Source organism: Haematobia irritans, chromosome 1 (assembly GCF_050003625.1).
Source record: "Haematobia irritans isolate KBUSLIRL chromosome 1, ASM5000362v1, whole genome shotgun sequence".
In the NCBI taxonomy this organism is placed as follows: domain Eukaryota; kingdom Metazoa; phylum Arthropoda; class Insecta; order Diptera; family Muscidae; genus Haematobia; species Haematobia irritans.
In genome coordinates this window covers 26,089,290-26,211,185 of record NC_134397.1, presented here as the reverse complement: position 1 = coordinate 26,211,185, position 121,896 = coordinate 26,089,290, and the positions used below count along the sequence as shown (strand labels likewise).

At 29.1% G+C, this 121,896-nt stretch overlaps 6 protein-coding genes and 1 long non-coding RNA gene across 8 annotated transcripts; 4 read left to right on the top strand and 3 right to left on the bottom strand.

Moving 5' to 3' along the window:
• The first annotated feature begins 9,087 nt into the window (after positions 1–9,087).
• On the top strand, positions 9,088–14,098 carry LOC142220472 (uncharacterized). The gene is made up of 6 exons (XM_075289646.1): positions 9,088–9,837; positions 9,902–10,045; positions 10,549–10,656; positions 10,790–10,883; positions 12,819–12,957; positions 13,031–14,098. The coding sequence occupies exons 1-6, from the start codon at positions 9,175–9,177 to the stop codon at positions 13,818–13,820; spliced, it is 1,938 nt and encodes a 645-aa protein (XP_075145761.1). The 5' UTR covers positions 9,088–9,174; the 3' UTR covers positions 13,821–14,098.
• A 1,500-nt stretch (positions 14,099–15,598) lies between these two features.
• lili (LMBR1-like protein lilipod) lies at positions 15,599–97,667 on the bottom strand. Of its 2 annotated transcripts, XM_075289649.1 has the most exons (9): positions 96,839–97,667; positions 46,503–46,627; positions 46,244–46,383; positions 45,915–46,145; positions 45,340–45,408; positions 31,707–32,359; positions 31,414–31,645; positions 26,815–26,971; positions 15,599–16,070 (listed from the first exon to the last, which is right to left on the bottom strand). In XM_075289649.1, exons 1-9 carry the CDS (start codon positions 96,908–96,910, stop codon positions 16,043–16,045), a joined length of 1,707 nt encoding a protein of 568 aa, XP_075145764.1. In that variant the 5' UTR covers positions 96,911–97,667; the 3' UTR covers positions 15,599–16,042. The 2 variants fall into 2 exon arrangements, with proteins under 2 accessions (XP_075145764.1, XP_075145763.1); XM_075289648.1 differs by lacking the exon at positions 15,599–16,070 and having other exon boundaries at positions 26,246–26,971.
• LOC142220474 (tetratricopeptide repeat protein 12) lies at positions 34,229–38,852 on the top strand. The gene is made up of 4 exons (XM_075289650.1): positions 34,229–34,456; positions 34,523–34,750; positions 37,182–37,304; positions 38,530–38,852. The coding sequence occupies exons 1-4, from the start codon at positions 34,323–34,325 to the stop codon at positions 38,747–38,749; spliced, it is 705 nt and encodes a 234-aa protein (XP_075145765.1). The 5' UTR covers positions 34,229–34,322; the 3' UTR covers positions 38,750–38,852.
• LOC142237927 (uncharacterized) lies at positions 80,695–85,690 on the top strand. Its single transcript, XM_075309398.1, has 5 exons — positions 80,695–81,052; positions 81,129–81,233; positions 81,320–81,615; positions 84,927–85,101; positions 85,165–85,690. The coding sequence occupies exons 1-5, from the start codon at positions 81,016–81,018 to the stop codon at positions 85,290–85,292; spliced, it is 741 nt and encodes a 246-aa protein (XP_075165513.1). The 5' UTR covers positions 80,695–81,015; the 3' UTR covers positions 85,293–85,690.
• On the bottom strand, positions 87,672–88,729 carry LOC142237922 (uncharacterized). Its single transcript, XR_012722594.1, has 4 exons — positions 88,400–88,729; positions 88,218–88,306; positions 88,004–88,065; positions 87,672–87,907 (listed from the first exon to the last, which is right to left on the bottom strand). It is a non-coding gene; the product is annotated as an uncharacterized LOC142237922 (long non-coding RNA).
• A 2,273-nt stretch (positions 97,668–99,940) lies between the features above and the next one.
• On the top strand, positions 99,941–101,899 carry LOC142220470 (peptidyl-prolyl cis-trans isomerase sig-7). Its single transcript, XM_075289644.1, has one exon. The coding sequence runs from the start codon at positions 100,028–100,030 to the stop codon at positions 101,837–101,839; it is 1,812 nt and encodes a 603-aa protein (XP_075145759.1). The 5' UTR covers positions 99,941–100,027; the 3' UTR covers positions 101,840–101,899.
• On the bottom strand, positions 101,880–103,820 carry LOC142220471 (complex III assembly factor LYRM7). The gene is made up of 4 exons (XM_075289645.1): positions 103,612–103,820; positions 103,407–103,550; positions 103,174–103,255; positions 101,880–102,070 (listed from the first exon to the last, which is right to left on the bottom strand). Exons 1-4 carry the CDS (start codon positions 103,624–103,626, stop codon positions 101,928–101,930), a joined length of 384 nt encoding a protein of 127 aa, XP_075145760.1. The 5' UTR covers positions 103,627–103,820; the 3' UTR covers positions 101,880–101,927.
• Positions 103,821–121,896: the final 18,076 nt, after the last annotated feature.

The window sequence follows — 121,896 nt, the reverse complement described above, 5'->3', positions numbered from 1 at the left end:
TTTTTTAATTGATACTATCATTTCTTTGATTGAAGACATTTCAATTAAAAAATTCATTGGATCAATTAATTTCGTGATTGAATCAGATTTTTTTTTTGTGTAGTAACGTAGTTCATAATTCATTTCTTCTTCCAAAAAAGTAGTTTGGATCCCCAATCTGTGATCCGGAAGTAGAGCAAACTTGGATCATCTCCAATGAATTTTACATGGGCTTGTCATAGGACGGAAGTACTCCCTTTTTGGATCCTTTGCATTGCTTTAGAAGTTGTGCCCTGGAAGTTAATTTGAATGAAGAAATTTAAAATTTGTGTAGTAACGTAGTTCATAATGTATTTCTTACCCAGCAAAAAAGAGCTTCCAAAAAAGTAGTTTGGATCCCCAATCTGTGATCCGGAAGTAGAGCAAACTTGGATCATCTCCAATGAATTTTACATGGGCTTATCATAGGACAGAAGTACTCCCTTTTTGGATCCTTTGCATTGCTTTAGAAGTTGTGCCCTGGAAGTTAATTTGAATGAAGAAATTTAAAAAGCGAAAAAAAAACAAATTTTTTCAACCAATTTCACTTTTTTTCATCCATATGTTTTATTACACAATTATGTAATAAATTTTTACAATTTGAAAAACTTTTTCGCTCCGACCAGGGGTTGAGCCTGGGTTTGCTGGCACCATAACAGAACGCCTTAGCACACTCAGCCACAAACGCCATTGAACATAAAGCGTCGAAAGGTCAATTCAAATGTTTCTGATATGATCGTAATACGACATCAAGGAATAACTTTCTAATTGCTTCTCGAGATGTTCTTTATTAGTATGAATGAAAAAATAAGAAACGCAGGTTCAAATCTCACCAGCGGCAATTTTTTTTATCAAATATTTTGCTAAAAAATTATTTTTTTATGTCATGCATCGTTTTTATTTTTTATTTTCGGCATATATTTTCGTATAAATATATTTTTTTCCATTAAAAATCAACAAAAAAAAATTAAAAATTCTCGTAATTTGCAAATCCTTCTCAAAAGAACTTCTATGGAAGCGAAAAAGTCAAACGGCACAGGTTCAAATCCCAGCGGGGATGACATTTATTTTTTACTTTTTTTTATTAATTTCTATTTTTGTTTTTATTAGTTTTCTATTTTTTGTAAAATTTAATTGTACAAAATTTGCACTTAAATAGCCTGATTGCGTTCTTTCTAATACTTGTCCACAAGGACTGCATCGGAAGTAGAAAAAATCATTGGGGGGATCCCAAGATGCGCTTTGGAAGAAATATTTGTGCACTTGTCCAAAAGGACTGCATCGGAAGTTGAAAAACTCGATGGGGGTTTCTGGGATGGGCTTTAAAAGAAATGTCTGTGGAACAACTTCCAATTTTTTTGCTGGGTATGGAAGCAAAATGTAAATGGCCAAAAATCACATCACGTACTAAATTTTAATTGGATCGGATGAAATTTGCAGAATTTAAATTTGGGGGGCTATATTTAATCATGGGCCGATTTGGGCATGGTTGTTTGAGGGTTTATACCAGAGACGGAAAATAAATTTTTTAAGAAAGTACCAAAAATTTTTTTTTGAGCGAGAAAGCACTTTTCACTAAATTGCAACAAAAATTCCATTGGAATATTATTGTCAATGGCTCCTTTAGACTGAATTTTAAAGAAAATAAAATTTTTGTTTGTCATCTCCTCAATTTTTACTATATTTTTTAGTTTTATATCCGCTTACATAAATCACCGTTTAGTTTTATATCCGCTTACAAATATCACGGCTGCCACAGTTGTACTTCATGGTACTTCATAACTTGTCTATAGATAAAAAAATAAATTTTCTATAAAAATAAAATTTTGACAAAATTTTCAATAGAAATAAAAATTTTACAAAATACAAAATTACAAAATTTTGACAAAATTTTCTATAGAAATACAATTTTGACAACATTTTCTATAGAAATAAAATTTTGACAAAATTTTCTATAGAAATAAAATGTTGACAAAATTTTGACAAAATTTTTTATAGAAATAAAATTTTGACAAAATTTTCTATAGAAAAAAAAAATTTTGACAAACTTTTCTATAAAAATATATTTTTTACAAAATCTTCTATAGAAATAAAATTTTAACAAAATTTTCTATAGAAATAAATTTTGACAAAATTTTCTATAGAAATAAAATAAAATGTTAACAAAAATTAAAATAAAAGTTTGACAAAATTTTCCAAAAGAAAAATTTTTGACAAAATTTTCTGTAGAAATAAAATTTTTACAAAACTTTCTGACGAAATAAATTTTTGCATAATTGTATTTTTCGTTAGTTTTTGGTAAGATATTCTCCAAATGTTGATAGATTATTTTTGTCTCAAGTTTCGACCGTGATTGTAATTTCGCATTATTTTAGTAAGGATCAAAAAATTCTTATCAAGTAAGTGTTCGTGTGGAAGCTTAATATAAAAGCACTTGTTTTCATTCTTGAATTCAATAAAATCGTGTTTTTGACCATGGCTTTTACAAAATCGAGATTTTCTACCCACATGAACTTGTCTGTTTAAAATATTTTATCAAAACTATTATACCATCAATCTGATATCGACTCAAAAATGTCTAGACAAAAGGCATTAAATTATTCGCGGGGGTACTACGGTACTGAACAGGCTGAAAAAGTACTATAGTACTGCATTTTCTATCCAAATTTCAACCGGATGGAATACCAACCGACCTACAATAATAACAACAACCTAGTTTCATGTCGGTAGCTTCTTTCGTTCGTAAGTTAGCATAATTTCAACATACGGACAGACATCACTAGATCGACTCAGATTTCATGGGGCCAAATACCAATATTTCGATGTATTACAAATGGAATGACACAGTTAGTGGTGGATGCTATAAAAACCACATCAAACACTTGTAGGTGATGGAATTGTTGTGGTAGTACCAATTACCATTACTCCTGTAGGCATTACACGTCATTATCCTTGAGGTGTTTGCAACATTTCCATTAATTCCATTGAAACGTGTTACATGCGATTACTTCTCCTCCATTTCCCATTGCATGTCCTTGAACTTCATAGTATTCAAATGTTGCTTCACTATCTCTCTTCACTCTCTGTCATTTGTATTACCAATTTTATTGGCTCAATCATCTAGTTTATCCCTTGAAAATAACTTACCTAACAACCTTATGAATTTTCCATCGTTTTGTTTACACATCTGTTGATTATCCATTCATTGAACTGGATATCTTACCCCTTCGGCTATTCTCACATAGATATGAATGAACTTTTACGATGAAAACAAATAGTGGCAATAGTTTCAGGTTCAATGGCCCATAAAAAGTTCGTTTATTTTGCAATAATAATATAAACCACCATTGCTATGGCAATATTCTCTTCCTAATGCATTTTGAATCTGTTTTTATTTCTATTTCGGTCATTTATAGTTTGTAAACAATATCAGCAACAGTTTATTCGCCATTGGTACGATTGTTTATGGAGAGTTTGTTAGTAAACAAAAAAATAAGGATAATGCTGAGTAGCTGAATATGCATTGCAGAGATAGAATGTGTGCGAGAGCGAGAGAAAAAGAGAGTGAGAGTTTAAACAATCGATTGGAAAAGAGAAGAAAATCGGTAATAGATTGGTAAGCAATGACAACAAGTGGTTTATCCTAAGGAAGAGAACCACTTGTAATGAAACTCAAATTTTGGTATGAGCTCAACACGCACTCCGAAGTCTGTCAAGCTTTGTCCATGCAGTATTAAAAGAAAACAAACTTTATATATTTTTGAGGAAAGATTTACTTTATATACTCTATAGAACCTGGTAAATAGGGACGGACGCTGAATGAAGGCCGGAATCTGTGTCCACTTGATTTTTTCGCATATTTGAAAAATGTTTTGGCAAAAGAGGTCAAGAGTAAATTGTCGCATTATCGCCATAGGTAGATGTGCACACAGCTCTAAAGAATCACCTCATAAAAGTATAATCGTTCGTTTTTATTAGCCGATAATACAGTTTTCATACCTCTTGCGGAGATTTCGTTTGCGTGCCAATAACACAGTTTCAACATGTAAAATTTCTTATGGGAGCAAAATGTAAGAATTAATAACAACGCATCGCGGAATTTTCGTCAGTGTAAAATTCTCTCTATAGAATCTGGTAAGCAGGGACGGGCGCTGAATGAAGGCCGAAACCTGTGTCTACTTGATTTTTTTCGCATATTTGAAAAATGTTTGGGCCAAAGAGGTCAAGAGTAAATTATCGCCATAGAGTTTTGGTTGACCGATAACACAGTTTTCGTACCTCTTGTGGACATTTCGTTTGCGTGCCAATAACACAGTTTCACCATGTAAAATTTCTTATGGGAGCAAAATGTAAGAATTGATAACAACGCCTCGCGGAATTTTCGTCAGTAAATATAGCAATGAACTTCTTATGGCTAGCAGAAATTTCGTTAGAAGTGCACACCGGCCTTCATATTTATAAATAATTAACATACTAAGGATTGTAATTAGAATGAATTTTGATAAAGTCGACTTTCGACTGATCGAGTGTTGAAAAGTCTGCCTTTAAGACTTTTTCCAAGATCGGAAAAATCCACTTTGTTTTTAATTTGGAAAAATCGACTTCTCATTCGTATATATGGAGGCGAAATAAAAAATTTCCTTACTCTTTCAGTTACCCTAAAAGGATGTACATTTCTCGAATTAATACGGCTTAAAAACGTATATGCACCGTATTATCGGTATACATACCGTATGGGAGGAAAACAACCTGCAATGACAGTGTAACCACAAAATTTATTATGGGAAGCAAACCCGTTGCTTTGGGGATTTTTTCCCCAAATCTGGGATATCTTTTCGAGGATGGGGACAAAATTTTTGAGTTGGGGACTTGGGATTTGGTGGGAAATTTTCACAAATTTGGGAATTGAGTTTTGTGGTTAATTCTGGTCAGTATAACAAATCAGGTTTTGAGTTATGGTTTATATGCAGTTCTTTACTTCTACATGCTTAAAACGGGGCTTAAAGAAGTACAGAAAATCTTCAAAATATGTAAAAAAAAAAAATCTATTCCAAGGTCGAAGTGTTGGCACCTCATCTGCATACATCACCGATTTAGAAAATATATATCAAATATATATAATAGAGTTCATAACGCCTTTTGATCGATCACCCAATTTTATTTCTTAGCTATTCAGAACTAAGTTTTGATTCATAACTACACATGTTGACCCAACTCTTATTTTTATTTCTCGAGCATTTAGAAGATTATTTGCATAAGACACAAATTCGATGACTCTTTATTCCAATAATTAATTTTGATGAGGGACTGTATCAGAAAATATTTTGAGCACCAGTCTCATTTTTTAGATAACTCGCAAACTGGTATAACGAAAATTGCACATTTTTAAAATAGGCAGCAAAGCCTATTCCTTTTTTTTCAAAAAACTTGCCAAAAACTGTATTGGGGATTTTTATGGGGAATTTTAAATGAAATTGGGGATTTTTGGAGCGTTTTATTTTGAGGACAAGAGCCCGTTTTATTTTGGGGACAAGAGCCCGAAAAATACTGGCAACACTGCTTCCAGGGGAAATTTCGTATGCATGCCAATAACTCAGTTTTGCCCTGTATTTCTTATGGGAGCAAAACAATCGATAATAATGCTTCATGGAACGTTGTTTGCAAATATGGGAATGCTTTTCTCAAGACTGGGGTCAGCGCGGTACAATGGGTAGCATTACATCCAGAGAAGGAATATGATCACCTCAAACATGTTTTAAGAGCAAAATGTTATTTTTGGGTGGTGACCATGTAACATGGTTTTCGCAACCATGTTATTTTCTCGGAAATCATGTATCTGATTTCGGCAAGCAGGTTATATTTGACGAGAAAATAACATTTTAGTGACAAACATGTTACATGGTCACCATACAAAAATAACATTTTGCTCTTGAAACATGTTTGAGGTGATCATATTCCTTCTCTGCGTGTAGAGTCATCAAAACCGGTGGACCAGTTTATCTTCTTACGCCGAATGTCAATTTTCGTGAAAATCCCATTTTCGGTGAACCGATATAATCGGTTTTTTCAAGGCCCAAACAACCTTCTTTCGGTTTTTATATTTTCATTGTAAACTTGTCAATTTAACGTTAAATTTAGGCATATACATACATCAGGGTTTTTCAATAAACTGCAATGAACGTACAATTAAATTAAAAAATGGTGTCCAACTTTTAGTAAATCGTCGAAATATTTTTTCCGTTAATTTTTTTTTTTGTAACAATAAAATTAGATATTCCTTTTAATCTTACATAGTTATATGAAACCTAGCTGAACCGGTTATTTGTTTCAAAGAACACCGTCTACCGGATTTGGAAAAAGTCCGTTGTTTTTTTTTCAAAACAAAGAAACCCCAACTTTCGAAAAATCCGGTTTTTTGATCACTCTAGATAGCATGCTCGCCTTGCATACAATGGGTCATGGGCTCAATCCCAGCTTCGACCGAAAACCACAGTTTGTCAGCGGTAGTCCCTTCCCAGTAATTCCGGTGACTTTTTTGAGTGTTTCAAAGCCTGCAATGTGAAACGCTTTTCGGTATTGACTATAAAAAGGAGCCCTAGATACCAGTTTTGAAAAATGCTCCTACTATGATGTTATATATTCAATATGAGCTGAAAATGGTATGGTAGGTATTTGATGACGAATCCTTTTTAGATTTCTGTCAAATATTTGCCCAGTGTGACCGTACCATTACCAATGCATTTACGCCATATTTAACGTTAATTAATTATATAATATGTAATAAATATCAGATGAAAGTAATTTTAGACAATTTACGAAAATATAAAAAAAAATCATTTTTATTTTAATACTATTGAAAATTCTATAAATTCTTCTGTATAGATTTTTTTTTTGAAACCAAATGACAAATAAGAATATTTAAAACTGAGAAAATATTATAAATTAATACAAACAAACTTCAATGCGAATACAAGATTAGTTTTTGTCATTGTCCTCTTAAGGCCTGCATGCACCTCCAGCCGAAAATTCCGCTACACATAACAAATGTATGGCTATATATTTCCTAACGAAAATTCCATGAGGCGTTATTATCGATTGTTTACATTTTTCTCCCATAAGTTGGGTATTAAGATCGAGTTTAGCCGCTAAAGCTGAGTACTATGTTCAGTTTTCAAGCTGAAAACCAGCTTGTTTTCACGGTTACTTTTTTTAATTAACTAATTTAGAAATATACAATTATTTGTAATCTATTCCTTTGATCTTTTCCATCCATTATTTGGCAAGACTCGATCAAAATATTATCGTCTTCATAATTATATTTGCACCTTTATTTTAGTGTTTTGGTGAAAAAAACGAACATAGTACTCACCTTAAAGGTGTGTACTATGTTCGGTTTTTTCACCAAAACACTAAATTAAAAGTACAAAATTATTTATGAAGACTATTATATTTTTATCAAGTCTTATCAAGTAATGGATGGAAAAGATCCAATGAATTGATTGATAATCATTTTATATTTCTAAATTAATTAATTAAGAAAAGTAACCGTGAAAAAAAGCTAGGTTTCAGCTTGAAAACTGAACATAGTACTCAGCTTAAATCGTAATTTTTTCACGATTACTTTTCTTTAATAATCTATTTTAAGGAATACAAACCTTGTGAAAATGTGCTTTGGGCTATTCCCCATCGAGTTATAATGAAATCTGCAACAAATATGTATAATTTTATGCCTTTTTTACTGATTTAGTTTTCACTTTTGTGAAAAAAATTGCCGCTAGAGGTACATACCGGGCCAAATACAATTTTGTAATTATTTTCCATTTTAAAATATTTTGCTTACATATCAGATTCAATGTAAAAACTCCCTGTCCTCTTATTCATAAGTTAAAGCCTGCTATGCAGGTCTTGCGAAAAACCCTGTTGCATGCCAATAATACAGTTTTCCATATAAAGGTGGGTATTAAGTTCGAGTTGAGCCGCTAAAATCCTCATTTTTTTCACGATTACTTTTCTTTAGTAATCCATTTTAATGAATACAAACTTTGTGCAAATTTACTTTGGGATATTCCCCATCAAGTTATAATGAAATCTGCAACAAATATGTATAATTTTATGACTTTTTTACTGATTTAGTTTTCACTTTAGTGAAAATTAGCGGCTAAACTCGAACTTAATACTCACCTTAAATTTAAAAAGTCGATAACAACGCCTCACGAAAATTTTTGGTAGCAAAAATACGAATTTATTTCTTATGGGATGCGGAAAATCATCAAATCATTAGAGGTGTGCACGTGACACGAAATTGTCGTGACTCACGCGTGATTCGTGAGTCACGCTGACGGCTACGGCGTGAGTGTGCGTGATTAACAAATCAAATGTAGTGCGTGAGCGTGAGTCACGAAAATAATATCGTCGTGAGTGTGCGTGAGTAACGAATTTCGGAAAAACACGCTCACGAAAATAATCCCGCTTACGAACATAAAATGCCTACGGGTTGAATTCATTTATAATTTTAGTGACATCCTATGTGTTAACAAGATTTATAACGCTCTCGATTTTAATTGTACTCATGTTTTTAGTCAGTTTGTACAGGTAAATTACTCATAAAATTATTAAATTACTCATAAAATTATTCATAATTTTTATTCGTGAGTCACGAGGTTTTTCGTGAGTCACGACATTTTTCGTGAGTCACGATATTTTTCGTGAGTCACGATATTTTTCGTGAGTCACGACATTTAAAAGATTTTCGTGCGTGAGTACAAATTTTCTTTTCGTGAACGTGCATGAGCATGAGTCCTACCAAAAAATATCATGCGTGAGTGTGCGTGAATAAGATTTCTCCGTCGTGAGTGTGCGTGAGCAAAATATTACTCACGTGCACACCTCTAGTGCATACCGGCCTTACCTCCCTATTCCTTTGACGAAAGGGTTTGAAATATAGTTGAATTTTAGCATTTTTCGAAGGTTCGTGTTTATTAGAACAGCTGTGAACACATGTTATCGATAACCAGTAAACTAAACCGATTGAGACTTCATGTCACTTATCAAAGTCGTTCCATCCCTATTTTAAGTGCACATACTTGAAGTCCTTAAAGAAAAAAACTTTATATTTTTGTTATAAACTAATTATTAAATGATAAAACAGCCATAAAAATGTCTGATGACGAGTCTATGTCATTAGATCAATATAAAATGAAGGAAACCACAACGATGTGGTCCAAGAAACATTCTTCACAGCAACAACATCAAGTGGCCTATGATATGTTTGGTATGGAACATATGGAAAATTACAGTGTGGAAACGACTGCTTTGCATCGAAAACTCCAAAGTAAAATGGAAGCATTAAGGATACTACGTAAAGAACTGGAAAAATTTCGTACCGAACGTGACCAATTCAAGCTAATGGCCGAGACACTACAATTGCGTTATGCAGCCCTAAGGCGTAATAGCAGTTTCTCAGATTTGACAGGATTCTCTAGCGATTTTAGTGGTGGTACACCAAATTGTGGTGGTAAGAATAGTGTAGCTAAGATTCTCCATGATTCTCGAGAGCGTAATATCAAATTGACCACGGAAGTTGAGTCGCTCAAACAGAAACTTTATGAAGTTCAAGGTGACATTGAAGTTCTACGAAGACAAAAGGCGGCTGTATCATCGTCAGCAAGCAGTGGCGAAAAGAAACGAGATCATGCATCAAATGGAAAATCAAATAAAGATGATATGGAAGCGCTTGACAATTGCTCAATGGAAATGCTGATGCAATGGAAACAAGAACGCTCAAACTTCATATGTCATCTGGAACAATTGAAGAAAAAGGTATTAGCTTTTGGAATATTTTAAGTTGCGAGACCTTCTAATTCATATTTTGTCTTTTTCCTAGAATGCTCAATTAGCCTTTGACCTAAAGGCTGTTATAGACGAAAAAGAGGAATTGATTAACGAAAGGGATGCCTATAAATGTAAAGCCCATCGTTTAAATCATGAACTATTGGTGTCGCTTAAGGCGAAAGAGAAGCATCCAAAGGTAATGATATAAAATATATTAAATCATATAACCGTGTCCAACTGAAAACCAGAAATCCTCTGAAATACTTAGAATTTTGTTTATTATTGAAAATGGGTGCCAACGTGGTACAATCTTTGCATACACAGGATCTTGGGTTCAAATCTAAACAGAGTTTTTCAGCGGTGAATTATACCCTATCAATAATTTCCGAGTGTTTCAAATCTTCTCCAAGTGGTTTCAGAAGTTCACCATTGTGGTATCACAATAGATTGAATAGTCTAGTAGGTTGTAAAAATTCCACAAAAAATCCACATTTTCGAGATTTGAATTCTAATTTTTATAAGGCAAATAAAAGTTTAAATCTAGTTAAAGTGGATTTTGGAAGTATAATGTGTATGTCCATAAGTTAGCCTGAAATATTGGGCTGTCACTATACCTAACCTATAGTTATTGAAAATTAGCAGTGCGGATAGATTTATGATATTTTTAAGGACACTCCTATTATTATTTATATATTACAGCTCCTTGATATTGATAGCATCATTTTGGAAAATAAGTACCTGAATGAACGTTTGAAACACATTGAAAGTGAAGTTGAACTTACCAAACAGGCCGTTAGTAAATACAAGGTAAGTTTTAATATTTTTGTTCACGAAATTTATTTCATATGGATATTTACTACTAATATATATTGTAAATAATTTTATGCTTACCTTATCATATGCCCATTTAATCACTTATATTTGAAATTATCATGCAAAGACAATTTTGGAATCAAGACGCAAAAAGGGTATAATGAAATTAGGTGCACAAACACCAATTAATATCGATGAAAATATATTATCTCATAAACAAGGTAATCGAAATCTAGCCTTCTCGTTCGTCTATTTGATGTTGTATTTTCCTTGTTTTTGTTTTTTTTTTTTATTTATTTTGATATATTTATTAAATTAGAAAAATTTTGAAATTTGGCTCTCTAGCCATTTATAATTATTTATAGATTCCTCAATATAAAATGATAAAGAACTAAAGGGGCATACATAGGTTATCATAATTTTGTCAATAAAAAAATTCCAACTTTCGGGCCACTGTTCTCGGCTGTTTGCAAAGTTTTCTACATATTACAATTCCCAGACATTAAAAAAAAAAAACAAATAAAACGTCCCGCGGAATTTTAAATAGCAAATGTAGCCATGCATTTCTTATGGACATCAATATTTACATAAGAGGTGTATCACAGATTTTACACGGGAACCATTAAAAAGTTCGGCAACGAGACTTAGCAAGATAGTTGGTAGGAAAAAATTTGCTAAGTTTATATCTATATAAAATTTTGACAAAATTTTCTATATAAATAAAATTTTGACAAAATTTTCTATAGAAATAAAATTTTGAACAAATTTTCTATAGAAATAAAATTTTGACAAAATTTTCTATAGAAATAAAATTTTGACAAAATATTCTATAGAAATAAATTTTTGACAAAATTTTCTATAGAAATATAATTTTCTCTAGAAATCAAATTTTGACAAAACAGTCTTTAGAAATAAAATTTTGACAAAATTTTCTATAGAAATAAATTTTTTACAAAATTTCCTATAGCATTGTTGTTGTTTTTATTGCAGCTTAAAACCATACATTGACTAAACTACAAGTGTAGTTTAACCAACAGAGGAAAAGAATGTTTGTCAAATTTATTTGGGCAAAGCCCTATAGACTGCAAGATGGTTGGATGGACGCACGTTTCGGAATTACCACATTCCTCATCAGCATCCTCTACTTGCAGCAAAACTATCAACCAATTATCAGAATAAATTCAGGCAGTTCATTAAACCCAACAATGAACCACACTTGAACCTCCCGAAAAAAGGTTTTGTATGATAGCCGGCTTATGCCGAAATAAATTCAAAACAAACATATCTCTTTTCCTATGCCACTGTCAAATCATCGATTTGAATTCAGTTGGCTGGGTATAATGATAGCCGGCATAAATTTTGACAAAATTTTCTATAGAAATAAAATTTTAACAAAATTTTCTATAGGAATAAAATGTTGACAAAATTTTCTATAGAAATAAAATTTGGGCAAAATTTTTCATAGAAATAAAATTTTGACAAAATTTTCTATAGAAATAAAATGTTGGCAAAATTTTCTATAGAATTAAATTTTTCACAAAATTTTCTATAGAAATAAAAATTGGACAAAATTTGCTATAGAAATAAAATTTGGACAAAATTTTCTATAGAAATAAAATTTGGACAAAATTTTCTATAGAAATAAAATTTGGACAAAATTTTCTATAGAAATAAAATTTTGAAAAAATTTTCTGTAGAAATAAAATTTTGACAAAATTTTCTATAGAAATAAAATGTTGGCAAAATGTTCTATAGAATTCAATTTTTCACAAAATTTTCTATAGAAATAAAATGTTGACAATTTTTTTGACAACATTTTCTATAAAAATAAAATTTTGACAACTTTTTTTTATAAAAAAAAATTTTAAGAAATAAAATTTTGACAACATTTGTATAGAAATAAAATTTTCTAAAATGATATTTGTTAAAATTTTATTAGATTATTTTTGCTCGAACGGCAACCGCGATTGGCATTCATGGAGAATTATTTAAGAGAGAATTTTTAATAAAGTTTATTTTTTTTCGCCAAATTTATTTCACCTTTGTTTGTTTTCTACTTAATTTCTTTTGTTTATTCTTACAATAATGAATTGTTGCAATTATTATTACTTACCATTGCATTGGTCTTTCATTAATCTGCATTTTTTTATTTATAGTTAAAAATTTATTGGAGAGTGGCATTGAACTACCTACAAAAACTGAAACTATTCATGATTTGAAAACATTGTGCTTGACATTGTTGGACAATTTGAATGATAAAAATCTAGCATTGAATCATCAAAAGAAAACTAACAAGTAAGTTATAAACTCCAATTGAATGTAACTGAGACAATTTTATTTTTTAATATTCTTCTTTTATTCCAAAAAGAATATTAGCTACAAAAATAGCTGAACTGGAACAACGTATGAAAACGTTGGCTGGCATTGAAAACTCTAATGATGATGATGGTTTTTCACCATCTGAATTTTTATTAAAAGGATATTGTCCCTCTATGGTGGATAGTGCTGCTTCTAATTCAGGCAAAGAAGAGAATGAAAATGATCAAGATTCGAAAACTACAAAGACTGGAGCCGGAGCCATATCATCGGCTACCACAGCGCGTAGTACTACATCTTGTGGTGAAAGTCATGTGACTGAAGATTCTGGTACAATGTCCTCTGAAAATGAAGAATCCATGAAAATGCCTCTGGCCACCAATTCCGATGATGGGATGTCTTCTTTGTCAACCGAATCGGGTCGTAGTATATTATCCTCAGAATATGGGATAACCAATAATGGGTTAGGTGCTATAAATCTAAATGATTTCACAGATGCTGCCTTATATGCTTATAAAACAGCCTCATCGACATCAGGATCGGCCGGTGATAAAACACGAAGACCTTTACCACTTCCAAACTCAATAGTTCAGGAACGCATTGATGATTTAAAAGATTTACCTCCAGAATTGGCCGCCTTGGTGCAGAAAGCCCTTCATGAATTGGATCTACGAGATTTTGATGAAGTTGTAGGTGGTGTTGAAGATATTGGTGTAGAAGCCAAAGAAGAAGATTTACCATTAAATATGGATGACCAAGAAATTGAAGATATCATGGAGGAAGAACTCAATAGTGAGGATGGTGCTATTGGGGGATGCAAGAGTTTGATTAAGGCTAATTAAAAAAGTGTAAGAGACTTGTAATTTTCTTTATACTCTCTAGGCATGTAAAAAAAACAAAAAAGGTCGGGTATCATTTGCTTCATAGTTTTGTACTTCTATGCTGGTTTGCATACTTTTATAAAGAATTAAAATAATTAATGTCGAATGCTGGCATTTGCGAAAAATCGTCCTTTGCGAAGTCGACCTTGATTTTTACAAATGGTGAAAAACTTTTAATATTTTGAAAATCAACTTTTGATCGAATAAATGACTTTTAATGCTAAAATCGAAACCAAAAATCACTATTTCATAATTGCAAAAGTCAATTTTTCCAAATTTTTAAAAAGTCGTAATATAATGTTATACATTTGGAAAGAATCGAACTTTTCAAATTTAAAACTTGGCCTGTCCCAATGGTGACAAAGTTTTCTGTTTCTATTGAAATCAAATAATAGACTGGTTGTCGAATAATTTACTTTTAATGATAAAGTCTAAAATTCGAGCTTTGCAAAGTCGATAATGGATTTTTTTTCTAAACTACCCATGAAGACAGATTTTTTGATATAGCTCCCAGGCGTTTTATTTCCAAAATTTAAATTGTATCTTATGACATTTTGGAACATGGAGTTTTTGTTTGTTTTGCTCATTAATAGATAATGAAGGAATTTCTCGACATATATTTCCTGGCTTCCAAGAAGCCGCAATTTTTTATTAAATTTCCATGAAATTTAGGAACTTGATTTTAGATTCCTTTGAAATATGGGTCTTTTTCAGACCGGTAAACAGACGTGTCCAAGACTTTAAAACTTTTTTATCCGAACTGTAGATTATTATTTTTTTTTTTGCACTTGGACACAATAATTCAAATCCATGAAATGTTTAAACCCGGCCATATTTATGTATTTATTTTATTTTTTGTTTCCTTCCTCCTCACATATTAGGCCTCACAAAATAATCGTTACCACTACTACTATTAATATTTATACCTACATCATATCAGCAAATGAATGCTAAAAAAGATTCCAATTTATGGAAGTTAAACCAACCCACATTCCCCCTTCTCTGTGTTTAGGTCTATAACTCAACTTTTTCTCTCAAACTCTATATAGAAAAAAAAATAAATAACAACAAAAAACAACATATATATTTTCGAGTCAGTTTTTTGAAAATCAAAACAATATAAAAATAAATGAAATAATATTGAAAATATTTAACTGCCGCCCTATCTATCAATAAAAACAAGATAAAATGTTAAAATGTACCTTTTACAATAAAAACGGAATAATTCACAGATAGCTTCATGTTCACCATACATAGAAAATACCAACACGCCATCATAAAATTGTTCACATCAATACATATATATTTTATTGTTAAACATTCGCAATAGTAATCAAAAGTATTTGTTAAGTTTTTTCTATTTTGTCAGATAGAAAATGTATGCCTTTGATAGAAAATGCTAGGCCATCCCACAATAATCCTCAAATAATACTTTTTTTTATTATAACTTTGGTTCGTTAATTTTTTCTTTAACGAATTTGATTATAGGCAATTGATGAAAAATAGCCACAAGAATAAGAAAAACAAACATGGCTTACGAATTATTTATACATACATATTTATTGTTAATATAAAATACAAGACTAAAACAAAAATAAACAAATATGACAGATAAATAAAGCTACAAAAAAATTTTATGAATTAATCGAATCGGAAATTAATATGTGTTTCATTTTACATTTTTATTAATGTGATTTAATATTAAGCTTAATTTATATATTTTCAGTCGTAAATGTCATCTTTGGTATTAGAAAAGATTTAAAATCATTTAAAATGCTTCCGTTTGAAAAAAGGATAAGGAGTACTATTGGTAATGAGAAAGTCTACGAAGAAATCTCCATTTATTAATTCCACATTAAAAATAATTAATTACATATAAAAAAATAATTAATTATATATTAATTTTTGTCTCCATTTTCTATCTAAATTTGTCAATATGGCCATAAATATAAATTTAAAAAAATACCGAATTATAAATTTCACCCAAATTTTTTATATTACAATTTATTAATTTAATTTATTCGTCTAATGTTTTGGGCCATAGGGAGACATTAAATTACATTCGAACTATGTATAAAAAAATATACATACGATGATGTCACGGGAGGATCATATTATTTTGCTAATTATTTATTATTTTTAACTAGGCTTATATACAAATATGAAGAAGCTTTATGCTTAAATTATCCCAACGTGAATATTGCGCTTAATCTGAAAATGAACACAAAACAAAAATAAACGTAAAACAACAAATTTACATAAATTATACATAAAATATATAAGTATTGGTATATGAAATGCAAAAGACTATGAATTCGTAAAAAACAAGAAAAGCTTGAAAATTGTTAGAATTTGATTTGTATTCAAACATTTAAAATTGAAATGTTTGAAAATAGTTTGAAATTAATTTGTTTCCAAAATTATCTCAAATATGTAAAAATGTGAAATTGTAAAAGTATTCATCGAAACCCCTATGAAAAGTAAATTGTCCTGGCTGGTTTTTCGTCCTTAAAGTGGTTGAGGGTAAACCCAAGATTTCGGCTCCTAAATCTGCTGTTAAGATGTTGAGAAACACATTTAGGAAAGGCTCGCATAAAGCCTTTTTGCAATAAGAAATATCAGATGTACCGACTCAACTTCGCCAAAGATCGTATAAGTTGAGAGTTCTGGAAATCCGTGATTTTCGCAAACGAGTCAAAATTTAAAATTTTTGGTTCAGTCAGCATGAAACTACCAAACAAAAAAATCTTCTATAGACAAATTTGTCCAAATTTTATTTCTATAGACATTTTTATTAAAATTTTATTTCTATAGAAAATTTTGCCAAAATTTTATCTCAATAGCGAATTTTGTCAAAATTTTATTTCTATAGAGAATTTTGTCAAAATTTTGTTTCTATAGAAAATTTTGTCAAAATTTTATTTCTATAGAAAATTTTGTTAAAATTTTATTTCTATAGAAAATTTTGTTAAAATTTTATTACTATAGAAAAATTTGTTAAAATTTTATTACTATAGAAAAGTTTGTTGAAATTTTATTTCTATAGAAAATTTTGTCAAAATTTTATTTGTATAGAAAATTTTGTCAAAATTTTATTCCTATAGATCATTTTGCCAAAATTTAATTTCAATAGAAAATTTTGTCAAAATTTAATTTCAATAGAAAATTTTGTCAAAATTTTATTTCTATAGAAAACGTTGTCAAAATTTAATTTCAATAGAAAATTGTGTCAAAATTTTATTTCTATAGAAAATTTTGTGAAAATTTTATTTCTATAAAAAATTTTGTCAAAATTTTATTTCTATAGAAAAATTTTACTTCAATAAAAAATTTTGTTCAAATTTTATATCTATAGACAATTTTGTCAAAATTTTATTTCTATAGAAATTGTTTTTCAAAATTTAATTTCTATAATTTATTTCTATAGAAACTTTTATCAAAATTTTATTTCAATAGAAAATTTTGTTAAAATTTAATTTCAATAGAAAATTTTGTTCAAATTTTATTTCTATAGAAAATCTTGTCAAAATTTTATTTCAATAGAAAATTTTGTCAAAATTTTATATCTATAGAAAATTATGTCAAAATTTTATTTCTATAGAAAATTTTGTCAAAATTTAATTTCTATAGAAAATTTTGTCAAAATTTTATTTCTATAGAAAATTTTGTCAAAATTTTATTTCTATAGAAAATTTTGTCAAAATTTTATATCTATAGAAAATTTTGTCAAAATTTCATTTCTATAGAAAATTTTGGCATTGGCTCATTTGGAACTATGCCAACCTTATAACACCACAAGCACAGTCTCCAGACTTGAACGTCAATGAAAATTTTTGGGCTTTGCCGGAGCAAAACATACGTAAACACTGCATATCGAATGAGGAGAGCCTAAAAAAGGCGCACAGAAAAGCTTGTAGATTCGATATCAAACAAATAGAAAATTTTTTTAAAATTTAATTTCTATAGAAAAATATGTCAAAATTTTATTTCAATAAAAAATGTCAAAATTTAATTTCAATACAAAATTTTGTCAAAATTTTATTTCTATAAAAAACTTTGTCAAAATTTAATTTCAATAGAAAATTTTGTCAAAATTTCTATAGAAAATTATGTCAAAATTTAATTTCTATAGGAAATTTTGTCAAAATTTTATTTCAATAGAAAATTTTGTCAAAATTTTATTTCAATTTGTCCAAATTTTATTTCAATAGAAAATTTTGTCAAAATTTTATTTCAATTGAAGGTTAGGTTAGGTGGCAGCCCGATGTATCAGGCTCACTTAGACTATTCAGTCCATTGTGGTACCACATGGGTGAACTTCTCTCTTATCACTGAGTGCTGCCCGATTCCATGTTAAGCTCAATGACAAGGGACCTCCTTTTAATAGCCGAGTCCGAACGGCGTTCCACATTGCTGTTAAACCACTTAGAGAAGCTTTGAAACCCTCAGAAATGTCACCAGCATTACTGAGGTGGGATAACCCACCGCTGAAAAACTTTTTGGTGTTCGGTCGGAGCAGGAATCGAACCCACGACCTAGGGTATGCAAGGCGGGCATGCTAACCATTGCACCACGGTGGCTCCCTATTTCAATTGAAAATTTTGTCAAAGTTTTATACCTATAGACAATTTTGTCAAAATTTTATTTCAATAGAAATTGTTTTTCAAAATTTAATTTCTATAATTTATTTCTATAGAAACTTTTATCAAAATGTTATTTCAATAGAAAATTTTGTCAAAATTTTATTTCAATAGAAAATTTTGTTCAAATTTTATTTCCATAGAAAATCTTGTCAAAATTTGATTTCAATAGAAAATTTTGTCAAAATATTATATCTATAGAAATTTTTGTTAAAATTTTATTTCTATAGAAATTTTTTTCAAAATTTAATTTCTATAGAAAATTGTGTGAAAAATTAATTTCTATAGAAAATTATGTCAAAATTTTATGTCTATAGAAAATTTTGTCAAAATTTTATATCTATAGAAAATGTTGTCTATAGAAAATTTTGACATTGGCTCATTTGGAACTATGCCAACCTTATAACACCACAAACACAGTCTCCAGACTTGAACGTCATTGAAAATTTTTGGGCTTTGCCGGAGCAAAACATACGTAAACACTGCATATCGAATGAGGAGAGCCTAAAAAAGGCGCTGCTGGAATAATAGCTGAAAATTAGGCCAGAAACCACAGAAAAGCTTGTAGATTCGGTATCAAACAAAACAAGTCTCTTCTGGACCAAAATCTATCTCTAGCTCGTGCATAAATTTGTTAAATATCTATATGTTTTAGTATTGGGTGCGTAAATCAGATAAAGGTGGGTATTAAGTTCGAAATTAACCGCTAAAATCAGATATAAATCTATAAAACATTTTTGACAAATTTTATTATATCTTGGTTGGGACTAATCCAAAGCAACGTTAGAAAAAGTTTTTCTTTAAAATATGTTATTAAAGAAAAGTAACCGTAAAAATGGTTATTTTAGCGTGATAATGTCAATTTAATATCAGCCTTCATATAGAAACAGCGGCTTAGTATCGAACTGAATAGATGCTTGTGAGCCGAGCATTGCGTGATAAACTGTGACAATATATGAAAGCACTCGATCCGATGGTCTGGCTAATCGGCCCTTTGGGTCGATTGGTGGATTTAGTCAAAAGATGAGTTAGTTTTTCGTCGTCGTGTCCATATTTTACCAGAAATATGGGAAAAAGTAGTGGCTAGCGATGAAAAATTCTTTGACTGATCAATTTAAAAAAAAAAATTCTAACATTTGAAAAACCCCCTAATTTTTTATTCGCTTTTCACAAGGGCAAAGCACCGGTTAAGATTTTCATGTAACTCCCTACAAGTTGTATACCAATTTGGATCAATATATCACACCCTTTAATTGTGAAGGTAGGTGAAGAGGGTTTCTAAGGGCGTTTTCGATTCGCAAAAAATATGTTGCCTTGGTGTTACACTACTTTTTCCCTAATTGACATTTCGGCCAAATGATAGTGTAATTCTAAAGTTTTTATTAATTTATAATATTGTGAGGTATAAAGTATCCAAAATCTATGACAGTGTCCTTGATAACTTGCAATCAATTTCGAGAATGTTGCACATTTTTCCCAATCGAAATCGCCATAAGATTTTAAATGGGTAGATGACTAATTTTGGAATTTGCAGAAAATTATTAAAAAAGTTGCTTCATTCGCTTAAAAATAAAAATGTTAATTAACGGACTATTGCCAACAATTAACTTGTTTATTTTTTTGGTGATTTGCTCAAAACCAGGAAAATAACGAACAATTTGATACTCCTTTTTCTATTATGTGTATATATACATTAATTTCATTTACTTTTGCATTTCAAGCTATAATAAAGTTTCTTAAAAAAAGATGGGTATTAGTTTACTTTTTCTTGGGTGAAATTAAACTTTAGAATGCGGTAACAAAAATAGCAGATTCTAAAAGGACATTCATTTACTACAAAGCGCTTTGTTTCTTTTTTTCGATTTGGAATATTTTTCACCCAAGAAAAACTTTCTTAATAACCACATTAAAAAAAGGGCAGGAGAATACAAATATAATTAGGATGATATATGTAAATGAATTAATGAACATCAATGGAATCTCATGAAAACGACAGAAGGAGAGGAAAAGGAGAAAAATTAGTAACTAATCACGACCTCATAAGTGTGATGACTTTGAAAACTATTCACAAATACTACATTTCTATTCATAACTACAATTTACAAATATTTCGAACAGACATACTTACAGTTATAAACAGGTTTCCTTTTTTTAAGGCCAGTGCAATGTTCGGTTTTCACGTGGAAATTTTCGTGGCTACTTTATTCAACTAATTAAAAAGCGATATAATTTTACTCAATGGATGAGTGCGTTCTATTTCATCTAGATTTTGCCAATATTTTGGTTTTCATTTATATTTTTAAATTATTTTCCAAGAATTAACCGCAAAACCACGCAGTAAAATATACCTAATATCCGGAATTTTAACAATGATGAAACACTCAGAAATCACTAAAGATTATCTCACCGACAGCTGAGAAATTGTTTAGGGTTTGCTAACCAATGCATAATTGAGGTTCACCGATTTTCACATTGAAAATGAGATACAAAAGGGAAAAACCCAAAAGAAACTCCAGATGTCATGGTAAAATCAAAATAAAGAGCAAATTGTTCAGAAGACATCAAAATGAGTGTCAATATTTTTCCAGGACCATTTGCGAAATATCTGGATACTGTGGAGAATACTCCTCTCGTGACGTCATATATCCAATATGAGCTAAAACTGTTTACTGGTTTGAATGTGGCGAGAAATTCTTTTTTGATTTTGCCAAGTGTGACGTACAGTTATTTTTTTTTTCAGCCACACTGAAATCCGTTTTCAGCAGACTTTTTGCGGTTTTAGCAGTCTTTTCTGCAAACAAATTTCTTGGCGAGATTTTTTTTTTTTATTTTGCCCAGTGTGATGTACCGTTAGTTTTTTTTTTTTTTTTGTTAATTTAAATCATACTGAAATCCGTTTTCAGCAGACTTTTTGTGATTTTAGCAGACTTTTCTGCAAACAAATTTCTTCTAACAAATTTCTTTGAGTTCAAGTTCAAAGACCATATAATGTTGACGACAGGTTTCTTAGCAATTGTGTTGGCTTTTTTTCGAGCTCCAGATGCCACAATTTTCCTTGTTGACCTAGCCACCAAGGCGGAAAGGATCCTCATTAGTCAAGATGTTTTGTCGTTGTAATTCCGGTCAACATTGTGTACAAACATAGAAAATAGTTTGCTAAACACAGACGTCGGTGTCTATTTTAATATTTTTGTACTTCGTTAAATTAAAAGTTAAAGTTTATAAAATGTTACCCAAAGCAAACTTGATGAACAAAAATTGTTGTTCATGTATTTTTTGTATATTTTATAACAAAGAGGGGAAGGTATGCCGGTAATGATTTTTCGCTGTAATTCCGATCACCACATTTGCAGTGTATTTTTATAATTTTAATGCGAGTTTGAGGTGTGTGATTTTTTCCATTTTTGGTTATGCCAAAGAATAAAATCTTCACAAGTGACATATACCAAAATAGCGGATATTTCAAAATAACACCTGTGTTGACAAATTGTTTTTTATTTGACCAAAAAAATGATTCTTGGTTGTACATTTACTATTATTGACCCCGATACTTTCAAATAAAGAAAAAGAATTTTTTATTTAAATTTTTAAAACGTTTTCTTTTTTTCTTTTTTTTTAAATAAAATTTTATAAAAGTCTATATGAGGTTATTAGTAAACAACAATACTTGCAAACAGTTCTTTTAATCATTTGTTTCGTTTTGTTTTTCGTTATTAATCGTATGCATATGTGTGTTATATTTAATGCTATAATTATGAAATAGAATTATATAAAGATTTTATGAAATTATTTATTAAAAATTGAAAATAATATATGAAATTTATTAAATATAAAATAAACAGCCTTATTCGCAATCAACTTGATTGATATTTTTTTTAATTCAAATTAAAAACCTGAAATACAGAATTTTTAAGGATTTTTTTTATAAAACTAAAGAAAGTTTTTTTTTATAACTAGTCACGATTTTTTCAATTCGAAATTTTGTTTATTTCATAAAATCTTTGAGAATCACAAACTTATAGAAGTAAAATATGATAGAATACAATAAATTGAATCGAATTGAAGTCTATTTCGATACTTTTCTAATTTACTGTTAGTGTTTTAGCAGTTTAAGGCTGCCTCCTTTTTTTGGGGTATCAGTAGTTGCTTGCAAAAACTTCTTTGAGTGGAAAAGCAGTATTTTTTCCAATCTATGAAAATTTCTGGAGACAGATTTAGTCAAACCAGACAATTATAATCAGAATAAATAAGGCGAAATTTCAATGGAAATTCGCAATTTCGAGTTAATTTTTTTGGCTATTAAAAAGTTTCTTTTTTGACTTTTCAAAAAAATATTTCCTGTTTTCAATCACGAAATTAATTGATCCAATTAATTTTTAATTGCATTATCTTCAATCCCTGAAATGTTAGTATCATTGAGCATTAATTTTTGTTGTAATTAAAAAATGAATTAAATTTTTTATTTAATATTATTTAAAATTCAATTTTTATTTTAATTTATAAAATTAATTGATACTATTAACTTTTTAATCAAACTAGAAACGTTAAGTCAAAAATGAAAAATATTTCTTGTTTTTTATTGTGAAATTAATTGATTAATTTTTAATTGAATTGTCTCCAATCACAGAATTGATGGTATTATTAAGCATTAATTTTTGTTTTAATTAAAAAAAATTGTTGAATGGATTAAATTTTAAATTTAATATTTTTTAAAGTTCAATTAAAATGGTAGTTGGAAAAATTTTGTTGATATTTTTTCTCTGTGTAATTGAAAATCAACCGTTGGTGCACGTACACCGAAAAAATTATGCCAAAATAATCCCAAATAAAAATTTTATTGGAGCTGAAAACATTTTCAATTAGAAAATTAATTTATATTAACTTTTTAATCAAACTAGAACTAGAAAACTAGAAACATTTTTTTATCGTGAAATTAATTGATCCGTTTAATTTTTAATTGAATTGTCTCCAATCACATAATTGATAGTATCATTAAGCATTAATTTTTGTTTTAATTAAAAAAATTATTGAATGGATTAAATTTTAAATTTAATATTTTTTAAAATTCAATTAAAATTGTAGTTGGAAAAATTTTGTTGATATTTTTTCTGTGTAATTGAAAATCCACTGTTGGTATACGTACACCGAAAAAATAATGCCGAAATAATCACAAATAAAAACTTGATTGAAGCTGAAAACATTTTCAATAAGAAAATTAATTGATACTATTAACTTTTTAATCAAACTAGAAACATTAAGTCAAAAATAAAAAATATTTCTTGTTTTTTTATCGTGAAATTAATTGATCCGATTAATTTTTAATTTAATTATCTCCAATCACAGAAGTTATATTATCATTAAAATTAATTTTTGTTTTAATTAAAAAAAATTTTGTTTTAATTGAATGGATTACATTTTTAATTTAATAGTTTTTAAAATTCAATTAAAATTATAGTTGGATAAATTTTGTTGATATTTTTTGTGTCGTTGAAAATTGAATTTTTGGTGCACGTACACCGAAAAAATTATGCCAAAATAATCCCAAATAAAAACTTGATTGATGCTGAAAACATTTTCAATTAGAAAATACTATTAACTTTTTAATCAAACTAGAACTATTTCTTGTTTTTTTTTTTTATCGTGAAATTAATTGATCGGATTAATTTTTAATTGAATTATCTCCAATCACAGAAGTGATAGTATCATTAAAATTAATTTTTTTTTTAATTAAAAAAATCCTTGAATGGATTACATTTTTAATTTAATAGTTTTTAAAATTCAATTAAAATTATAGTTGGATAAATTTTGTTGATATTTTTTCTGTGTCGTTGAAAATCGAATTGTTGGTGTGCGTACACAGAAAAAATAATACAAAAAGTTAAAAGTTGATGGAAGCTGAAATCATTTTCAATTGAAACATTAATTGATACAATTAACTTGTTAATCAAACTAGAAACATTAAGTCGAATTTTTAAATTTTTAATTTAAAATTTAATTGATTTAAATTTTTACTCAAACTTGGAAGACTAACGGCCATTTTCATGTAGCTCCGTTAAGCTTTAACTCCCCGTTAGCAGAAAGAAAAAAGTAAATATATTCTCTCTGGTTAACTTTAAAGGTGGGTATTAAGTTCGAGTTTAGCCGCTAAAATCGTAATTTTTTCACGATTACTTTTCTTTAATAATCAATCCATTTTAAGAAATACAAACTTTGTGGAAATTTTGCTTTGGGCTATTCCCCATCAAGTTATAATTAAATTTGCAACAAATATGTATAATTTTATGCCTTTTTTGCTGATTTAGTTTTCACTTTAGCGGCTAAACTCACCTTAAAGGTGAGTTGGAAAAATTTTGTTGATATTTTTTCTCTGTGTAATTGAAAATCAACCGTTGGTGCACGTACACCGAAAAAATTATGCCAAAATAATCCCAAATAAAAACTTGATTGAAGCTGAAAACATTTTCAATTAGATAATTAATTGATACTATTAACTTTTTAATCAAACTAGAACTAGAAAACTAGAACGAGTTTAGCCGCTAAAATTGCTAAAGTGAAAACTAAGTCAGTAAAAAAATGGCATAAAATTATACATATTCGTTGCAAATTTTATTATAACTTGATTGTTATAATAAGTATAATGAGTTTGTATTCCTTAAAGTGGATTAAGTAAGAAAAGTAATCTTGAAAAAATTGCGATTTTAGCGGCTAAACTCGAACTTAACACCCCCCTTAACTGAAAAATTTTCAGCAGTTATGTTTTTAACTGGCATATGGAATATATAGACAAGATGACAGATATGTCCATAATACGATTTAAAAGTTCGTTAGCTAACGTAGCACTAACGGAGCTTCATGAAAATGAGGGTAAAAGTCAGTTAAAAAAGTTAAGAAAGTCTTTGAAAATAGTTACACTTTTAATTAAAAAAGTAATTGATTTTTGCAATCGACATCAATTAAATTTTTAATTAAATCAATTAAAAAATTCATTCAAATTTGTTAATCAAATCAATTAAGTTTTAAATTAAACATTTTTTACGACCACACAGAAAAAAATCACAAAAGTTAATAGTATCAATACATTTTTTTTATAGACTTTCAATTAATTTTTTAATTGATACCATCATTTCTGCCATTGAAGACATTTCAATTAAAATTTAATAGGATCAATTAATTTCGTAATTGAATCAGTATTTTTGGTTTTGTGTGACGATGACCCTTTTGAAGATTTTTTCGTTACGGTTATTTAAAAGATTTTAGTCTATTGGACGACTACTCAATAAATCGTTGAAGAATCGGCAAAATGTCGAAAACTGGTCACAAAACTCGACATTAAGAAAGTTTCATGATTTGATTTATTTCCAATTTATGGACTTGCAAAGTTCAAATACGACTTATTTAATCCCAAACATTTTTTTTTTTAATTCAAATGTTTCTGCGGTTATATCGAAATAGACTTGAGCAATTCATTAAGCATGCTATAAGCATATATTTAATCGATGAATCGAATGTATGATTTTAACAACTAATAATTATAATATCTTTTTTGTTTATTAAAAATATACTATTTAGTAATAGTTTAGGTTAATAGTATTTAAGGACCGTTTCTTAACAAATATGCATTTATGCAATTTTTTAATTAATGAAATAAAACATGGTTTTGTTTTGTTTTGTTTTTTTTTTTTTTTCAATTTAGTTAGTAAAAATTCTCATAATGCATAATGAAAAATTTAAATGATGTCACGCCGCTTTTTATCAAATATTTCTATAATTTTTATTAAATCTAAAATTTTGTAAAAATACAACTAAAATATGAAATAGGTTAATGGATCGAGATACATAGATAGCATTTCTTTTATTGTTATTGTTAAAGTCTATTATTATTAATATTATTATTGTATTGTAGATTCATTGGCGGCTAAGGTTTAATTTTTAAATGTCTTGCATGAATATTGCGAAATGTTCTTATAAACGACACAAGAAAACCATTCTCATTTATATGTTCACTAAAGCGATGCCACATCACTGAAGCCAACGAGGTGGCTGCATTTGTCGACGAAATGATTGGTGATGATGGCGATGTCGATGATGCTAAATCTAATGATGATGATGGTAAGGAAATTCTGCTGTTTGCCATAGTAGCACTATGATGAACATTATATGAATGCAAAAAATGATTTTGATGACTGGTTGCTGTTGTTGTTGTTGGCAGTGATGATGATGATGATGATGATGGAATGATTTTTATGCGTCGTTTTAGTAAATATCAGTTGATGAATGACATGTAATTGGTAAAAATCACATAGTTTTCTACTAACCGCGCACACAACTCTTGTCGCACAGTTGCTGTGAATTTATTTGCCACCACTAGTGCTGTTGTTGTACCAAATACCAAATTATAAAGTAATACAATTTGGAAATTTCCCAGCCATTCGATGGCACCAAAATCACCCAAAAGATCGAAATTGGTTATACCTGAAATAAGAGAAAAAATGAACATTTTTGGGATGCATTATATTGAAAATGTACAACAAAAATGAAGAAAACTTGACAAAAACTGAAAAAGTGATAAGATTGAAAAGCTATGATATATACCCCAGATCAGAGTGATATATGATATAATCTCTACATTTGATCCTTTGAGAATCTGGAAGTAGCTCAACATAGGTTATTCATTATCAGTGAGTAAATTAGAAAATCGGGCGGGACCGACTATATCATACCGTTAATGAGTTAGTAAACCTGAATAGATAAACCTAAATCTCAGGCAATGTGGCTGACCAGTGTTGCCAGTATTTTTCTGGCTCTTGTCCCCAAATTATGATGTTTTCGTCCCCAAAAATCCCAAATTTAAACTTAAATTCTTCACAAAAATCCCCAATTCATTTTTGAAAAGTTTTTTTTTTTTTTGCAAAAAAGCAAAAGGCTCTTCTGTAGAAAATTAGTACAAATTTAAAAATTAAAATTTTGTCAAATCCAGCAAGCTTCAATAAGATCAAGATTTCGAACCACAACACGAAGAGACGAGTGATCGTCTTCCAAATGGTGGAGATATGAAACTGGGAGTTCGGACGCCTTGTATTTATGAAAGATAATTTATTTCTAAATATTCAAGTAGTAATCTTGGGTGATAGACACGTTGCTAAAGTTGGTAGAATTCTACCAGAAATGATAGATTTTTTATTGTTTGTTTGGTAGATTGGTAGAATTTAGGATGTTTTAGAAGATTTAGTCTTCTGGCAAAATTTTCTTATAGAAATAAAATTTTGACAAAATTTTCTATATAGAAATAAAATTTTGAGAAAATTTTCTATATAAAAAAAAAACAAAATTGAGAAAAATTTTCTATAGAAATACATTTTTGAAAAAAATGTTCTATAGAAATAAAGTTTTGAAAAAATGTTCTAAAGAAATAAAATTTTGACAAAATTTTCTATAGAAATACAATTTTGACAAAATTTTCTATATACAAATAAAATTTTGACAAAATATTCTATAGAAATAACATTTTTACAAAATTTTCTATATAAAAAAAAAACAAAAATTGAGAAAAATTTTCTATAGAAATAAATTTTTCAAAAAAATGTTCTATAGAAATAAAGTTTTGAAAAAATGTTCTATAGAAATAAAGTTTTGAAAAAAATTTCTATAGAAATAAATTTTTGAAAAAATGTTCTATAGAAATAAAGTTTTGAAAAAATTTTCTATAGAAATAAAATTTTGACACAATTTTCTATAGAAATAAAATTTTGACAAAATTTTGACAAAATTTTCTTATTGAAATAAAATGTTGACAAAATTTTCTATAGAAATAAAATTTTGACAAAATTTTCTATAGAAATAAAATTTTTACAAAAGTTTTTATAGAAATAAAATTTTGACAAAAAAAATAGAAATAAAATTTTGACAAAATTTTCTATAGAAATAAAATTTTGACAAAATTTTCTATAGAAATAAAATTTTGACAAAATTTCCAATAGAAATAAAATTTTGACAAAATTTTCTATAGAAATAAAATTTTGACAAAATTTTCTATAGAAATAAAATTTTGACAAAATTTTCTATAGAAATAAAATTTTGACAAAATTTTCTATAGAAATAAAATTTTGACAAAATTTTCTATAGAAATAAAATTTGAACAAAATTTCCAATAGAAATAAAATTTTGACATAATTTTCTATAGAAATAAAATTTTGACAAAATCTTCAATAGAAATAAAATTTTGACAAAATTTCCAATAGAAATAAAATTTTGATAAAATTTTCTATAGAAATAAAATTTTGACAAAATTTTCTATAGAAATAAAATTTTGACAAAATTTTCTATAGAAATAAAATTTTGACAACATTTTCTATAGAAATAAAATTTTGACAAAATTTTCTATAGAAATAAAATTTTGACAAAATTTCTATAGAAATCAAATTTTGACAAAATTTTCTATAGAAATAAAATATTGACAAAATTTTCTATGGAAATAAATTTTTTACAAAAGTTTTTATAGAAATAAAATTTTAACAAAATTTTCTATAGAAATAAAATTTTGACAAAATTTTCTATAGAAATAAAATATTGACAAAATTTTCTATGGAAATAAATTTTTTACAAAAGTTTTTATAGAAATAAAATTTTAACAAAATTTTCTATAGAAATAAAATTTTAACAAAATTTTCTATAGAAATAAAATTTTGACAAAATTTTCTATAGAAATAAAATTTTCTATAGAAATAAAATTTTGACAAAATGTTCTATAGAAATAAAATTTTGACAAAACTTTCTATAGAAATAAAATTTTGACAAAATTTTCTCTGGAAATAATGTTTTATTGTTGGTTTGTTTTTCAGCCATATTGTATTATTTCACAACAAATATGAAATAAAATTTTGACGAAATTTTCTATAGAAATAAAATTTTGACAAATTTTACATAGAAATAAAGTTTTGACGAAATTGTCTATAGAAATAGAATTTTCACAAAATTTTCTATAGAAATAAAATTTTATTAAAAAAGATCAAACCTATTTCTCGAAAAAATCCCCAAATTTATGGAAATTCTCCACAAAATCCCCAACTCAGAAATTTCGTTCCCATTCGTGAAAAAATATCCCCAATTTGGGGAAAATCCCCAATACTGGCTTTGCACATTTACGAGGATTGCCTTTTATAATTCTGGAGTAGACACCATAAAAATATTAATAATCGATAATTGCCTTTTGTTTTTCGAAATATTCCCCAATAAGATCTACACAATTTTGCATGCTTTTGAACAAATTGTCGAAGCACTTTTGCCACTCTAATTGAGTTATCTCCAAAACATTCTGAACTCGTTAACAGTTTCTTAAGGTGTCAAAAAATGTAGACCTCTCATTTTATTTTTTACGTACGAGAATAAAAAGAAGTCATTCGACGGCGTTTGACCCATCCAATCGATGTTTTGAGCGTTCAAAATTCAGTTGTTTGAGCCGATTCATGAGGGCTCGCATTGTCATGGTGAAGAGTTCGTCGACGGCGGCTGGAGTTCCTGATTTCTTGGAAAACAACTGTCAAACAAATGAGTGATTGACAAATTGTGTGGGATGCAATGCAAACAAAATTTGTTTTACGGACAAATACAACACATATTGAAAATTGAGCTTTGGACGAAAGCAATTGAAGTTCCAAAAAGCGGAAGAGCCCATCAATGCATAAAAATGATAGATTGGAAAAAATCGAGGAGTTGACTTGCCTGCAGGAAAGTGGCCAGTCACCGTATTTGGTTTTCTGCGATGCCATTGAACAATTTTTGAACAAACATTAGGAATTACGCGCCAAAGAGTCAGCTAAAAATTTACACCTTCGATTGGCCACCAGAGCTCTAGCGACACCTATAGTTGTTGTTGTAACAGTTTATTGTGAATTCATCCATTTTTATGTTATGCGCTTTGGTACTTCAGCTTGTATCCAGATCATGGAACTCTGCGATTAAGGATATGTCCAGAGTAATCTGGTGGTGAGTCGGGTAGGTTTAGCTGGGCAAGAGAAAAGATGTGGCTCTTGGTTACAGATGGGACACAGGCCAGCTACTGCTGTCAATCACTCTCTTTCATCCGGTGCTATGGGCGGTGGTCGGACTCCAGGATTAACCTTGTAGTCTCTCTCACCGCTTCAGCTACAGTATCCTAATGAATCCTGTTCAGAACTGCCTGGCTCTCTTTTGTAGCGCTGGAACTCGCGATGATGTAGATCGACTACCTATAGTAATGGTTTGGGACGCCGTTAAGGCCGATGATCGCTCCCCGAATATTATCGGAAAAATGTCATATTGATAATATGGAAGCTCTGGGCACACAAACATTTCGTCTGGACATTCCAACAAAACTTATCACGCATCAGCAAATATTGGCTTACAAAAGAGGTCCCTCACTGCACTATAAAAAAAATAAAGTATCGATCATCTCATGGCGGTACTTCGCTAGGAATGGATCAAAATACCGCAGTGCCACTTTCGTGCAGCGTTTGATGGCTTTGTCGGCCGTTAGAAGGCCATAATTCGAGCTAAAGGTAGCCAATTCGAAAAAATCCTAACTGATTCTAAAATTTTAAGTTGTTTCCGATATTTTTTTCATTTTAAACGAAACATGTTAAAAAAAGTTCTAGTAAAGACTGTCATCACCACCACTTATTTCATTCGGAAGTTATTGTGATTTCAACAGACAGACGGACATCACTCAAGAAGTGATTCTGAGTCGATCAGTATATATTTCATGGTGCCTAAAATCAATATTTCTTTTAGAGGCACATTTTCATGCAGAACAAGTTTATGGTATGAAAACATTTCCAATATTAAACGATTCTTTCTTATTCTAGAGTAACAGATTCCAATGCCATTTATATTTATATAATATGTTTATTAAATCGAAACTAAATACCAAAACTACTTACCAATAATACGGCTAAGTAATGGCAAAGCTGAGCTTAATATCAACACTAAAGCACAATTGAGTATCAATTGGGATAGTGAGGTTTTTCGTCTTTGGGGACGGACATTACGCATAAATGGCATTGTATAGAAGCCCACTGCAGATGTGGCTCCTAAATAGAAAATTAAGCAAACTTCAAGACCAGCACCAAATGGTCCCAATTTTGATAGAGAAGAAATGCCCAAAGTGAATTGCTAAAAAAAACAACACGCCATTAATATTTATACAAAATCTTTATACTCGTATAATACCTACCCTAGTACTTAAAGGCAATGCCTTAATACCAATCAACAATTCCAATGTGTTTTGCACCACCAGTAGTATGGTGATGCCAGTGAAAAACAACAACAGCAACATGGCCAGGGGATAAACGAAATTCCTCTGGAATGCTGAGGATTTTCTTAATTTATCCAATTCTTTGCGTTCAGACTCTAATTCTCTCAGTCTTTCATTAAGTTTTGCTTGACTGTCATGACCCTCACCATTTAAAGGTTTTCTCTGGATGAGATGTGACAATGATGCTCTTTGGATAACATGATTGTAGTAATTACTGAAATTATAATGTTCCTGGTGCAAATGATTATTTGCGTGCAAGACATTGCTATGATTGGGTGTGACGAATGTTATTGTGCTTGCCAAATAATTGCCATTGGGCATGTCGTAGCTGCCGCCGCCTCCCACCACTCTATTGCTGTAATTATTTGCGCTGGAGTTTATGGAAGCATTGCCATTAAGAGATTCATTGATGCTAACATTTTGCAATTCCAAATTGGCCAATTTACGTTTGACACTAGCCTCCTCCATATGAAATGCAATATATTCCTCGTTGACATCACGCAGTAAATGTGGTTTGACCAATACTTGACCCACCACACCGAATAGGCGAACAAAGCCAAATGGTGTACACACTGCAATGAGAGAGAAATTAAAGTGAATTTAATGAAATTTAATTGATATTAATTTAAGGTGAATCATAAACTAAAATTACTAAAAATAAATTAATTGCGTACAATTTGTGATTAAAATCAAGACGTTTCATATAAAAGATATGAAGACTTTGGCAAAAAAGGACAAAAAAAAAACACAACTTCAGGTTCCCAATAGTAAATGATCTTAAAGAAAATCGGATAAAAATCACGGATCCTAATTGTCAAGAAAACCGGAAGACATGTGAGTTACAAATCTACAATTTAGGATAGAAATTGTAATGAAAACTTGGATATTAATTACGGCTTCTAATTTGGCTCTCAAGAAAACATCGGAGATCGGTCTATATAGGAACTATATAAACAAATGGATTGATATAAATAATATTCCTAAATTGAACAAGTATATAAGGCATTAAGTTCGGCCAGGCCGAATCTTATGTACCCTCCACCATGGATTTCGTAGAAACTTCTACTAAAGGATGTAGTCCACAATCAAATTACTTGGGTTGTCGTAATACTCGCCAATGGGAGGAATAAAGTTTTTTATGGAAATAAAATTTTGACAAAATTTTCTATAGAAATTTTTAACAAAATTTTCTAACAAATAAAATTTTGAAAAAATTTTCTATAGAAATAAAATTTTGACAAAATTTTGTATACAAATAAAATTTTGACAACATTTTATATACAAATAAAATGTTGGCAAAATTTTCTATACAAATAAAATTTTGACAAAATTTTTTATAGAAATAATATTTTAACAAAATTTTCTATAGAAATAAAATTTTTACATCTTCTATAGAAATAAGATTTTGACAAAATTTTCTATAGAAATAAAATTTTGACAAAATTTTCTATAGAAATAAAATTTTTAACAAAATTTTCTATAGAAATAAAATTTTGACAAAATTTTCTATAGAAATACAATTTTGACAAAATTTTCTATAGAAATAACATTTTGACAAAATTTTTATAGAAATAAAATTTAGCCAAAATTTTCCATAGAAATAAAATTTTGACAAAATTTTTTATAGAAATAAAATTTTGACAAAATTGTCTATAGATATAGAATTGTGACAAAAATATGTTATATGTATTTAAAATAACCACAAAAATATGGTAGAAACCAAAAAGATTTTTTTTAATTTAGTAGATTTGGTGTAAATTTTTCTTCAAATTTTGGTATATTACTTTTGGCACGAGTGGCAACCGTGCTTTTAACGAGTAAAACATCTTCCCAGTTTTTCTTTTCTTTAAGCCTCTTAAACTTGTCTTCTAAGAAAAGAAAAACAATTTCCAAGACTGAAGCATTCAAATGCTGCCAAAGCAATGGCTTCTGAGCTATTTCTCGAATCACTATCTCTGGACTTACAAAACATTTCTGAAACTAAAACTGTGTACGCACCAAAAAAATGTGTTTGGTGTGAACGCCTTATAATGGGAGTTTACTAACAGGATAAACTATGACAGTTGACAAGCAATCCCCAATATTTCTGAGTATTTTATTGAAAAATACAACTGAAATACCCTGATATGGTATTGCTATGGAAACAATTTGATTATCGCTTCCAAACAATATTGTTTACTTCTATGAATAAAAGAAAACTTCCAGATCAACATCAACAATTGCAACAATCACAATAAAATTAAATATTTCTTCGAGAATATATTAAATAAACCACAATGAATAATGCCCCAGGATTTGACGAAGATTTTTTGGAATTTGAATCGAAAGTAACACAGGTCATGAAACTATTGGAAGACATCAATAATGCAAATGAAATACCCTGATATGGTATTGCTATGGAAACAATTTGATTATCGCTTCCAAACAATATTGTTTACTTCTATGAATAAAAGAAAACTTCCAGATCAACATCAACAATTGCAACAATCACAATAAAATTAAATATTTCTTCGAGAATATATTAAATAAACCACAATGAATAATGCCCCAGGATTTGACGAAGATTTTTTGGAATTTGAATCGAAAGTAACACAGGTCATGAAACTATTGGAAGACATCAATAATGCAAATAAAAAAGAAGATGAAAGTAGTCCCTCAAAGAAAACAACGTAAGACAATTTTCAAACTTAATTAGAATATATTTTGTATTTACATTGTTTTTGTTCTTCTTTCAGTCAAAAAAATATCTACGATGACATTGATGAGAATAATTTCATTATAACCATTAAAGATGATCGCTCTGTTTTGAATAGAGATATCATTGAAAAAGATGAAATGGAAAAGAAATCTTCTAGCACCAATCAAATGGATAAATTTACATTTATGCAACAATTGGAAAAGGATGCTGAGGAAAGGACAAAAGCCAGAAGAGAACGTGAAAGATTGGCACAACATTTTAGAACGTGAGTTTATTTTTGTATATACGATAGAAGTTTTACTCTTAAGAAGCACGGTTGCCACTCGTGCCAAAAGTAATCTACAAAAACTTGAAGAAAAATTTACCACAAATCTACTAAATTAAAATTTTATTTCTATACAAAATTTTGTCAAAATTTTATTTCTATAGAAAATTTTGTAAACATTTTATATCTATAGAAAATTTTGTCAAAATTCTATCTCTATAGAAAATTTTGTTCAAATTTTATCTCTATAAAAAATTTTGTCAAAATTCTATCTCTATAGAAAATTTTGTCAAAATTTTATTTCTATAGAAAATTTTGTCAAAATCTTATTTCTATAGAAAATTTTATCAAAATTTCATTCCTATAGAAAATTTTGTCAAAATCCTATCTCTATAGAAAATTTTGTCAAAATTTTATTTCTATAGAAAATTTTGTCAAAATTTTATTTCTATAGAAAATTTTGTCAAAATTTTATTTCTATAGAAAATTTTGTCAAAATTTTATATCTATAGAAAATTTTATCAAAATTTCATTCCTATAGAAAATTTTGTCAAAATCCTATCTCTATAGAAAATTTTGTCAAAATTTTATTTCTATAGAAAATTTTGTCAAAATTTTATTTCTATAGAAAATTTTGCCAAAATTTTATTTTTATAGAAAATTTTGTCAAAATTTCATTTCTATAGAAAATTTTACCAAAATTTTATTTCTATAGAAAATTTTGTCAAAATTTATTTCTATAGAAAATTTTGTCAAAATTTTATTTCTATAGAAAATTTTGTCAAAATTTTATTTCTATAGAAAATTTTGTGAAAATTTTATTTCTATAGAAAATTTTGTCAAAATTTTATTGCTTAGAAAATTTTGTCAAAATTTTAGTTCTATAAAATTTTTTAACAAAATTGTATTTCTATAGAAAATTTTGTTAAAATTTTATTTCTATAGAAAATTTTGTCAAATTTTATTTCTATAGAAAATTTTGTAAAAATTTTATTTCTATAGAAAATTTTGTCAAAATTTTATTTCTATAGGAAATTTTGTCAAAATTTTATTTCTATAGAAAATTTTGCCAAAATTTTATTTCTATAGAAAATTTTGTCAAAATTTTATTTCTATAGAAAATTTTGTCAAAATTTTATTTCTATAGAAAATTTTGTCAAAATTTTATTTCTATAGAAAATTTTGTCAAAATTTTATTTCTATAGAAAATTTTGTCAAAATTTTATTTCTATAGAAAATTTTGTCAAAATTTTATTTCTATAGAAAATTTTGTCAAAATTTTATTTCTAAAGAAAATTTTGTCAAAATTTTATTTCTATAGGAAAATTTGTCAAAATTTTATTTCTTAGAAAATTTTGTCAAAATTTTAGTTCTATAAAATTTTTTATCAAAATTTTATTTCTATAGAAAATTTTGTGAAAATTTTATTTCTATAGAAAATTTTGTCAAAATTTTATTTCTTAGAAAATTTTGTCAAAATTTTAGTTCTATAAAATTTTTTATCAAAATTTTAGTTCTATAAAATTTTTTATCAAAATTTTATTTCTATAGAAAATTTTGCCAAAATTTTATTTCTATAGAAAATTTTGCCAAAATTTTATTTCTATAGAAAATTTTCTCAAAATTTTATTTCTATAGAAAATGTTCTCAAAATTTTATTTCTATAGAAATTTTTGCAAAATTTTATTACTATAGAAAATTTTATCAAAATTTTATTTCTATAGGAAAATTTGTCAAAATTTTATTTCTTAGAAAATTTTGTCAAAATTTTAGTTCTATAAAATTTTTTATCAACATTTTATTTCTATAGAAAATTTTGCCAAAACTTTATTTCTATAGAAAATTTTGCCAAAATTTTATTTCTATAGAAAATTTTGTCAAAATTTTATTACTATAGAAAATTTTGTCAAAATTTTATTTCTATAGAAAATTTTGCCAAAATTTTATTTCTATAGAAAATTTTGTCAAAATTTTATTTCTATAGAAAATTTTCTCAAAGTTTTATTTCTATAGGAAATTTTGTCAAAATTTTATTTCTATAGAAAATTTTGTCAAAATTTTATTTCTATAGAAAATATTCTCAAAATTTTATTTTATTTATTTTGTCAAAATGTTATTTCTATAGAAAATTTTGTCAACATTTTATTTCTAAAGAAAATTTTGTGAAAATTTTATTTCTATAGAAAATTTTATCAAAATTTTATTTCTATAGAAATTTTTGTCAAAATTTTATATCTATAGAAATTTTTGTCTAAATTTTATATCTATAGCAAAATTTTGTCAAAATTTTATTTTAATAGAAAATTTTGTCAAAGTTTATTTCTATAGAATTTTTATTTGGAACTGTGGCAACCGTGGTTAGAAGGCAATTTATATTTTCTCACAATATTTTTTAATTTTTGTTTTTTGTTTTTTTTTTGTTTGTTTTTAGTTTGGGCAATGAGGCTTTCCGTAAACTAAACTATGAAAAGGCTATTAATATGTACACCAAGGCAATGGATCACATAAGAGATAGTCCAATTTTATACAACAATCGAGCTTTGGCATATATGAAGTAAGTTAAAATTTTTTTATAATATAGGAATATATCAATTTATGAATTAGGAATCTGCTTCAGTAGACTAAGCCCCTAAACACCTAAAAATTAAAATTTTAGCCAACGGCTGAAATTCTGAGGTGGCAAAAATTTTCAGGTCATGGTTTACTCCCTTCCTAGCTGCAACCAGTATGTAAACTGATAGATGCACATCCATCTGTCTGTCCATTTATACTTGTGTGCAAAGGCCCCATCCTCCATGATTTTTCACCACCTCCTGGCTAGCTTGTAGAGCAAACTGGTTGAAAACTTAAATTAATCTATGGATACTCTCCCCACATAAAATATACACCTCGCAAAAAATATATACAAAAGTGTCACAAGTAGTCCAAACTTCTATCTGTCTGTTGAGAACTTTTGAACAGTGGAACAAAAAGTGTAACATGCAATAAAAGCTAGCAGACTAATTAAAAAAAAAAAACAAAAAAATATAGCATTGGACGTATAACTTCTATTTAATGTTTAGGCACCGATCACATAATTTTAAAGGTATCCGGGATCTACATTTACAAACACAACTTGATAAAAAGATGTCACAAAAAAAAAATAAAAAAGAGCCGCAAGTAGAGGCACTAAATTGCCAACGCTTAAAAACTGGGCGACAACACTGCTGTCTGTATCTCTATCCATTTCTCGTATTTTTCACGAATGTGTTCATAAAATAATGACGAAGGTGCACTCTTCACTTAAAAAAAAACCTCCTTGGCACCGAACCAATTTAACTCTATTTCAGTTCATGAAATTATTATGTTGGTAACAAATATCCTTGACTTAAATAATTTTTAAATAAATAAATGAATGAATTGAACCAACAAAGGGCGAAATTATACACAAATGAAGAATACAGACTTACTAAATTCGTGTCTCCCACAAAATAGTTCAGAATTTCTTAAAATTTTCAAATTTTACCACAAATGTGTCCATCTTGAATTTCGTATGGCACTATAGCATAGACATGCTTGCAATTTTTAGCTCCATCTTATGTCTAAGAAACCTTCTTGAATTTGTTGAAAAATATTTACTTATTTTTGTGGAATCGGCGTAATATCTGCGTATGTTATACAGTTTTCTTTGAATTTTCTAAAATTAATATAAATTTTCGAAAATTAGTCAAAATTTTCTTTCCTTGTGGGTTCACTGTTTTTTAAGTATATTTTCTACATTTTATTCTTTTTCTTTGCAGATTGAAAAATTATAAACGTGGCATAATGGATTGTGATTATGTTCTAAATAAACTGGAAGAGAAAAATATACGCAGTTGGCTATATCGTGCAGCGGCTTATAAACGATTGGGCGATGAAAAGAATTTCGAAACCAGCATTAAATTAGCTCGGAAAAATAATCCAAAGAAAGGAGATTTTATAGATGACTTTTTGGAAAAAATGAAAGCGGAACCCATATAAAATTGTTTTAGATTCTCGTGTATATGTGTTTTTTTTCCTTTTTTGAAAATATTCTCTATCTGTACTTCGAATTTAAAAATACATATGTATTTTGAACTTTAAATTCGACATTAAAACATTTATTAACCCTTTCACTACCGATGTCCACTTAGAAGGACATTCGAAAAAGACACCAAATTCTATTTTACCACTTAGTTTCGATTTATTTATCAATGTTATTTTAAAGAAGAGGCTTTAATCTAAATAATCTATAAATATTGTCCATATTGGTGAGGTCCAAAATACGTTTGTATAAACTTCTTTAACAATATACGAAAAATACGAAAATTTGAGACAATTTTTGTAATATATGTTTCTAGTAAATAGACATTTATACAAAAACTATAGCTGATACCTTTACGGGTTCTTTTTTTGTATTTTTTCTCACACTTTGAAAGATATTATAGGCCAAATAGCGCTTACTTTCGTAAGGTCATTTGGTCACAATTCAAGAATCAAATTTTCAGAACAAGCTCAGTTAGCTCTTGAAGTAATTGAGGTAGGATTTCAAAATGACAATTTTTGTTCTACATGCTGTTAGTACAAGTAAAAACAGAAGAAAAATAAAAGTGTTTATCATTAGGTTTATTTCGGTAGTGAAGGGGTTAATGCTTCTATTATTCGGTAAATTCAGTGTTCGTTTGAGGTACTATAGTAAATAGAAAATTTTATGTCATATTTAATTTTTCAACTTGGAAAGAACTGAAGCAGTTATTCTAACCCGTGGCTCAATTCAAACCAGCAAAAATCATTGCGGAGAAATTACAAAATATTTCGAGTTTTTCTCTGTTGTTTATTTGAGTAGCAGTCTGTTCCGATCATAAAATTCTTGGAAATGGATAATATTCGTCCCGTGCAATATTAAAGTGCATTGTGGAGGTTTCTAAAATTTTCGAAAAAGTCACCAGTTTGAATCCCACTCTTAAGCCAATCAAGTGACTGAAGAATAGGTGTGGATGTGTTAAAATATTTCACAGTGAAATGGAAAGTCAGACAATGTATCTACCGCAGTTGTTATTAATGAGCAGCCATGATACCACTACAATTACAGTGCGATTGGAAATAGCTTCTATAATGTTTTACCTATCGGGCTTGTGTCTGCTTTTTATCTAAATTCTTAAGCCAATATTCTGTAATTACTGGACGAAATTTCTCCATTCTTGTAATAGTCATAGATTTTTTTTGAAGTTTAAAAATTTGGGAAATTTTTTTTTAATTTTGAAAAGACGAATTAAAAAAAAATGTAAGTAAAGTCTAAAGTCGGGCGGGGCCGACTATATTATACCCTTCACCACTTTGTAGACCAAAATTTGTGTTACCATCTCAACTCCTTCATGAATGTTTATATTACCATATACAAATATTTATATCTTAACCGATTTTTTGTACTTCTACAAAATTCCATTCCACGGCTAATGCCCTGTAATGAAGCACAATGTTACTAAAAAATATGGGAAACATTTAAATCAGAACCAATTTTGAGGCAACTTCGCAAAAGTGTATTTATGATTATCGGTCGATAGATGTGTATTAGAGTAATAGGAAAATTTGAGTAATTTTTACAAGTTTTCGACTTAGCAGTGGCGATTTTATAAGGAAAATGTGGGTATTTTGGCCATTTTTGCCTAAATCGGAAAAACATATATATATATGGAAGCTATATCGAAATCTAAACTGATTTCAATCAAATTTCACATGCATAGTTACTATGTTAATTCTACTCCCTGTGCAAAATTTCTCGTAAATCGGATTACAATAATGACCTTTGCGGTCATATGTCGGAAAATCGCGCGAAAGATATATATTTTTAGCATGCATATTCAGAACCGTAATTCTACTCCCTGTGCAAAGTTTCAATTAAGTCGGGGTAAAACTTTGGGCTCTGTGGGTATATGAGTCTAAATCGGTCGAACTGTATATTCGGGAGCTATATCTAAATCTGAACCGATTCAAACAAAATTTAGCAAGCGTAGTTAGAATGTTAATTCTACTCATATTAGTCCAAAACGGGCGAATGATATATGGGAGCTATACGTAAATCTGATCCGATTTCAATAAAATTTACAACACTTGACTACACTACTAATTGTATTTCCTAGTGCAACATTTCAAGAAAATTAGGTTAAAACTCTGGCTTCTGGGGCCATATAAGTCCATATCGGTCGAAAAATATATATGGGAGCTATATCAAAATCTGAACCGATTTCAACCAAAACCTGTGCAAATTTCGGGGTAACATTTTTGGCTCTATGGGTATATGAGTCTAAATCGGTTGAACGGTGTATTCGGGAGTTATATCTAAATCTGAACCGATTTAAACAAAATTTAGCAAGTGTAGTTAGAATGTTAATTCTACTCCCTCTGCAAAATTTCACGTAAATCAGACTAAAACTTTTTGCCTCTATGGTCATATTAGTCCAAATCGGGCGAATGATATATATGGGAGCTATATCTAAATCTGAACCAATTTCAAGTAAATTTTGCACAAATAATAATACTATTAAACGTACTCCTTGTGCAAAATTTCAAGCAAATTAGGGTAAAACTCTGGCTTCTGGGCCGATATATCGGGAGAAAGATATATATGAAAGCTATATCTAAATCGGAATCGCTTTTAACCAAATTTGGCACACTTAACGATACTATTAAACGCACTCCATGTGCAAAAATTGAAGCAAATCAGGACAAAACCCTGGCTTTTGAGGCTATATCAGTGCAAATCGGACGAAAGATATATATGGGAGCTATATCGAAATCTGAACCGATTTGGCATACTTATCGATACTATTAAACGCACTCCTTGTGCAAAATTTGAAGCAAATCAGGACAAACCTCTGGCTTTTGAGGCTATATCAGTGCAAATCGGACGAAAGATATATATGGGAGCTATATCGAAATCTGAACTGATTTGGCTGATGTTTTGCATATTTTACGGGCGCCGCAAACCATTTGGCTGTCCGAAATTTTAAGAAAATACGTTGATAAATACGTCAATTATGACCAGATCGATGATAAATATATATGACAGCTATATTTAAATCTGAACCGATTTTTTTTTCAAAATCAATAGCGATTGTCTTTGAGCCAAAGTAAAACTCTGTGCCAAATTTGAGAACGATCGGACTTAAACTGCGACCTGTACTTTGCACAGAAAATTACATATACAGACAGACAGACAGACAGACAGATGGACATCGCTAAATCGACCCAGAATTTAATTCTAAGACGATTTGTATACTAAACGATGGGTCTCAGACTTTTACTTCTTGGCGTTACATACAAATGCACAAACTTATTATACCCTGTACCACAGCAGTGGTGAAGAGTATAAAAAAGAAGAAAAAAGTCAATATTTTGATTCTTAAAATTTATCACAGTGTAAGGGAAAGTTCTTCAAGAAAGACATTTAATCGACCGCAGATTTTTTTAATAATGAGCCATGATATCAATAAAATCACAGTGCAAATGGATATTGATTCGATGCATTTTTCTGTGTCGGCCATGCTTATGATATATTCTTATGGAACCAATTGGTCCATTTACATTTTATTGTTATAACCAGGGCTGTGGAGTCGAGTCAATTTTGCTCGACTCCGGCTCCGATTCCAGCATTTCTTATTAGCCTCGACTCCGACTCCGGAGTCGACTCCAGGTGGTGTACCTAAATCCCACTTTAACAGTATTCCAATTGTTATTTTAAGATGTAGTGTTCCAAAAATAGATATAAGTATTCTATTCTCGAATTTTAAGTTTTGATACGACTCGACGATCTCAGTATTTTAGCGATGTAAAGAACTCTACATTTTAATTTCAGGCCAATAAATTAAAATACGACACAAAACTATATAGAGACCACATAAAAATATGGGTAGATAACAACAAACTCCAGAATATGAATTTATAAAAACACAAAATTTCAAAAAAAAAAAAAAAAGAATTAGGCTTCCAGAAGTTTAAGAAGTAAAATCCTGGTAAATAGGCATTTTATAAAAAATAAATCTATATAAAAACAAGTAAGTAAAGTCTAAAGTCGGGCGGAGCCGACTATATTATACCCTTCACCACTATGTAGACAAACATTTGTGTTACCATCTCAACTACTTAAAATTTGCTGGGAGCTATATAAAAGTTTGCATTTCCAGATACAAATACTTTTAATGGAAACAATTTTTTGTACTTCTACAAAAACTCTAGAATTAAAATTTAAATCGGCTAACGCCCTGGGATGAAACACAATGTTAGTAAAAATATGGAAAATATGAAGCGAGAGAAATTTTTCAGGCGATACATATGTATTCGAGATATAGGACAATTAGAGTAATATTTACAATTTTTGCTACTCAGCAGTGGCGATTTTACAAGGATATTGTTTAGATCTTGCCAAGATATGTGGTCAAGTGTGGGTTGTGATATATTATTTGGTCTAGTCGGGCGACTGGAGCCTTATTTAAAACTCATCCGTTCTGTGGAAATTTTGGCATGGCAGTGTGTAGGATATGGCTAATATATGGGGAAATAATCACAGAATTTTGTGTAAAGTGTGAGAATTTTGGCCATATTTGTATTCTCTGAGGAAACTATCCAGTCAATTGGAGGAAAATCCCATTGAAAATGGGTCTAAAATATGAAACAGTCTACCATATTTCCCCAACTCTGGTGTACGTATATATGGGAGCTATATATAATCTGAACCGATTTTGACTAAATTTGACATGTATAGTTAGAATAATAATTCTGCTATCTATGCGAAATTTCACGTAAATGGGAGTATAACTTTGGCCCCTGGTCATATGAGTGCAAATCGGACGGGAGATTTATATGGGAACCATATCTAAATCTGAACCGCTTTCAACCAAATTTGCCACAATTACCTATACAACTAAACGTACTCCTTGTGCGAAATTTGAACCAAATCACGGCAAAACCCTGGATTTTGAGGCCATATAAGTTCAAATCGGACGAAATATATATATGGGAGCTATATCTAAATTTGAATCGATTTTGACCATATTTGGCACATACAATAGTATCGTGAAAAGTACCGCTTTTGCAAAATTTGAAGTAAGTCAGGGCAAGACTCGGGCTTTTGAGACCATATAAGTCCAAATCGGGCGAAAGATATATATGTGAGCTATATCTAAATCTGAACCTATTTTAACAAAATTTGACACACTTAACGATACTATTCAACGTAATCCTTGTGCAAAATTTGAAGCAAATCACGGCAAAACTCTGGCTTTTGTGGCCATATAAGTTCAAATCGGACGAAAGATATATATGGGAGCTATATCTAAATTTGAACCGATTTCAATCAAATTTACCAAGCATTGGTAGAATGTCAATACTACCCTCTGTGCGGAATTTTAAATAACCACTACCATACAACAGATGACAGGAATAGCTGGACAGTTACGAATATTGTTTCTATAGAAGTAAAATAGTGAAACATAGATTTATAAATCGTCTATCAGTTATGGACATTAGAGGCCATTAATTTAATGTAAAGAATTTCGAATGGCTTTGAGGAAACAAACTTTCTCCCAAAAGACCGCCTCAGAGGGCATGTTGGCAGAGGTTTAATTTCAAATTACAGCTTCCAAGGACATCGGGTTTATATGGAGATTTTTCAAGTAATTATCTCCATATGCAAAATTTGGTCCGACGAGAAATTTCCGCATTTATTTATGGTTCTCAAATAACTCAAAATTTCTGACAAATCTTATGAAAATTTTAGACTGGGAAAAATTTCTTAAAACAAATCGAGGAGGTGGGTTTACATGTAGGTGCTATATCACAAAATTGTCCGGTATGACCCATCTTCGAACTCGACATGCCTGCCAAAAATGCAGAACGTTAGGTTCTACTGCTATATTGCCTTAAAAATGTACCTTTACCAAGAGCATATATAGGGCTAAAAATCAATAGTTTTATATGTTAAAAATGGACTATTCATCAATTCAGCCCATATTCTAGTAAAACCAACTTTTTATGTCACCGTGAAATTTCACCCCTATAAATACACTTTGAATGGCCTGAAATCCAGTACTTGGTTTTTCGTTGTTCGATTAAAAACCCCAATCGAATCTAATTTGTCGAAATATTTCTTTAGTTACAAAGATATAAAGTGTTTTTCTAATTTTGTTTCGCCGGACTCGGAATCGAGCAAAATTTACACGACTCCGACTCCAGCAAAATCTTTAGACTCCGACTCCACAGCCCTGGTTATAACCCCTTTTAGCTATAAGTTTATATCAACGAATAACATATTTGCTAAAACATTGAACAAGCCATCATACTACACATTTTAATCCATATTTATTTTTAAAACAATTTGACCTTTTGTTAAGCACTGTCGATTACTGATTACATGAATTACATATAACTATTATTTTACGTATAATTATTATTCATCAAAAATGAACCAATAGAAGAGTGCAAATCAATTAATTTAAATATGGCCCATAGCATATAAAATCTATACGTAATAATATATCGCTGTAGTAAAAATAATTAGCCAACATTTAATTAAATAAACAAGAGTATTAACTTACGCAGTAACAGGAGCACTCCCAAAAATGATACACATGAATACAAAAACGGCAAATGAACACTGCCCAAATCTGTAAAAAAAAAAATAGAAATGAAAAACAATAGTGAATAATTATCGTGATGAGCACAAACAAGCCCAGAACAAGTAATCGTTAAACTGCACCCATGAAAATTGCAGTTGGAAATTAACTAAGCAAGCACAGGTCATATCCGGTGCAACATAGTAATAATTATCTCATACAATAAGGGCAATGAATTTTATATAGGGAAAGTCAAACCATAATACATGATGTTAATTGTAAATAAAATAAAATGGCTTTAAAAAAATATCTTAAAATACATTCATAGAAAAAATAGTTACAAGTTGGGGTTTCTTGAAATGTTTGCTATATCAGCAAACGCACTACTGCTATTTCCGACTAAAACAAAGATTTTCATTTCAGCAAAGTAAATTTTTCAAACTTAATAGCTGAATTAAAACAAAATTCCAAACAATTTTTTAACATCCTGCATTATGGTTGGAAGACATTACAATTAGCATTTTTTTTTTTTTGTTTTTTTGGACTTGTATACTTACTCAATAGTGATAGAAATCCAATTTTCTCTGGATCCATTACGGCCGACAATACATATGTCAAGCCCAATACAACAAAAGCCAATAGACTAAATACTGTAAAGGTCTCATAGGCACGAGCTATAATTCCCTTTTTATGACCCGAAAAGCCGGTTGATTCAGTGAATAGATATGCAAATGGCAGGAAGACAAACAATGACAAATTGGAAAAGAGAAACACATGATTCCAAAGACCTGGAAATACAAATAATAAACCATCGAAAATCAATTGAAATGCTCTATTGATTGCAAATAATAATGAAGATATTTTTTTTATCTCACTTCAGCCTTACCTTGGATCAATGAACTATTCAGCCACTTAACGTAATAGCTGTTTGGGTAAAGCAATAATACTTCATTGCTTGCTATGGAAACGGGTAGTAGAAGAGCAGCTCCCACCGCTATTGCCATTGAAAATGTACAAAGCCATGAACTGTAAAAGAAGAAAACAGAGTTAAAACAGGCAAAAACTCAATTTGCTATAAAAAATATATATTCATAGTAACTTTTTGTTTATGGATGAAAATTCATTGTTCTATTCTGTATTCTTACCTTATGCGATACACCAGTAATTCATCTTCATCATTCGAATATAGATCATCACGATCTTTACGTCTAAAGCGTGAAATTAACACGTATGAGGCAAAATACAGTAAAATCAAGAGTAGCAGGAATATCTGAAATGCAATCAAGAAAAAACATTCAATGAGAACAAGTTTTTGTAATAACTATGGAATAATAAGTTGTCAAGATCAAATTGGACATATACAAGCTGATTATGCATGAAGATGGACCATATAAACAGTTTTGATTTTTTAAGTCTCTAAGATACTAACGGCCATTTTCATGTAGCTCTGTTAGGCTTTAACTGCCAGTTAACTGCCGGTTAACTTAAACTGAAAAATTTTCAGCAGTTAGGTTTCTAACTGGCATATGGAATATATACGCAAGATCACACATATGTAGATATCACGGTTTAAACGTTCGTTAGCTAACGTAGCTCTAACAGAGCTTCATGAAAATGGGGGTTAATGCAATGCAATTTTGATCAAATTTCTTATAAAAATTAAATTTTATAAAACTTCCTTTATAACTCCAATTTTGCAAACATTTCTATCAAAATAAAATTTTGCAAAAATTTCCTATTTAAATGAATTTTTCCAAACAAACCCTGTAGAAATTAAATTTTGAAAAATGTTCCTATATAAAAGAAATTTTGTCAAAATACCATAGAGAATAGAAATTTTGCAAAAATTCCCTATAGAAACGAAATTTTGCAAAAATTGTATATGGAAATGAAATTTTGCAAAAATTTCATAAAAAACGAAATTTTGCAAAAATTTCCTATAAAAAGGAAATTTTGCAAAAAATTTCTAAAAACGAAATTTTGCAAAAATTTCCTATAAAAATGAAATTTTGCAAAATTTTCCTATAATTTTGCTAAAAAATTCCTAAAAGAAATTACATTTTACAAAAATTTTCCCTAGAAAAGAAATTTTTCAAAAATTTCTATTGAAGCGAAATATTGACAAAATTCACAATAGAAATGAAATTTTGCAAAAAAAATCCTATAGAAATGTCATTTTGTTACAATTTGCAGAGCACTGAATTTTTGCAAAATTTTCTTGTAGAAATGAAATATTGATAAAATTTCCTATAGAAATTAAATTTTGACAAAATTTCCTATAGAAATGAAATTTTGACAAAATTTCCTATAGAAATGACATTTTGAAAAATTTCCTATAGAAATGAAATTTTTCAAAAATTTCCTATAGAAATGAAATTTTTCAAAAATTTCCTATAGAAATGAAATTTTTCAAAAATTTCCTATAGAAATGAAATTTTTCAAAAATTTCCTATAGCAATGAAATTTTTCAAAAATTTCCTATAGAAATGAAATTTTTCAAAAATTTCCTATAGAAATGAAATTTTTCAAAAATTTCCTATAGAAATGAAAATTTTTCAAAAATTTCCTATAGAAATGAAATACTTCAAAATTTTCCTATAGAAATGAAATTTTTCCAAAACATCAAATTAAATTTTCTGAAAAATTTCCTATAGAAATTATATACTGCAAAAATTTCGTAAAGAAATGAAATTTTGTAAAAATTTTCTATAGAAATGGAATTTTGCAAAAATTTCTTTTAGAAATTATTTTGTTTTTTACATTTTTTAGAGAAATGGAATTTTGCAAAAATGGCCTATAGAAATAAGACTTTTCGAAAATTTCTTATAGAAATTAAATTTTACAAAAATTTCCTATAGAAATTAAATTTTGATAACATTTTCTATAGCAATGAAGATTTGCTAAAACTTCCCACAGAAATGAAATTTTAACAAAATTTCCTATAGAAATGAAAGTTTGGCATAATTTGCTATAGAAATTAAAAATTGGTAAATTGTATAATATCCAATTTCTTTTTGTTTCTTTTTTTTGAGAAGCAAAAAAAATATGGGTTCAAAGTCTTCTTGGATATGTGGGGGTTTATTTGGTCTGCCCCTAGAGCGTAAACAAAGATCCATCACTAAGTTCAATGTATTACCTCATTGGATTGTTTCTAAATCGGAATTTTTGTTATTGGGTAACTGATCGGTCAAATATCAAGTGCACCCGCTCTTTTAATTAGATTGATCACAAACAGCAGCACATTGCCAATTTTTATTAGGTTTAAGAAAAGATTTTTTATGAAAATTTATAAATAAATGCATGCAATATTTATTTGTTTCCATGTTGTTTTTGATAAGATCGATTTTTGGTAACAATTTAATGACGCGCGCTTTCCAACACCACAGTCAAATAAACAATCCAGCAATCTATTCGACCAAAAAGCAGCTAGCATGCTATAAATTAATTACAATTGGCTTTCTTCATTAGTTACGCATACATATGCTCTTAGAGATGCCATTCGCGACGTTCCGACAATTCATAGGAACTACCAAATTTTATATAAAAATTATATATAATTTTCTATAGAAAAGAAATTTTGAGAAATGTTTCTATTGAAATGACATTTTGAGAAATTTTTCTATTGAAATGAAATTTTGCAAAAATTTCCTATAGAAATGACATTTTACAAAAAATTCTCTATAGAAAAGAAATTTTGCAAAAATTTCCTTTTGAGATGAAATTTTGACAAAATATTCAATAGAAACTAAATTTTGTCAAAATTTCATATAGAAATGAAATTTTGCAAAAAAAAAATCTATAAAAATGAAATGTTGCAAAAATTTCTTAGAGAAATGACATTTTACAAAAATTTTGTATGAAAAAGAAATTTTACAAAAATTTCCTATAGAAATGAAATTTTTCAAAAAATTCCTATAAAAATGAAAATTTGCAAAAATTTCCTAAAGAAAAAAATTTAAAATTTCCTAGAGAAAATAAATTTTATAAAATTTTCTTGTAGAAATAAAATTTTCATAACATTTCCTATAGAAATTAAATATTGATATAATTTTCTATAGAAATAAAATTTTGAAAAATTTCCTATAGAAATGAAAATTTTCAAAAAATTCCTATAAAAATGAACATTTGCAAAAATTTCCTAAAGAAAACATTTTGAATTTCATAGAGAAAAGAAATTTTGTAAAATTTCCTATAAAAATGAAATTTTTATAAAATTTACAATAGAAATGCAATTTTGAATTACTTTCCTATACAAAAGAAATTTTCCAAAAAAAAATCCTATAGATAAAATTTCCTATAGAAATAAAGTTTGAAATATTCGTCTCAGACATCCTATGTTCAAATGATGGTTTCTTTAAAACAATTGACTATATCCATTTTCTTTGTTTTCTTTTTTTGGCCAGTAAAAAATTATGGGTTCAAAGTCTTCTTTGATATGTTGTAGGTTATTTGGTCCCCCCTAGAGCGCAAACAAAGATTCATCCCTAAGTTTAATGTATTACCTCATTGGATTGTTTCCAAATGTGATTTTTTTGTTCTTGGGTAACTGATCGGTCAAATATCAAGTGCACCCGCACTTTTAATTAGATAGATCACAAACAGCAACACATTGCCAATTTTTTTTTAAATATTTAACAAAAGATTTTATGGAAATTTATAAATAAATGCATGCAATATTTGTTTGTTTCCATGTTGTTTTGGGTAAGATCGATATTTGTTAAAAATTTAATGACGTGCGCTTACCAACACCGCAGTCAAATAAACAATCCAGCAATCTATTCGACCAAAAAGCAGCCAGCAATGCTATAAATTAATTCCAATTGGCTTTCTTCATTAGTCGTGCGTGCATATGTTCTAGAGATGCCATTCGCAGAAAAAAAATACGAACATTTTTTCCATTAAAGTCTTAATATAATTTAAAATTTAATTGATTCAATAAATTTTTTTAATTGAAACCAAAAATCAATCACAAAAATTAATAGTATAAATTAATTTTTTAATTGGATCAATTCATTTTTTAATGGACTTTCAATTAATTTTTTTTTAATTGAAACTATCATTTCTGTGATTGAAGACATTTCAATTAAAAATTAATTGGATCAATTAATTTCGTGATTGAAGACACAAACTATTTTTTTGTGTGATTCGAGACATTCCAACAATTCATGGGGAATACCGAATTTTATATAAGAATTATATACAATGTTCTATAGAAAAGACATTTTTGAGAAAATTTCCTATAAAAATGAATTTTCAGAATATTTTCTATTGAAATGAAATTTTGACAAAATTTCCTATAAAAATGAAAAAAAAAAAAATCTTATAGAAATGACATTTTGAAAAAATTTTCTATAAAAATGAAATTTTTAAAAATTTCCTATAGAAAAAGTTTGCTAAAATTTCCTTCAGAAAAATTTCTATTGAAATGAAATTTTGACAAAATTTCCTATACAAATGACATGACAAAATTTCTTATAGAAATGACATTTTGAAAAAATTTTCTATAAAAATGAAATTTTGTAAAAATTTTGACAAAATTTTTATAGAAATGAAAGTTTGCTAAAATTTCCATCAGAAATGAAATTTTGACAAAATTTCTTATAGAAATGACATTTTGAAAAAATTTTCTATAAAAATGAAATTTTTAAAAATTTCCTATAGAAAAAGTTTGCTAAAATTTCCTTCAGAAAATTTTCTATTGAAATGAAATTTTGACAAAATTTCCTATACAAATGACATTTTGACAAAATTTCTTATAGAAATGACATTTTGAAAAAATTTTCTATAAAAATGAAATTTTGTAAAAATTTTGACAAAATTTTTATAGAAATGAAAGTTTGCTAAAATTTCCATCAGAAATGAAATTTTGACAAAATTTCTTATAGAAATGACATTTTGAAAAAATTTTCTATAAAAATGAAATTTTGTAAAAATTTTGACAAAATTTTTATAGAAATAAAAGTTTGCTAAAATTTCCTTCAGAAATGAAATTTTGTAAAAATTTCTTATAAAAATGAAATTTTGTAAAACATTTCTTATAGCAAATTTGGCAAAATTTCTTATTGAAATGAAAGTTTGCTAAAATTTCCTTCAGAAAATGTTCTATTGAAATGAAATTTTGACAAAATTTCCTATACAAATGACATTTTGACAAAATTTCTTATAGAAATGACATTTTGAAAAAATTTTGTAAAAATTTTGACAAAATTTTTATAGAAATGAAAGTTTGCTAAAATTTCCATCAGAAATGAAATTTTGCTAAAATTTCCTTCAGAAATGAAATTTTGTAAAAATTTCTTATAAAAATGAAATTTTGTAAAACATTTCTTATAGCAAATTTGGCAAAATTTCTTATTGAAATGAACGTTTGCTAAAATTTCCTTCAGAAAATTTTCTATTGAAATGAAATTTTGACAAAATTTCCTATAAAAATGACATTTAAAAAAAATTTCTTATTTTACATTTTGAAAAAAATTTTCTATAAAAATGAAATTTTGAAAAATTTTGACAAAAATTTTATAGAAATTAAAGTTTGCTAAAATTTCCTTCAGAAACATTGCAAAAAATTCAAATGGAAATGGAACATTGCAATAATTTTCTATTGTAATAAAATTTTGCAAACATGTACTATTTTTCAAAAATTTCATATAGAAATGAAATTTTTCAAAAAAAAACAAAAAATCCTATAGAAAGGAAATTTTTGAAAAAAAAAAAAATCCTACAGTTATTAAATTTTCCTATAGAAATGAAATTTTGACAAAATTTCCTATAGAAATGGAATTTTGCAAAAATTTCGTACAGAAATGAAATTAGGAAAACATTCCTATAGAAATGAAGTTTTGCAAAAAATTCCTAGAGAATATAATTTTTCAAAATTTTCTATAGAAAGGAAATTTTTGAGAAAAAAAATCCTACAGTTATTAAATTTTCCTATAGAAATGGAATTTTGCAAAAATTTCCTATAGAAATGGAATTTTGCAAAAATTTCGTACAGAAATGAAATTAGGAAAAACCTTCATATAGAAATGAAGTTTTGCAAAAAAATTCCTAGAGAATATAATTTTTCAAAATTTTCTATAGAAAGTAATTTTTGTCAAAACTTCCTTTAGAAAATAAATTTTGTCAAATTCTCCCATAAAAATGAAATTTTGCCAAATATTCCAACTACAATGCAATCACTACCTGTTTACACTCTAGAGAATGGAAAATGGTATACGCATTGGGGCCTTCGTGGAACAAAAAGATAAAAGCAACCTTTATTGACCATCGAAATAACCAGTTCGTTTTTTTTTCTCAATACGTCCACAACATATAATTTTTATATGTGTTTTTTGTTTTTATGCGAATCATTTAAATTTGCACGTTTTCTTTTTTTTCTTAACTGCTTGGTTGCCTTTCTTTGTTGAGTATCGGCCAAGTTTTTGGTAAACCAAAAAAAATTGGATACATTAGCAAAAACAAGTGCGAAATGTAAGATAGCCTATCGCTACTCGAGGGAATTTGGTCCATTTTCGTAGTACACATCAACAAGTGTTTTTGACGAACAAATTTGTTTTCAAATAGTTTTTGGGTTTTGGCGAAAATAGTTTCTTTTTAAATAGTTTTTGGCCTGCAAAAATGGCGCTTATCATGCATTGACATAAAATCCACCCATTGTAGTAGGTGGTAATTATAGCCAATGAATATTTCAGCCAAAGTCCATTTGGCCATTAAATTACTCATAGTAATCAATATGTATCTTCAACTGATAATATGTTTTATTGTTGGTGGATTGGCGATCTCCCGGTTGTTTTGTTTATTTTACGTTTTTATATCAACAATTTATTTATAACCATAGATTGCAACAGATAATGATTGATAACAAGTAGGGTTTTCTCAGAATTGTTGAGAATTGGTTTTAGATTTGGAATTTTACAAATATGTGTCAAAAAGCTATGAAGGTGAAATGATTAGTTCAATTAGATCGAAGGTTGATAAAGTTTGGTGTGTTCAAAAATTTCTACATAAAGGAATTATCCGGCAAACAAAAAAAGTTTCTCTTTGAGAGCTTCAAATATTTAAATAAATAATTAAATAAATAATACAAAAAAACTAGCCTTGTAAGATTTTTTTTTTTTAATTTTCTATATCTGAGTTATAATAAATTTTGACAAAATTTCCTATAGCAATGAAATTTTCAAAAATTTCCTATAGAAATGAAAATTTTTCAAAAATTTCCTATAGAAATGAAATTTTGCAAAAATTTCTTATAGTAATGACATTGTGTAAAAATTTCCTAAAGTAATGAAATTTTGTAAAAATTGTGAAAAAAAAATCCTATAAAAATAAAATTTAGACAAAATTTCCTATAGAAATGAAATTTTGTAAAAATTTCCTATAGAAATGAAATTTTGTAAAAATTTCCTATAGAAATGAAAATTTTCATTAAATGAAATTTTGTAAAAATTTCTTATAGAAATGAAATTTTGTAAAAATTTCCTATAGAAATGAAATTTTATACAAATTTCCTATAGAAAAGAAATTTTCGCAAATTTTCTTATAGAAATGAAAGTTTGCTAAAATTTCCTTCAGACAATTTTTTATTGAAATGAAATTTTGACAAAATTTCCTAAAAAAATGACATTTTAACAAAATTTCTTATAGGAATGACATATTGAAAAAATTTTCTATAAAAATGATATTTTTAAAAATTTCGTATAGAAAAGAAATTTTGACAAAATTTCTTATAGAAAAGAAAGTTTGCTAAAATTTCCTTCAGAAAATTTTCTATTGAAATGAAATTTTGACAAAATTTCCTATAAAAATGAAATTTTGACAAAATTTCCTATAAAAATGATATTTTGACAAAATTTCTTATAGAAACGACATTTTGAAAAAATGTTCTATAAAAATGAAATTTTGTAAAAATTTCTTATAAAAATGAAATTTTGTAAAACATTTCTTATAGAAAAGAAATTTTGGCAAAATTTTTTATTGAAATGAAAGTTTGCTAAAATTTCCTTCAGAAAATTTTCTATTATATATTCTATTCTAAAAATTAAATTTTGTAAAAATTTTGACAAAATTTTTATAGAAAGGAAAGTTTGCTAAAAATTTCCTTCAGAAACATTGCAAAAAAATCTTATGGAAAAGAAATTTTGCAATAATTTTCTATAGTAATGAAATTTTGCAAACATGTACTATTTTTCAAAAATTTCCTATAGAAATGAAATTTTTCAAAAAAAAAAAAAATCCTATAGAAAGGAAATTTTTGAAAAAAAAAAATCCTACAGTTATCAATTTTTCCTATAGAACTGGAATTTTGCAAAAATTTCGTACAGAAATTAAATTAGGAAAAACTTTCCTACAGAAATGAAGTTTTACAGAAAGGTATTATCCGGCAAACAAAAAAAGTTTCTCTTTGAGAGCTTCAAATATTTAAATAAATAATACAAAAAAAAAACTAGCCTTGTAAGATTTTTTTTTTCAAATTTTCTATATCTGAGTTATAATAAATTTTGACAAAATTTCCTATAGCAATGAAATTTTCAAAAATTTCCTATAGAAATGAAATTTTGCAAAAATTTCTTATAGTAATGACATTGTGTAAAAATTTTCTAAAGTAATACAATTTTGTAAAAATTGTGAAAAAAAATCCTATAAAAATAAAATTTAGACAAAATTTCGTATAGAAATGAAATTTTGTAAAAATTTCCTATAGAAATGAAATTTTTCATTAAATGAAATTTTGTAAAAATTTCTTATAGAAATTAAATTTTGTAGAAATTTCCTATAGAAATGAAATTTTATAAAAATTTCCTATAGAAATGAAATTTTATAAAAATTTCCTATAGAAATGAAATTTTTCAAAAACTTTCTATAGACATTAAACTTTGCAAAAATTTCCTATAAAAATAAAAATTCTCAAAAATTTCCTATTTCTTATTGAAATTCAATGAAATAAAATTTTTAAAAAATTTCCATTGGGATTAAAATTTGCAAAAATTTCCTATAGAAATGAAATTTTGCAAAAATTTCCTATAGAAGTAAATTTTTTCAAAAATTTTATATAGAAATTAAAATTTACAAAAATTTCTTATAGACATGAAATTTTGACAAAATTTCCTATAGAAATGTAGATCGATGGAGTTTGTAGGTCAACTCAGCGTTACCGTTGAAAATTTCTAAAAGGTGGCAAAAAAAAGTATCATTCATAACAAAAGGTGGCACAATGATTTTAAAAATGTGGCACATATTTATAAAGAACCATTTTAGGTTAAATTTTATTTCTTTGTTATCATAAAGTTTTCTATCACTATATACGATTGTTGCTATACAAAAATCCCTAAAATCGGAACAATTACAAAAATTTCAAATATCTACACCACAATTAATAGAACAAAATTTTAGTGCCACCAAAACCACTGTCTGTTATTTTTGAATAAATCCCATTTTTGCAAAAACATATCTAAAAATATTTTATAAACAAAATATTGTACCAATATACGTAAATACAGTATATGTATGATTATATAGGCATTCGAAACTATAAACAAAAAAAAAATAAAAATAGCTGATTAAGAAGCTATAGAAATTAATATTGAAAGAGAAAATAGATGTGTGAATATGATAATTTTTGCAATCAAATTAATAATTGTCTTTTATTTATTTTTTTTTTTTTTGTAATAGCAAATGGAATGGAAAGCATAAACAAAATTAAATTGCCTACAAAAATTGAGCGCAAAATGCTTTTAATAACAAATTTGGAAGCAGATGGTAAACCGGTCTGTTAACTTGACTTGACTTTATACCATGTTCGTAACAAAACATTTTTAGGTCATTAACTTGCATTGTGCATCGCACAAAAAAAACACAGTAATCAAAGACTGTCAAAACCTGCCAATGAATGACAAGTAACGGAAATATCTATTTTTTTAGCAGAGTTAAATTTATAAATATATTCATATTCATTTAAATTTATTTTCGAAAATGAGCCCGTTTTGCATTTCATATTGCATTAGAAGGAAATATACACACAAAGAAAAAAAAATAATTGTTTACACTTATATCGCTAATGAATTAAAAAAATTTTGCACAAATGTTTTATAGAAATGAAATTTTGCAAAAATTTCCTATGAAAATGAAATTTTGCAAAAATTTCCTATTGAAATTAAATTTTGACAAAATTTCCTGTAGAAACGAAATTTTGAAAAAATTTCCTGTAGAAATGAAATTTTGACGAAATTTCCTATAGAAATGAAATTTTGATAAAATTTCCTATAGAAATTAAATTTTGAAAACAAAATTCCTATAGAAATGAAATTTTGCAAAAATTTCCTGTAGAAATGAAATTTTGACAAAAATTTCCTGTAGAAATGAAATTTTGAAAAAAATTCCTATAGAAATCAAATTTTGACAAAATTTCCTATAGAAATGAAATTTTGACGAAATTTCCTATAGAAATGAAATTTTGACAAAATTTCCTATAAAAATGAAATTATAACAAAATTTCTTGTAGAAATGAAATTTTGCAAAAACTTCCTATAAAAATTAAATTATAACAAAATTTCCTGTAGAAATGAAATTTTGACAAAATTTTCTATAGAAATGAAATTTTGACAAAATTTCCTATATAGAAATGAAATTTTGACAAAATTTCCTATAGAAATGAAATTTTGCAAAAATTTCCTATAGAAATGAAATTTAGCAAAAATTTCCTATAGAAATCAAATTTTGACAAAATTACTTATAGAAATGAAATTTTGACGAAATTTCCTATAGAAATGAAATTTTGACAAAATTTCCTATAGAAATGAAATTTTGACAAAATTTCCTATAGAAATGAAATTTTGCAAAAATTTCCTAAAGAAGTGAAAATTTTCAAAAATTACCTTTAGAAATGAAATTTTGACAAAATTTCCTATAGAAATGAAATTTTGACTAAATTTCCTGTAGAAATGAAATTTTGACAAAATTTCCTATAGAAATGATATTTTGAAAAAATTTCCTATAGAAATAATATTTTGACAAAATTTGCTATAGAAATTTCATTTCTATTTTCAAAAATTTAATAGAAATGAAATTTTGCAAAAATAAAAAAACTTTCGATAGTAATGATTTGTTTTTAACAAATTGCAAATAAAAATGAAATTTTAGAACAATTTCCTATAGAATTTCAAATAGAGATGAAATTTTGAAAAAATTTCAAATGAAAAATGAAATTTTCACAATGTTTCCTATAGAAACGAAATCATCACGAAGTTTTTTATAGAAATTAAATTTTCACAAAGCTTCCTATAGAAATGAAATTTAGACAATATTTCCTATAGAAATGAAATTTTCATAAAATTTCCTAAAGAAATGATTTTTTGCAAAAAACAAATTTCCAATAGAAATGAAATTTTTGCAAAAAGAAATTCAATAGAAATGAAATTTTTGAAAAATTTTCCCATCAAATTTAAATTTTCCAAAAATTTCCTATAGAAATAAAAGTTTGCAAAAATTTCCTATAGAAATGAAATTTTTCAAAAAATTCCTATAAAATTTAAATTTTGCTAAATGCTAAACTTCTTTGCATGGGTTACCTACAATTTCGTTTTGAGAAAAGATATATAATTTTTTGGCCATATATTAACGCATTGCCGATTGTTTAAATATTCATGCTAGAATTTAATTAAACAAAAAACGTCACATTCCTCTTGCCTATGACAATCTCCACCAGCATTCCACTTCCATAAAAAAACTTGTACGTGATTTTTTAACAAAAAGCTTCTATGCACGTTGCATGAAAATACTTAACATAGAATTTCTGGCACTATTAACCTACAATCACAGTTTAAGGCAAATTGTTGCTTTCAGAAATGTCACCTATGGGTCAATTAAAACTAATTTTTTAATACTTCACTGAGTGGTGAATAATTTTAATGCCCACAATAAGAATTTATTGAGTTGTAAAAATGTTTGACCTTCGTTTAAAAATGTTTCATAATGGTGAACTAGACTAAAATAATCTAAGTGTACCAAAGTTAAGTAAAATTGGCGTTGACAAATATGGCGTGCTCCAAATATATGTTTAATTCAAAGATTATTTATGTTGCGCCTTTCTTTACATTTTTTTATTTAAAAATAACAGAAAGACAAACAGATCAAACCAAGATACTTTATTTTTTTTAATTCTTTAAAATCATCTTCTAACTAAATGATCCATATATCAAAGAAATGTGTCCTATGTGTTATGAAGATTTTGCGTTTTAAAAAGTAGGTTACCGCCTATAGTTTTTAACCAGGTGTCTCAGACCAACATTGCGACGCGTTGCAAACGTAATGACTAAATTACTATACCCCCCCAACTTATAGTACAATATAAAAATCTCTTTGCTATACATTTACCCATTATTGTATACTATCTTCTAAGATGATATCATAAACTTTCACTCAACTCACTATAAAACGAATACTAGTAATATCGAACAAACAAAAGAAATGTAAATTGATACCATCATATGGAAAACAATAATGTATTTTATTAATTTTTTATTTGTTATTTTATTTCTAAAAAAAAAAAATATTTACACGCACACACTTCAATTCCAAGTTATTAAAGTTGAAAAAAAAAACAAAGGCAAAAAAGTAGCACTAAACATTGAAAGGGAAATGACAATAAAGATATGGTAGTAGAGCTTGCTGACGATTATATAATGTGCATTTTTTTAATTGAAATTGAAGTTTTATATAATTATCGTCAACTTAATTACTTAAAAAAATAATAATAAAATAAATTAAATATAATCGGTGAAGAATAACACATGACGGAAGTCATGGAAGAGAAATATTACAGCGAAAAAAAGTTTATCTATGTCTGAAGATTTTGTAAAAGAATTTTATATTTATATAAAGAAGATCGAAATCTTCGAATCTACACTGAATGAGGAGTTTTAAGGAGAACTAGTACTTTTATAAACATTTTTGACACTCGAGCCAAAATTAATCTACCAAAATTTGAAGACCATTTTACCAAACCAAAAAATATTATTTTGATAAATTTTATTTCTATAGAAAATTTTTTCAAAATTTTATTTATATAGAAAATTTTGTCAAAATTTTATTTCTATAGAAAATATTGTCAACATTTTATAATATCAAAAATTTTGTCAAAATTTTATTTATATAGAAAATTTTGTCAAAATTTTATTTCTATAGAAAAATTTGTCAAAACTTTATTTCCATAGAAAAATTTGTCAAAATTTTATTTCTATAGAAAATTTTGTCAAAATGTTATTTCGTTAGAAGATTTTGTCAAAATTTTATTTTTCTAGAAAATTTTGTCAAAATTTTATTTATATAGAAAATTTTGTTCTTTTTTTCCATTTTTTTATTTCCATATAAAATTTTGCCAAATTTTACTTCCATAGAAAATTTTGTCAAAATTTTATTTGTCAAATTTTTATTTCTATAGAAAATTTTGTCAAAATTTTATTTCTATAGAAAATTTTGTCAAAATTTTATTTTTATAGAATATTTTGTCAAAATTTTATTTCTGTAGAAAATTTTGTCCAAATTTTATTTTTATAGAAAATTTTGCCCAAATTTTATTTCTATAGAAAATTTTGTCAAAATTTTATTTTTATAGAAAATGTAAAAATTTTATTTTTATAGAAAATGTAAAAATTTTATTTTTATAGAAAATTTTCTCAAAATGTTATTTCCATAAAATTATTTGTTAAAATTATATTTCCATAGAAAATTTTGTCAAAATTTTAATTCTATAGAAAATTTTGTAAAAATTTTATTTCTATAGAAACTTTGTCAAAATTTTATTTTTATAGAAAAATTTGTCAAAATTGTATTTCTATAGAAAATCTTGTCAAACTTTTATTTTTATAGAAAATGTTGTCAAAATTTTATTTTTATAGGAAATTTTGTCAAAATTTTATTTCTATAAAATTATTTGTTAAAATTTTATTTCTATAGAAAATTTTGTCCAAATTTTATTTCTATTATTGTTTTTGATCTCAGCTTAAAGCCATGCATTGACTAAACTACAAGTGTAGCTTAACCAACAGAGGAAAAGTTTATTTTATAGATTTATACATTTATTTCTATAGAAAATTTTGTCAAAATTTTATTTTTATAGAAAATTTTGTCAAAATTTTATTTCTATAGAAAATATTCACAAAATTTTATTTTATTTATTTTGTCAAAATTTTATTTATATAGCAAAATTTTGTGAAAATTTTATTTTTATAGAAAATTTTGTCAACATTTTATTTCTATAGAAAATTTTGTCAAACTTTTATTTTAATAGAAAATATTGTCAAAATTTTATTTTTATAGAAAATTTTGTCAAAATTTTATTTCTATAGGAAATTTTGTCAAACTTTTATTTTTATAGAAAATGTTGTCAAAATTTTATTTTTATAGAAAATTTAGTCAAAATTTTATTTCTGTAAAATTATTTGTTAAAATTTTATTTCCATAGAAAATTTTGTCATAATTTTATTTCCATGGAAAATTTTGTCAAAATTTTATTTTTATAGACAATTTTGTCAAAATTTTATTTATATAGAAAATTTTGTCCAAATTTTATTTCTATAGAAAATTTTGTCCAAATTGTATTTCTATAGAAAACTTTGTCAAAATTTTATTTCTGTAGAAAACTTTGTCAAAATTTTATGTCTATAGAAAAGTTTGTAAAAATTTTAGTTTTATAGAAATATTTGTCAAAATTTTATTTTTATGGAAAATTTTGTCAAAATTTTATTTCCATAAAATTATTTGTTAAAATTTTATTTCCATAGAAAATTTTGCCAAAATTTTATTTCATTAGAAACTTTTGTCACAATTTTATTTCTAAAGAAAAGTTTATCCAAATTTTATTTCTATAGAAAATTTCGTCAAAATTTTATTTCTGTAGAAAAAGTTTGTCAAAATTTTATTTCTATAGAAACGTTTTTCAAAATTTTATTTCTATAGAAATTTTGTAAAAATTTTATTTCTATAGAAATTTTGTAAAAATTTTATTTCTATAGAACTTTTGTCAAAACTTTATTTTTATAGAAAATTTTGTCAAAATTTTATTTGTATAGAAAATTTTGTCATAATTTTATTTCCATAGAAAATTTTGTCAAAATTTTACTGCTATAGAAAATGTCAAAATTTTATTTCTATAGAAAATTTTGTCAAAATTTTATTTCTATAGAAAATTTTGTCAAAATTTTATTTCTGTAGAAAATTTTGTCAACATTTTATTTGTATAGAAAATTTTGTCAACATTTTATTTGTATAGAAAATGTTGTCAAAATTTTATTTTTATAGAAGATTTTGTCAAAATTTTATTTCCATAAAAAATTTTGTTAAAATTTTATTTCCATAGAAAATTTTGTCAATTTTTTTATTTTCATAGCAAATATTGTCAAAATTTTATTTCCATAGAAAATTTTGTCAACATTTTATTTGTATAGATAATTTTGTAAAATTTTTATTTATATAGAAAATTTTGTCAAAATTTTTTTGTATATAAAATTTTGTCAACATTTTATTTCTATAGAGAATTTTGTCAACATTTTATTTCTAAGAAAATTTTGTCAACATTTTATTTGTATAGAAAATTTTGTCAACATTTTATTTGTATAGAAAATGTTGTCAAAATTTTATTTTTATAGAAATTTTTGTCAAAATTTTATTTCCATAAAAAATTTTGTTAAAATTTTATTTCCATAGAAAATGTGTCAAAGTTTTATTTCCATAGAAAATTTTGTCAATTTTTTTATTTTCATAGCAAATATTGTCAAAATTTTATTTCCATAGAAAATTTTGTCAACATTTTATTTGTATAGATAATTTTGTAAAATTTTTATTTATATAGAAAATTTTGTCAAAATTTTTTTGTATATAAAATTTTGTCAATATTTTATTTCTATAGAGAATTTTGTCAACATTTTATTTCTAAGAAAATTTTGTCAACATTTTATTTCTAAGAAAATTTTGTCAACATTTTATTTCTATAAAAAATTTTATCAAAATTTTATTTGTATAGAAAATTAAAAAAAAAATGTATAGAATATTTAAAATGTTTCTATAAATGTGTGTGAAATACTTCTTAATTGGAGAGGTATATTTTGAAAAATCGAGCAAAGTATTAAGAATTCAACCAATCTACCAACCAATAAAAAAAACCAACTATGACAACCGTGGTTGCATGACATTGCGGTGATGCCACCTAACTTCAATCATGTGTTAATTTTTCTCAGTGTACAATATATTGACATAACATCATCAAACTAAGCTGACAGTTTTTTTTTCGTATAACATACAACCCCTCAAAGTTGTAACGCATGCGACATGCAATGCCACTTGTGGCTACATTTTGGTTTAATTGTTCCTCATTAATTTTGAATGAAAAAGTAAATAGTAGCACATTGAAACAATAGCATAAACAAATGTTTTCAAAATTTAATTATCATATACTTGATATGAGGCATTTCACAAACAATCGAAAAAGATTAATATTTAATATACCACAAACAAAATTTATTAAATTTGGAAATATTTCTTAATTAAATTAAATTAATTCGTTATTTTTTTAATTGAAGCACTAAAACAATTAATTGCATCAGTTAATTTTGTGATTGAGGAAGAAAACATATTTATCATTTACTCATTTCATAATGGAATGCCTCATATATGTGGCAGATGATGTTTTCATATTTCAAGGTTTCAATATTTTTGTGTTTCAAACAATATGGGAAAGTAAACTAAAACAAAAACAATTCGAAATCTTGACATTTTGTGGCGTCAGCAAAGACTACAAAAACTTAGATAAATATGCTTAGCCGTTTTTTTTTTTTTGTTGTTTGGGATGAATGAGAAATGTAAATAAACATTTCACTTCTGAAAAATGAGTGAAGGGATGGCAATATCTTAAGCAGAATGTCGCTACCTCGAAACAATAGTATCCTATGGGATGGCAATATTTTAATCAAATTTTAATACACTGCTACCTTAAGACCATGGCAACCTAAGTGGAAAATAATAGATTTTTAGAGAGAGCTATTTAAGTTGACTGAACATTATTCAAACTATGTAATATTTTCTAATGTTTAGCCGATTTCATTTTACGAATAAAATTTTAATCATTGTCTCTTTATCAGAAAAAGATTCAAAGACAAATTAGCATACTAGGAAATTAAGGTATCGATTTCTAAATGTAGGTTAGGTTAAAGTGGCAGCCCGATTTATGGTCAGGCTCACTTAGACTATTCAGTCCATTGTGAAATTTCTAAATGTATAGGTATCCTCAAATTCAACATCATGTTTATAGTTTTAGTTTTTCCTCAAAATAAATAAAAGTCATCCAAATGTTTTCATCATTTGCATTTGAGGCATTTCTTTTATACTCTTAGTTCATAAAGTCAATGACATTTAATGAACTTTTTGAAATTTTCTTTTTTTACCCTAAGATTGGACATTATTTTAAACATACATATAAGAGTGGGTCGATAATTAGCTTAAGCGATTGGTAAAAGAATGTAACAAGAGCAACTACGCTGAATGAAGAGTTTTCTTTTCTGAGGAACGAAATTTTAGGCAAACTAAGTTTTCCTTTATTTCTGTTTTTATTTCTGTAGAAAATTATTGCAAAATTTTATTTCTATAGAAAATTTTTACAAATTATAACGACGAGAAGTTTAGAACCTGTTATAAATGGCTGCAATCACAGAAAAAAATTTCACGAAAATGTTTCCAATTAAAATCTTAATTGAGTTTTAAAAAATATTCAATCAAAAATTTAATTGATTCAACAAATTTTTCAATTGAAATAAAAATCAATCACACAAATTAATAGTATTAATTAAATATTTAATTGGATCAATTAATGTTTTAATTGACTCTCAATTAATTTTTTAATTGATACTATCATTTCTGTGATTGAAGACATTTCAATTAAAAAATTAATTGGATCAATCAGAAAAAAAATTTTTGTGTGATTATAAATTAATTTGTGAAATGGCATTTATTGGTTCCATTGAGCAATTTTTGTTTGGAGGTGATTTCGAGGAATATTTGGAATGAGTCGAACAGTTAGGTTAGGTTAGGTGGCAGCCCGATGTATCAGGCTCACTTAGACTATTCAGTCCATTGTGATACCACATTGGTGAGCTTCTCTCTTATCACTGAGTGCTGCCCGATTCCATGTTAAGCTCAATGACAAAGGGACCTCCTTTTTATAGCCGAGTCCGAACGGCGATCCACATTGCAGTGAAACCACTTAGAGAAGCTTTGAAACCCACAGAAATGTCACCAGCATTACTGAGATGGGATAATCCACCGCTGAAAAACTTTTAGGTGTTCGGTCGAAGCAGGAATCGAGCCCACGGCCTTGTGTATGCAAGGCGGGCATGCTAACCATTGCACCACGGTGCCTCCCTAACAGTTGTATAAAATAAATAAAATTGGTGAAGACAACAAAGTGGCCTTGTTTTGACGTTAGTTGGCCCGGAAACTTACAAGCGGATCAAGAGTATTGTTCTACCCGGAAAAGCAACTGACAAGACATTTGAAGATTTGGAGGCGGTATGCTACAGCATTTTAAACCAGACAAAAATATAGTCGCCGAAAGATTCAAATTTTACAACTGTGTCCAAAGAAGCAATGTATCAATTGGAGAATTTATTACTAATTTAAAGCTGTTGGCTGTCCAATGTAAATTTGGAGACTTTTTATATGAGGCGCTTCGTGACAGATTGGTCTTGTAAGTAAGAAGCAATAGCTTACAAACAAAGCTGTTATCTACAGCAAATGTGTCTTCGGCCGAAATTTACAAACTGGCCCAGTCGTTTGAGCTCGTGAACAAAGAACAAAAGGAGATGCAAGTACCAGTATCCACTGTGGAGGTAAATAAATTAAAACACCAGAAAAAATCCATGGAAAAGTGTTTTCGTTGTACAACAAAACATCCCGTGGGAAGATATCCGGCAAGAGTTTGGAACTGTTTTAGTTGCGAAAAAAATGTCACTCATCAAAGGCGTGTTTTTCCAAGTCAAACCAAAATAATAGTCACCGGAGCACATCTTGTATCCAACATGGAGACAATATTTTGCATCCTCAGTCGGTAACTCGAATGATTTTTTAACAGTACAAAACATCTGTCAGTCTAGTATTTTGGAGGAGATGAAATTTAAATTTAAATAGGGTTATTACAATCCCAGCAAAGGCACAACTTTAAAAGAACTTCCAAAAATGCCCTCCCAAAGGCATTTTTGGAATGCCTGCACAGGAAGTTCATTTGAGTAAAAATCCATGGAAAAGTATTTCCGTTGTACAACAAAACATCCCGTGGGAAGATATCCGGCAAGAGATTGGAACTGTTTTAGTTGCGAAAAAAATGTCACTCATCAAAGGCGTGTTTTTCCAAGTCAAACCAAAATAATAGTCCCCGGAACACACAAAAGAAGAATAAGTTTGTCAACGCATTGGAATACAAATTGGGATCTATTAATTCGATAAATCGAGGCAACGAACCCTTGTTGCAGAAAGTTGTCATTAATGAGACGAGTCTGTTAATGGAGCTGCACACAAAAAAAATTTTTTCTGATTCAATCACGAAATTAATTGATCCAATTAATTTTTTAATTGAAATGTCTTCAATCACAGAGATGATAGTATCAATTAAAAAATTAATTGAAAGTAAATTAAAAAAATTAATTTATCCAATTAAGAAATTAATTGATACTATCAATTTTTGTGATTGATTTTTGTTTCAATTGAAAAATTTGTTGAATCAATTAAATTTTTAATTCAATATTTTTTAAAGCTCAATTAAAACTTTAATTGGAAAAATTTTCGTGAACAGTTTTTTTCTGTGTGGATACTGGTGCAGTAGTATCCGTAATATCGGGTGTTGACTACGTTATTTTTTTTTAGTGATAAGTTAAATAGTGTAAACTAACATATCCTTCTTTACAAGTTTTAACTGGGTCAACAGTGGAAGTAATTGGAGAATTTCAGTGCAAGTGGAAGGTAAAAACCTTAAGTTGTTGGTGGTAAAATCAAAAATAGATCTACTTCACTCATGGGGAGAAATTGGTTAGACGTCTTGTATCCAACTTGGAGACAATATTTTGCATCTTCAGTCGGTAAGTCGAATGATTTTTTAACATTACAAAACATCTGCCAGTCTAGTATTTTGGAGGAGATGAAATTTAAATAGGGTTATTAGAATCCCAGCAAAAAAATTTGGAAGTCCTTCTCAAGGCACAACTTTAAAAGAACTTCCAAAAATGCCCTCCCAAAGATGTTCTTCTTATTTTAACTGCACATTCATTTGAGTCAAATTTTTTTATAACTCGCTTTTTTCATATTTTTAATGGGAAATTTATTTTTTGTTGTTTCAAATAGTTTAAAAACAGTTTAAGAATTAATAAACTGTTAAAAATTATTTAAATTTAGCCGAAAAAAATGGTAAATCTTTTCTAGAAAAATTCCGAATTTTTGAAAATGTTTGATGAAAAGCGTTATAATGCATTAAAAATCATAAAAAGAAAATTAAAAATTTTTTATTTGTCAAAATATCACAAAATTTCTTAATTCACATCCAAAACACTGAATTCACCTCACATCTTAAGAAGTGATGCAAATTCAGTGTAGCGGCTGCTGAAATGGTGGACATCCGTCCTATGACAAGCCCATGTTAAATTCATCGCTTCTTCGTCAATTTGGCACCACTTCCGGATTTTTTTTTTTTCAAAATGTTATTTCTATAGAACATTTTGTCTAAATTTTATTCATATAGAAAATTTTTACAAAAATTTATTTCTATAGTAAGTAACAGAGTAAATAATTTATAGATAAGTACAAAACTCCCAATTTAAAATTGCATCATCGTTTATATCTATACCTTTCAAGCCCCTTATGGCCACATAAGGTTTAATAAATCATATGCATTCGCTGCACGCAACACAACAAACTATAAATGCAAATAGAAAATTGCAAAAATAAACTGCATTTAAAAATAAATTTAAACTCCAACACAGACAATTTTTTTATTATTCTGTTTAGTCTTTTATGTCAATATATTCACACATTTGCAATTTTTTGGCTTTACCAAAGAAAAAATCACCATAAAATATTTGTGATTTTTCTTTTTTTGACTTGGTGGCTATAATTATAACGCTGTTGAGTAGGCCGATAGACAGGCGTATGGAGGCAATGCATTCCATTGCATTTCCTTTGTTAGGCGTCACAAGTTTGCAGCATTAGATATGAAAGAAAAAAACATTGGAGTCAAATAAACAACAAGGAAAAATGTGGGCGCTGGCAAACATAATGTAAATATGAGTTATGGGATGTCATAGATAAATTATGTAGTTAGGGATGGAATGTTTGGAAATTCCGGGAATATTTTGCAAAGATTTCAAACCAAGAAAATCAAGTATACTGAGGAAAAAGTGCATTCAAATTTCTCACAAACATCTATTATTAAAGATGCTGCAAAATCGAAATATCTCTAAAAAATGCAACAAAAATTACCAAAGCAAGAAGAAGAAAAAATTAACTAAAGGTAAAGAAGAAAATCGTTGGCGCCAAATCATGACCATTTTAACCATAGTGTAGTTCAATTTTACTATTTTTGGGAATCGTACGGAAATTTTCATTTGCTTTAGTTCATACTGAACTTATGTGTACGGTCATTGAACTTTACATACTTAAAAAAACGAAAATTTCATTGGGCTGTGGAAAATTTCGCAAAAAAAATAATAAAATTTAATTACAAAAAAAATGTTTACTATAAAAATAAGGTATATTTAGCGTTAGTTTAACGACGGAAATTTGTGTAGTTTATAATTCTTTCTATAAATGAGTTTTTGAATTTTACTTACATTGTTTCCGTCTTGGACTTTGTATGACGTTGGGAATATTAAAAAAAATATTAACTAAAATGTTTTCTTCGAAATACAGAATTTTCTTAAAGAACAGAAAAAATGTTTAATAATGTTTCTTCTACTTAACTAAAAATATTAAAGTTTTCACTTGTAATATAATTTATTTAAAATTTTCTAAAACAATGTATGGTCTGCAAATAACCACAAAAATGGAAAAAAGTGTGTATATTTTAACATGATTTCTAAATTCTATGTAACATTGTGTAGTCTCACTTATTAAAATAGCTCAGAAAACCTCCATAAACATTTTATTGAATTGATTCATTAACCTCTTTATGGGTAAAATTTTATCATAGATATTGATAAATATATTTCCATTAGAATTTGTTTTTGTCTCCATATTAATAATTAGAGAAAGCATTAGGTCATTTTATGTATGAATAAATGCCACAAGTCTAAGTGATAAGGATAATAATAATAAATTAATTAAAATAGAACTTAGTTCACTTTTACATTTCGAAACAATGTTGGTGTAATTATATATGAAAATTAATTTTTTTTCTTTGTTTCCTTTTACCCTTTTTGGAACGTTCCCTAATTACACTAAAAAAAATTGTACCCACCCCAAGAAACAATTTCGGAAAAACTTGGAACTTAGAAATTATAAAAATGTTTTTAGCGCTATTCGAGGTTCAAGATACACACACACATATTTAGTAAAATTTATAAATTTTAGGACATTTTTAGCTACTTTGAACGAAATTCGTATTTTGTAAAATATGGACAACATATATCCATATTCGTAGCTCACAGGACTGTCACGAAAGAAAGTGCGAGCAGTAAGCACGATTGCCACGGTTGGTAGAAATCTACCAAAAATTGTAGATTTTTGACTCTTTGGTAGAATTCATGATGTTTTGGTAGATTTTGCAAATAATTCATCTTCATTTATAAAAATTTTGTAAAAATTTTATTTCTATAGAAAATTTTGTCAAAACTTTATTTTTATAGAAAATTTTGTCAAATTTTTTTACTTTAGAAAATTTTGTCAAAATTTTATTTCTATAGAAGATTTTGTTAAATTTTTATTTCTGTAGAAAATTTTGTCAAAATTTTATTTCTATAGAAGATTTTGTCAAATTTTTATTTCTGTAGAAAATTTTGTCAAAATTGTATTTTTGACAAAATTTTATTTCTATAGGAAATTTTGTCAAAAGTTTATTTTTATACAAAATTTTGTCAAAATTTCTTTTCTATAGAAAATTTCTTCAAAATTTTACTTCTATAGAAAATTTTGTCAAAATTTTATTTCTATAGAAGATTTTGTCAAATTTTTATTTCTGTAGAAAATTTTGTCAAAATTTTATTTCTATAGAAAATTTTGTCAAAATTGTATATCTATAGGAAATTTTGTCAAAAGTTTATTTATATAGAAAATTTTGTCAAAATTTTATTTCTTTAGAAAATTTTGTCAAAATTTTATTTCTATAGAAAATTTTGTCAAAATTTTATTTCTATAGAAAACTTTGTCAAAATTTTATTTCTATAGAAAATTTTGTCAAAATTTTATTTCTATAGAAAACTTTGTCAAAATTTTATTTCTATAGAAAAATTTTATCTCTATAGAAAATTTTGTAAAAATATTGAAAATTATAGAAAATGTTGTCAAAATTTTATTTCTATAGAAAATTTTGTCAAAATTTTATTGTTATAGAAAACTTTGTAAAAAATTTAATTTCTATAGACAATTTTCTCAAAATTATATTTCTATAGAAAATTTTGTGAAAATTTTATTTCTATAGACACTTTTATCAAAATTTTATATCTGAAAAAAATTTTGTTAAAATTTTAATTCTATAGAAAACTTTGTCAAAATTTTATTTCTATAGACAATTTTGTCAAAATTTTATTTCTATAGACAATTTTGTTAAAATTTTACTTCTATACATTTTGTCAAAATTTTATTTCTAAAGAAAATTTTGTTAAAATTTTATTTCTATAGAAAATTTTGTCAACATTTTATTTCTATAGAAAATTTTTTGTCAAAATTTTATTTCTATAGAAAGCTTTGTCAAAATTTTATTTTCTATAGAAAACTTTGTCAAAATTTTATTTCTATAAAACTTTGTCAAAATGTTATTTCTATAGAAAATTTTGTTAAAATTTTACTTCTATACATTTTGTCAAAATTTTATTTCTAAAGAAAATTTTGTTAAAATTTTATTTCTATAGAAAATTTTGTCAACATTTTATTTCTATAGAAAATTTTGTCAAAATTTTATTTCTATAGAAAATTTTGTCAAAATTTTATCTCTATAGAAAATTTTGTCAAAATTTTATTTCTGAAGAAAATTTTGTTAAAATTTTATATCTATAGAAAATTTTGTTAACATTTTATTCCTATAGAAAAATTTTATCTCTATAGAAAATTTTGTAAAAATATTGAAAATTATAGAAAATGTTGTCAAAATTTTATTTCTATAGAAAATTTTGTCAAAATTTTATTGTTATAGAAAACTTTGTAAAAAATTTAATTTCTATAGACAATTTTCTCAAAATTATATTTCTATAGAAAATTTTGTGAAAATTTTATTTCTATAGACACTTTTATCAAAATTTTATATCTGAAAAAAATTTTGTTAAAATTTTAATTCTATAGAAAACTTTGTCAAAATTTTATTTCTATAGACAATTTTGTCAAAATTTTATTTCTATAGACAATTTTGTCAAAATTTTATTTCTATAGACAATTTTGTCAAAATTTTATTTCTATAGAAAATTTTGTTAAAATTTTATTTCTATAGAAAATTTTGTCAAAATTTTATCTCTATAGAAAATTTTGAAAAATTTTATTCCTATAGAAAATTTTGTCAACATTTTATCTCTATAGAAAATTTTGTCAAAATTTTATTTCTATAGAAAATTTTGTTAAAATTTTATTTCTATAGAAATTTTTGTCAAAATTTTATTTCTATAGAAAATTTTCTCAAAATTTTATTTCTATAGTAATAAACTTTGTCAAAATTTTATTTCTATAGACAATTTTGTCAAAATTTTATCTCTATAGAAAATTTTGTCAAAATTTTACTTCTGAAGAAAATTTTGTCAAAATTTTATTTCTGAAGAAAATTTTGTCAAAATTTTATTTCTATAGAAAAATTTTGTCAAAATTTTATTTCTGTAGAAAAATTTTATCTCTATAGAAAATTTTGTAAAAATATTGAAAATTATAGAAAATTTTGTCAAAATTTTATTTCTATAGAAAATTTTGTCAAAATTTTATTTTTATAGAAAACTTTGTAAAAAATTTAATTTCTATAGACAATTTTTTCAAAATTTTATTTCTATAGAAAATTTTGTGAAAATTTTATTTCAATAGAAACTTTTGTCAAAATTTTATATCTGAAGAAAATTTTGTTAAAATTTTATTTCTGAAGAAAATTTTGTTAAAATTTTATTTCTATAGAAAATATTGTCAAAATTTTATTTCTATAGAAAATTTTGTCAAAATTTTATCTCTATAGAAAATTTTGTCAACATTTTATCTCTATAGAAAATTTTGTCAAAATTTTATCTCTATAGAAAATTTTGTCAAAATTTTATCCCTATAGAAAATTTTTTCAAAATTTTATCTCTATAGAAAATTTTGTCAAAATTTTATCTCTATAGAAAATTTGGTCAAAATATTGAAAATTATAGAAAATTTTGTCAAAATTTTATTTCTATATAAAATTTTGTCAAAATTTATTTCTACAGAAAATTTTGTCAAAATTTTATTTCTATAGAAAATTTTGTCAATTTTTGACAAATTTTGTAATAAAATTGGGTTCACCACCGGGATTCGGTCCGACTCCTCAATTCGTCTTGGAACTTTCAAGAAAATGGGTGGAGTAATTCCGCTACTAAAGCCAGACTCGTTGCCTTCTCTTATCAAGAGCGAAAACTATTGAGGCATTTCACTTCCCAAGCATGACTTGAAAATGTCGGTAATTTTTTATCTAACATTCATATTTTCGGGAATAGCTTTGAATGCGGGCACTACCCTATCCAAATTTGCAGTTTAATATACACACTACTCTTTTTCCCAGTTAAACAATGTCTTAGATAGTATATTTGTCTATGCTTAGTCGTCGGGACTCTGACGTGTTCCAATTGGAGTGAAACAAACAATTCTTTTCCACGCTTCTCATATCAAAAATTGATATCGTCTAAAGCTAAGCAAGCAAGTACATTATAGACTCTATCATCGAAATTAGTCTTTTGTTTGCAAAAGTGTGATTCAATAGAAGATAACAATTAGAGGACACACTCACAACGCATTATTGTTGTCATTATTGAGACTTTTTTTTAGAATCAGATAAAATTTTTCATAGATTTTAGTAACATAAGTTAATTATTCTAATGGATGTTTGAACTATTTCGTTAGGCTTCAAAATATTGTATAAAAAAATGTACTGTACAGAAACATGACATCGTAGGAGATGTATGACTATACATATAAAACATAATTGGTTCAAGTATTTTGCAGCAAGTACAACGAAGAAAAAATAAAACAAATATAATTAATATATAAATATAAAAATCGCAAGCTTAGAAAAAAGGCTTAGGATAGAAACTCTAAACTCGATTTATTTCTTTTTACTTGAAATTCCAATTAGGAATTCCCAAAAATGTTTTTGGTTTTTGCTATCTATTATAAAATTCGCCCATTTATCCTCCAATTCGATTTGTTTTTCTTTACAAACTTTTGGATGTTGAACAAATTCTCCTTCCCATGCCATGTATATAGTCATTTAAAAATATCATACACACTTATGCCATTTTCAATATTATTGTATACTGAACCGTTCATTTATGACAAAGTCATTGCCTCGTTTAGCTGCATTTTAAACAATGGAGAATATTATAGACAAGTCTACAATGTTGTTGACCATAAATATGATGAATTGGATATTTGTAATTTATATTAATTTTCATTCCATTCAATAGAGAAGACTCATCTTTTTGTTTAAATGTACATATATCCGTCAAAATAAAGAATATAATAATAAAATAAACAAATTGACGTAACATAATCTTTTATAAGACATTAATCAGCAAAAATAAAAATTGAAGAACTTGAATCGAATGTTGAAAATATTTGTATGTGTAGTTCTTGGCCATACGACTGGTGTTTGAGATTTTTGCAAAATAATACATAGGAAAATTATGTTTGTATTTTAATGTTTACCGGTAAATTCGTCATAGATAATTTTTACGACTTTACGAATACCGGATCGAAAATAAATTTAAACTTAATTTATTTTCAAACCGCCTGCCATGAGTTTACTTTGTTAGCTGAATAAAATAAATTATATGTGTATGCATATAAATGAATAACATGTATTGGATATTTGTAGTATATTCCAAAAAATTTCAGTATACAATTTTTTAAGACCGGTATTGCACTTTCCGCTGATTTCCTTTGGGTAAGAATGGCGGCAAAATTACACACAATAAAATTCATTCTTTCGTTCTAAAGGTATGATCACTAGATAGGGTCACGGCCTAAAGGAAAAAAATAAGTTGATGCGGTCACCCCCCAGTTTTGTAGCATATTCGAAGACAATTTCAGAACACCAAAAAAAATTTTTTTTCGTGCACCCTACGATCCCCCGAAATACAATTTATTGTGCTGTGTCGTCATTTGAAGTCCGATCGAAAAGAAACGCATATCGTTGTTCGTGGTTGATCAGGGGCTATATTTCGTGCATTGGTAATTTTTTTTTGACTCCGACGTCAAATTTGATTTTTAAAAATGCCTTATAAATTAATTTCGTAGATATGAGTAACGATGTGCATGTGGTTTCGATCGGACATCATGACAACACATCAAAAACTATTTGGTGGTGTGTAGGGTGACCTATTGACTTTTTAAAATCTCTGTAACTTTTTTGTTTATGAATATAAGTTAATACTTCAAAAGCAAAAGTTTCATATTTTGTTAAGATCTTTATAATGGTTATAAGAAATGGGCATTATAGGGGTATACGAAGCGAAATAAAAATATTAAAAATCAAATTTGACGTCGGAGTCAAAAATGACCAATGCACGAAATATAGCCCCTTATCAACCACGAACAACGATATGCGTTTCTTTTCGATCGGACTTCAAATGACGACACAGCACAATAAATTGTATTTCGGGGGGTCGTAGGGTGCACGAAAAAAAAAGTTTTGGTGTTCTGAAATTGTCTTCGAATATGCTACAAAACTGGGGGTGATCGCATAAACTTTTTTTCGTGACCCTTTCTAATGATCACACTAGGCAAATTTTGATGAAAATGAAATGAGTGACAAATACGTAGATACAGGTTTTAGAAAATACTCTTAGTTTAGATTATATATCTCATATGAGGTTGTTGTTGTAACAGTTTTTAATGTAGTTTCATCCATTTTGTTCTATGCTTGTGTAATTCAGCTGGTAGCCGCCCACGGCGGCGGGTTCTGTGTACCGGATTGACCCGATGGACCCCATCCATTGGCCAGCGGCTGCCACATCAGTGTACGTGTTGTTTCGTCCGTCTTTTTGTGTTGGAGAAGGTGCATCCCGGGGAGCCTTCTCCGATTGCTGTTGGTCCGAGCCGGGATAGAGGAGAACCCCGGACCATGGTATTGTTCAGTCTGCCGAAACCTGATCCACCACCGTTCGGTTTCGGTCAAATGTAACCGGCAGTGGTGCCAACTCTGACGATTTTTCGTCATTTTGACGATTTTTTATGGTAAATTTGGCCTCTGATGATTTGACAACGATTTTAAACAACTTAGTTATGAGGTGACGATTTTTTAAAATGCACGACTCAAGTGTTTCCTTTTAAGGGGTTTTATGTCAATTTGACGATATTTCAAAGTGATGTAGTTATAAGTTGACGATTTTCATAAGTTGTAATGTAAACAAGTTATTTTGGATCTCAATAATATGACAATTTATATGTAGCTTGCTCCCAGCCATCTCCAATTTAGAAAGAAATTTCAAAGCAATCAATATAAATAAACCTAAAATTCGGAATCCCTTTGAAACTTAAACATTGCAAGGTATTCTTTTGTCTAAAAACTATTTAAAGCAAAATAATTCTGATTGCTATGAAGCCAGTTAAGTTAAATTCACTTTATTTATTTATTCATTACCGATAATAGTAATAATAATAATAGGAAATTTTTCTGTCAAGAAAATTTTGTTGCACAATGTAGTACATGTGGTCACAATCGGATATATTAATTTAAATTAGTTAAAAATTTATTTCAATTAATTACACTAGTTTACACTCAAAATGTACCATTGATAAAAACAAACTTTTCTTGTGTATTTTAAGCTGCTGAATTCGAAAAAAAATGATTAAAAAAACCGTTTTTGAGATACCCCGTTATTTTTAAATTTTCGCTCTTTTTTCACTAAACACAATATATCACGAGTTAGAAACGTCCGATTATAACGTTGTTGATACACAAATGAAAAGTTATAAGATGACGAATAATCGTGTGCAAATGGATTTGTGATAAGTTAAGTGGTTCAAAAAATATCAATGCGAAAAATCAAAATTTTCAAAAAATTCGTGTTTTACAACGGACCTTTCCGCCAGAAAAGTATTTTTTTTAAAATTATTTTCGAATTCAGCAGCTCAAAATACATAAGAAAAGTTGGTTTTTATCAATGGTGTATGATTTTTTTTTTTTGTAAACTAGTGTTATCTTTTAAAAAACTGGAAACTATATGACTTAATTAGAGATTTAAACGACATTATTCATGTAACTAAAATGAATAAAACCCCTTTTTTAATAACAGCTTTATTTTGTATACAATATATGGATGCCTCAGATGTTTGAATAAAACTTTTATTTTGTTCCTAAATCTTTTTTTTTTTTCAACTGTTTTATGAGTGACGATTTTTTGACAAATTCTTTGGGATGAATTGACGATTTTGACGAAAAATATTTTTAAAATTGACGATTTTCAGCCCAAAACAGTTGGCACCACTTGTACCGGTGCTTGGAGTGGGTGCACTTCCGGAACTGCTCCGGCTTAACATCGCTGCGGGAATATAGTCATACTGACTACGTGGCAGGATGCTGCGCTAGCGATAGCAGCAGTGGGTCGTCTGACTAAGTGATGGCCAAAACTCGACAAATCAAGTTTCAATGAAAGGATATTATGATCATTTTATCCAAGTTATTCAAAATGTTTAGAGCCAACTTTTCCAGTTTTAGAAAAATCGAAAAGTCGCCTTTTTCATTCCTCTTTACAATGTCCATGTGTTGCTCTATCAAATATTTCGAAAAACACAGGTTTCCCATGTAACTTGAAAACTCGCCTTTCCAGTTTTGGAAAAATCGAAGTCTTCCTTTTCATTCCTCTTTTCAATGATGTTTCTCTAGCGAAAATTTCGTTTGCGTGTCATAAAACCCAGTTTTGTCGAATAAAGTGTGATTTTTTTTAGCTATTACCTTTTATAGCAGAAAGTTGACCGAAGATCCACTTTTCTATTCAAAAAAAATTATTCAATTATGAGTCCACCCCAGTGTATATGGACCAGTTCCAGTTTTGGTCAAAACGTATGGAGGGGACCGATTAGATATTTGTTGAACAATAGATTATTTTGATAATTGTATTTCAGTAAATGTGTAGATCCAATAAGATTTTTATTCACCATGTGATTATAGAAATCAATAAATTATATGAAAATTTAAAACATGCGAAAGTGGAGTACTGGTATCAGTCCTGTGATAGGCCCAACGCCCAATATTGGCAATTTGCATCAATTTCCCATAGGCCAGCTCATTTTTGGCTCAATAGGTATGTCGATTTTGGAGTGAACATCAGCCAGAAGCATTGCAAAAAGTAGATCGTGCGATATAACGGCTTTAGGCTACTTTTTGTATGGCTTTGTTAAACTTCAACTATATATAGACAAATACGCATTGGAGGACAACGTCGAATTTATTCGTGAGATACCGGCCGAAATATTTCAGAGGGAACGCCAAATGTGGACTAAGTGGCGCAGTGCGCGGCCAACATTTACATGAAATAATACTCAAACAATAAATTAGATGGACCGTATTATCGATTCAAATAAATATTTCATGCATTTTTCTGATTTTTTTTTTTTGAAAAAAAATCCCTTCTTCAAAAATTACCTTTTGTTTCTTATGACAGTAAAATCTAAACAATCGATAACAACGCCTCCCTGAATTTTCGTTGGCATATATAGCTATGCATTTCATGGTAGCTGAAATATCGCAAGATCTGCATACCGGCCTTTACTATGTAAAGATAACCATAGCGACAGGCGAGCACATGTTTACGCGTATTTTTTTATATGAAGCCCAAAATATGACAATTAGGTCAGGTTAGGGTAGATATATAGGGCCGTCCGTTATTTCTCGGAAAATTTGCCGTTGCGTACCGTTGCTACGAACATTATCTCTCACTACATAAAAATAATTCGTTAATACTTTGTTTTTGCAAAAGAAATTGCAAACATCATGCCAATTAAACATTTTTCGAAGTATAGCCGAAATATAGCCAATATTTTTTCCATGTATTTCCTATGGAGGAAAAGTGAAAACAATCGATAACAACGCCTCACGGAATTTTCAGTAGCAAAAACACCAATGTATTTCTTATAGATAGCGGGAATTTTGTTCCTCAAGCGCCGGTATAACATACACCTCTTGCGAAAAAAATCGTTTGCGTGGCAATAACACAGTTCTGCATTATATTTCTTATGGGAGCAAAAGGAAAAATCGATAACTATTCCACACGGAATTTCCGTTAGCAAATATATAGCAATGAATTTCTTATGGATAACGGATATTTCCGCTAGAGGTGCATACCGGTCTTAAATGGAAAAAAAATCTCCTACCCATAAGAAATACATTGGTGTTTTTGCTACAGAAAATTCCGTTGTTATCGACTGTTTACATTTTGCCTTTTTGTTGGCAGATTTATTGATTCAACAAAAACCGCCCGTTATTTCACACCTCATAAACGTAATTCGTTAATACTAAGCCATCCAATTACAAATTTGTTCAATTGCAGTTTTACAAATATAGCCGATAATTTTTTCATGTGTTTCTTATGCACCGCCCAGACTATAAGTTTATCCGGACGGAATGTCTGTGTTTGTAAAGAATCTTACAATGTGTCCAATCGTCAGAAGTTGTCGGCGATGACTTAATAATCGTAAAATGTGTTATCGATCACATTAACAAGCAGTAGTATCGAATATGCTGTCGGATATAGCTTATATTGTGGCCAACATCTGGTATATTCGACACGACCTCTGTCGTCCGGATAAACTTATAAACCGGACGGCGCATTATGGGATAAATGTGTAAACAATCGATAACGTTCATGGATTTTTTTGTAGCAAAGCATCAATAGGGCTGTTTTCTTTTAGAGCTGGATGCAACATTTGTATGAGCTATCCAGATCATCGTTGCACTGGTGCAGAGAACGAAGTCGCGGAGTCGCGCCGCCAATTTCAGTCGCCGCCGACCATTTTTTGCTAGTCGACGCCGCCGCCGAATATGTCGACTCATCTCGACTCAAATTTAGCCGCCAATTAATCAAAAATGTCGATTTAAATCAGAAAAATTGTCGTATTTTTTCCAAAATTTTGAACACAATCAATCATATTTAAGCTGCTATAATAATTTAGCAAAAATTTAGCTCAGAAAATTTGAACGAAAAGTAAATTTGTTTGTAAGATAGGTTGTACAACTAATTTCAGTACCATTCAATTAACTTCAAATTGATTTTATAATGGACAATTGTCCGCCGCCGAGTGAACAAATTTATATCGGCTCAGCCGTCAAGCCGCCGCCGGCGGAGGCAAAAATTTAGTGTCCGCCGCCGCCGAAAAAAATGGGTCGGCTTCATTCTCTGCACTGGTGTTCTATCCAGAACAGAGAATGAAGCCGCCGAGTCGCGCCGCTGATATCAGTCGCCGCCGACCATTTTTTGCCAGTCGACGCCGCCGCCGAATATGTCGACTCATCTCGACTCAAATTAAGCCGCCAATTAATCAAAAATATCGATTTAAATCAGAAAAATATAATAATAATTGTAGTATTTTTGACAAAATGTTGAACCTTCCATCCACAATCAATCAATTTCAAACTGCTATAACATTTTTGCAAATATTTAGCTCAGTAAATTTTAACTAAATGTAAATTTGATTGTAAGATTGGTTGTACAACTAATCTCATTACCATTCGAATAACTTCAAATTGATTTTATAATGGATGATTGTGCGCCGCCGAATGGACAAATTTATATCGGCTTAGCCGTCAAGCCGCCGCCGCCAGAGGTAAAACTTTAGTGTCAGCCGCCGCCGACAAAAATGGGTCGGCTTCATTCTCTGATCCAGAACATATCATCAGTGCAAGCAGAGAGAATAAAAACACAAGAGAACGAAAAGCACTCTTCGACAAAAACAACAAATGTCGCACAATGCCTGCAGTTGGTATTACCGACGTTGTGGTCGAAGCGCTGTTTTAATAAATTCTTCATAAAGTCATCGGCCAAAAAATGTAATGGAATGAAAACATTTATAAAACAGAACATTTGTTACAACAAAGTATGTTCTAAATCCTACTTTCCTTACGTTTCGTAAAGGCGGCAGAACTGGGTGACGCCGACGCAAACTGTATGATATTTGAGAGAAGCGCCGACAAAAACTGCATGATATTAGAGAAATTTTCCTCATGACTGCCACCTACTGACGCAGTTTTGCTTCACAGTTTCGTCCTCTTGTCTTTTTTTCTCTCTGGTGCAAGTCGCGCCGATGTTGCCAGATTGTATTTTCCGGTATGGAGCTCTTGCGAAAATTCCAGTTTTGTGCCAATAATGGGCCGTCCATTATTGACACAAATAATGGACGGCGCACATACATTCCGGACTGAATGTATGTGTTTGTAAAGAATCTTTTAGTATGGCCAATCGATACGAATTGTCGACGATGACAAATTTCCAAAAAATGTGTTATCGATCCTATAAATATGCAGCAGTATCGATTATGCCTTCAGACTTAACTTATAATGTGTCCAATATATGGGATATGCTCGACACGAGCACTTTCGTCCGGATAAACTTATAGTCTGGTCGGTGAATAACCCATTTATTTCTTATTTATAGCGTAATTTTCCTCCAAAATTCCTATATGTGTTATTTACATTTTGCTCCCGGCTGTTTGCATTACGCTCCCTAGAGAAATACATCCCAAAATTATGTTGTTGGCACCCAAACAAAATTTACATTAAAGGTGCATACGGGGAAAAATGTTAACAATCGATAATGATGTTCTACAGTTCTTGAGAAAATTCCTGCTGCTTGCCAATAACTCAGTTTTGTTATGTAAACAATTGATAACATCGTCTCGGTTTTATCGATAAACCTCTTCGATCAACGATAACACTAAACGATAATTCAATTGCAAATTGGCTCTGCTGGCGTACCCAATAATTTATCTTATTTTCAAAACCATTTAGCTATTGGATGTCCTTTATGTGATAGCTTCCATAGAAAAAACTTTTTATTAGTGATTTTGTTTCGTAGTAGAAATTTAATTTTTGGTAAATTTGGCATTTTCTAAGAAGTTGAGCAAAGAGAGTAAACCCATGCTCTTTCGCTGTAAAAATGGCAATGCAAATGTACGCGAACACAGTTATTCCCTCAACAGAATAGAAGCTACAGATTCGTGAATGGGCGCGCTTGAAAAAATATAAAACAAAAATCAAAGTACAAACTACATAATTCGAATATGTCTCAAGCAGATACAAACGAACAATTACCACCAGGTAATTGAAAAATATATACATGAATATGTTTATTTAATTTTGAATAATTATTCAACTAAACATTATTCTATTAAAGAATTAGAGTTTGCTTGGTGGTTTGGCGATGTATTGGAAGCCGTAGAACGAGGAAAGGAGCCGCCATATCATCCAATTTTCAGTGCTAAAACTCCTGAGAACAACGGTAAGTTTTTAATGGTAGCAAAGTCTTATTGGAAATAACATTAATGCGTACATATGTACTTCCATTGCCGTGGCTTATTTGTACAGAAAAAGGTGATTCACGCCAAAAGAAATCAAAAATGCTTCAAATTAAAAACGACTTAATCGGTATTAAACAAGAGATGAAAGAAATAAAATTGACAATTAATGCCCTACGAGAAAACGTTTCTTTCAATTTCAAACTCTTGGATAGGAAAATATCATCCCTGTTGAAGGTTCAGGATAAATTCAATCCAGATAATTTAAGAAAAAGATTGGGCATAGAACGACCATTTTGCGATCTAAGTGAATTCTACAAATTTGACAAGAAGCTTAACGAGGACCCACAGCTATTGGAAACATTGGTAAGTACGTCTTGGCATAATTCAATATAAAGAATTTTTAAAAACATTGAACCGTGCATAAGCGTTTAAAACCCCAGGGGATACAAGTTGAGTGAACAAAACGGATGAATAGGTTCGAAGATTGACGGTTTTGTTGAAAATCACATTTTTGGTGGACCGGTAAAACTGCTGGTTTCAATATCTCAACAAGCGTCTTCTGTGTTTTGTATTTTCAAATTAAAACAATCGTCTTCTGAGTTTTGTATATTCAATTTAAAATTGCCCATTTAATGCTAAAATCAAATCGGTGTATTATAAAAAAATTGCGTCCATCTTTTAATAAATTAGCAGAATGTTTTTTCATAACAATGGAAATTGATTTTTTTTTCTTCAAAATTACGCATTTTCATTAAAACCGGTTGAAACGACCATACTGGTTATATTTTCCTAGAACACATTCCATCGGCTTGTGACAATAGTCCAACTTTTTATAACCGAGACAACTCTGTTTTTAATCGCCCTAGATACAAGATAATTGCATGGCATCTTTAAAAGATCTACTCAGTGTCAAGTCCTGAGTTGATTTAAATTAAGTATGTCTGTCTGTAAAAACATTTTTGTAATCATGATTATCATTTATGATTATTTTTGTAATCATGATACCTGCAGGTACTTTTTACAAATGTACATACTTAAAAATTTAGAAAAACATTAGTGTCAGAGCTAGGGTAGGTCATTGAAGTTCAATTTTTTTCAAACAGTACATAAAAATGCCGGTTCTTAGAATGTTTAATTTTATATTTTTAACTTTATATTTTTTTATTTATTTTGCAAGTTGATTTTTCTATTAACTGCAAAATCAAAATTTGAAATTTTCATAGAGTGCGGAAATATTTAACCCTTTCAATATAACGATTTACAGTTATTTTCATTTGGCTTTAACTGGTAGTTACCACAAAGTAAATTCATTAGCGTATTTTTAATTAGGAGCGTATAGCCACAATTACCACAATTGATAGAATTCTACCAAACGTGGTAGATTTTTACTGTTTGGTAGAATTCTTGGTGTTTAGGGAGATTTTGCAAAATATTGCTCTCCAACTAAGAGGTACTTCACATTTCTATGCAAATAAAATTCTGACCAAAAATTTTATATAAACATTTTTTGACAAAATTTCCAGAAAATTAAAACAAAATTTAGACATAAAAATTTGACCAAATTTTTCTATAGAAATAATTTTTTTTACCAAATTTTCTATAGACATTACAATTGTGACCAAATTTTCTATGAAATGAAATCTTGACAAAATTTTTTAATACAAAGAAATTTTTGAAAACAATTTCTATAAAAATGTTTACCAAATTTTATATAGAAATTTTGACAAAATTTTCTATAGAAATAAAATTTTGACAAAATTTTCTATAGGAATAAAATTTTGACAACATTTTCTATAGGAATAAAATTTTGACAAAATTTTCTATAACAACAAAATTTTCTATAGAAATAAAATTTTGACAAAATTTTCTATAGAAATAAAAATTTGACAAAATTTTCTATAGAAATAAAATTTTGAACAAATTTTGTATAGAAATTAAATTTTGAACAAATTTTGTATAGAAATAAAATTTGACCAAATTTTTTTGTAGGAATTCAATTTTGACAAAAAATTTCTATAGAAATAACATTTTGACGAAATTTTTCTATAGACAAATAATTTTGACAAAATTTTCTATAGACATAAAATTTTGACAAAATTTTTTATAGACATAAAATTTTGACAAAATTTTCTATAGAAATAAAATTTTGACAAAATTTTCTATAGAAATAAAATTTTGACAAAATTTTTAATAGAAATAAATTTTGAACAAATTTTGTATAGAAATAAAATTTTGTACAAATTTTGTATAGAAATAACATTTTGCATAGAAATAAAATTTTATCAAATTTTCTACAGAAATATAATATTGACAAAATTTTTTTATAGAAATAAAATTTTGACCAACTTTTGTTTACAAATAAAATTTTGGCCAAATTTTCTATAGAAATAAAATTTTGATAAAAACTCCGTATTAACATAAAATTTTGACAAAATTTTCTATTAACATAAAATTTTGACAAAATTTTCTATTAACATAAAATTTTGACAAAATTTTCTATTAACATAAAATTTTGACAAAATTTTCTATTAACATAAAATTTTGACAAAATTTTTCTATAGAAACAAAATTTGGTCCAAATTGTCTATAGAAATAAAATTTGGCAAAATAAATTTTGACAAAAAATTTCTATAGAAATAAAATTTTGACGAAATTTTTCTATAGACAAATAATTTTGACAAAATTTTCTATAGACATAAAATTTTGACAAAATTTTCTATAGAAATAAAATTTTGAGAAAAATTTCTATAGAAATAAAATTTTCACAAAATTTTTAATAGAAATAAATTTTGAACAAATTTTGTATAGAAATAAAATTTTGTACAAATTTTGTATAGAAATAACATTTTGCATAGAAATAAAATTTGACCAAATTTTCTACAGAAATATAATATTGACAAAGTTTTTTTATAGAAATAAAATTTTGACCAAATTTTGTTTACAAATAACATTTTGGCCAAATGTTCTATAGAAATAAAATTTTGACAAAAATTCCTATTAATATAAAATTTTGACAAAATTTTCTATTAACATAAAATTTTGACAAAATTTTTCTATAAAAACAAAATTTGGTCCAAATTGTCTATAGAAATAAAATTTGGCAAAAATTTCTATAGAAATAAAACTTTGACAAAATTGTCTATAGAAATAAAATTTTGACAAAATTTATCTATAAAAATACAATTTTTACAAAATTTTTCTATAAAAATAAAATTTTTACACGATTTTTCTATAAAAATAAAATTTTTACACAATTTTCGATAGAAATAAAATTTTGACCAAATATTCTACAAGAAAAAAAAACTAAAATCGTTAATACATATAAAATTCGACACATTTACAATTCTAAAACGCTCCCCGAGAGGCCTGTCTACTCCCATGAGTAAATTGCAGATATCTTTTCCTGAATTAACTTGAACTGAAAATTTATCGAGCAAATTTTATTATATAGGCAGGACGACAAACATGTCTATAGAACAAACGGAGCTTCATAAAAATGGGAGTTGGTGTTATTAAAAAAATTTTTCATTTAAGAAATGTATAAAATAAATTATGAAATAGGGTGGGGTCGGTGTGGATTCTTTGAATATTGCCACTATAAGAAAGTTGTCATTTAATATATATATTTTTTTTATTATAATTAAAAAATTTGCCTATCTCCCTTTTGTATATAGCGTGAAATTCTGGAATATACAACAAGAAGTGGTTACGCAAAAGAAGCTATAAGCGAAACTATATCATTGGTTATGGATGTTGAATTGCAATTACTTTTTTCTGCATGTGGAAGATATTACAAAGGAATGGCCAAAGAAAAATTCATAAGAACAAAATTGTATCACGAATTAAATGGTAAATATTCATCATCGAGAATTTTATCAATGTTTAAGAATTTATCTCTAATGCTTTGTATAGCTTGCTTTGTAAAACGATACGGCGAAGATTACGAAGGAATAATATTAACCGAAACTAGTAGTTGGCTTGCTTCAGCTAGATACAGACGAGGACCAAGAAACGTAAAAAGACGTCATGACAGTATTTAAACGCCGCTTCATCACAGTCATCATTTACATGATTTTAATTTTAAGTTTGACCTTAATTTTTCTCTTATTGAATTACACTTTTTTAATTTCAACTTTTTGCTTTGTACTTTGAAATTCCGAAATTTTTGAAATAATTTTCTGTTTTCTAGTATAAGCCCACAAAGCGACAATCCTTATAAAAATATTCCTTATAAAAATATATGATATACCTGTGAATATGACTTACAGTCTTATATGAATTCCACTTTAAGTTTGATTTTTATTTACACTCGTATATACCTTAATAAGTTAATAAAAATTTTTAAGATTTAATTTTTATATTTTATCAATTTGTCATTCGATATTGCCCAGCGGCAATGGGTGAATAAATATCAAAAGAATAAGGACATATGATACAACTTCCGGAATCCGATAGTTACTATATACAGGTTGGCTGATATGTGATGTAGGTTAGGTTAGGTTAGGTGGCAGCCCGATGTATCAGGCTCACTTAGACTATTCAATCCATTGTGATACCACATTGGTGTAACAAAGTAATACCACATTGATTTAACAAAGTAAATCGCTATATATTTTCATTATTATTTTTTTTTTAATATTATTAAAACACCTGTTGGGGGAAAAACATTAAATTTTTTTAGGGAGTTTTCGATTCGCAAAAAATATGTTGCCTTGGTGTTACACAACTTTTTCCCTAATTGACATTTCGCCCAAATGATAGTGTAATTCTAAAGTTATTGTTAATTTATAATATTGTGAGGTATAAATGATCCAAAATCTATGACAGTGTTCTTGATATGTTGCAATCAATTTCGAGAATGTTGCACCTTTTTCCCAATCGAAATCGCCATTAGAATCAGTTTAGATTTGATCGAATCAGTGTTACCGTTGAGAAAATTTGTACAAAGTGACAAGTATCACCATCACACGGTGCACGAACTCTGCTCTGCAATAGATACTGTACACAGTTTTTCAATACTACCTAATTCTAATTTAATGATAAGGTGTGCTACACAGTAGTGGTTAGCACTTTCTTTTTAGTGTAATGGATATCTGAAACTATTAACACATATAACATACCATATATACCGACTTCCTATGATAATATAAATCCCATAATGAATTATTAAAATAACATACGAAAAATTGCTATTATTTTTGTGGTATGAATACCTGCTGATCAAGAAAGAAATAGATAAGCATTCCATTAAAACAAGTGACACAAAATTTATATGAGTTCCTCCTAAATGACCTTTAATCGTCATACATTTGTTGTCATGTACATAAATAACTTAGTAGAGGCATTAAATTGAGTAATATGAAAGTGAAGCATATGTTAAAATAATTTGAAATTATTTTGGTAAATAGGTTACTTACATATAGGACGTTAATTAATGATACCGTAATGCGGCCTCAAAAGCGTGTGAAAGTGTTAAATTCAAGGGAACAAATTATAGTAGATGAGGCATATAAGAAACACCACAAAAATATATTTATTTTATATACTAAACTTTATTAACGAATAATATACAATTATTATTATCACATATAGATGGCGCGAAATGAATATTTATTTACCGCTTTACTACTGAAACTCGTTTTTGAAATTCCCCTTTTATAGAGAAGAAAAGTGATATTCACTTTATGACTTGTCACTACACACAAAAAAAATTTTTTTGAATTCAATCACGAAAATCGCGGAATCAATCATTTTTTTAATTGAAATGTCTTCAATCACGAAAATGATAGTATCAATCACCCATTTTGATTGAAAACCAACACGATTTTTAATTAAAAATTTGATTGACTTTTGTCACGGAATCAATTAATTGTGTGATTGAATCAATTAAAAACGTGATTGATTTTTAACATAAAATTCAATCACAGTTTTAATTGAATCAATTAAAATTTTAATTAATTTCGCGACAAAAATCAATCAACTATTTGATTCATTCAATTAAATAATTACTTGAAATTGGCTATAAATTTCGATCAAAAAAATTATATATTGCGACCCCAAAATCGTATTTAGTTTTATTTGAAATAAAAGAAAATATGTGTTTCTTATAAAACATATTTAACATTTTATTATTTTTTGAATTATGCAATAGACAAATAAATTTGGTTCTTGTCATTTGTGTTTTGTTCTAACATAACTTACAAATACAATTACTATAGGGTGAACAAATAAATTATATAAATCATTATCTTCCTTATAATAATAACCATGTTAGCATGTTCCTTCTAATATGTAGATGCGCCTAGATTTCCAATAAATCAGCAGCCTGTAAGCTAAATTAGTTTTTCTGAAAGTAAACAGAATAATTCGAATTTAATTTTGTTCAATTAAAAGTTAATTTTGTTAAACATTACCTGCTTAGAATATCAAGTTCAATTCTTAGTTCCAGGTTGCAGATCTATAATCTTCTTTTGCAGTTGTAGTCTTTTAGCATAAAAAGGTGTATTAAGGAGCTCGGTAATTTAATTTTAGTAACAATTCCTTTCCAAAATTTCCATACATTACAATCGTCTATTAAAATTTGAACCAATCAAAGACAAAAATAATGGGAAAGCAATGTAATATTTGGTATTATATTGATGATACCTTGCAAATTCTGGAAATAGGTAAAAATATAAATGGAAAATACAATTTTTTTCATTATTTTCGGATATTTTTCATATTTTTAAATCCAAAAGAAAGAACTTTTTACCATTACATAATTCAGCTCATTAGTTTATATACCAGATATATTGCTCTCTACTTGGGTTCAAACTGAAAAAGGCAGGAAACAAAAATACAATTTAATGCCAACGCCACTTCGCAACTTCAAGGAGAATCTTCCAACAAACCCATACCGCTCTTGGTTTTAAGAAAACTAGGAGTGAAAAAAATGTATAATTTTAAAAGATCAATACAGTACCCACTTTTTTATTGCAAACATATTCTTAAATATTTGATAAAATGATGGAGTTGATGGGATTGATTGGTCAATTTCACGAAATAAAATTGGTCACTAAAAGAAATAAATAAAAAATATATTATTTTAGTCCGTTTAATGTAAACAGGCTTCAATGGAAAACGGTATTCACATTTCACAATTTCTTACCTTCAATAAACGTAGATTGTTTTCCATTTTTACAATACCACAAAACACAAACACAGGTAATTTCAAATGCGTTCTCTCATATATTTTTTTCAAACCCTTACCACGTGGCCGTTTGTTGTTGCACACTTTATTTATTTCAACCCTTTGCTATGATTTGTTGTTGCGTTCAAAATACTTATGCACACATTTTGAATGCAGCAGACAGAATGTCGCCAATCATGTTATTCAATTTACGCGAAAAACAAAAACCCAACCGTTCGTTACGAGTTACTTCCACAGACTGATCTCTCCATCATACTTTGTTGAATAAATACCCATTCTCTTGTTCTCTTTTCGCTCTTCCCATTGCTCAAAATTATTCAGTTTCAATCACAAAGGTGATTGGATCAATCACATGTGTAATTGGAAACGGAAAAAATTTCAATCACGTTTGTAATTAAAAATTATTTCCGAATTGATTAACAAATTGATTGAATCAATTAATATTTAAATTGGAAACGTAACAAATATCAATCATTTTTTTAATTGGTTTTTATTCGGATTTGATTAAATAATTAATTGAATCAATTAACATATTACTTGAATCCGTTTCCAAATTCAATTAAGTGTTTAATTGAAAAAAATTTGGTGATAATTTTTTGTGTGTAGAAGCATTTCACGTATTCAAGTTTTATGCATGAACAACGTTTGATTCTGACTATGGTGCAAATATGTATTTAAATGTTTTCAATTAGCATACAATATTCATAATGCATTCATGTTTGTATTCAACTTGCCATAGAAGCATTGTGCTGAAACTAAAAAAAATATTTAATTTTTTTACTATATAAAAATAAGTCGGGTTTTCCTTCCTGGCGCAATAACTCCAGAACGCATGAACCGATTTCAAAAGGTTTGCATTCGTTGGAAAGGTCTCGAACGAAAAAGCGGGAAGATCTTTTTTTTACATACAGCACTATCTCTGATGCACCTCCAGAACGCACGAACGGATTTCCACGGTTTTGCATTCGTTGGAAAGGCCCCGGGCTCCGTAAGGTTTATAGCAAAGAAGATTCAAGAAAAGTTTCAACGAAAAAGCTTTTTTTACATACGGCGCACATTACAAAAATTTCTAATTTGAATTCATCGCAGTTGCTTTTGTTATAAAATAATTATATTTTTTCACATGAAAATGTTCGGAGAACGTAGAGGGTAATCATGTGGTGAAAATAGGGTACCTCATTTTTTGATATCTGGTGCGGGAGGGGGACATCCCACTTGCCCGACTTTTTGAAAATTGGAACAAAATTATCCGATTTGCTTGAAATTTTCTGGGAAGGTGTCTAGGCAAATAACAGCTGCTTTATTTTTCGATATTTGGTCGAGGAGGGGGCCTCCCATTTGTCGGAGTTTTTTTAAAGAACAGTAAAAAACTAAAATTAGTCGACTTTCAGAAATTTTACTGAGAACTTGGGGCAGATTATGACATTTTTATGAGGTATATGATTTTTTAATATTTGGTCGGGGAAAAATAAAAGGGCACAGGGAAACCGCATTTCTACTCAAGTAGATACCGTCAAACAATTTAAATTTTCCAATTTACTTCAAATTTACAGAGGAGTAGGTTATTATAATGGATATCTGATTTTGTGATATTCGGAAGGGAAGAGGGGCCTTCCCATGCCCTGCTGTTTAAAAATTGGGCTTATAATTTGCATGAGATTTTCTGGGACATATACACAAGGAGGGAAACCTCTTCTAAAACTTAAAAAAAACTAGAATTCTCAAGTTTATTTGAAATTTACAAAGGCCGTAGGAGAATGTTATGAAATCAATATGTTGTATTTGATTTTTAGGTATTTACACAGTAACCTTCTCTTTGACCCACACTATGAAACTTGAAGGAAAGTTTACAGATTTTCTTGGAATTTGCAGAGAAAGTGACGTCCCTTCACAAAAAATAGATAAAAATCTAACCTCCTCCGATTTACTTGAAATTGAGAGAAGATGATTATACAGCGAACATGATTTTTCGATGTCTGGTTGGTGAAGGGGAATAGTTAAGTCGGGTAGTTTGTGAATTGAATTTACGATATCTGGTCGGGGAGGAGCGAAGGAGAGGGGTTCCATTTTGCCCGATTTTTTTGAAAATAGAAAGTAGAGGATTGTCGATAAATGGGAACTCGGTACATAATTTTATAATTATTCCACAGGCTTTTTTAAGTAAAAAAATTAAATTTACATGAAGTTGACAGGCAACGTAGAGGGTGCTTCATTTTCCGTTATATGTTTGGGAAAGGCATGTTTTCTGTGTCCAACTCTTTAACATGTTCTCTGTGTCCAAATGTTTAGCAAATGTTAATATGGTAAATTTTTAAGTACTTTTACTTTTTTCGATTTATTGGACGGAAAACTACACCTCCCCTTGACAAATCACGTTTGAAATTCACAGAAAATGTAGAAGATTGTCAAACGATTTTAATACAGAACAAAAAATTGGTTGAAAGGGAACACCCCCTATTCAACGTTTGTTAAGCCGGTGCGTTTTACATCTGCATAACCGCCCTATTTCTGTATATAAACTAAAAAGCAAGTAGTCCGATTATTATTTTTTTTTTTTTTTTTGAAATGTACGGGACACATGTGATCGATATAGACTCCCGTGATCCGAAAAATTTAGATTTCGATCAAAAATTCTCGATATCGAATGCCGTGATTAGCCCCCTGAAGTCAAAAACTCAGGGAAAGACAGACAGACGAACATCGCTAAATCGACTGGAAATTTTATTCTGTTGCGTTTCAGACGTTACATTAAATACAAATGCACAACCTTATAAAACGCTGTATCACTGTAGTAGGTGGTACGGCTTGTCGAATTTTAAACCATCTATTCGTTTATATTTTAGAATAAAATCAATATAAATTTAATTTAGTTATTGGTAATTTCACTATAAAATAAATTCAAAGAGTATGTTACACAAATAACAAGCTCTCAAAAAACATTATCGAACATTATAATAACCTAGCAAAAGGTTAAATAGTAGACTGTACCATCATGTTCAAATGATTAAAAACGAACACACACACACAAGCAATGCAATGAAAGTGAAATCCCACTATAACATAATGAAGCCCTTTTCAAGGACATTGGTATGAGGCCTAATAATATACGGACAAATATTTTGAAATAAAAAAATACCAAAAGACCATCAACGAGAGCTATGTATATGTAGCAACAAAAAGATTCAAATTTGTTAGCATTTCTACTATACTGGGGTATATATCCAAAAGCAATGATAAAACAAAGGAGAGTTAATATTGAAAAGATACTTTCAAAGTAACCAAAAATCAAAACTGCCACCACCACCATTAGAGCGCGCGATATATATTAATTGTAGTGGTTGTGTATGCAATAAGGGTTGGAGAACGAAGTGTGGTAGGATCCTTTATGTGATATCTTTAGTTCTATCAAATTGTATCAGCTAAGCACGCACTGTAGGAATCAGTGTCATAGTAAATTGTATATGACATTTATTTGGTGGTACAAGTTGTAAGAATAATTAAGGCAGATGTTTCATTTACTACACTATATATAATTTTTTGTGCTTTTTTGCATTACATATTTGTTTAAGTCAAGTTATTTGCATGTTATTACAAAAATTTTCATATTAATTTGCAATGTATTAATTGTTCGAAGTTCCTGAACCACAGTTAAATAATATATGACTTAATATCACATAAAAAGACTTGCACAAAAATAAATCTTATAGCCTATACAAATTAGGCTCAAAATTTACTAAAAATAGAAATAGAATAGATAGAAATAGAAATCCATTTTATATAAGGCAAATGATATTTGAAATCTGGCCGAATAGGCTTAGAATTACATGCACTGAATGAATAAATAACAAGTATATACAGCAGTAAGTTCGGCCGGGCCGAATCTTAAATACCCACCACCATGAACCAAATATTAGGGTTTCTTTGAAATTTCAGGAGGGCTTAAGGACTGGAGGACACTTCCCGAAGATAAATTTAAAGATTTAACCTATGAGGACTATATCAGATTCTGGATTTATAAGAACCATTTTTGTTTGAGTTTTAGAGGAATCATTAACATCTCTTGTAAGTGTGCAAGAAAATGATGAAATAACGCCTTGATTTGAAATCTTAAATCTGTAGAAGTAAAATCTGGAAATTTTACATTGAGTTTCAAGCAATTTTCATGATCAGTGCGCCTTCTACACCCTCAAGAAGTGAAGTCGGTCTATATGGAGGCATTACCAAATGGACCGATAAAACCTTAATCCGATACACGTTTTTGTGAGCCTAAAATACCAGAATATTTACAATTTCAGGCAAATCAGATAAAAACTACGGTTTCTAGAAACCCAAGGAGTTAAATCGGGAGATCGTTCTTATTGGGGCTATACTAAAATATGGACCGATACTCACCGTTTTTGGCACACCTCTTTATGACCCGAAAATACCTCTAGATTTCCAATTTCAGGCAAATAGGATAAAAACTTCGGATTCTAGAAGCCCAAGAAGTAAAATCGGGAAATCGGTCTATATGGGGGCTATACCAACATATGGACCGATACCCACCATTTTCGGCACACCTCTTTATGGTCCTAAAATACCTCTAGATTTCCAATTTCAGACAAATTGGATAAAAACTACGGTTTCTATAAGCCCAAGACCCCAAATCGGGAGGTCGTTTTATATGGGGACCATACCAAAACATGGATCGATACTCAAAATTTTTGGCACACGTATTTGTGGTCCTACAATACCTCTAGATTTCCAATTTCAGGTAAATTGAATAAAAACTGCGGTTTCTATAAGCCCAAGAAGTAAAATCGGGAGATCGGTCTATATGGGGGCTATACCATAATATGGACCGATACTCACAATTTTTGGCACACGTATTTTTGGTCCTACAATACCTCTAGATTTCCAATTTCAGGTAAATTGAATAAAAACTGCGGTTTCTATAAGCCCAAGACCCCAAATCGGGAGGTCGGTTTATATGGGGACTATATCAAAACCTGGACCGATATAACCCATCTTCGAACTTGACCTGCCTGCAGACAAAAGACGAAATTGTGCAAAATTTCAGCACGATTGCTTCATTATTGAAGACTGTAGCGTGATTACAACAGACAGACAGACAGACAGACAGACAGACGGACAGACGGACATCGTTATATCGTCTTAGAATTTCTCCCTGATCAAGAATATATATACTTTATATAGTCGGAAATCGATATTTCGATGTGTTACAAACGGAATGACAAACTTATTATACCCCCGTCACCATTCTATGGTGGTGGGTATAAAAACAAATAAATAAATCGCATTTTGGAAGTATAATGTGAATGAGGAATTAGGTTTACAATTTTCGTCACTACCGTGATATAGGGTTTTAAGTGTCATTGCATAAGATCCACCGAGGTAAAATAATTAGGTAACATCCCAGCAAAAAATGGAGCACTATTTTTGCAGGATTGTAAGGGAGAGAAGCAGTACCAACTGCTTACAAAACAACCGAATCAGCGCTGATTTTTGTAGGCGATGCCCCGATTTAGAGCAGCTTCTACATAGCGCTGATATAATTGCTCATTTTAATAGAGCAATATGCTCAGAAGTGATATATAATCTACTGCCTACTTTATTGTGTTTTTTGGTATACAACTAAACTCTTACTGCTGAAGTATTTTTTTGCCGGGATAGTAGGGATACAAAAGATAATCGATGTTTTGGACCAAACCTATTTAAAAACAAGTATATACAGCAGTAAGTTCGGCCGGACCGAATCTTAAATACCCACCACCAGGAATCAAATATAATAGTTTCCTTTGAAAATTTCAGGATGGTTTGAGGACATATATTTTACAAAAAGATCAGTTCAACCAGTCCGCTTCACAAAGATAAACGTAAAGATTTTACCTATGAAGACTAGATCAGATTCTGGTTTTAAAAGAACCATTTTTTGTTTGAGTTTTAGGGGAATCATAAACATCTCTTGTAAGTGTGCAAGAAAATGATGAAATAACGTCTTGATTTGAAATCTAAAATCTTTAGATTTTTACCCCAATTATTTAAATGATTATGAGAAGTAAAATCTGGGAATTTTGAATTCAGTTTCAGGCAATTTTCATGATCAAAAATATTTACGTGATATTATAGATTACGCATCCTAAATTTTAGGATGCGAAATTTAAAAATTTTAAAAACAAATTTCTTTAAAATAATGAACATAAAATGAAGTTTATAATCTTTGCTTTAAAATTTTTTTCTTTAAATTTAGGACACAAATTTTGTATATTTGCATCCCTCCGTTAAAGTCGCATGTTTTTGAACAAATTAAAGAAAAATAATTTGGTTTTGAAGAAATTGTCCTTAAATTAACTGAAATATTGAAACTTAAGATTTAAGATAAAAACGTTAATTTTAATTTTATTGATCCTAGATTTAAAGCCACATAGGTCACTAAATTTCTTTATTTTAAAGAAGCCTCATCTTTGGCTCAGAATCAATACCAAAATCCTCAAGGGAAGGACCTTTTTTTGAGTACAGTGCACATTCTGTACCCTCAAGATCTGAAATCGGAGGCCTTACCAAATGGACCGATAAAAACAAAATCATACACACCTTTTTGTGGGTCTAGAATGCCAGTATATTTTCAATTTGTGGCAACTCGAATAAAAACTACAATTTCTAGAAACCCTAGGAGTTAAATCGGGAGATCGGTCTAATGGGAGCTATTCCAAGAATATGGAGGTGTATACACAGTATTCAGCATATCTAATTGTAGTTCTAGAATCTAGACCCCAAATCGGATGGCCGGTTTATAAGGCGGCTATATCAAAACATAGACTGGTACTCACCAGTTTCGGCACACCTCTTTATGGTCCTAGAATACCTCTAGATTTCCAATTTCAGGCAAATTAGATAAAAACTACGGATTCTAGAAGCCCAATAAGTAAAATTGGAAGATCGGTCTATATGGGGGCTATATCAAAACATAGACCGGTACTCACCATTTGCGGCACACCTCTTTATGGTCCTACAATACATCTAGATTTCCAATATCAGGCACATTGGATAAAATCTACGGATTCTAGAAGCCCAATAAGAAAAATCGCAAGATCGGTCTATATGGGGGCTATATCAAAACATGGGCCGATACTCACCATTTTCGGTAACCTCTTTATGGTCCTAGAATATCTATCGATTTCAAATTTCAGGCAAATTGGATAAAAACTCTCTAGTTTTTATCCAAAAAGTAAAATCAGGAGATCGGTCTTTATCAAAACATGGTCCGATAATCACCATTGTCAGCACATCTATTTATGGTCCTAGAACACCTCTAGATTTCCAATTTCAAGCAAATTGGCTAAAAACTACAGTTTCTATAAGCCCAAGACCCCAAATTGGGGATCGGTTTATACGGGAGCTATATCAAAACCTGGACCGATTTAGCTCATCTTCGAAGTTGGCCTGCGTGCAGACAAAAGACGATTCTGTGCCAATTTTCAGGACGATAGCTCTATTATTGAAGACTGTAACGTGATTGTAATAGACAGACAGACGGCCAGATGGACATGCTTATATCGTCTTAGAATTTCTCCCTGATCAAGAATATATATACTTTATATGGTCGGAAATCTATATTTCGATGTGTTACAAACGGAATGACAAACTTATTATACCCCCGTCACCATTCTATGGTGGTGGGTATAAAATTCAGATTAATAAACACTTGACATTTATTATCTTCAAAATCGAGTAAACAATATTTGACTTTTTTGAAAGTCGAGCCAAATCGATTTTTAATAGTGGACGAGTCTACTTTTAACAAAAAATTGACTTTTAAAAGACGTAAAATCAACTTTTCCAAATTTTTAAAAATTTGATTAAATCGTTATTGCTAAACGAACCCGACCTACTAGGCCCAATATTTAAAAACATTTATTTTTAATATTAATTATACGATTAAATTTTAATTATACGATTAAACTAACTTGTTGGTATATCCAACGAGAACTTTATACCGGTGAGGTTTTTATGTTGCCCCCTCCATAATGACTTAATAGATGTACTCACGAATTTCGATTTTTGACCCAGTATCGCTATGTATTTCTTATGGCAGCAAAATGTAAACAATCGAAAACACTGCCTCACAAGATTTTTTCCAGCAAAAATAGTCATACATTTTATACAAATAATAGAAAGCTAGGTTTGCATACCGTCTTGGAAATCAATTTTGGGATGTGCAAATACCGAATCGTTTCATCTCCAGTGAGTAGGATCCTTAACCTCCTCTCAACTTTTTTTCCCGTCTTAATAAATTCGAAATCCATATAAAAATTTTGCATGGGAACATGCGACATAATATCCAAAATGTACATGAAGAAATTTAGAGATGAATTCTCCGTAAATTCTCATACTTACAATGTGTTCTCGAACAGTGTTATGGAATATCTGTAATTTCATATCGGTAATCTCCTCTTCTTCATCCTCCATGTTGCCGAAGAACTGCAAGTATTTTTCACTGAGAGTGGCCAGTTTAGATAAGGTATTCAACCCACTTTAGATTTATTTTATTGATAATTTATTTATTTTCAACACATACACACATACGCCGGCAAAATTAATATTGGCATATACCAAGCGCGCATTAACAATTAATCTAAAACAGACAAACGACGCATTGACACTGGGTAAAAGAAGCTAGGAAAAATCATAGGCAGCTAGCTCAGGGGTCAAAGTGATGCTTGCTTTGTGTAAGAGTAACTGAAGGCCCCCACTCTGGCTATTCAGTGATATGTATACACACACTTGTTGTGATTTTTGGCTTAAATTGCTCGTTTCTTTTGACACTTTTAATACCACAAAAATCCTTTTTTTTTCTTCCTTCTCCACTCTTTTTAAAAATTTCTTTTTGTTGTTGGTCCTACGTGTTTTTCAACAAAAATTTCTCCCCCGATTTGTCGCCACACACACACACACGCACGTTTATTATTTTGTTACTGCTTTTGTGTATAATTGATTAAATTTTTGTTGTTAGCAACTACAATTTTCTTCTCATCAGAATTTATGCCAACTCTTTAATTAATATGGGAGATTGTGGTAAAATTGTAGAAACTTCTCCTCAAATAAATTTTTTCAATAATTTTGTTACGAATTTCAGCAAAAATAACTAATTGTTCATTGTTTACATTTGTACGTTGCTATTCCGAATCGCTTTTATGCCAATGATTATTATACAAACTCCGAAGTCCAACTGATACGAACAAAATTTGAAAGAAAGCAAGATATCGAAGCCAGCGGTAGGGTATAACGGCGTACAAAGACAATCTATCAGAAACTTTTATTAAAGAGAGGACCAAAATAAAGCGTATTCCAAACAATTCGTAGGTTAAAATTCGATCTCAAACTAAAATTTTGTACACACAAAAAAACGATATACCTAAGTTGACTTTGTATTTTTTTTAATATGGAGTTGAAATGATTTATACAAGCTTTTGTTTATTAATGAAAGGCCTATTTGAACATTTTACATGGTAAATATGGTTCGTGTTAAGTTTTATTTAAAAAAGGATAAGAAACGAAGACGTAAATGGTTTCCAGTAGTGGGATTCTGTATTTCTTTACGATAATCGCATTGTTAACGCTGTCTACGAAAAAATGCTCTAACGTTTGGGTCGTTGAGAATTGTTGTTTAGGATGTGCTGCGCTTGGCAACCCTCCCACGAAAAGGGGTGGAATGAAAGAATAGCACATAAACAGCTTGAAAAAATGGAAATTGTTTACTATCTTAAGGCCGGTACTCTGTTCGGTTTTCGCGTTGAAACTCCATACAAAACCAAAAAATGCGAAAAATTTGCGAAATTTTTTCCATTTGTGATACTTTATTTTTTCGTGTTGAAAAACTGACGTTTATAGCACGGCGCCATTTGCAATGTGAATTAAGAAATAATTTATTTATTAAAAACTATTTGTGCGGGTTTATAAATCAAACACGGACCATATTTTTGTTCCGAAACTATACAAAGGATCAAAGGAATAGCAGATCAATTGCCCAAGGGAAAATAAAATGTTATTTTGTAAAAACAAGCAACAACCACCAACTTAATCCAATATCGCTCCCTGTAAAATAGCGCTCCAAGCTACCTAAAAAACGCCGCTTTCTATGTGCGAAATAATGGTTTCCATAAAAAATTTTCGCAAGAATGAACATAGTACCGGCCTTAAGGCAGTTCCGCCCGACGAAATTCTTAGAACGGCTTAGAACCTTCGGACCTCTTTTGTATTAGAAAAGGAATCAATTTTTTCCTTTTAAAAGTAATCATTAAAGACACTATTTTGCATGAATGAAATTGGCTTAAATCTACTTAAGTACAAGTGGTCCGATTGGTCCAATTTTTGGCCAGCGTGTAGACTTTTCGATTCTAAACACAAAATGTGATATACCACTTTTTGGCGGAAAGACATATTTTCGGAGTTACGGGCCCCTAAAGTTTTCATTGCCACGTATATTGGATTTAGTATCCACGCACATAATCATCCTAAAAGTAATATATTTAGAATAACATGGACCCGGAAAGGTACTGGGTTCGCGTTAGCCCACTATGGACTCTGTCCATAGGAGAAAGTCTCAAACCCCGGCCGAAGGCCGGCTACGTTTCCTCTTTGGGTTCGCGTTAGCTCATCTTGGACCATGTCCATAGAAGAAAGTCTCAAACCCCGGCCGAAGGCCTCCTACCTATCCTCTTTGCTATGCTCTTTCGGCAAAATGTTTACTTTACTTTGCTTAAAATTTACTATTTTACCAAATACGCAAAAAACACGGAATTTTATTCATTTCATGAAAAATTGCTGTCAGAATTAAGAAAAATATAAAATATTTTTTAAATTTAATGGGTAAACTCGAACTTAGTACAGAGTAAGGGATCTTTATAAAACCAATAAAATAATTTCTGCCGAAAAGCGCTTTATCAAATAAACCAGTCAATAATTTGTATATTTTACCAATTTTATTGCATGATTTAGCAATGACATTCTGATGTCAATTTTAACGAACCTTCTCTTGCTTGCCGTAAAGAACTTCTAAAGTCGTATTTCGTACTAGTAAATGAGATATATTGTACTTTTTATTGCATAGTGTTTTGACAATCATAGTTCGAATATGTAAAACAGTGCAGAGGAAATAGTCTGCATGGATTTTGACAGAAGGATTGCAAACAAACAATAAGCCCTAGTTTAGATTTATGAAATCGCAAAACGCAAAATTTTCATCTCCATATAATTAAGGCATACGAAATTTTTTAAACAAATAAAAAAATACCGACAAGATTATGACTTTTTGAAGACACACAATTATTCATCCGATTTCGATTTAAGGCAGTATGTGGGCGAAATATTTGGAATATAAACCGAAACATTTAAAAATCATCAATCATATATTTAGTCAGCTGTTCCATTGGTAATACCTTATATAAATAAGCTTTTGAGAGAATCTCATTGCCAACGATATGGCAACCTTTGATAACAATTTTGACACGCCGTGCTAGTTTTGACAATTTTCTTAATATTATTATGTGCTTGAACATTTTGTTGAAATAAAAAAGCCGCAAAAATATGTCGGTGGTTATTGAAACCACAATTGGCGACATTACTGTGGACTTATTCACTGAAGAAAGACCGGTGGCCTGTCTGAACTTTATGAAATTGTGCAAACTTAAATACTACAATTACAATCTCTTCCATACCATCGAACAAGGATTTATAGCCCAAACTGGTGATCCCACAGGCTCTGGTGATGGCGGTAGTTCAATATGGGGAGTGGTGGAAGGATCACACAAACGCTTTTTCGAAGGTGAAACATTGCCGAAGATACATCATTCCAGCGCAGGTTTATTATCATTGGTCGGAGCCGGAAAACATTTATTGGCTAGCCAATTTTTCTTTACTCTTGGATATGATTTAGTTTCCTTGGATGCCCAGCATTGTGTTATAGGCGAAGTTGTGGAAGGTCATGAGACATTGCGAAAACTAAACGAGGCAATTGTTGATGAAAAATTTAGGCCATATCAAGATATACGTATCACCCACACCGTCATTTTGGACGATCCTTTTGCTGACCCCAGAGGTTTTCGAGTACCAAGCAGATCGCCTTCACCCTCAGCTGAGAGATTAGCTAATGGCCGTATAGCCGCAGATGAAGACATCGATGACACAGACGGTAAAACAATGGAGGAAATCCAAGAGATGCTTGCCGAGCGCGAAGCTAAGGCTAGAGCTACAATCTTAGAAATTGTGGGTGATTTGCCCGATGCTGAGATGGCACCACCGGAAAATGTCCTCTTCGTTTGTAAATTGAATCCCGTAACAACCGATGATGATTTGGAGATAATTTTCAGTCGATTTGGACGTGTCAAATGCTGTGAGGTAATAAGAGATCGTAAAACGGGCGATTCCCTCCAATATGCTTTTGTCGAATTTGAAGATCAAAAGGCTTGCGAAGCGGCATATTTTAAAATGGACAATGTGCTCATTGATGATAGGCGCATTCATGTAGATTTTTCACAATCAGTGTCCAGAATAAAGTGGAAAGGTAAAGGACGTGGTGTTGAAGGTGATTCCAAAAGTTTGGATTTTAATAATTTGAGAGATAAAAGGGTAGGAAGTAATAACGATCGAAAATGGAATAGAACAGCAGAAAGACTACGATCACCTAAAAGAGACCAGCGGGGACCAGCAAAATCACGATCTCGATCACGCAGTAGAATGACTTCTGCAGAAAGACGTAAAGCTAGAGAGGAACGTCATAGAGAACAAGAAAGGCGTAAAAGATCAAGATCGAAATCCAAGAGCCAATATAAATCCCCCCAGCGAAGAGATAGTAGAGTGGAAAGAGAACAATACAGAGCTCGATCACCGGAAAGAAGACGTAATGAAAGCTATAGAAACGATCGTTATGAAGATAAAAAATATAGAGATGAATATCATGGAAGTCAGAAAGATAGAATTACTAGAAGATCCCCTGTTAGAAATATGGATAGTAGATCTAAAGGGAGATCCCCCATAAGGAAAGAGGAAAGAAGGGAAAAATGTCGATCGCCTGAAAATCGAAGAAACCGATCGTCCCCAGACCGCTTAGTTAGAAGAGATCACTCTTCGCCTGAAAGAAATGGAAGTAGGATAGATAAAAAACGAAAAAAGTCGGATAATAAAAAGAAAAGCAAAAAATCAAGGCGTGATAGCAGTAGCAGCAGCACTAGCAGTAGTAGTGAAGATTCTTCGTGTTCTGATAGTGATACATCATCCTCCACTGAAAGCGATAGCTCCTCCGAAGAAGAAAGGAAGAAGAAAAAGAAATCCAATTCCAAGAAGGATAAATCTAAGAAACATAAGTCTAAGAAAAGTAAATCAAGAAAACACAAAAGGTAACTCTATTGCCGCTTAAGTAATTAACTTGGGACAAAATAAATAACGAAATTTAACAAACAATTTTTATTTCTAATAACTAAATTGGTAATCACTTTTGATTTGTACCATTTTGACTTGCTTCCCCACAACAACCGGTTTGACCACCCTTACGGCGACGCGGTGGTTCTATCACGGCATCCGGATTAAAAACAATATTGTCCAAGCGTGTTGTCTCAGGAGTAATACGCAATTCTGAAAACAAAACAATACTATTAGCAAGGGTCAAAATGATAGAAAACATGCATTTTACAGAGCAATTTTACAGATTTTACAGAGGGTGAAAAATTAGGAGGGCCCAAAAATTGATGGACCAATTGTAGGCACTACAATTATCTAGAGTAGCTTATAAATATGAAAAACAAAAATAGGAAAAAGTAAATCCGGTAGGATTATTCGTATATATGGATTGTGTATGAAAACCCATAGTTGTAATGGAGGCTTGTTACTGTCTTAAACTCCGGGCAGTAGATAACGAAAAAATGAATTTTGAAAATATAAAAATCAAATTTGAATCTCGAAATAATAAATAAAGCGAAGTGCCTTAGATTGGAAAGTATATATAATTGTAGGCACTACAATTATCTAGAGTAGGTTATAAATATGAAAAAAAAATAGGAAAAAGTAAATCCGGTAGGATTATTCGTATATATGGATTGTGTATGACAACCCGTAGTTGTAATGGAGGCTTGTTACTGTCTTGTGGTACTTAAACTCCGGGCAGTAGATTACGAAAAAAAAAAATGAATTTTGAAAATATAAAAATCAAATTTGAATCTCGAAATAATAAATAAAGCGAGGTGCCTTAGATTGGAAAGTATATCAAATATTTCTCTATACATCCTATAGAGTGATTAACACCGGTGAATCGGTTTATCTTTTTGCACCATTTGTCAATATTATTCGAAAAATCTATTTTCGGGGGACTGGTTGTTTCAATTTTTATTCGATTAAAAATTGGAACAAGTCAATATTTTTGTTTTGACATATTGAATTTGCATGTGTCTATCGAATACTTTCACGTTAATAGGAATTTCCTTCAAATTGGTAACATTATCCAAATTATTAATCGATTGCTTTTAAAAAATTGGCACAATTCCTTTATGATAGCAACTTAATGAACTATGTTTAATTCTCAAGAAATGATCACTTAAATTCTATGTTGTTTGGGATGTCACAAACATTTAACCGATTTTGTTTTAGGGTTTTTTTTACTACTTTCACTTGTAACGAAATCGTATTTGCGCTTTGTAAAATCCATTTTTTGTCAATCAAAGTATTAATGTTTTTCAAATTACCATATACTCCTTCTTCTTTCTGTTTAGCTTGAATAACATTCGTGCGTAGTTCTTTGTCAACATCCAAAGCCAACTGTATCATCTGAAAGAAAATTTAATGTTATTAATGAATGGAATATATCCCAAGTCTGCGTTTGAAATTGTTTCAACAATGTGGTGTGTTTCACATACCAGGTAATTCCGGAATTACCTCTTTGAATCCCCGCATTTCTCATTGTTGAATTATTATTTACCTTTTTGATATTGTCGGCATTTGATTCTTGCATATTTTTCTTGAAGTGTGCATTGATTTCTTTCCGACCAGCCTCCAGTGCATAGTCATCGCCGGCAAATATTAACTGACGAGTCCGGTGTAACTTCCGAAACGCTTTTATTACCTGTAGGCGATTGGATAATAGTTATTTAAACATTTGTAAACATTAAGATATTTTGTGTTACCTCACGACGAGACATTTTCTTGTTTTTGTCGTTGTCCTGTTACTCTAGAAACTAGGCGATTTTTAGACACCAAACTATTCCGCCAACGCTGCTGGGTGGGCACAAATAGATTTTATTCACAATCTGACACCAATCTTGTCAATAAACTCGGAAATTACGTATACTCCTCAATGCCGTCAAATAAAATCAATTGTTCCATCGTTGTGTTTTTATCAGCTGTTTGAAAGGAATGAGGTTGCCAGATTTTACAGATTGAGGAGTGTGTGCGAAGTGTTAGCAGAGAGAATAAAAAGACAAGAGGACGCAACTGTAAAGCGAAACAGCGCCAGTAGGTGGCACTCATGAGGAAAATTTCTCTAATACCATGCAGTTTTTGTCGGCGCTTCTCTCAAATATCATTCAGTTAGCGTCGGCGTCACCCAGTTCAGTTCTCTGCCGGCTTTACGTAACGTAAGGAAAATAGGATTTAGAACCTACTATGTAATTACAAATGTTCTTTTATATAAAACTTTTCATTCTATTAAATTTTTTGGCAGACAATTTGAAATTATAACTGCCAATGCCTTTATAAAGAATTTATCAAAACAGCGCTTCAACCGCAACGTTGGTAATACCAAAGCTGCAGGCATTGTGCGACATCTATACACTTGACATTTGTTGTTTTTGTTTTCTCTCTGGTGTTTGCACCATAGACCTTATAATACATAGATGATCCACTATTCTCTTTAAAAAAATGTGTCAGTTCCAAAAATTAATTTTCTGATATTTCGTTTTGTTTTTTTCGTAAAGAGTCAGTCCCAAATAAAGGGTGATTCTTTTGAGGTTAGGATTTTCATGCATTAGTATTTGACAGATCACGTGGGATTTCAGACATGGTGTCAAAGAGAAAGATGCTCAGTATGCTTTGACATTTCATCATGAATAGACTTATTAACGAGCAACGCTTGCAAATCATTGAATTTTATTACCAAAATCAGTGTTCGGTTCGAAATGTGTTTCGCGCTTTTTTATCGACAAATTTTGTTCAGCGATGAGGCTCATTTCTGGTTGAATGGCTACGTAAATAAGCAAAATTGCCGCATTTGGAGTGAAGAGCAACCAGAAGCCGTTCAAGAACTGCCCATGCATCCCGAAAAATGCACTGTTTGGTGTGGTTTGTACGCTGGTGGAATCATTGGACCGTATTTTTTCAAAGATGCTGTTGGACGCAACGTTACGGTGAATGGCGATCGCTATCGTTCGATGCTAACAAACTTTTTGTTGCCAAAAATGGAAGAACTGAACTTGGTTGACATGTGGTTTCAACAAGATGGCGCTACATGCCACACAGCTCGCGATTCTATGGCCATTTTGAGGGAAAACTTCGGAGAACAATTCATCTCAAGAAATGGACCGGTAAGTTGGCCACCAAGATCATGCGATTTGACGCCTTTAGACTATTTTTTGTGGGGCTACGTCAAGTCTAAAGTCTACAGAAATAAGCCAGCAACTATTCCAGCTTTGGAAGACAACATTTCCAAAGAAATTCGGGCTATTCCGGCCGAAATGCTCGAAAAAGTTGCCCAAAATTGGACTTTCCGAATGGACCACCTAAGACGCAGCCGCGGTCAACATTTAAATGAAATTATCTTCAAAAAGTAAATGTCATGGACCAATCTAACGTTTCAAATAAAGAACCGATGAGATTTTGCAAATTTTATGCGTTTTTTTTTTTTTAAAAGTTATCAAGCTCTTAACAAATCACCCTTTATTAATTTTCGTGCATTTGCTTTTGTGTTGTTCGTAAAGAGCAATGCTGCTCAAAATTAAATTCCGTATTTTCGCGGTTTTGGTCACAATTTTTTGTTCAAATATGAACTTTTAATTTATTAATTTATTTATAAATCCTCTGGTGCATCATAAACGTTCTAATTTTATGTAAAATTGGCAAACTACAAAATGGAAAACGAAAGAGATTGTTGTAAGCGTGCTCTTATTTTTCTCGTTTATTCTTAATCATCGTTTGTTTGCACCATAGACCTTATAATACATAGATGGGCCATGGGTGTCAAACTATGTTTGACAGTTCCGAAGATTAACAGCCAATTTCTCTTATCCGAAACGAATGCTTTCGTTCGACTAGAATGCCCAAAACAGCTGAATTTATAAAGGAAAATCAGCTGTTTTTGGCATTTCAGTCGAAAGAAAGCGTTCGTTTCGGATATCAGAAATTGGCTGTAAGAGTAAACGAGAAAAATAAGAGCACGCTTAGAACGTTTATGATGCAACAGAGGATTTATAAATAAATTAACATATTAAAAGTTCATATTTGGACAAAAAATTGCGACCAAAACCGCGAAAATACGAAATTTAATTTTGAGCAGCATTGCTCTTTACGAACAACACAAAAGCAAATGCACGAAAATTAATATTTGGGACTGACTCTTTACGAAAAAATCAAAACGAAATATCAGAAAATTAATTTTTGGAACTGACACATTTTTTTTTAAAGAGACACGTGGCCTATATATAACATCTATTGTCTATGCATAGATGGGCCATGGGTGTCAAACTATGTTTGACAGTTCCGAAGATTAAGAATAAACGAGAAAAATAAGAGCACGATCTCTTTCGTTTTCCTTTTTGTAGTAAGCCAATTTTACACAAAATTAGAACGTTTATGATGCAACAGAGGATTTATAAATAAATTAACATATTAAAAGTTCATATTTGAACAAAAAATTGTGACCAAAACCGCGAAAATACGAAATTTAATTTTGAGCAGCATTGCTTTTTACGAACAACACAAAAGCAAATGCACGAAAATTAATATTTGGGACTGACTCTTTACGAAAAAATCAAAACGAAATGTCAGAAAATTAATTTTTGGAACTGACACATTTTTTTTTAAAGAGACACATGGCCTATCTATATAACATCTATTGTCTATGGTTAGCACTAATGGCCATTTTATCGAAGATAGTTGAGAATAACAAGATTAAGCCTTGTGCTCAGTGCTGCCGCTATTACTTCAATCGAAGTATTTTGCTGGATTTTCACAAAATTTACTTCGTCACTCCTTCTTCCAAAAATCACTTTTTGTTCTGCTTCAAATTTTTAAATTTTTCCCCATATTACCTATTTGTTTTTCCTATTTCTTTAATTACGATGAACATAGCGGTTTTAATCATTGAATTATTAACCGATGTGGACCAATGTTTGCATAGTTGTCAGATACCATATACTTACACCATGTACCAAATTTCAGCCGGATCGGATGAAAATTGGTTCTCTTATAAACTGATCGGGGGATCAGTTTATATGGGGGCTATATATAATTATGGACCGATGTGGACCAATTTTTGCATGGTTGTTAGAGATCATATGCTGAAACCATGTACCAAATTTCAGCTGGATCGGATGAAATTTGTTTCTCTTAGAGTCCCCGCAAGCCAAATTTGGGGGTCCGTTTATATGGGGGCTATATGTAAAAGTGGACCGATATGGCCCATTTGCAATACCACCCGACCTACATCAATACCAACTACTTGTGCCAAGTTTCAAGTCGATAGCGTCTTTCGTTCGGAAGTTAGCGTGATTTCAACAGACAGACGGACGGACGGACATGCTCAGATCGACTCAGAATTTCACCACGACCCAGAATATATATACTTTATGGGGTCTTAGAGCAATATTTCGATGTGTTACAAACGGAATGACAAAGTTAATATACCCCCATCCTATGGTGGAGGGTATAAAAATGGCAATCATATGGTTCCACAATTCACCATATTCACCTCAATGTGAGTCGTTTTGAGTCAATTGAAGACATGAATCGCAAATCGCTAAATGAATTGAAAGTTATTCCGGAAACGAATATGGTGATGTTCTATAGAAAAATAATTTTTGACAAAATTTTCTATAGAAATAAAATTTTGGCAAAATTTTCTATAGAAATAAAATTTTGACAAAATTTTCTAGAGAAATAAAATTTTGACAAAATTTTCCATAGAAATAAAGTTTTGACAAAATTTTCTATAGAAATAAATTTTTGAAAAAAATTTCTATAGAAATAAAGTTTTGACAAAATTTTCTATGGAAATAAAATTTTGACAAAATTTTTTATAGAAATAAAATTTTGACAAAATTTTCTATAGTAATAAAATTTTGACAAATTTTTCTGTAGAAATAAAATTTTGTAATAATAACATTTTTTTCTGTAATAATAATATTTTGACAAATATTTCTATAGTAATAACATTTTGACAAAATTTTCTATATAAATACAATTTTGACAAAATTTTCTATATAAATACAATTTTGACAAAATTTTCTATAGAAAGAAAATTTTGACAAAATTTTCTATAAAAATAAAATTTTGGCAAAATTTTCAATAGAAATAAAATTTTGACAAAATTTTCTATAGAAATAAAATTTTGACAAAATTTTCCATAGAAATAAAGTTTTGACAAAATTTTCTATAGAAATACAATTTTGACAAAATTTTCTATAGAAATAAAATTTTGACAAATTTTTCTGTAGAAATAAAATTTTGACAAATTTTTCTATAGTAATAACATTTTGACAAAATTTTCTATAGAAATAAATTTTTGAAAAAAATTTCTATAGAAATAAAATTTTGACAAATTTTTCTATAGAAGTAAAATTTTGACCGTCAAAATAAATGTTGAATATTCTAAGGGTAAATTGTTTCCAAATATTGGAAACAATTTTTGGCTAAATGTTTTAAGTTTCAATTAAAACATTTGACATCCCAAAGACAAGTCTAAATGCTTTCAAAAGCCAAAGAATTTAACACAATTCCATGTAATTTGAGTAGCTGTTCTGTCGTTGGGATACGTAATAAAGGCTTTAGAGAATATTGTATGAGAGCGATGGAGAATACATAAGCGCTTTATAAAAAACAAGTTTTGCTTTTTGCGTTTTATCTCATCGAGAGAATTTGGTTCGATAGAATTTATCATGATATTATTTTACTACTGTTCAGTTCCCTTTCCTTTTAGTTTTTGAGGACAAAACTCCCCAAATAAAAGTTTTTCTTTTTTTCAGTCGAAATCCATATCGGACGCCATGCCATGTTGAAGGAAAAAGTGATGAATGGTTTTTATCATCATGACATGCCCATTTCTCATCACATGAAACATTTTAGTCCAAAAAAACAATCCTGAATGCTTTTTTGAATTTGTTTTTTAGCTGAGTGTAAGTGTTTTATTTCAGCATTCGCGGATTTTCGATTATCAATGAAATATGGCAAATTAAGTTTTGTGTTGAGTCATTGTGACTCTGTAACATTTTAATTATGCAGCCAATGCGAAAAAACATTTCACGTTTTGCAAAAATGGTTTATCGCATGGCTGAACAAGAAGGTAAATCATGGGCCCATATGATTACAATTTTTTTATTTCGACAAAATTTTAAGATGTCAAAATCATATGTTTATGGCGATTGCAGCTCTCAAAATGACACTGCATAGCAAATGCATCTCAAACAAACTCGCGCATTCATAGCTGGAGAATTGTTCAAAGATGACTTGAGTATCTTGATAACATATTCCAGACCCAAAATACCACGCACATCAGTTTTTAAACTGCAGCATAAACTGTTTTTGTTAATAGATGGCGAAGATCCATTTGACTGACTTCCATTCTTAACTTTGGTGGGTATTATAGTCTTATTTGTCTCATATCGGCGTTCCTCGGATGAATTATCCACTTCACAATCACTCATAGGTGACACAATTAAATTTGCACCTTTATTTTTCTCTGGAGTTTAATTATTTTTTCAGGACAATTGAACGAATAAATAATTGCCACTTTTACCAATGCCATACGATTCTTTTATCAGCTGATTTTGACTTCTTAAAATTGTAAACAACATATTGAAATTTTTTATTATTGTTATCGTGATTCAACCTCCTTATTCAGCCATGGTTTATCGTAGCGAAAAAGGGGTATTTGTCACAACAATAGGGTGGCTGATATGTAATGCAACAAGAAATATAAATTTTTCATTGTTCAAAAGCAAAAATATAGGAAATAACATCAAATTTTAGAATTTGTTTAGTTAGCAAAAACCCCATTAACCCATTCCTGGCGATGCTTGGAAATTATCGATACTTTGGTATTTTTTAGAGCCAACCTTAATCTCCAAAATGCCCCAGGCGTCAAAGCTTTAAGGATTGAGATCCGGAGATTTTGGTGATTATGTGGTAGAAATCAAGCGAGGAACTTCCTTTTTAAACCAATCTGGGTTGAAGCGTGCTGATTGTGATGGTGCTGAGTGTTTTTGGAATATCGCTGGGCTGAAATGTTTCTTTTTCCAAAGGCTTCAACGCTGTCACCCATTCACCATTTATTTATCAAACGATCTTACTTAATCTTGGCTTACTGTAACCTTCTATAGTACTAACAATATGTTCAAACAATCATCGAAATCGGTTCAGATTTAGCAATAGCTCCCATAACGGTTGGCTGATAAGTCCCCGGTCTAACAAAGAAGAACACATTTTTTTTGTCAAAATTCGTTTTTATTATTCAACATAGTTCCCTTCAAGAACGATACAACGATTATAACGACCTTCCAATTTTTTGATACCATTTAGGTAGTACTCCTTCGGTTTTGCCTCAAAATAGGCCTCAGTTTCGGCGATCACCTCTTCATTGCAGCCAAATTTTTTTCCCGGCGAGCATCCTTTTGAGGTCTGAGAACAAGAAAAAGTCGCTGGGGGCCAGATCTGGAAAATACGGTGGGTGGGGAAGCAATTCGAAGCCCAATTCATGAATTTTTGCCATCGTTCTCAATAACTTGTGCCACGGTGCGTTGTCTTGGTGGAACTATACTTTTTTTCTTCTTCATATGGGGCCGTTTTGCCGCGATTTCGACCTTCAAACGCTCCAATAACGCCATATAATAGTCACTGTTGATGGTTTTTCCCTTCTCAAGATAATCGATAAAAATTATTACATGCGCATCCCAAAAACAGAAGCCAATCGATAGTCGGATGAGTGGACAGCGACCGGTGAACCGTCTCCGAAGCGTGGAAAGACTCAAAAGTCTGCTGGCAAAGTACTTTTGAGTCTTTCCACGCTTCGGAGACGGTTCACCGGTCGCTGTCCACTCAGCCGACTATCGATTGGACTCAGGAGTGTAGTGATGGAGCCATGTTTCATCCATTCTCACATATCGACGGAAAAACTCGGGTGTAACAGCTGCAAACACTGCTCAGAATCATCAACACGTTGTTGTTTTTGGTCAAATGTGAGCTCGCGCGGCACCAATTTTGCACAGAGCTTCCGCATATCCAAATATTGATGAATGATATGACCAACACGTTCCTTTGATATCTTTAACGCCTCTGCTATCTCGATCAACTTCATTTTACGGTCATTAAAAATCATTTTGTGGATTTTTTTGATGTTTTCGTCGTGCTCATTTCACAACGCTTGAATTTTGCATACCAATCAATTATTGTTGATTTCCCTAGGGCAGATTCAGGAAACTCATTATCAAGCCAAGTTTTTGCTTCCACCGTATTTTTCCACTTCAGAAAACAGTATTTTATCAAAACACGAAATTCCTTTTTTTCCATTTTTTTCACAATAATAACAAAAGTTGCTTCACAAAAGACGCTCTATCTCACAAACTAATTGACTTACAGGCGTCAAATTTTGACACGAATCATTTGAAAGTTGGTACTGTATAAAAATACAGTTGAAGCTCTGTTTAACGAATATCCCATTTAGCGAAAATCCAATTTAACGAACGTCAAAATTCTTAACATTGAGTATTCTAAATAACGAACAATTGAACAAAATTTACGTTCGATTTAACGAAAAGGAAATAAAGAAAATAAACAACAAAAAATCAGCAATGTTTGACGATTGTGAGAATGGCTTAAGTCCTTAGGAAATGTCCACAAAGTACGGCATTCCCAGGATATTTAGATTCCATTAAAATGTTTGAAAACACATATTCAATGGCCGGGTAACTGGTAAAGTTAGGTTAGATAGAGTGGCGCAGCTTCGCTGTGGGAAATGGAGCCGGTACAGGACTACTCCTTGGTGTGAATAGACCAGTCCCAGTTCTGGCCGAAACGTATGGAAGGGACCGGTCACTTCAACACGGGTTTGTCATTGACGGGGATAAATTTACACTGGAGGCCACGGATTGGACTCATTCCAAACTGCATGACCTGGGAGAACTTAGTAGGACTAGACAGGTCCTAATGAACCAGTCTGGAACAAACCCTTAGGTACCGGTATTATTTTGATCATCCAAATTGCACCAGAAAGAAAAACTTTTGGACTATGTTGGCCCATAGGTAAATGTCTAGATCAAATAAAATTTGAAAATAAACAGAGTATAGAAATCATAAAAATATATGAAAATTTAAAAACTACGACAAACTCGAGCACTGGTACTAGTCCTGTGATAGGTCCGTTAGTGGCAATATTTCGTAGGATAGCCAGTTGAACAAGTGGTGAATTTTTCTCTTAATAATGAGTGCTACCCGATTCTATAAAGGGTGATTCTTTTGAAGTTAGGATTTTCATGCATTAGTATTTGACAGATCACGTGGGATTTCAGACATGGTGTCAAAGAGAAAGATGCTCAGTATCCTTTGACATTTCATCATGAATAGCCGAACGATCTGCCACAACGTCGAATTTTCAGTGAATGGGCCCTAGAAAAGTTGGCAGAAAATCCGCTTTTTTATCGACAAATTTTGTTCAGCGATGAGGCTCATTTCTGGTTGAATGGCTACGTAAATAAGCAAAATTGCCGCATTTGGAGTGAAGAGCAACCAGAAGCCGTTCAAGAACTGCCCATGCATCCCGAAAAATGCACTGTTTGGTGTGGTTTGTACGCTGGTGGAATCATTGGACCGTATTTTTTCAAAGATGCTGTTGGACGCAACGTTACGGTGAATGGCGATCGCTATCGTTCGATGCTAACAAACTTTTTGTTGCCAAAAATGGAAGAACTGAACTTGGTTGACATGTGGTTTCAACAAGATGGCGCTACATGCCACACAGCTCGCGATTCTATGGCCATTTTGAGGGAAAACTTCGGAGAACAATTCATCTCAAGAAATGGACCGGTAAGTTGGCCACCAAGATCATGCGATTTGACGCCTTTAGACTATTTTTTGTTGGGCTACGTCAAGTCTAAAGTCTACAGAAATAAGCCAGCAACTATTCCAGCTTTGGAAGACAACATTTCCGAAGAAATTCGGGCTATTCCGGCCGAAATGCTCGAAAAAGTTGCCCAAAATTGGACTTTCCGAATGGACCACCTAAGACGCAGCCGCGGTCAACATTTAAATGAAATTATCTTCAAAAAGTAAATGTCATGGACCAATCTAACGTTTCAAATAAAGAACCGATGAGATTTTGCAAATTTTATGCGTTTTTTTTTTAAAAAAAGTTATCAAGCTCTTAACAAATCACCCTTTATTTAGCTCAATAACGGAACCTCTGTCTTATAGCTGAAGAGAAACTATAAAATACACAGGAATGCCAACATCATTAGTGAGAGGGATAAACTACCGCTGAAAAACTTTTTTGGTGCTCGGTCGAAACGGCAATCTAGCGTTGAGAGTACATCTATGCCGACAGGAGCAGCAGAGTAATGGTGTATGTAGGACGTTTAAGGAAGATGTTACTATGAACACTACCTATGCCTGGCCCATCTTGAAACCGGGGACTGGAAACAAATTAGGCAATTCGTCTAAGAAGTTAAGAGCACACAAATTATGACATGGGTGTATATAGGCCCCTATACGACAGCGAATCTTGGATCCTCTTTTCAATCTAACCTAACCTAGATATATCAAGTTCATCAGGATTATTTAAAGTATTATTTTTTAAGTGTCTCTGTGCTTGAATTTTTTCAAATGATTATGAATTTTTACTCATATGGTAAAAAACTACGATTTTCAATAAAAGTTAATATTTAATATTCCCGTTCGATTTAACGAATTTTTCTAAATAACGAAAGGGCCTGACAATATATCGTTCGTTAAACCGAGCTTCGACTGTAATATGCATTTAATACTAGCGACGCCATCTATGTGTCAAATCGGGGACTTATCAGCCAACCGTTAAGCATTGAGCGATTTTCTAAAATTTGGGCATTATAGCATTATTTATTAACCGGCCTTACTCAAATTTTGCACATGGTAACCTTCTATGGTATCACCCAAACCTGCAAAATATCGTCAAAATCGGTTCAGATTTAGATATAGCTCCCACTAATAACCTTTTTTTTGCCCATAGTGGCCTCATTTTTTAACCGAACTTACTGAAATTCGGCACAAGGTAATCTTTTGTAATATCAACCAAACCTACAAAATATAATCTGAATCGGTTCAGATGTAGATATAGCTCCCATGTATATGTATCGCCCAATTTTCAAAAATTTCCCCCTTATTAACTTTTTTTGACCATTATAGTCTTATTTATTAACCGATCCTACTCAAATTTAGCGCAAGGTGACCTTCTCTGGTAGCAATCAAACCTGCAAAATTTTATAAAAATTTGTTCAGATTTAGATATAGCTCCCATATACATGCATCGCTCCATTTTCTCAAATTTGGCCATAATACTCATATTTATAAACCAATGTTACTCAAATTTCAAATTTAGATATATTAGCCGATCGTATTAAGACTTACATTTAGCTCAAGTGTCACAAATTTGGATTTATTACCCACACTAATTGACCGATTTCCTCTTTTTTAATAATGGACTCAATATTAGTGGCATATGCGGTTTATCTCCCATATACCATTGATACCCCATAAACAATGTTTACTAATTCAGTAGGGATGGTTTAGGGTATGATATAGCCGGCCCCGTCCGACTTTCTACTTTACTTTCTTACTTTTTTTAACGATAATCAATAATTCGCTTCATGGGGCGGATACGTTATTTTAATTGAGACTAACTATTTTTTATTACTTATACGTTCCCAAGTTCCCTCGTTAAGTTAATTATAAATAAAAGAAACCGTAAAAAATGTGTGTAATTATAAGTTCCATAATTTTCAGTTATGACACAAAGTTACATTACCTCTCATTTGACAAAAAATGCATAAAAACGGATTATTTATTATCAACAAAGTAACCAGACCATAAAGCCTTTTTGCAAACAACATTGATGCCAAGAAAATGTTCCACTTCATTTAAATTTGAATTTGAAGACGAAGCCGATGGATGAATGGTTTGAGTTACAGCTTCAAAGGCATTCGCACATAATTTACGCAGTACAAAAATATGTTCACTTTGTATTCAAACTTATTTACTTACCTGTTTTATACGAAACGCAATATATTTATATGAATTATGATGAAAAATGTATATACATATAATGATAAAAGTTTTCAAATTTTCCAAAGCCAACTTTAAATTGAATGCTATAGAATACCATCATTCATGGTAATGTGATGATATTTTTTTTCTTGATTTTTAATTTTTGATTCAATGCCAAAGTATTCAAAACATTACTTGCAAAACTTTGTTGTTTTTTTTTGTTATGCTCCATTTAGCAAATGCTAAAGAGATATTGAACCACCTGTTGTTGGAAGAAAAGAACCAAGAATCTTTGTCAATGTCACGATGCTTTGACCATCAAATAAGCTTTTCAAGAGAATTCTTATCAAAAACCCTAAAAGAACTTTTGATATGAATTAATTGTAAATAAAAATGAATTCTATGGATGTAACAAGGTACCCTTGGGGGAAAGTAACTAAAAGCTTGAAAATATATTATTTGCGACTCTACATGGGATTTATGAAAAATTCAAACTTAAAGAAATATTTATTTACAAAAGTATCCAAATTATGACAAATTAAAAAAAAATATTCTACACTAAAAAAAAAAAACAAAAAAATTATTACTCACATACTACACTAAAAGAAGGTTTACTTGGATTAAACGATTATTGAAATTGTAAAGGAATATGTAATCTACGAAAGTTTTGTCAAAATTTTATTTTCCTATAGAAAGTTTTGTCAAAATTTTATTTTTCTATAGAAAATTTTGTCAAAATTTTATTTCTATAAAAAATTTTGTCAAAATTTTATTTCCATAGAAACATTTGTCAAAATTTTATTTTTATAGACAATTTTGTCAAAATTGTATTTCTATGGAAAATTTTGTCAAACATATATATTTCTATAGAAAATTTTGTTAAAATTTTATTTCTATAGAAAATTTTGTTAAAACTTTATTTCTATAGAAAATTTTGTCACAATTTTATTTCTATAGACAATTTTGTCAAAATTTTATTTCTATAGACGATTTTGTCAAAATTTTATTTTTATAGAAAATTTTGTCAAAATTTTATTATTATAGAAAATTTTGTCAAAATTTTATTTCTATAGACGATTTTGTCAAAATTTTATTTCTATAGAAAATTTTGTCAAAATTTTATTACTGTGGAAAATTTTGGTAAAATTTTAGTACTATTGGAAATTTTGTCAAAATTTTATTTCTATAGACAATTTTTATACCCTCCATCATAGGATGGGGGTATATTAACTTTGTCATTCCGTTTGTAACACATCGAAATATTGCTATAAGACCCCATAAAGTATATATATTCTGGGTCATGGTGAAATTCTGAGTCGATCTAAGCATGTCCGTCCGTCCGTCCGTCTGTTGAAATCACGCTAACTTCCGAACGAAACAAGCTATCGACTTGAAATTTGGCACAAGTAGTTGTTATCGATGTAGGTCGGATGGTATTGAAAATGGGCCATATCGGTCCACTTTTACGTATAGCCCCCATATAAAGGGACCCTCAGATTTGGCTTGTGGAGCCTCTAACAGAAGAATATTTCATCCGATCCGGCTGAAATTTGGATCATGGTGTTGGTATATGGTCTCTAACAACCATGCAAAAATTGGTCCACATTGGTCCATAATTATATATAGACCCCATATAAACCGAACTCCAGATTTGGCTTGCGAAGCCTCAACGAGAAGCAAATTGCATCCGATCCGGCTGAAATTTGGTACATGGTATTGGTATATGGTCTCTAACAAACGTGCAAAAATTGGTCCACACCGGTTCATAATTATATATAGCCCCCATATAAACCGATCCCCAGATTTGGCTTGCGAAGTCTCCAAGAGAAGCAAATTTCATCCAATCCGTTTGTAATTTGGAACATGGTGTTAGTATATGATCTTTAACAACCGTGCCAGAATTGGTCCATATCGGTCCATAATTATATATAGCCCCCATATAAAACATTCTCCAGATTTGACCTCCGGAGCCTCTTGGAGGAACAAAATTCATCCGATCCGGTCGCTAACAACCATACCAAAATTGGTCCAATCACACAAAAATTGGTCCATATCGGTTCATAATCATGGTTGCCACTAGATCCAAAAATAATCTACCAAAATTTTATTTCTATAGAAAATTTTGTCAAAATTTTATTTCTAGAGAAAATTTTGTTAAAATTTTATTCGGTTCATAATAAAATTTTCATCATTGTCAAAATTTTATTTCTATAGAAAATTTCGTCAAAATTTTATTTCTATAGAAAATTTTGTTCAAATTTTATTCGGTTCATAATCATGGTTGCCACTCGAGCCAAAAATAATCTACCAAGATTTTATATCTATAGAAAATTTTGTCAAAAGTTTATTTCTATAGAAAATTTTGATAAAATTTTATTTCTGTAGAAATTTTTGTCAAAATTTTCTTTCTATAGAAAATTTTGTCCAAATTTTTATTTCTATAGAACATTTTGTGAAAATTTTATTTCTATAGAAAATTTTGTTAAAATTTTATTTTTGTAGAAAATTTTGTCAACATTTTATGACTACTTTGTCAAAATGAATTATATACGTATTGGATCGATCTTTTTTGATTTAATATATACCACGTATGGACTTACATACAATTTAGAAAATGGTGTTAGGAGGTTTTAAGATACCTTGCCATCGGCAAGCGTTACCGCAACTTAAGTAATTCGATTGTGGATGGCAGTGTTTAGATGAAGTTTCTACGCAATCCATGATGGAGGGTACATAAGCTTCGGCCTGTCCGAACTTACGGCCGTATATACTTGTTTCAAATTTATATTTCCATGCAAAATTTTGTCAAAATTTTATTTCTATGTCAAAATTTTATTTCTTTCGACTATTTTATCAAAATTTTATTTCTATAGACGATTTTTATGTCTATATAAAATTTTATTTCTATAGAACATTTTAACAAAATTTTATTACTATGGAAAATTTTGGCAAAATTTTATTATTATAGAAAATATTGTCAAAATTTTATTTCTATAGAAAATTTTGTCAACATTTTATTACTATGGACAATTTTGGCAAAATTTTGTCAAAATTTAATTAATGTTGACAATTTTGTCAAAATTTTATTTCTATAGACAATTTTTTCAAATTTATATTTCCATGGAAAATTTTGTCAAAATTTTATTGCTATAGAAAGTTTTGTCAAAATTTTATTTCCATAGACAATTTTGTTAAAATTTTTTGACAAAATTGTGTCAAAATTTTATTTCTATAGACGATTTTGTTAAAATGTTATTTCTATAGAAAATTTTGTCAAAATTTTATTACTATGGAAAATTTTGGCAAAATTTTAGTACTATTGAAAATTTTGTCAAAATTTTATTAATGTTGAAAATTTTGTCAAAATTTTATTTTGTCAAACTTATATTTCTATAGAAAATTTTGTTAAAATTTTATTTCTAAAGAAAATTTAGTCAAAATTTTAGCTCTATAGAAAATTTTTTCGAATTTTTATTTCTATAAAAAATTTTGTCAACATTTTATTTCTATAGAAAATTTTGTCAAAATTTTAGTGCCATAGAAAAATTTATCAAAATTTTATTTCTCTAGACGATTTTGTCAAAATTTTATTTCTATAGAAAATTTTGTCAAAATTTTATTCCTATGGAAAATTTTGGCAAAATTTTATTACTATGGAAAATTTTGTCAAAATTTTATTACAATAGAACATTTTGTCAAAATTTTATTACTATATAAAATTTTGCAAAATTTTATTACTATTGAAAATTTTATTTCTGTAGAAAATTTTGTCAAATTTATATTTCCATAGAAAATTTTGTCAAAATTTTATTTCTATAGAAAATTTTGTCAAAATTTTATTTTTATAGAAAATTTTGTCAGAAATTTATTTCTATAGAAAAATTTGTCAAAATTTTATTCCTATAAAAAATTTTGGCAAAATTTTATTCTTATAGAAAATTTTGTAAAATTAATATTTCCATAGAAAATGTTTTCAAAATTATATTTCCTTAGAAAAACGTGTCAAAATTTTATTTCCACAGAACATTTTGTCATAATTTTATTTATAGAAAATTTTGTGAAAATTTTTTATTTGTATAGAAAATTTTGTCAACATTTTATTTTCATTGAAAAATTTGTCAAATTTTATTTCTATAGAAAATTTTGTCAAAATTTTATTTCTATAGACGAGTTTGTCAAAGTTTTATTTTTATAGACAATTTTGTCAAAATTTTATTACTATAGAACATTTTGTCAAAATTTTATTACTATAGAAAATTTTGTCAAAATTTTATTACTATTGAAAATTTTGTCAAAATTTTATCTATAAAAAATTTTGTCAAAATTTTATTGCTATAGACAATTTTGTCAAATTTATATTTCCATAGAAAATTTTGTCAAAATTTTATTTCTATAGAAAGTTTTGTCAAAATTTTATTTCCATAGACAATTTTGTTAAAATTTTATTTCCGAAGAAAATTTTGTCAAAATTTTATTTCTATTGAAAATTTTGTCAAAACTTTATTTCTATAGAAAATTTTGTCAAAATTTTAGAACTATAGAAAATTTTGTCAAAATTGTATTACTTTTTTTTCAAAATTTTATTTCCATAGAAAATTTTGTCAAAATTTTATTACTATAGAAAATTTTTCAAAATTTTATTTCCATAGACAATTTTGTTAAAATTCTATTTCCCAAGAAAATTTTGTCAAAATTTTTTTTCTATAGAAAATTTTGTCAAAATTTTATTTCTATAGAAAATTTTGTCAAAAATTTATTTCTATAGAAATATTTGTCAATATTTTATTTCTATAGAAAATGTTGTCAAAATTTTATTACTATAGAAAATTTTGGCAAAATTTTATTACTATTGAAAACTTTGTCAAAATTTTATGTGTAGAAAATTTTGTCAAAGTTTTATTTCTATAGACAATTTTGTAAAATTTATATTTTCATAGAAAATTTTTCAACATTTTATTTCTATAGAAAGTTTTGTCAAAATTTTATTTCCATAGAAAATTTTGTCAAAATTTTATTTCTATAGAAAATTTTGTCAAAATTTTATTTCCATAGAAAAATTTGTCAAAATTTTATTTCTATAGAGGATTTTGTTAAAATTTTATTACTATAGAACATTTTGTCAAAATTTTATTACTATAGAAAATTTGGTCTAAATTTTATTTCTATAATAAATTTTGTCAGAAAGTTTTTTCTATAGAAAATTTTGTCAAAATTTTATTCCTATAAAAATTTTGGCAAAATTTTATTCTTATAGAAAATTTTGTAAAATTTATATTTCCATAGAAAATTTTTTCAAAATTTTATTTCCATAGAAAAATGTGTCACAATTTTATTTATATAGACAATTTCGTCAAAATTTTATTTCTATAGAAAATATTGTCAAAATAATATGTCTATAGAAAAATTTCGATTAAAAATTTAAGGTAACATTCTAACATAAGATTATCTGCAATGTTACTTATACTTCAAAAACTTTTCCCGGAGTCTATCCGAAGAATGTTAGGCATTTTTCCCACTACCTTCGCAAAATAATTTTTTTCTAGCTTATTTAAATGAGCAGTATTTTAAACTGCAATGACATCTGTATTCATTTTGTTTTACTACAGGATATTAAATTTTGTGCGTCTGGCTTTGATGTTTGCAGTATTATATTGTAGTCATTTGAGTATTTTTCACCATAGCAATTTGCAAATGATGACTAAACCTGTGGGTCACAACCTCATTAAAATGGACACCAAAAACATTATTAACTAAAGACAAATGTTTCGTCCATTAAATACGGTAAGTAGTTCCAATGAATAATGTATTGCGTTTCATTGTTACCATTGCTGAACAAGTTCTTACCTCTGATCATTACAAAGTTTGCCTGTTAGAGTACTATGACTGACCCAATAGGGAAAGATACTAAGGAAGAAAATATTAAGTGGCTCATAGTGATTTTTGAATAATTCAATATTGATTGGCTAAGGATTTCCTTACGATTTTTCTATTGTATGAAAGCTGGGAAGCTATAAATTTGGAAGTTAATGGATCCCTAGGGGGACCTGTGGGAGTTGAAATTTAGTTGATCAACTAATACTAAAAAAATATATTATCCTTATGGCATCATAATTTTTAGCCCAATAAATTTACAAAACAATGAAAATAACTTTCTTTAATCCAAAGAAAATCTAATTACAATAAAGTTCGTAGTTTTTATATTAAAATTTTACTTAATTAAATTTAAAGTTGATTACCTTGGAAAAAAGGTTAATTTTCTTTAATTTTGGATTTGAAGAAATTACCTTTAAATTAAGTGAAATATTTAATCCTTGGCTTAGAGATACAAAAAAAACTTTTAAATATAGGCTGACATTTATTTTTAGGATTCTGCAATCTTGATTTAAAGTTTGGGTTTTGAAATTATTGGAGTAAAGACAGGATAGAAAACAGATGGCTTAAATCGCATAATTCGCTTTTATTTTCATTATGTGTCATTTGCCTGTAGTGTAAATAACGTAGCTTTTTTACAGAGATATAATAAATTTGTCATTCCGTTTGTAATACATCGAAATATCGATTTCCGACTAAAAGTAGACATATTATTGATCAGGGAGAAATTCTAAGACGATCTAACGATGTACATCTGCCCGTCTATCTGGCAATCTGGCTGTCTGTTGTAATCACGCTACAGCCTTCAATAATGAAGTTATCATGCTCACATTTTGAACAGACAGATCAAGTTCGAAGATGGGCGGTATCGGCGGTATGTTATCGATATATCTCCCGATTTGACTTCCTGAGGGCACGGAAGCCGTAATTTTCAATCGATTTCCATGAAATTGCAAATCTAGATGTATTTTAGGTCTATAAAAAATGTGCTAAATTTAAAGACAAAATTTGTTAAATATATACAATTTTGCCACAATTCTTGTCTGTAGGGATTTTTTTTAACATTAACCGAATTTCCCTGGGTTTCCGAATTATTGTATGCG

Excerpts from the sequence above, each read along its gene's own strand:
- lili (XM_075289648.1), bottom strand. The coding sequence starts at position 96,910 with ATGGAGGATGAAGAAGAGGAGATTACCGATATGAAATTACAGATATTC. Across the intron at positions 45,409-45,914 it reads TGGATTTCTATCACTATTGA|ATTTGGGCAGTGTTCATTTG; the intron begins GTAAGTATACAA and ends TTTTTTTTACAG. Across the intron at positions 26,972-31,413 it reads ATTACTTAGCCGTATTATTG|GTATAACCAATTTCGATCTT; the intron begins GTAAGTAGTTTT and ends CTCTTATTTCAG.
- LOC142220471 (XM_075289645.1), bottom strand. Across the intron at positions 103,256-103,406 it reads ATGCCGACAATATCAAAAAG|ATGATACAGTTGGCTTTGGA; the intron begins GTAAATAATAAT and ends ATTTTCTTTCAG. Across the intron at positions 102,071-103,173 it reads GAAAGAAGAAGGAGTATATG|AATTGCGTATTACTCCTGAG; the intron begins GTAATTTGAAAA and ends TTTTGTTTTCAG.
- LOC142237927 (XM_075309398.1), top strand. The coding sequence starts at position 81,016 with ATGTCTCAAGCAGATACAAACGAACAATTACCACCAG. Across the intron at positions 81,234-81,319 it reads TAAAACTCCTGAGAACAACG|AAAAAGGTGATTCACGCCAA; the intron begins GTAAGTTTTTAA and ends TTATTTGTACAG. Across the intron at positions 85,102-85,164 it reads ATTGTATCACGAATTAAATG|CTTGCTTTGTAAAACGATAC; the intron begins GTAAATATTCAT and ends TGCTTTGTATAG.
- LOC142220474 (XM_075289650.1), top strand. The coding sequence starts at position 34,323 with ATGAATAATGCCCCAGGATTTGACGAAGATTTTTTGGAATTTGAATCG. Across the intron at positions 34,457-34,522 it reads AGTCCCTCAAAGAAAACAAC|TCAAAAAAATATCTACGATG; the intron begins GTAAGACAATTT and ends TTCTTCTTTCAG. Across the intron at positions 37,305-38,529 it reads CGAGCTTTGGCATATATGAA|ATTGAAAAATTATAAACGTG; the intron begins GTAAGTTAAAAT and ends TTTTCTTTGCAG.
- LOC142220470 (XM_075289644.1), top strand. The coding sequence starts at position 100,028 with ATGTCGGTGGTTATTGAAACCACAATTGGCGACATTACTGTGGACTTA.
- LOC142220472 (XM_075289646.1), top strand. The coding sequence starts at position 9,175 with ATGTCTGATGACGAGTCTATGTCATTAGATCAATATAAAATGAAGGAA. Across the intron at positions 9,838-9,901 it reads TGGAACAATTGAAGAAAAAG|AATGCTCAATTAGCCTTTGA; the intron begins GTATTAGCTTTT and ends TCTTTTTCCTAG. Across the intron at positions 12,958-13,030 it reads CATCAAAAGAAAACTAACAA|AATATTAGCTACAAAAATAG; the intron begins GTAAGTTATAAA and ends TATTCCAAAAAG.